At 40.8% G+C, this 123,971-nt stretch overlaps 1 protein-coding gene across 3 annotated transcripts; it reads left to right on the plus strand.

Moving 5' to 3' along the window:
• The first annotated feature begins 17,624 nt into the window (after positions 1 to 17,624).
• On the plus strand, positions 17,625 to 121,543 carry GRM3 (glutamate metabotropic receptor 3). Of its 3 annotated transcripts, none has more exons than XM_057422433.1 (6): positions 17,625 to 18,370; positions 76,104 to 76,707; positions 87,932 to 88,787; positions 109,419 to 110,485; positions 115,394 to 115,568; positions 120,996 to 121,543. In XM_057422433.1, exons 2-6 carry the CDS (start codon positions 76,210 to 76,212, stop codon positions 121,067 to 121,069), a joined length of 2,670 nt encoding a protein of 889 aa, XP_057278416.1. In that variant the 5' UTR covers positions 17,625 to 18,370; positions 76,104 to 76,209; the 3' UTR covers positions 121,070 to 121,543. The 3 variants fall into 3 exon arrangements, with proteins under 3 accessions (XP_057278416.1, XP_057278418.1, XP_057278417.1); XM_057422435.1 differs by lacking the exon at positions 17,625 to 18,370 and adding an exon at positions 18,817 to 18,940; XM_057422434.1 differs by lacking the exon at positions 17,625 to 18,370 and adding an exon at positions 18,966 to 19,117.
• Positions 121,544 to 123,971: the final 2,428 nt, after the last annotated feature.

The raw sequence follows: 123,971 nt of genomic DNA on the forward strand, positions 1-123,971 counted from the left end.
TAGAAATAATTTTTAATATGAAGTAACATGGTTTGTGGTCACTGCGTAAATTGAGACGGCGTGGCCTCTCCATTCTAGCATTAGGATTAAAAAAATGTCCAGAAAATAAGGAGTGCCGCAACCTCCTCCTTATCTTGTTTATTGATTAGATATAATTTTTAAGTTGACTGCTTTGATTTAAGCAGAATGGATCCTATCTGTAGGCAGAAATAAGGACCAGTGAATTGCTGAGGTCAGTTTGGAGCTTTTTATCTGCAGTGCCAGGATGGTTTCATGGTCATTCTCACACTTAACTTTCATACTATAAAGTTTTGGGTAATTTAGTCTCTTTGGGGTGCCTTCTTGTCTGATTCCCTCCATATACACTTGTGTCTAAGAGACTGAGTTGAACTTTTCTTACATGTGAAAACTAAAAGTCAGGCTGCTTCTATGCAACAACGCCTAAAGATTATTTACTTCAAAATACTTAAGTTCAAATGTTATATGTACTTTGAAAGTCTTCTGCTTAGCCTCTGGGCCAAATCTAGGAAAATGTTTTCATACTTGCATTGCCTCTGAGAGAAACAAATCAGGTGTGCAAGTACTTTGGTGTATTCTCCTCTGTGTCTGACCCACTAGCTTATATAGAGGAGCCATTTCTTAACTGTTCTTCTACCATTTGTCTCCTTTATACAGAAGTCCAAAAAGTGTGTTCTCAAGCAATTCACAGGAAATCAGACCACAAACTTCCAAGGATTAAGTGTGAAGTACTAGAGCTTGAAGGTGCAAACCAAACTTCCCAGTCAAGCTGGATCATCTTGGGACAGAAAAGAAAGGAAAACTCACCCCAGGTAATTTTATTTGCAGGTGACACCAAGTTAGACATGAGTGCTGATCTGCTTGAGGGTAAGAAGGCTCTACAGAGGGATCTGGACAGTCTGGATTGTAGGAAGTTCACCCAGGCAAAGTGCCATGTCCTGAACTTGGGTCACATCAACTCCATATAACACTAAGGTCATGGGGAAGAGTGGCTGGAAAGCTGCTTGGAAGAAAAGGACCTAGGGGTGTTGGTCAACAAACAGATGAATATGAGCCAACTTGTGCCCAGGAGGGCAAGAAGGCCAATGACATCCTGGCCTGTATCAGCAACAGTGTGGCCAGCAGGGTCAGGGCAGTGATCATCCCCCTGTATTGGGCACTGCACCTTGAACACTGTTCAGTTCTGGGCCTCTCACTACAAAAGAGCTATTTAGGTGCTGATAGCAGGTCCAGAGAAGGGCAACAGAGCTGGTGAAGGGTCTGGAGCACAAGTGTGATGGGGAACGGCTGAGGGACCTGGGTGTGGGTTAGTCTGGAGAAGAGAAGGCTCAGGGGAGACCTCATCGCTCCCTACTACTGCCTGAGAGGAGGATGGAATGAAGTGGGGTTTGGTGTTTTCTCCCAGATAACAAGTGATAGGACTAGAAAAAATGGCCTCAAGCTGCACCGGGGGAGGTTTAAATTGGGTATGAGGAAAAATGTCTAAACTACGAAGGTTGTCAAGCCCTGGCACAGGCTGCCCAGGGCAGTGGTGAACTCACCATCCTGGAGGTGTTTAAAAGATGTGTAGATGTGACACTTAGGGACCTGGTTTGGTGGTGGACTTGGCAGTGCCAGGTTTACAGTTGGACTCAATGGACTTAAGGCCTTTTCCAACCTAAACAATTTTATGATTCTATGTGAAGCAATTGTTATCTGCATTTGTTTTTCTGTGTGGTCATATTAAAACACCTCACCCAACTAGAGCTGTTATTTTGATGTGATTTTTCTGCACCACACCAAAATGCGCATAATAAATCACAGTTCCGTGTCTGCTATGCTTGCTATTAGCGGTCTAGCTGATTAGCAGTGTGAACTTGCAGGGAAAATACACTGTACTTCTTTCTGGGGAAAACATAACGGTTTGGAAAGATATCAGCTTGTAAATTTAATGTTTTATGTGGAGGTCTTTATATTGCTACTCAGGGGAGGAAAGAACAGAAGGAGGAACAGGAGGGTCTCCTTTTATCCCCTAAAACACTGAAGAAGGAAGTTGCATAGAATTTTCAAATGCTATTAAACAAAGCATTGGTTATCTGAGGATTCATTGATTATTAATTGTTAATCAAACAGAATCATTGATTATTAAACATTAATCAAACAGAAATGAAGTGTCACCTCAAAAACACTCCTATATTTTAAGAATTTGTGGTTCTTCACTATCTAAACAAAAGCATGGGATGGAAAAAAGATTAAGAAAAAGCTTTCTGCCATAGTAATATAAGGAGTGATTTTCCCAGCACCAAAACAAGCTTCTGAGATCTTTTACCAAGCCCTGCTCCTCTACATCCTTTTAATTACAAGTAAATGTGCCCCAGATGAAAAGTACCGATTTAAATAAATGCTTGAACAGAATTAATTGCTGTAGAAGAGTCTCTGTGAAAAGGAACGTTGGGCAAGAGGAAAAGCATGAAGAGGTAAGACTTAGTGGAGAATAGAGAAGTTTAACAAAATGTTTTTGTAACAGCCTCAGGCTTTCCAAAATCAGGAGGCAAAGCTCAAACATCTTATGATTAAGAAATACTGCATTCATTTCCAGTTGCCTCCTCATCTTGGAACTGCAAAAGAGGACACCAAGACATTCAGGCACTGGTGTGACATCTGAAAACTCAGCAGCTGTAGAGTGATCCAGAGAATGAAAATGCTGAATGGAGCCACTAAACAGTTAAAAACAACAAAACAAACAGCTCAGGGCTACCAAGATGTTTTTAATCCACGGAATGAGGGCAAATAAAAGACAAGTGACTGATGCATAGCAAGAGACAAAAAATGATTATTTGGGGGGATGAAGGCTGGAGGCTCTTCAAAGTCATCAAAAGCCGATGAAACTGAGAAGGCAGTCAGCGGGAAGAATGGGGAACTTGACAGAGATCAAGGGAATGTAAAACTTCTACCCCAGAAGCAAAAGGATGGGGGGCCTTAAAATATATGAGGTTCTCTAAATGAATGGTTCTGTATAACCTAAGACAAATTACCATTTCCAGTGTGACTAGGCATGAAATCATTACTTTTCTGTCTTTCCTGTACCCTATCCCAAACTAATCTATGGTCTATATCCTCTAATGGGAAAGTAACAGTTCTTTTTCCAGGAGGAACTGGAAATACCACATGCCTTAATACAGCATAAATGAGCTCATTTCTAGAAATAGGGGCAGATCGGAGTGACTGCCTCTGCAGGGTGCACCCACACAGGAAGCACAGATGCACCTTGCAAATGTGAAAAGCCCCACACCATGTTCTGTACATCAGTGTTTGGAGGAGTAAACTATTGTTGCTGGGCATGGGATCCATCTCTCCTAATTCTACAGGGTAGATGTCTTCAGCTGGTTGCCTGAGGCAGTGGAGAGGAAAGGCACCTTCAGAAGCCATTTCATCTCATCCTAAAGTAGACATAGAAAAAACAAGCTCAGGGTGAATAGTTCACAGAAAAATGTCTATGATGTTATCAATAGCTGTCTTTAATCAGATGAATCCCACATATGCTGTCAGTGCCCCCAAACAGAAGCTTACAAACCAAAGACCCAAGGGGAAATCAGGCACTGACCTTGTCTATGGTGCAGCAGCTGCCGTCTCAATGTCTGCAGGATTTGCAGGTCCGCAGCACACACACCACAACCTCCCTGTAACGTGCATTAGGGGTAATAAGCTCTGAAGAATTGGATTTGTGAAGTGTCAAGCAAAGTGGCTTTGGACCGGGTTTCACAGATAAAGCAAATATAATTACTTCATTGACACCAATGCGACTTCAGCAAGAGGTTGGCTCTGGCTTGCTCTGCACTGTGCAGCATCTGCAGCAATGCAGGTGCCAGAGTTCCTTGCAGACACATCCAAAATGAGGGATTTTTAGGTGCAATGTAATCATGTTTTATGAATACCAGGGGAATCGGCATTAGACTACTTCTTGCTATATCTTCAAGCCCTTAATTGCCATTTGCAAGTCCCAAACCCCCAAAACACCTGAAATGACTTTTCTTTGAATAAGTCAAGGCCTTAAAAACTTAATTACTCAGAAATATCTTATACTAACACAAGTGGCAAATCTTATTAAAAAGCTGTAATTTTCTTTTTTATTGCATGAAAATAGAATGATGTGAGTAGGGGAATGCCTATAAAAAAGAAAACATAAACAGGGTAGAATGTGGCTCTTGCTGGATCTCACTTTTTCTAGGTTAGAGACAAATGTAATTCCAGGAACTGAAAAAAGTCAAGAATCCTCATTTAATCACTGTTAAGTCAAGCTGCATTTTCTTTTTCTGTGCTTGCTATGTTTTTATTAGGAGCATTTCAGAGTTTTACAGTACTACTGCCTGAGAGAAATGTATTGGGAAACAGTGCAAGTGAGATTGTGAATTTCATTTTGCATGCAGTCACCAAATAGCTTTACAGTATATCCCATTCTTAGTGTATCACAAGTATTTGACATAGGTATATATGCAGAAGTTTCAGCACTATAAGCAATAATAGAAGATAAGCAGAGTTAGTTCCCAAAAATGTGTTTTACTGAAAGAATAGCTGTTAGCAACATTAAAATTTGAACATGAATGTGTCATTCAGAGCAAAACAGTAGATATGTCTGTTACAAAAATATTTACTGCTCTTTCTCTAAGGCAAATAGGACATAAATAAAAAATAAAAACCATAATAACTGTAGTTATTTCCCCTTTCAATATTATTTCCTCACATTCACTACAGGAATGCCTTCAGTCACATGGAAATGAATTTTAGGTTTAGAGTAGGTAAGGTTTGACAAATTCTATAAAAGGTTTATTAAAAAAAAAATCTACTTTTTTTTTATTAGCCTTATAAGTACATAATTAAACTTTTTTGCAGTCCAGACTTTTTCAACTTCCTGCTGGCACAAAAGGATTAAATACATGAGACTGATTCTATAAATCAAGGTGATCCTGGCATGTCCGTCACTGCAGTTGTCTGCTGCCCCAAGGCTAAAAAGCAGTAGGGAATTTCTTTATGTTTTTCTAATCCTCTCAGTTTCAGTAAGTGAAAGTGTTAGTAACACTGCAGAGGAAAGGAATAGTTTTGTGGCTGTGCTGTGGCTGTGTGAGCTGCATGGCTGGGCACCACAGTGCTGCTGCTGCATGACATGAAGACAGGATGAACCCTGCCAGAAAGATGCTGCAGACCCCCTGACCACTTCACTGTGTACATCCCCACATCTGACAGGCATTATTTTAGGGTTCAGACACAGAGAACTACAGCATTTACAGAGGTGTTCATCTGGACAAGCATATAGTGTGGAACTCAATCTGTGTTAGCTCCCAATATTCATTTTACAACAGAAGGAAATAGGTGATTTAAGGATGTGAATCATAGAATCATAGAATGGTTTGGGTTGGAATGGACCTTAAAGATCATCCAGTTCCAACCCCTGCCATGGGCAAGGCCATCTTCTACTAGAGCAGGTTGCTCCAAGCCCTGTCCTGGCCTTCACCACTGCCAGGGACAGGGTAGCCAGAGCTTCTCTAAGCACCCTGTGCCAGCGCCTCAGCACCCTCATAGTAAAGATCTTCTTCTTTAACCATCTAACACCCTAGATCTAAATGATATGTCTAAAATAGGTAAAATCAATAACACTTCTTAAATTGAAAAAAAAAGAAATGGAAAATAATTCTGCTTTTCTCCACTGGCTGTATAATGATCCAAAAGTAACTAGTCCACTGTACCCATTTATGCTGTAGGTGTTTCACATTCTTGAGGTCTAATTCTCAGTGCTGCAATTCACAGCTGATGTGTCAGCTGAGTTTCAGACCTTTTTCATCCTGTCAAAGTTGCTTGGATTGTAATCTATGGCAAATGAAAACTTTCCCTTTGCCTGTCCCACCTGCTTCATCAGTGGCAGACATTGATTGCTTCCTGCACGTATGGCCTCTGCAGTACAAGCCTCAGGCAGCTGCAGCTCAGGAATTCACTTTGCCTTAGCCCCATCAGATGGGAGATGCCACACATGATTTCATACCTGCATTTGCACACTCTATTTCCTTCAGTGTTGTCATAATCCCCTCTGAAGTCAGGATCTGTGGTTTTCAGAATTGGTGTAAGGTCCATGATTTGTGGTGCACTTCCTAGGAAGAGAAGGGAACCTTGGGAAGGATGTGAAGGATTAGTGTGACTGAGTGCAGGGGTACAAACTGGCATGTGTTGAGAGGCTGTGATACCAGTTGCAGTCACAGGCTATGCACAGTTATGGACTTATACTTAGTTATGGAGTTGCACTCACATGTTTCGCAGCATGCCTGTCTTTGGAGTCATCCAATTTAAAATACAAGCACCACTACCTTGTACAATTGGATTTGTGTGTTTTGACTGCATATAACTGCAGAAAAGATGAGTCCCACTAGTACAGACAACTTTTACTGTGGTGGCACCGCATCTCAAAGGCTTCTATGCACCGTGTGTGTGCGCATTATGGTTAACATATATAAATTATGTGTAATGTTAGTTATAAGAATCCTTGCAATAAGATAAGCTTGAGAATTATTATAAAACATAGTCTTAAGATTATATCAGCTGTGTCTCTGACTCCAGCTTTGTCTTTCCACATACTTTCCTCCTTAGGCAGTGCCATCTCTTTGACACACCTTTCCACCATGAGGGTCCCCCATGGAAGCATCAGCATATGCTTCAGAAATGCCTTATCTCAGTTGCCTTGTTTTCATATGTGTTTATATGGTTGATTATCTTCTTGTTACTTTGTCTGTGACTACAAAGTTAGGAAAAGTAAAGTTATTCTGGTGATCACTTTGGCATAGGGCTGTCTCAAGTATTCAGGAATGTGTTTATATGTTATATATAGGTAGTTGTTACTAGGTACTTTTAGTAAATGTTCAAGCCTTTTGCAGACACTTGGGGCCATTTTCCTCTTTCTCTGGTTGACCCATGTCAACAGGATTTGTTATGTTGGAACCAGAGGGAATCGCCTTTTCTCCTCAGACATCTTCAAGCCTTTTTATCCATTAACATGCACAGGTTTCCTTTGGGTCTGCCCAGCCTGAAGCCAAGAAAGTTAGTTTCAAGCTAGGAAACCAGCTAAGCCAACTTCATCCTTCTACTGTAGCAAGACATATATTGATCAGACTGGTGTAGTAAGGTAGACATTTCACTTCCCCTTCTCCTTTTCTGCTCTCATAAAAGCTATTCAAAAAAATATGAAACAGAGACACAAGGAAAAAGGTTTTTTTTTTTACTGCTTGGGTAATATCTCTGACACTCTTAATGTTTAGAAGTAAGACCAGAAAAGTGAGTGAATCAGTAATGGAATAGCCAGTCCAAAGCATGAACATTCTTTTGAGCAGGAGGGTCAGCAAAGTATTTCCCATTTATTTTTCTGCAAGGCTTTCTATAGTAAGTGTTGACAGCCTAATGAGAATTGATGAAGTAAACCTGTGCCACTGGACCAGCGGAAGAGGTAACTGGAAGTGTACTTCAAGATTCCACTACATTGTTCTTAGATACTTCAGGCACCATCTAAATGGCCACAAATATCCCTGGCTTCATGAATAGCTGGGAAGCTCATCTTCAGCATAGATTATTGACAGTTTTCCCTCCTCCACAGGGGATTGCCTCTTGCCCTTAGAGATAGGATTCAGACAATTGCTTTACAGTATATAAAAAACTTCATTCGGTGTCATACACTAAACAGAAAAATGTTTTGAGGTGAAATGTGCAAAAAAAGCATCAAGTTATATAGCTTTATTTTTATTACATCAGAAGAAAGTTGCCAGAGTTAAGGGGTCAATAATAGTCCAGATATAGAAAAAGCACCAAAGGATATTAAGACTGTAATAGAAAACAAATGATTTTTTTGCATCAGTGTTCACCATAGCCTTCTTTACAGGTGACAACTCTGAGGAACTCTCAAATCTAGCTATGAAAAGCAACAATATATAAAAACTTATAAAACAAACAATAAAAAACACCAGACCCGAGTGATAAAGAGATTCAGGGGGTTCAGATATGAAACTTGCCTCTAATCTTTAAACTATTTCTTAAATCAGCCCTGTTTCCAAAGGAATAAACTGGCAGGTGGTGTTTAAAGCATTTTAGAGGTGATCTGGAGAAATACAGATGAATAAATCTCTCTGTCATACCAGAAAATGGATAAGAAAACTATGGCAAGGAATGGTGTTAACTAATTTGTGGACAAACCTATAGGGAAAGGCTCTTGACATGGAGAAAGATGCGTTGCATGTGGCTGCAAAAGCACTTTGCAGTCTGTAAGCAAGCAGATACAAATGACCTCTATTTGGATCTATTTGGATCTTTTTGGATTTTTAACTAATATCCTCCTAAAAGATTCTCAAGAAAACTTAGTGAAGACAAAAGAAGGTAGGAGGAAAGGGTAAGGATTCATGTTCAGGTTTCTTTAGGAAGGAAGACCCCCCTAGTGAGTTCTGCAAATGTCTGTTCTGGGGTCTATATTGCTTAACACAATCTGGAAAGATCTGGAAAATGATTGACTAATGAGACATGAAACTGTTACTCAGAGAGACTCAGTATACTAAAAAGTGAAGCTAACAGCTACAAGGCATAAAAGGATTTTACAATATTGACTAAGTGGCCAATAAAATTACAGATGAAAGTCACTGTCAATGAATGTAAAACACTGCAGGTGAGACAAAAAATAACTGGAGTTATGTGTATAATACAATGGACTCTAAATTAACTATTGCTGCTTGGGATAGGTCTCTGAAAATGCCAGCTCAGCTGTCAAAATGACAAAGAAAATATTAGAAATTATTAGGAAGGGACAGCAAAATAATAAAGAAAAACAATCTCATTATGACACTCTAATAATATTATTCCTACACCTTGAGGACTCCAAATGGTGTTCTGCTGATCTCAGAAAAACATACTATGAAGCTAAACAGAGAATAGAGAAGCGCAAAAATGTGTTTAGAAGCAAATCATGAGAAAACAAAGCAGCCTTGAATTTTTCAGCTTTCATGAAAAGGAGGTATATGGCAAATGTCTAAAGCTGTGAGAAGTGTGAAGAGGATGAGGAAGGAAAAAGTATTCATGATTTCTGAGAATGAGGGTTCTTGCTGAGGCAGGCTTGAAAGGGAAGTGCTTTTCACACATGGCAGGGAATTCCCTGCAGCAGGGCTTTGTAAAGGCAAACAGAATAATGGGAACAAGAGAAGATTAAGGCCTCTAAACCAGAGGTTACTGGAAGCTGTAACTAGTATATCAAAAGAATTATGACTTGTCCAGTCCCCATGATTTCCTAAGCATCTGCTAGTGACCATGACTAGACAGAAAAGACTGTCCTGGATGGATATTTGGTGTTATCTCATAATACTGTTCCTAGAAAGCTGTTTCTGTTTTTAGCCTGGGTTCTAATAACTGTCACCACAGTAGGGGTTTCTTCCACACTGTAAGGAATCCATCCAGGATCTGTGCTTTAGGGATCTTCTCACTCTTCTTTTGATTTCTGAAACTCTCCCTTCACAATAGTCCGAAGTTCAGACCTTTCAGAGCATGCTGTAAAGTTAAGCCAGGTGAAATAAGGACATACTAGAGTGAGAGGGTTTGATGTTAGCTGCTATTTCTTGCTTGGAAAATTAAGGATTTTTCCTTCATTAAGTCTTTGCATGGAAAATTAGGACTTGTAAATGGAATAACTGTTGTATATATGCGTTGTTCAGATAGCTGATGGGCAGTTTGGCCCTCATGGCTATATAAGAGTCAACACTGGCAGCCCAGTTTAATAGGAAGAATAGGAAGTCGAGCAAGTCCACCATCTCTAGCAACTATCTGCAGGCGACCTCAGCCTTCCCATATGTGGGAATGAGTGAGTAAAGACCCACAGAGCCATATTCTTATGAAGTTTGAAATCAACATATATTTGGCAAAGAGCTTGTAAGAGCCAGAGACCAATAAAAGAGCAAGCCACCTACCTCTCTGCCATCCCACAGGACTCATGAAATCGGCTTTTCAGAGTGAAAGTATCAATAAGCTTTGGATAATGCATGATCATTACCTTACTGATGTTAATTGGTATTTTAAACCAAATTATCTTCATTATTTACTAGCAAGTTATTAAAGTTTGTTACAGTTCCAGGATTAACACCAAGTAGTAATCTAACTACTGAGCTTCTCCTGTCATGAAGCTCTGATTATAATGGCTTATGCCTTTGCCAAAATTTAGTTGCTGGCATGGACTTTTCCACGTTGATTGTCTCTGCACAGAATTTCATTCAAACATATTTAGTCAACTATGAGAACGAGTCTAAGAAAACTATATTGTTCTCTCAGCCAAACTCTAGAATGCAATAAAACCCACTAACTGGGAGCACAGACTTTAAGTAAGGTGAGCAACAGCCATTGTTTCAAGGTATAACAGAGAAAGTGTAAGCCTCCTAAATGTGAAAAATCCACACCCAGGTGTCACAAACACTTTCAGGTTTTAATACCTATGTCGCATCTGTGAAATTGAAACCCAAAGTGTAATTCCTTACCTTGAGAATTAAGCAAAACTAACTACATAAATTAAAAATAAATTATTATTATTAATAATAATAGTAATAATAATAAAAAAAACTTACAAAACACTTGAATGTTTTTCTGGAGAAGAAATGGATCATTCTGTCTACAATGCAGGGTGAGACTAGTGCACACTATACAAGGCAGAGTCACTGAGCAGTGCAGAGAAATAAAACTGTTAACAAAGTCCTGTTTCTTTAGGGTGTCAAGGTTTTGTAAAAAAGAAAAAAGAGAGTATTAAACCAATTAAAGAGTGTATCCACATGCACATGCACAAGGGATCTGTATGAAGATTCCACTGTCAATGTTAATTCTCATATTTCCTAAATTTGGACTGCTTTGCAAACTTAACTTATTCTCGTAACCGCATTTACTGTTATGCGATTTAAATAAAACAAGCAGAAGAAAAGACGTGCAGCTTTCTCAATTTGCCTCTATTTCCTTTTTTTTTCTTTGTGAATTTGAGAGGACAAGAGCATTCAGACAAAAGAAAAAAAAAAGAAAAGCCATTCAATAAAAAGCTTTAAAAGACCCCAAGTGCTATTTTCATCAGCATCTTCTCAATTATAGTTTGTGCTAGTGGCATTTTTCCAAACACAGGTATGTCTTCCTTGTTGGAAAATATTTTGTTAAGAAAAATTTGAGATCCTCAACTTGTGCCTGGTTTGGAATTTTTTCTGTTTTGTTTTTATTCTCCCATTTCCAGGAACTTCATTCCTTTTTATTTCAGCTCTCTAACTCTGGACTCACTGTTCCTTTCAGGAGCATAAATAAAATCAAATGGTTGGGAAAAAGAAAACAAAATCAAAAAACACCAGCAAAATTCCCAGCCAAAATAAAATCCAGAATATCTTTCAGCAGACAAACACAATAAACTTCCTGTTTATAAATTTAGCCATTCAGTTTTAACTAGTGGCAAAGCAGAATCTCAGCAGGACATTTAAGCAGTAGTATATCCATATGGGTTCTCAGTGTGAAGAAAGTCTGAAATACACTCACTGACACAATAAAAGCAGTTTTTTTCAGGCTTGCAAAAGAGTGGCATAAAGGCTGTGAGTAAATTTATTTCACAGGAAGCCTGTATCTTGAGCTAATGGGAAAATGCAGAACTTTTGCCTTGCTCTCTATGTGGTAGGTCATAGATATGAAGGGATTATAAAGCAAATGGTTCTGTATGCCACAGCCCCTGACAGCACTGAGCTACATTTCTTGCCCTAATTCAGAGTCACAAGAAATCCCTTCTATCAGCCACTCAATGCTTTAAGTGGCTCATAGCTTGATTATGTCACATAACTCCCTGAGGCAAAGCAAACTTGTCAATAATACCTAAGCACCTTAAACAAAATATGTAAATGCAATAATTCCTTCAGAGAAAAGACATGGGGGAAAGGAAAGTTTTTCAGAAAAGAAGAAATGTTATTGGGATTTTCAGGAGAGAGGAAGATGGGGTTGGAAGAAGCCAGATTGCTGGCAGCTCAAATACTAATAAAGATAATAATAATGTACAGAAATGTAAATGTGACTTAAGTCAAAAGTAAAACGTGTTAGGTGAGTCCAGTATCTAGTACCAAATTATTCACATGGTAGCAAAAAGAGATAACAGTCAGAATTTGGTAGAATGGGGTCATCTGCACATATGAATGTATAGCATATGGCAGAGACCTGAAAGTGCGGCTGTCCCCTTATGAGGAAGACCTCTTCTCCTTCTGGGAATGGCTAATCTCCTCTCATAAGACAAATATCACCTCCTATATCACAGACTTAGGTGAGGACGGAGTGTGAAGATGCAGGTTGATGATGAACTTTACCTCCAGAGTAATGAGCAATGGAAAGGGGAGGTGTTTCGAAATGTGCTGCACATATCAGGTATATACATCAGGAAGAGCTTGTGCTGTGCTCGTCCCTGCACCTGCACAAACTGCGGTAGGATTTTGGCTAGGGAAGGGGTGTAGGGTGCAAGTGGAGTGTATATACTTGTATATCTGGCAGGGACCTGTGGGGAGCCTTGTTGTTCATGTATTTTTATGAAGGGGCCCCACTTGGGTGGCAGCTTGGTGTCCTGCTTGTCCCCAGCAGTATGTTGGGAAACCTTATTTCTGAGAAAGAAACAGAGGTAGAAAGAGGGCAGCTAGTTCTCACAGTGAAGCTAGACCTTTTCCCCTGTTGTAGCTGTTGAAGATGAACAACAGCTGCTGCTATTTTTTCCATGGAAAGAGGTCTCTTCGCTGAGAAGGGGAAAGGAAACCTTGGAGTTAACTAGAGACATGGCCAATAGGCATGAGCTGGCAGTCAACTGTCTAAAGGATAAAAAGGAAGAAGGTGAGAAAGGCAGAGCAAAACTGAAGGAAATGGGAAAGTTGCCTGGAGAAAGAGGAGCTGGGGAGAGGGGGTAGGTAGAGACACTGACAGTCATGGGAAGTGGAGGCAGAAGGGAGGATGCTGCTGCATGGGCACAGTGCTGCATACCATCTTCCTTCTATGAACCATGCCATGCCATACCACGTGAAGCCCAGGGTTTTGTTGTGTTGAGCCTTGTGGTCAGAGTTTCCGCTGTCCTTATGGTTGAGAAAGGCTCAGACTGTGTAAGAAATTACTGAGCACATTATGGTGTATTCTCCATGTTGGTGCTAGACCAATATCCCTTCAGTCAGCTGAAAAAGTCATCACTGCACATCTGGCAGGAAATAGCAATGTCACTGAAGTCTCAGTGGGTGCCACATGAAGCAGCCCTAAGAGGATAAGCATTGTTAGTAATGATGTACATGGGGACTCTTTGCACCATGTTTACTGACCTAAAATCTCTTTAAAAACAATTAGCAATAAGAAAAGAAGATGCTACATTTTGATGATGAGCTTCATAATGAAGTTAATCAACCACCACTGTTGTTAAGAGAGAAGAAAGTGCATACTTGTCCCAGGAGAAACTCAGTAGATTGCCACTTCTTGGTACACTAGTACTGGTTTGTTTGGCAAGGTTTTGGTAGCTGGGGAATGCTACAGGGGTGGCTTTTATTGGAAGCTTCCCCAATATCCAATACAGCCAATGCCAGCAGCTCCAAGATGGACCCATCACTGAAGTCCTCCCCTGAGGAGGAAAGAGTGTCAGAGACAATGTGTGATGAACTGACCACAACCCCTATTCCCCATCTTTCTGGCAGGGGAGGAGGTAGAGAAAATGGGGAGTAAAGTTAAATCTGAGAATAACAGAGGGGGTGCGGGGAAGGTGTTTTTAAGGTTTGGGTTTACTTCTCATTATCCTATTCAAACGTGATTGGTAATAAACAGAATTTTTCCCCCAGGTCAGGTCTGTTTTGCTCTTGATGATAAATGTTGAGTGTCTCTCCCTGTCCTTATGTCAACTCACAAGCCTTTTGTTATATTTTCTCTCCCCTGTCCATCTGAGGAAGGGAAGAATAGAGTGGCTTTGGTAGACACCTCATGTGTCCACCAAATCATCACACTAGTGCATAATTTTCCACAGCGATCCACAAGGCCCTTGAGTATGACACCCTTCACACTTTTCATAACCATGGATCTCCCCTAGGAATTACCAGATGGGGAGACACGTCTCTTAAAGCCCTGTACTGTTGGGTTGGTCCTTTGGAGTATGTCAGAGTCACCTAAAATTGGCAGGTAAGGATGAGACAGTGTGGGACTTCATAAATCTCTGTATCAGCCAGCACAAACTTTTTGCCTTTGTGTCTCCAGAGGGATACAGTCATGGCCAAAGTGTTATGAGACACATCTAGACCCCTGTGCCTACCTAAAAATGGGAGAGTAGCCTTCCTATTCCATCTAGCTCATATTTTGCACCCTGAGATCAGCAGACTCCAAGGAGAACACAATATCATCTCTAGGTGCTGCTGAAGCATGCCACAGACCACTGAGACATGCCAGGCTTGATCCGGTGGTGATGACCAAGACTGGTAGCTCAGGACAGTGGCCGCAGAATGGGATTATGCCCATGCACACACAAAGGAAACAGCTGCAGAGCTGTTGGAAATCAGGTGGCAGGGAGAAATTTGTTTGAAAAGATTCATTGATCCATGGCCCTATTCCCTGTCCATTTCTATAAGGTCTCCAAGAAAGGAGGAAAGAGCATAGGCCTCATGAATTATTCAGGTTGGCTGGGCCCAATCCATAGATCATTCACTGGCTGAACATGCACACTTGCAATTTTTCTAAAGCATCACTTTAGGCTTTAATCAGCAAATAACTTGAGCGTGTCTCAAAACCGCTGCTTATAGCAAGTTAGGGAACCCTACAAAGCATTTTGCTGGAACAGTATCTTGCCATCAAATGTAAAATTAGAAGGTTTCCATGTGTACAATCTTAAAACTCATGCTGAAATTACACTGAAGAAAAAGCTACGCATCTGTTTATTTGTTGTGGTAAGCCTTTAATTAATCACATTCATGAATTTTATAACAAGCAAATTCTTCCACTCATCAGAGCTTTCTACGAACTCACTTTGGTGTGATGTGGGAACTCAGTTTGAAAGGAATCTATCTCTTAACTAGCTATAACTGTTATTTCCTCAACAGTTCACAAATAAAATATTCCTGTTTCAGAAACTTTCAATGTTGCTTTAAAATTCTTGTGCCAGAGACAGAAAGAAATAAATAAATAACCTTCATATTAAGACTCTTTCTTTGAATCCAGGTCAAAGACATTGAAAGCTGCTGACTGTTTTCACAAAGCTGTCCCCTGGCAGAACTTACACTGCCTGATTACTGTTTCTAACCATGGGTATATCTAGTCAAGTGCAGCAGAAGTTGCACAATTTAGCCTCAAGTGAGTGATTTGCCTACTGACATCCAAACACAGCTTAGCACAGCTTCACTGAGATCCCTGGATTGCCCTACACTGTAGCACTGTGTGTACCCATAAGTTTCAGCTGGGAACTATCTGCAAACACATGCTCAGTATGGGACTGCATCTTCACAGCATCCTCTGGATGTAGCACATGCTATCCCAAAATGGATTGAAGGCACAGTTGTTATGCCTACTAAAATAAAGATGGTTCTGCCAGAGTCATACATTGAAATAAGGTTTCCAGAACCCTGCTTTGGAAGGACTGGGATAAGTTCTCTTCTGCCTAAAGTGAGACCCCATTGTGCTAGGGGAACCAGCTGAGGAAGAGTGCTGGCAGAAAGTGGGAATGAAACCCTTGTGCCTTTGCCTGCAGCTTAGTCAGCTGTACAGGTTTGTTTTCCTGCTTCTCAGTAGCCATAAATCAGGTGTAAATACAAGTAGTAACAATGTTAGGAACTGTTATCAGACATTGTGCAGCAGCAGGCATGGGAAACAGAGGGAGCTATCAGTGCCAAGGATGCTTCTAGAAGCAAAGTCATGAATGACCAGGTCACTTCCTTGCCTCTAAATCGCCTGCTGCAAGTCATACAATACACCTCAGATATATTCCACCTGGTGCCTGTGGTGACCAATTTCATACACAGTGGGTTTTATTTCCTACTCAACCAAAAAGTTACTTTCATATTCACTTCGAAACATGACTGCTGTGTATGAGGCAACGCAGAATCAGAGCCTTCCTTCCACTAGTTTTGGCAATCGACCTGCAAGACTGTGAAAACAAAGTATTCCAGATCTGTTTGTCAAAATACATTATGATTTAAAAGACATGGGACTGATTTTCTATTCATTCCAGTTTGCCCTGATGGTATTGCAATGTACATTTTAATCCAATTTACAGTAGGGTAAACCTGAGAGGAACTGGAATCTTTCATTTTGCTCCCTGCTTAACTTTGAAGCCCTTAATGAAACAGTTTGACATGCACATCTTATGTCCTTGGCTTCCAAGAAAAAAAAAAAACAAACATAAAACTACCGAAGTAGCTCAAAAGCAATGGGTAGATCACAAAAGTAAGCAGATGTTAAATAACTTCACATAAAATATTAAAAAGCAGAAACAGATTCTATTTTGCTTTATTTCATTTTACCTTGGCTTAATTCCTTACTGGAACCATGGCTGCTGTAACAATAGTGGCCCCATGTGAGTTGCTGGATTGCAGATCCTGACTGCAGTGCCTCCCTCCTTGCTTTACCCTAGTACTGGTGGTACACAAGTGGGCAGCTGGGCTGGGGGCAAGTTCAAAGATGAGGGGAAGCATTAAGGGAGAAGGGGATGATGGCTTTTCCCCTGCTGAAGAGTTAAAGGTGAGAAATTCACACTATCCCAATGGAAAGGGAGGTATTGGGGTTTTACAGACACCCTTTCCACACTTTCAACCAGCAGCTGCTCACTGTCCCCCAGAGCAGAGAATGAGCAATGAAGCCACGTGCAATAGCAGCAGTGCTCCATGCAGAACAGCTTAAACTCACCCTCTCTGAAGTCAACGCATCCACCCTCACTGACTGTCACAGCTCATGCATCTCATTGTTTTTAATTCTCTCTTTAAGGACTTCCTGTTAACACTCCGGGTGATGTAAACCTTTGATTTTCAAACACATATAACACAAAAAGTACCTTTCTTTTTCCTTTTGCTTCTAGCTTTGCTGCACTTTGGAGTGATCTTTCCCGCTAACGACTTTCCTTCTGTCTTCCCATATGGGAGAGTTAGGATATATACAGATAACACAAAGAATATAAATAATACAGATATCATGTATAGTATACGTAAGTTTACTTATACACACCTACATATAAACATATGTTTATATATTTTGTATCTATAGATACACAAATACATTATTTTTCTAGAGGATGCAATACATTATCTTTCTAGGAAATTAATAACATTCTTTCTCTAGGAGATGTAGAGCAGAAGCAGATTTATCAAGCCGGCTGGAAAAGAGAAGGCAGGAGTACCGTGATACAACACCTAGAACTGCCTCTGCTCTTCCGTTTGCTCTCAGTCCCCCTCTGCCCGCTCCCAGCTTTCTGAGGATGCGACAAGCCTCAGAGCCAGAGCACAGCATCCTCGGAGGGTCGCCCTCCTTATCACCCCCCGTCCCCGTCCAATCAGGGCGCTGGAGGAGGGATGCTCGGGCAGGGATGCAGGGTTGCCAGGCGACAGCAGCGTCCCCTTGCCCCCCCCCCCCCCCTTCGTGTGTACCCCCCGGGACCGGGCTGTGCTCTTGCCCTCGCTGCCGGCGCGGTTAAACAGCCGCGGGGCCGGCAGCCTCGCAGCGTGCGGAGAGCGGCTCGTCTCCGCCCGAGGGCTGCCTGCCCAGCCCCGCTCCCCGCAGCGCCGAGGGCAATAGCCAGCCTCAAAGTTAGAGCTAGAAACGCAGTAAAGAAACAAGCGGTAGGAATCCGCCTCTTGCCGGCCCCTCCGCTGAAGAGCTGCTGCACGCTCCGGGTGCCGGGAGCAGGCTCTCACTCCTTGTCTTCCCAACTCCAGATCGCCTCCTAATTTAAAGCTTTGCAGCAATCCTCTTTATCCGAAAAGGAGAGGAAATCTAGAAAGATGCCAGGCTGTGAAAAGGGACCCCAGTTCACAGCGCTGGTGCCAGGCGCTGCCTGCCCGAGGATAGCCAAAGTTGCTCAGAGGAACGGGAAGAGGGTTCTCCAGAGCAGAGGGGAAGGGAACGGGATCATCGATTGGTGATCGCAATCCTTCCCTCCCGCTTCTCCTCCTTCCTTACCTCCGGCAGCTTAGGAGGCCTTGATGAGTTTCTACCGGGATCTGATCCAAGGTGGGGGGGAGAAAGCGTGACTGTTCCCAGAGGAAGCAGCTCACACAAGTTTGGGGGCTGAGACTCCCCGGTGGATCTTTAACGAGCACATCGGAAAGCCCGCGATGCCCGGGAGCAGCTGGAGACTCTCGCCGGGACCTACCTTCGTTCCACGGTAAGGAGCTGGGTACTGGTATCCCGCACCCTGCTTCCTTCATCACAAATCCCAGTCCCTGCACCCTGCGCCTCGGATTTGTGCATCTCGGTCCTCACATCCCTACATCCCGGATCCCGGTCCTTCCATCCCACTCCCTGCAGCCTCGATCCTTGCATCCCGGGTCCCTGCAACCCGCACCCCCCTCCTGTGCTTCCGATGAGATGCAGCCGCTGCCCGGGGGATTGCGGGTAGTGCACCAGGGAAAAAGTTGAGAGTACCGGTTTGCGAAGGCTCCCACACCTGCAGAGGGCAGGTGGGATGCAGGGGGAACGCTATAGTCCTCAACTATGGAGGGAGGGGGGAAACGGGTAGAAAGGGGCTGGATAGCCCAGGGCAGAGCAGCTGTGTCAAGATGTTGCCCAGAGGTTTCTGCTCCCGCAGAGGCAGGCTTTGGGGGTGAAGGGAGGAGATCTTAAGCTTGCGATCCTATAGTCTTCCCTTAACTGGGGTGGAAAGTGCCAAGCCAGCAGTTGGGAGAGCCGTGCTGGATACCCAGCTCATGTCCCTGGATCTGCTGCTGAGAGAGAGGTAGGGAGCGTTAAAGAAACTGGAAGTGCTTTTGCTCCTCCTGAGGTATCTCCCCTGCAGGGACCTGGCTCACTACAGGATCCTAAAATTGGAAGACTCCAAAAAGAAAGGAGAAATTAGCAGGGATGATAGAGCCAATGTAAACTCTCCCTCATATATTCCTGTCTATCTGTCCATGTGAGTATGCATCCAGCTGTATAGGTATACATGTGTGCTTCTAGAATTGTTCGTGCCAATGTATGTGCCTTGCCTATGTCCCTGTGTATCTGGATGTGTATGTGTGTATATCTACACTCATGTTTCTTTGGATGCATAAAGGTGTATTACATGTATAGATTCAGAGGAATGTGGGTTTATTTCTAGACAGTGTTTAACTATGTAGACATAGAGATGTTTGGGTATGTATCTTTCCTGTGTGTGTCAGGCACATGTATCAGCTGAAATACACATGTGGGTGTGAGAAAGTGTATCTGTGCCACTGTGTAGGTAGGATTTGCGGGGGGTTTCTCCCCCAGGTCATTGTAGGGTTTCCATGGATCATTCTGAGCATACATCCCTGTATTTCAGCAATCCTGATGAAAAACAAGCACTTCTTGAAAAACAAGGCATCTTCCCAATACTGCATTGAACTCAACTAAGGATTTGCTGGTAGTTTGTGAGTTCTTTGGCTTTTTCTTGCTTTATGCCACCTGCTGAAGATGATTTTAGTTCATTTTTTAAATAATTCAGTCAGCTTTAAAAACATCTCAGCCTGAAGACTGTGAAAAAAAAACAGCCTGGGACACAGCCTGGTACCTATTTCAGCTTGCATAAGGATGTCTTACACTGATTAAATATGCAAGAAAACAATTTGAAAAGCACACAGCCCGCTTGACCAAATCCATATTTTAGGGAAATGACTTCTCTCATTTTCTTCCACTACACCTAAACTGTTACGACTCCTTGTGCCATTGTTTATGTTCATCAATGCAAATATTACAAGCAAATGTAACTTCCCCAGTTACATTGGTGAAAATTGCACATTAAACTAATTTATTTGCAATTAGGGCAATAGAAAATCTGTACTTTGTAAATGCTCAATCTCTGAGTGAAATCAGTAATGGTCCATGCAAATCCTGCTTAATAAACTGATGCCTTGTAGAGCAATGCAAGCTAATTTGTCCTCTTCTAGAATATTTATTACTTCAATTTCTGTGGCTGTTTTTGTTTGCTGCTTTTTTTAAAGAATGATGCCGTCCACTGCTGCTCTCAGTATTTCTGGAGTCCTGCTTTATATATGGAATGTAAAACACACTTCAAAGTGGGAAATCCACTAATTGATTAACTGCCCTGTAATTTAAAAACAAGCAAAAAAGCATTGGTATCAAGTACATTAAACCAAGACTTTCATCCTGGAGCTAAGATGGTTTTCTAATCACTGTTGATGTTTGTCTGTGTTGCATGTGCTGATGACCTACTTATAAGCTTCTACAAATAAAGTTTTTTAGGCAAATGTTGACACCTTGTCTAGGAGTAACGTTCTAATTTTATCATTGAAAGAGTGAATCTAAAGCAAGATGCAGGGGTGAAGTATTTTTCTTGATTCACTTAATGTTTTTATACTTAAGTAAGTAAATTATGATGAAGCTAAGTACTAAATCAGACTGGAAAGCCAAAACAAAAGAAATACATTAGAAGCAGTCATATCATTCAGCTCAGTGGTCTGCATTGCATGAGCACAATTTGGAAATGCTGAATCTGGAAGTAAAGAAAGTGTAAGGAGATGTTCTGGTGTTTAAAGAAAAAGCTACTTGGATGCTTTGTGCAAACACAACTCTCCTGCGGAAGTGTCCTACAGAATGTGAAGGTCGCAGAGTCCCATATAAAACACTATAAAACCTGAATGACCTGGTTCTAATGTCACTTATGTAGACAAATTGCAGTTTTACCTTTAAACCTCATGGGCTAAATTTTCTGTTGGTCTACAAGAATTCAGTAGTGTGTACCCACCAAACATCTGGTTTAGCAGTGTGATTTGAGAATCCAGCCTAAAGCTTTTATGGGGTGTGAGAACCTGTCTATGAGGCTGTTGAACTTGCCAACAGTGTCCAGCTGAAGGGACTTCACTCTCTTTTCAATTTTTGAAAGCTGTTTCCAAAGCCCTGTAAAATGCTTACCAGGATTTCTGCACCTTGTTTCTTCCAGCTTGTTCTACTCTGGTTATTGATCAGCTAGTATTAATCTGGTAGACATCATGCTAGGCATGCTATCATTTTCAGGTTGCCACAGAACAACACAGAGATGCTTGACACACTCCAAGATCAGACAGCATCACTGTTTGTGTGTGACTATGTCTAACTACAGTAAGCTACATAAGCTCTGATGAAGAAAATCATGTAATATTGACTGGCTTTTTTTGTCTGCTTGTTGATATAAAACTGACAGCTCGTTTAAAGCTTAATGAAGAACTTCTTAGTCTGGGTCATAGAACTGAAGAGAAGATTGTCTTTTGCTCACTACTAGTGTGGAGAATAATGTGCTTGGGTGTCCCTGGGTGGAGGGGTATCCATAACCAACAAGAAGGGGTGACCAGAAGGATGATTTAGCCACCTCATCGCAGAGCACAACTGTGGTGGACCTGGGCTCCAATGGTGGCAGGGAAGGAGCTGTGTACTGTCTTCCTAAATCTCTGCCTGTGACTGTTCCAAGCTATGAACTTAATAAGGCCAACTTTTCACCGTGATAATCTGGCCCTAAACTGGCAGAAAAATCTGAGACATATTTCATCTTATAAAAATACAAATTTGCTTAAAATTCATGAGTTTATTTTAGTATTAGGTGTAAAATGCCAAAACCAAAATGGAATTCCTCCTGTGCACAGTGATGTCTGGGAACAGCCTCAGTGCAATTGTCAGGTATTCCCACTGACACAAAAGCAGAGTTCATTGTTAGAAGTACTTTAACTATTACAGATTTGTTCAATAGGTTCCTTGTTCAGGTGAGCCCAAAATCCAATGTGTGACATAAATGAATTTGCTGGTTTATCTATTGTCTTATGAGGTTTCCTAGATTTTATTTCAAGAATGTTAAGGTTTTCAAAAATACTGCAAGGTATCTGCTGTCTTGTTTCTAGCTGCCTTTCCACAGCAATGCAGCAGATTTTCATAGGGGGTAAATCACTATGAACCTATTAAAGTCAAAAAGAAGAGAATTTACTAGAGCTATAGCAAATTACACAATAAAAGGCTGTAGAATCATATTGCTTTTATCTCATAGTGGCCCTCTCAAATACAAAATGATGTAGTTGGAACAATTACAGTGCTATTGTTCATAGCTATGCTGAGATTATGGGAACATTTATGTAGTTAGCAATTGTACTGCTTGTATAGGAACATATGGGCTCCTCATGTAAATCAGTGGGTTGTCTCAAAAACCTAAGTAACAGTGTAGCAGCTTTTCCAAACCTTCCGAGATGCGATTTATCCACATGCAAAGGCATGGTCTTAGCCCCAATTACTGAGGCAGCCTTCCTTGTGAGTGCTTTAAAGTCTGGCAAGTGGCTTGACTTTGATAGTATTGATGACCTTGACCTTGAAAGTCTCTTTCCCAGCACATGTGAAGGGATACAGAGCGATGACCAAGTATATAAACCATGTCAAATATGGAACAAGCAGGGTGTTTATAGTGGGAATGATTGATGAACGTTTCATGGGTGAAATGGGAACTGGGAGCAGTCTTTTGGCGGATGCTGTGAGACCTTGAAATTCTCCATTGGAAAAGGGAATAGAGAAGAAAAAAGTTATGAAGACAAATAAAGACTGAGGAAAAAAAGATCTGTAAGAGACTAAATGGGAAAAATAAAGAAAAGAAAATAGCTTAATAACAAGGGAGAGAAAGAGCAGTGAAGACTCAGATGAGTAACCAGGCTGGGAAAAAAGAAGCAAATGGAATAGTAAGTCAGTTGTGAGATGAAGAGATTGTAAAACAGGTGAAGTTGGTGAAGAAGACACTCTCATTAAAGAGATTAGAAACTATCCTGAGACCCAACTAACATGGCAAAAATATTGTAATGGAAGTGGCAAATGTAAAAATTTATCCAGGCAGAGGACTGCATTCAGACATATTGACTGCAACAGAGATGTAAGGAACAGTGAGCTAGCAGAGAAAATGTCTAGAGCTGACTCTTTTCCATGGTAATTTGAAGTAATAAGAAAGATAAAGAAGACAGGTGGAGAGATGGAATGTAAAAGAATTGATCCATGGTCACCAAGAAGTCTTACCAGGTATCAGCACACAGTGAGCACACATCAACAAATCAAGTATATCCTTGAGGAAAGGAGAGAGGGGAAACTTTCATGTACTTCAGGTAAAATCCAGAGACAGTGCAGTAGAAACAAAGGAGGCTCAAGCAAATTTATGCTAAGGAAATACAGAGATTGTCAGATTCCAGAGCAAAACCAAGTAATTGCAGACATGGAAGAAAGAATTCAAAAGCTCAGTGGGTGACCACAAAGTCAGGAAATTTACAGGTCAGAACCTATATTAGATTAGTATGTTAATATGTTAGAATTAGTATGTTAAAAGGAAGGTATTTGTGGGAAGAATGATGGGTATGTCAGTTTACAGTATCCCTGAAGGAGTAGGGTGCCTGAGAGGATGGGTGCTGAGAAGGACATATAGATTACACAAGAGAGAAGAAACAGGACTGCTCTTGAGAAAATGAGGGGTGCTTGAGGAGAGAGCAAAGAGAAGAATAAAACAAGGAAGAAAAATGAAAGGGCTGGGACTGCGATTAAATCAGGAGAAAAACATAGGCAAAGGCTGGAAGCAGGGACAGCCAAAAAAAAAGGAAAGAAGAGGAGAAGGGGTGGATGGTATAGGGAAGTCACTTCCCACTGGTACAGAGGAGGAAGCAGGGCCTGGGATAGTCATGAGGAAGGAGGTGAAGGAAACCTGAAAACTGTGTAAAACCTTGGTCTAGCCGAAGGCGTGCTGGTAGAAAACAGCAAAAAGTGTGCAGGATGAAGTGACAGAAATAGAGCAAGAGGCATACATTAGCTTCCATTCCCATGGAAAGCTCCACTAACAAGTCCACATTCAAATCAGGGACAATTTTTGTGTTACCTGAATGTTGCATCTGAAGAGGTTTAACATAACTGCATGAAATGGAGCTCTGCAAAGTCTCAGCCTCTCTGGTTTGTGGTGGCTAGCCCTCAAAAGCACACGTTGTTAGGCTGAGATACTATCTTGCAGTCTGCGAGGGAGGATGCTCCAGGCAATTTTCAGAGTCTGAGAATTTGGCAGTACTGGGACTCTTCTCCAGAATTAGACCTGCAAAGAGTCTGGCTGAAACAAGTGGCCAGCAAGGGGCTGCCTAATTGTATGGTGTGACTCTGTAAACCTCTTACAGCAAAACTAGCATGTCAGATGCCAAACCTAGCATGCAGGGACACTAGAGGTTTGCAGCAGTCATTGTACACTGTGTGCTAAACCAATGACCATTACAACAACTTAAAAGATTTAGGATAGAACACCATTTGAAAAGGGTTTGGAAATCTCACACAATATTGTTTCATCCCTAAATTCTTAAAATTTATCCCTAAATTTATTCCTAAAAATTTTCATCCCTAAAAATCCCTGAATATTGTTTCATCAGGGTTGTGGCTTTCTGCTCCACAGACATGTAACAGTAGGGCTAAGATGGCACAGGAGTTGTGGGAATAAAGTCCTCTGTTGTGGGAATAAAGGGATCCTGTGGGCTAGATACACTCCTCCGTGGTGAAGAATGTGGCTAGTGTGTTTGTTGAGAGGCTCCTTGATCATTCTTGACCTTGTCAACCTTGGCTGTCTTGCTACACATAGCAGTCCTTCACCATTTTAATGTACAGATCAGCATCAGGATGGTTGACATATATATATCTTCTATACATATTTGAGATACAAACATATTTTATATAAAGTAGCTGTGATTAAGGCTTCTTAGATCCCATACATACTCCAGCTTGCATGTGCCATATCTTCCTGGTGGGAGACTTGCAGCTGTGCTCGAGTGAACATTTCTACATGTATGTTTTATAGGAGGTCTTTTGGCTAAGCTGCCTTTTGATCTGGCGCTTACTGCCTAGCATATTCTGTATTATTTTGTAATCATTCTATTTTTATACTGTTAGTAATTTAATTCACAGTGATTGCATCATCCAGTGAAGAAATTATCAGGAAAGCATGAGAAGACATTGTTCTGCTAGTGTTTGAAAATATTACCTTACATTTGTGATGCGCAGCAGAAATTGGCTACCCTGCTGTTAGAATCACAAAGCCAGAAATCTGATAAAAATCAAGAAGCAAATTTGGAGATGTTTCCAGAATTCATAGAGTGATGTGTTCTTTTGTTCCTCACTTCTGTGTATTGTCATGAGAAAACAGATAAACAGACAAAAGGATGGAGGCAAACAGAAAGATAAGTATATTGTGCAGCAAGAAATGTAGAATTTGGTTCTGAGGGGTTAGAACAAGTAGTTTGGATCAGCTCACATGGCTAAGAATTGTCTAAAATTATATTTATCTGCAAGGACATTTAAACATTGATATTTTATATGAAAACATAATTGATTTTAGCATGATGAGGGAGTTTTCAAAAAGCCTCATTACAATTTTTGGGGACATACATTTATTTGGCTGTTGAGTGTCACCAGTTGAGAATATGATCATAAACTTTTTGGCTTTTTATGATATATTTTTAATAGCATTTTGCTAATGTTCAGTCAGTCAGAAAGACACCTTCACTTTATGTTAATTGACACCTAATTTGGTTCAATTATAAAAGATTCTAGATGTTTCAGTACACAACAGATGAAAGATCATGATTTCACTTTATAACAGATGTACTTCATCAGTATTTAATTCTGCCTTGTAGAAAGCAGGGGAAAAAACACTGACATGGAACATCAATCCAGTAATATTGGATCAAACTTCAGCAAAATTGTGTGAAAAGGATATCTTACAATGTTGGTCTGCACAGCACATTATTTGCATAGTCAATAATGAGTGTCTGCTTTTCCTCATTATGGAATACTTGTCCACAAAATGTTACTACAGAATGACATCTTCCTAAAAAAGAATAATAATAATTAAAAAAAAAAAAACAACTTTTTACTAGCGAGTGTAAAGAAAAATATAGGAATCTTCTTAGCATTTTTTTCCAAACTCTGTAAAAACACACTAAAATACACTTGTCAAATCTACCTTGCAACTGTTTTCAGTGTATTCCACTGGGATCTCTTAATTGTGTTTGCTCGCTTCCTTTCTTGCAACCAGCAGGGCTGTAGAAGAGCTCTGACATAAACAGACAATGAGATGGACAGTGCATTTCCTTAAAGAGGTGCAGTCCCATTCTACATGGGACTCAAGCAGTAGGTCGAGTTATCAGGCAGGTCTTTGCTCTCAGATGTTGAGAACAGGGTAGTAAAATATAAAAATAAATATGTATAGAAGATATATATGGTAATATAAAAATACTGTGGGAACGGTAGATCAATACTGAAGTCTGTTTCAGCCAAATACTCTGAAACCATCCAGCACATGCTTCTTTATCTTATGATTATTACAGGATACATTTGCCTTGAAAAAGAACTTTTTCTTCATAACTAAGAAACAAGTCTTGAAAGCAGAACAAAAACGACTGCTGTTTTAGTAAAAGGAACATGCAGCTCATGCCCTTTTTCATCCATTCACTTGTCAATGCGGCTGTCAATAAGGATGTATTTACATATGGCTAATCCCACAGTTGATTCATTAATATGATTTTACGAGTGAAAAGGGAAGATGACCTAATGCGGTAGCTCCAGGAGTACAAATAAAATGAGATAACTATCAGAGAATAATAATTTTGCTTTCTGAAGTGGGCTTTAAATCTCCAAGAAGAGAATAGCTCTGCTTAAAACAACCTTTTCTTCTTCACTCAGAAGTGATCTCCAATTAATTGTACAGTTTAACTGAACTTTGCTTCCCTTGGTATCCTAGGAGAAAAGCTCTGACAGGCTAAGAATTTTAACCTGTTTGTAATGTAAACTGAGTATACTGGTGGTGGTTTTTAACACTCCAAAAACTGTCTGGGAGGAAAAAGAAATAAATAACAAAGCTTTGATCCTCTAAGCAAACAAAGAGGGGAGAAGGAGGTTAAAAGAACCATCATTTGTGAAAGGCAGAGAAGGAAAATGTGGGGAAAGCGTCTCTGTTTTAACAGTTTCAGATATTGGTTGAAGGTCTATTGGAAATATTATGCAATTCAACAGCTTTATAGTCACTCTGGTGAATAAGGAAAAGCAGATTTCTTTTTACTGTTTCATTTACAATTTTGAGATTTCTAAGGACTTTGAAATTCTCTGTGATATCAGCCAATCTGACCAAGATTTTCCTGGAAGAAGATATCCAGGACAAAGCTTAGAGATTAATGCTAATACCTTTACTATCAAGCTCAGATAAACATATTCAGTAGGAAGGAAGGAAGGAAGGAGAATCTAGTCTGGAAGTAATGCCAGCACCTGGGAGCTGGTAGGTGACTTGAAGCCCAAGTTTCTTGGCCAAAGGGTGAAATGTGAATTCAGGAATCCAGTTGTAGCAGCAGGGAATGGTCTGACCCAGTAATATCTTGTTACTTTCTTATCCATGGGAGATGTTCCCACTCCCTGAAATGTCACTGGTCTAGGTATGTCAGCCAGTAAGTAAGAAGGTGGAGTCAAGCCTCCACAAGCTCCTTTCAATCTGCCTGCCTGTCCCACATTCGACATTTTTAAGGAAGGAAGCAAATAAATAGCTCCGTTTAGACCTGGATACCTTAATCAATGTCCAGGCAGCAGCTGCAGAGAATAATAGTTTCTTAGTCCCTGTGATTTCCTGGCAAGGGCACAAGGTCCCAATTAGAACTTATCGTGAATAGGTGCAGTATCCATTAGGATAGAAATGGACAGAAAGAGGCCTTTTTTATGTAATCTTCTTCATTTTCAAAGATCGTAGACAATGTTCCACCATCCTGAATGCAGCATGTAGAGTTCCACAGAAAATGACACCAGTAGGGACTTCATCTGATACATCTCTTCCTCCAAAGCTAGCATAAACTATTTCTAAGTCTTTATTAACTGATACTTGTTGAATGATTCCTTTAAAATCTGCAAAAACAGAGATTTCACAGCCTCCTGCAACAGCTCATGCCTGTGCTTCACTGTTCTTATGGGCAGGTCTCCGAAAGTTTGATTAAATCTCACTTTTTGCAACCAAACCTTTCACTCTTGTCCTCTCTGCTATGGAAATTAAAAGCAATTTAGTACTTTCTCTTCCATTCCATCCTTTTATACAACAAAGGGTTTAGAGTTTTGATTAACGCTCATTTATGTAATGTTCCAATCAGTCAACTCCTCTTGATTCAATAAAATAATTGCTTTCTTTTCAGGCAAGTGTTTTTTTTTTTTTTAGAATCTTGTTATTCCTGCTGTTTTCTTTTGGACCTTTTCCAGTTGTCCATTTGGACCCATATCCAGAAGATGAGTACAGCTGATGAATGGCTTGACTTCCCTTGTCTTGAATGCAACAGTCCTCAAAGAAATTCTCTGTGCTATTTCTTTGTTCTATGTTCCAAGCCTCACTCCAGCCATCATTTTGCCCAAAGAGCCCTCACAGAACCATAGTGATGTCCTTGTCCTGTCACCTTCCAATTTGCTACACTTTTTCTTGACTGCTTCTGGTCATTTCTGGTTCGCAAACACATACAACTCCAACCAAATAATTGTCAGCCCTCACGTCCACATTAACATTTCAGGAGAAAATTTCTTAGGTAGTTTGAAGAACTTGTTGCTTTCTCTTTGCCAGAGGGATCTGCATAAATGATGTCTTCTATTGGTTCAATTATTATTACACAGGGGAACGCACTGCTGCACTGTATAGCATATATCGTGTTTAGCATGTCATATGTTTAGCATGTTTATTATGAAGTGACTACCATGATCACTAACTTCAGCCAATATCCTGATTGTCCACAAGTTAGAGAAAATCTTCATGGGAGCATCAGTAGAAGGGAAGCCTCCAGCCTAACTCCAAGCATAAATATACCAGTGAATGCTGCAGAGCTGTGTGATGGATACAAACAAGGGATCGGTATTCATTTGGGTATTCCAGCTATATGTCCATGAAAAGGCAAAAGCTGCTTATGCTTTCAGGATCATAACTGTAAAACAATGCTTCACGAAGTCTCAAATGAGAAGTTCGACTTTGCTGCTGGCAAACCCACACAGAGTTCATCTACATTAAGCCTGATGAATGTGGCATTAGGCAAGAATCCAGAACTCCATGCCCCCTAGACACACTTTCTGCCTCTCTTGTTTAATTTCTCTTCTTTTATTAAGACTCAAACTTTTCCCTGGCCAGCCTAGAACATATCCCAAACTGGCTAGGACATGGATAATGTCAGAGGGGTCTTAATGAGCTGCCACAGGTAGTTGCCCAAAAGGCTCCCTAGAGAACCCTTTGCAGCTGTTAGTTTCATGCTTATGAGAGTAGTAGTTACTACCAAAACAAAAAAGAAAGCCTCATAAAGGAAGCAAAAATTAAAATAAAAAGCATTCACTCAACTCTCTGTAGCAATTCAAAGAGCACCTTAATATTGCAACAAAAAGGTCCCCTCTAGCCTTCAAACTAATCAACATGTTTCATTAATATATCTCAGTAAATTGAAACATATCCAGTCCAAACCATTAGCTCCTGACCATTAACTTCCACGCCTTGAATTCTCACTGAACAGGTAAGCAGCTATTTTAAAGGATGATATCCTTCTGGTGTGACTCTACCAGAGTACAAGCCACCATTATACGTCAGTAGTTCCTTTCCTCCACCCTCTGTCTGACTCAGTTACACAGGGACTGCTAAATAAACACTACTTAGATGCATTGAGAGAAGGGGAAGCTTGGTGTCCATGGGTGAGAGAACGTTATTACAGTCTGTAATAGAAAGACACAAGGAGGCACATCAGGCAACCAGTGGGATGAATATTGATGTTTTTTCCCTCCTTCTCATGGTAATACATGCATCCAGCATTTAGCAATCATAAATACTCATCTGATATGTTGTCTCTTGACCCTAGATCATGATAAGTAAGTTGAGTACATAAGATATATTGTTTCATCACAGCCAGCAGAGCCTTGTATTGTAATGCTTTATTAGATAGTCAACAGTGTGTTCCCAAGGCCTTAAACAACATCTTCCATGTAAACAGCCATCTATACTTAGTCAACAGGAATCATAACCGTCCTGTGTTAGAGTGCTGCAAGTTTTTTTGCAACACTTTCTTAAAGTACCGAGTAATAGGTGCTCTAGCATGTCTCTTTATTTGTTGGTTCCAATTTATAACACCGTTTCTATGTCAATGCTTACAAAGTAAAACAAATATAAGTATTTTCAAAAACAATAGCACATTTGGAGTCACTGTATTTATCTTTAGAGAGTAAGAGCTACAAAACTGAATGGATTGAGGGGGATTAAAGACTAGGCTAATTGTTCATTAAGCAACCTAAGACCAGTTAAGTGTGTTAATCCATTCAGTATTTTTTCTGTTTGTTTCCATTATTATCCCTGCCAGAATTCTTTTGCATGAATTACTTCACCTATGTTTATTTATTAATAAAGGAATTCACCTGAAATGAAGGTCTTTAATATTATAGTCTTTTCCCAAGGAAAACTTCCATGACAGCAGTAGCAGGACTTCAAGACATGGCTGGAACTCTCTGTACTGCTCTTTTCCTAAAATAAAACATAATCTCTTTCAGTAAGATTAATGTGAATACATTCTCAGTCTGTACCGATTCCAGATACTCTCCAGGTTTAATTAAGACATATTATTCTGAAAAATTCTGCATGGGTCTATGTAATGTCTTATGAAAGTGGCCGTTATTGTACCTGGCCCAAAAGAATAGTTCTAAAATTGATTACTGATGGCTGACTACTATTATGTATTAATTTTTACATTATTCTGATGTGTAATTGACTATCTATTTGCCAGATAAGTAGAGAATGGAGAGTTATTGATAGCTAACTTGATTATCATGTCTTCCAAGTTCCAGAAAGCAATGGGCTTTTTTTCAGATCAGCTACCCTTAAATATTGACAGTTTATGGCCCCTGAAAGAGGAAAGCCAACTCACCATACAATTATTCATGTAGGTATTACCATAAAAATGAGCAACAGGCCAGGTAGCAGTTGAACGGAAAAGGATCTAAGGCTAAAGAAGGTCAGAAGCAGGGCTTTACTCAACATCATGGCACCATATTGTTGTGAAAAGTGGAAATTTCCTACTGGAATTAATAAATAGGAATATTGTCTGCAAGGTATGGAATGTAAACATTATTCTCAACCTAACACTAACAGGGACACATTTGGACTGTGGTACCCAGTTTTGAGAATTATGTTTTAAGAAGAAATATAGAGTCCAGAGAATATCGACAAGAAGACTTAAAGGTGTGAAAAAATAGATTTATCACAGGTAAGTAACAGACTTAAATTGTCACACAGAAGCCTAGGCCTCAGGAGAAGCTTTTAATGGTGAAGGAACAGGATAAACTTCCTGGGAAGTCCAGGAAGTTCCCATCACCATAAGTGTTTAAAAACAAGCTAGCCAAGACATGAGTTGGATAAGACATAAGTAAAGTTGATCCTGATTTGGATAATAGCAAAGGAAAATCAAAATCTTTCAGGGTCCCTTCTAATCCTCTTCTTCTCGAAGTGACCTGAACATCACTCAAAGTTCCTACCCCAGGATCTTACAACATAACACTTTTTATTGCAAACATCTATCTTCCCAAGAGGCAGACTAGATACCTGGCAGCAAAACAGTGCCTTCACTGCTGCTTTTTGAAGCAGAGGCAGTAAGAGCAGAGAGCAGCATGATTCTCTTGGGGAAAAGGGGAAAAATGGACCAATTTCAGGAGCAAACAAGGTTGTTCTGCAAGAGAGAAGTAAGCTCTGCCATGCAGAGGGAGGTGATGTGTGTATGCAGGAAGATAACACACAAGTCTGTTTAATTCACACACAGACTCTTTACAAGTGCTTATTCAGTTCCTGCTTTACTCGAGGAGCAGCAGCACAGTGCATCATTTTTAATACAGACAACAATATAATCTGTCATGTAAAAACTATTATAACAGTCTCAACTCTTAATGTACAGACTATGCAGAAGTGTGTGTGCCTACAAAAACCAACATTAGATGAGGTCTAATATTAGGTCAACAGAGAAACAACACAGTAAGGAGGAGCACAATTTGCACTGTCAGCTTCAAATTCTACTCTGCATGTTCATAAGCTTTTATACCCTCACATGTAGGCAATGCACTATATAAGGTTATAAAGTAATGTATGGATTTTGAATATTTGCATAAAGAAATGAATGCACTAAATCTATTGATGTAGTCAATGTAGAACTACTGTAATTCTAATGCTTTCTGCACTGCAGTGATGATTATGAAACTAGTAGGTATTTTATGTTACTAACTCAAGGCATCATCTTTAACAGATACTCATAAAACACATTGGCAAAAGCACAAACTGCAGAAACATGAGTTAGAAATTTGTTCCTTGTGTTCCAATATGTTCCCTAACATAGACAAAATTTTAATACTGTTACCCAATAATTATTTAATCAAAAGTATATTTGAGGAAAACCTGAAATAACTGAGAGATTTCAGTTGTTAGAAATAAAGGCCCAATCTTCATGGTAATTACTAAAGCAAGGTTAGAGTTTATGTTATAAGTGTGAGATATTATTGAAATTCAGATAATTCCTTGGAAATTTTACTGCTGATACAATATGCAAAAGAAAACAAAAACCAGAAAGAAGATTTTTCAAAATTAATAACTCTTTCCTAAAGAGAAATAAAAGATTGTCACATTCTAAAAGGACGTTATGATTTGTCATGAGTTTGTGAAAAAAAATGGATTATTCATATCATTGATAGAAAAGATATTTAGACTAAATTATACTCTTTTTTTACCCTGAGATTTTTGTCCATTCAGAAATTACTATGTCTTTCATCATTCAAAACCCCTCAAATATTCCTTTTATCCATCCTAAATCAGGCAAACAATAAAAAGATATCGATTTTTCATACAGTATAAATAGCTCACGAATGTATAAAAATTTAATTCAAGATTCAGTGGGTCAAATCCTAGGCTGTGATAAATCAGGAGCAAAGTCATCAAAAGTGCTCTGTGTTACACCAATGCTGTTCAATTTGTCAGGTGTACCTTCAATCATTTAACAGCTTCAAGAGATCAATAAGGTCTGCAGTTTCAGATGTTCAAATGTCAGCCCACTTGTTTTCCATACCCTTATTCAAGCAGCAGAGAGGACTTTGCAGCAAAACCCTTGCATTGCAGTAAACAGTTACCTTCAGGCGTGCCCACTTAGCCTAATTGAGACTGGACACTGCACCAGTGGGAAGCTGCTGAGGAGATGATGGTGTGAGAATATGAGTCATGAACATGCTATCCCAATCCCCCAACCAGTGTAAATCAGTGTAACTGCACCGTTACAAGCTCTGAGGACAGAGACAGCTTGTAAATATGCGAAATATGGGGGTTGTGCAACATAAATAAGGCAGGAAGAGACAATTCAGTGTACCTCCTGCCCCAAAGAAGAGCCAAACTTATTGTGTCACTTCTGAAATAAAAATTATTTTTCTCTTGAAAACTTCTGATGGTGGAGACTCCACAACTTTCCCAGGCATCATGTCCTTTAGGATGAGAACATTTTTTGCCTAGTATCTAGCCTACAAATCTATTTGTGCAGTTTAAGTTCATTTCTGCTTTAGTTAATGACTTAGCAAAAGTTGTCCTTTCATCTTAATTTCTCAGCTCCTGAACTTGATGAAGCTGGCATTTCCTGAGTAAACAGTTATTGGTAGCACTACATCCTTGGTCATTGCTCTTCACCAGGGCTTGGTCTTCTTCAAAAAAGTTACATGGAGGCAGCAGACTTGGCTAAACCTCAGGTTCATGGGTATTTCTTCACCAAGAAGATTCATGACAGTGTTTTCCTGGCCCTGTGCTCAGCCTCCACTTGGTGCTAGAGACAGATCATTTCTCTTCTGAGAAGGAAGGAAGGACCTTTGTACTGTCAAATGGCCAGAGATACGTACAGACTTTTCCATGCCTATTGCCCTCATTACAGAGTGCCGGCCTTACTCTAAGGCCTGAAGCTCTTCCTCCAATCTTGCAGTTTCACTGCAGGCACAAAGCTAATAGCATCCTTCAGATGCTTCTAAGCCACTTTCCTCCCTGAAATTTTCTAAGAGCTTCCAGACTATGGAGAGATTGTCTATCAATCAAATTCCTTTTGGTGTCCTGCATCTTCAGGACCTGGTCCTCTCTAGTTTCTAACACCCATGCTGATTTTTTCCAGAGTGACATCAGAGAATACCTGAAATTACAAAACAGGCTTATTTTCTCATCTCAGACACATTCCTCTGGAGTAAAACTACAATGCACTGGAGGACCTTTGGGCCTTTGGATGATCTAGATCTGTGCCTGGCACATAGGCAGTTGTGTCCTCACTCTTGCCCACAAGTCTCATGCTGTCTGTAGAGCTGGGAACCTTGTGCCCTGAGCCCTTAGGGTCATGGTGTGACTCCAGCCCAACCAAGTGTGTGGAGAGCAACTGTAAAGGCTTGGTTGATTGCACAACTATGCTAATTATTTTGCCTTTAGGTCTGAACTTCATATCTTTTAGTCTCCCTGCAAACTCCTTGCAGTTAACCAAATAATTGCATTTCACCTCAGACACTTCAGACCTACATCACATAAAACATTTTTCTAAGCAAGTAGGTAGCCCTTTCCACTTCAAATCAAATACATGTATCTGCACTGAATCCTTCTGTGTATAACTAATACCAGCAGGGAAGGTAATATTTAATTTGCCTCACATCCCTCATAAAGACCAACACTGCTCTGATTCGACTCAGATGGCTGGAAGAGCAAGAAGTCTCTCTCCACTGCCCCTTCTATGAGATAATCTCCCTTTCACCAGGTCACGAGGAGCTTTAGAACTTTGAGGGTGAGGGAAAGGGAGTATCTGTAATATGTTGCACTTTTTACCACTTCTTTGACTATCCAGGAATTAGGGCTTCTTTTGGTCATTTCACTCCACAACCTAATACTTTGTTCAAATCAAGGAAAAGAAGCATCTCAGAGTGGGGTTTAGTTCAGCAGACATAGCATGAAGACAGACACAGCCACAGTGTGGAGGTCTGCATATTTGGAAAATCATATTTCATGATAAAAAGAATTCAACTTTTAAGGAGTGATTCAACTGACCTCTTTTAGACATCTACTGTAGGAAGAGAGGAATCATGTCCAAAAAATGCTTTGGGTATATTTCCATAAACTGAATATAAAGGGACTCCTGAATAACTAGATCACATGTAGAAACATATAACCTGTTTGATTAAAAGAATCTAACCTGTCTAGGGTAGGAACTCCAGTAGTCCAGGCTCAGTTTTATGTAGGTTTAGAATCATAGAATCAAATAGGTTAGGAAAGATGTTTAAGGTCATCCTTTCCAACCATTACCCCAGGACTACCAAGACCACCACCGAAACAGATCATTGAGGGCCTGGTCATAATTTTAGTCAGAGCCTGCGCTCTACAACTGACCACAAAAAAAAACCATGTCAGCAAGAGAGGAAAACCTGGGTGTTGCTGGTTTTTCTCTGGTTTTTGCCTTCCCTGATCTGTTTCTGCTAGAGTATGCTCTGTATCTTTTCCAAAAGAGAAATCCCCCTGCAGCACAAGATCCTCAGTAAGAGGAAGGCAGAATGTGTGTGAGACCCTAAGATACCATTTTTATTATTTGGAGATAAGTTTATCTTGCAGAGGGAATTTTCTCACCCAGAATTCAGAGTTTGCCTTTCCACTGATATTTAACATTTTTACCACAAAAAGCAACAATTTACTCCTGCTGATGGGGAGTTTTCTGCCCTCTGAAACTATAACGGATGCAAAGTCTTTTTATAAAACTTGTCATCAAAGGACATTACCAAAAGGATCACGATATATGCATTATTATACCTATGCTTCCCTAAGTGCACACTGATGACCTCTGTCAGAGACTGACAGACACGGGCTATGAAAGTCTCTGTTTTAACCCAGTCTAAAGTTTCTTAAGTTCCTAGTACTAAACTAAGTGGTTACTAAACTTAGTAACTAAGTGACAGTGAAGACTTTAAGTGGGACTTAATAGCAAGGAATTCTTTTCCTTTGCTTTATCCAAGAGACCAAGCCAGAAGGTGATTATGGCCCCTGTGCCTTTAAAGTCAGTAAACATATGAATTAGCTATTCATAATCATCAGGGATGCAAAATAAAACTGTGTTGAAGTGAGGAAAAATATTATTAGAAATCCAACAGACATTTAAGTCTGGGTTCACTGTTCATCTTGATCTTGTTGATTTGAAAGATTTGCATTTCAGACCTTTCTGAAAATATTAAGTTACTCAGTCAATCATCTCATAGTGTCAACACTGCTCCAATATTAAAGTATTCAAATATGCAAACTCTTCTCAGTTTACACACCATGCGTATGTAATAATTTTCGTCTTGGTTATAATAAGGACCAAACCAACAATTTTATAAGCAAAAAACTTAACACTCTTAAACTAAAACACTGCTTCCTGTTCATAAATCTGAATTAGGCTCAGAGCTTCTGTGGTTTGAGTGTGGAGGAGGTTGCACTGCACAAATTAAAGCAAATACACTTCCTTCCAAGCGATGCTGTCAGAAAGTGACTTCTGCTAGACTCAAGGTTTTTGTGTAGGGGCGTTTGCAGTATCATAAATATCTGCTCTGCCTCCTCTAGTCAAGAGTTCCTGAGACCTCGGGTCGCCTGATTTCTGTTTTGAGCACAGATTCCCTGACAGGGTTCTCCAGAGTTTAGTTTAGTTTAAATTCAGTAACTGGTGGGTTGAGTTCTTTCTTTTGCCTTTGCTCTCTTCTGTTAAAAGCTGTCATGAATTTGAAGCTCTCTGATAAAAGGCTATACTTCACCCTTTCTGCATAAAACAGCATGAATCTGAGACTTACAGCCCCCAGGAGTGGATACTCATGATTTCCCTCATGTACTCCTTTCTCCTCAAAGCTACCTTATATTCTTCCTCCCCTGCTGCACTTTGCAGTGTCTCTCATTCTGAGATTGGCTCAATTAGACCTAGGGGAAGTCTTTCCTGAGCCTGTCAAGGCTTCCTGGATTTTCCCATGTACCTTGCAGAGATATCCTTACCTGCTTGATTTCCTCCTCTCTAAATCAGCTGACTCTAAGCCCCCAAAGACAAGACTATTAACAGGATCAGTTCAAGGCCATTATAACATCCATCATCTGTTAGATGGGTCTTCACCACAGTCAGAAATATAATCACTTCCTTGATATGATTTAGGTTAATGTGGTTCATTCTTTTACATATTCAAATTGTCCTACTTATTAGTTCAAGATGGTCCTTCTGACTTTGAGTGGCATAACCAGGTAATAGCAACAATTACAACTACGTTCCCCTGCTGAACCTCAAGAGGATAGGCCATCTGTATCATTCAGTCCTCGTAGCCTGGGTTGTATTATATGCTTCAGGATTCAGGGACTTGGGGAAGTTTTTCCCCTTTTTACCACTTTATATTCTATCTTTGTATCAAGGTTCTAGAATACCCCAAACACATTCCCTTCCATCAATATCTGTTAATGTGTCAAGCAACCACTGGACCTATGGAGGGACTGCACATAGTCCAGCTACCAGTATCTGCCAGGATGATGCAGTTTCACTAATGGCTTTGAAGATTTGTTTTTTCTCCTCTAGCACTGTATTAGAAAACCTGGAATTTAATATTAAAATATTCCTGCTGTGTTTAGCAATGCCTTTTTTTCCTAATGTCTTTAGAGCTGAAAATATCTCTCCAGCATGAAACTGAAGGTTTTTCACTGATTTTCACTAAATAACTTTGGAGTTACTGCTCCATAAACATAAGGGAACCAGACCACATTATGCTTTTGTAGCATCTGAATTTGCAAATCCACCAGCACTAACTTTCCTGTGGTCATAGATGCAGCTAAATAGACTTAAGGGGGCTGTTTTCATAGATACACCTTTGTTTATGTCTCATCAGGCTGAATATTTACTGCTTAAATCAGCCAACAAGGAAATAAACTGCCTTATGACGCATATATTACGAGGTCCAAACTGTTCTTAATCTGCTCCAGCCCAAAGCTAACATATTTATAAAATAAACCTCAGTGTTTGACTAGAGGTGCAGAACTTGTGTCTAAAATCATTCAATTCTAATGTCACGTCGTGTTAACATAAATGTGGGATATCAGGCTAGATATTTCATAATACTGGACATCTGCCTTTGACAAATAAATACGTCACGTTCAGGCAAAACAGTTGTAGTAGAATATAGAGGATGTTACTGATCTTTTTTAAAAGAGGAACTCAGCGAATTGACAGAGTTAAGACCATGTTTTCCACAAACACAGACAAGCAAGCACCTAAAGGTTAAGATGACATCAAAGACTGTAAATTCATAGAGTTTTATCCATAGCTTGTATCATACATCTGAACACTGCAATTTCAGTGCTCCTTTCTATGATTTACTCAAAGATGTGGATTTTGCCTAATTGTTCCCAAGGATTATGGGTTTTGTCTGGCCAATTAACAGTCTTCCCCATTATTTGGTTTGGTTTGGTTCTGAGAGTTGAGAAATGCTGCAGATATTAAGCAGAGCAAACAACCTTCATCTCCCATCCACCTGCTAATTCTTTATTGGGTATTCAACATAAATTCCTTGCTTAGAAAGGAATTTCTGCCACAGAAACAAACAGCAGCTGAACACTCAGCAAGTGAGGAACACAGACAATGCTGAGGATAAAGCATTTTCTATCTCTGTGAGCTATTTTTAGTTCGCAGACTGTTATTCCACTGAGTAAATGCGAGTCAAGTAAAAGAATTTGCGCTTTGCAGGCTCATCTGCATAGTGCACCAGATCAGTCGGAATTCTCAATACCTTTAATGTGCTCATACATTTAAGACTTGGCTGGTGATGTTGTGGCTGGCAGATTGCTGTGGCAAATCCAGCAGAACTTCTTCTATAGACCAATCATCCTTCTGCATAATAAAATACACCCAAAATTCTCACTGTGCTAAAATAGGTGCTATGACCATCTAAAACCAGCTGGCAACTTGCAGAGGCCCATGCTACATTTATATGGTTTCAATAAAAATGGCAATCAGCGCTTTCCTTATCCTAAGTGCCTCTTGATGGCCTCCTGGCTCTTTTTCCCTGTTATCAAAGGTAAAGATAAGATTTCAGGTCTCCCATTTCTCAGAGCAAAAGGCCATGACGCACGCATCAGCGTGGAGATATGGGCCACAGTCTAAATCTCCAATTCCCAGTGATCAATTTAGCAATTCTGACTTCAGCACTTATTGTACTATTTTCTCCTGGCAATGACAGCGTAATTGTCACTGACAGTGTCTTACCATCTAGCTTTTAAGAATTTCAATCTTTTCTGATACAAGTGTAGGTGGTCTTCCATTAGCTAAGTTGTTTCCATTTTTAAAGAAGGCCACAGGAACCTTGATCCCTTTTCTCTTGTGTCAAGTTCAAAAATAGTCCTTTTGTGCCAGTGGTTTTCACTCTTTTTCTCATTGCTAAATCCATCTTATTTTCCCCTTGTGGGCACAATTTCTGCTTTAAGTGTATAGTCATCAGAATAGTACAAAAGCATGGATGTCAGGACATTAATCTTGGACCCATGCAGATTCACAGACCCCACATCGAAAACTGCAGTTTTACTGTTATTGGGAAATAGCATTTGTCCTGGTTACAGCTGGAATAGAGTTAATTTTCTTCTTAGTACTTAAAAAAAATGCAGAATCCTTACCTTAAAAGCAATCTTTAGGCTACCAGATTGCACTGGAAAACAGTGTTTCAGATAGATTTCTGGGTAAGGCTTTGGAAGAACAGACAATTATATGGATTAATTTTTTCTTCCTCTAAACAGCGCTTTTCCACAGTACTTTCTTCTACTTTATCGCATTAAAGTGGGATTTTGCACTTTTGGCTCTATAGGAATGTATTTCTAACCCGAGGATTTACCCAATTCATCTTTATGCTACCATTCCAAAAAATAACATCAGTATAATTTATTCTGAAATACATTAGTAGAAACATATCTCACAGTGATGGTGAAACATACCTGTGTTCTTAGGTTAACAGGTAGCTCTCATCAATTTCTTGCCACCCTAGCAGCTAGGTCTCTGCTCTCCTGAGACCTCACTTTGGAGTATTGTGCACAGTTCTGGTGCCCTCAACATAAAAAGGACATGGAACTGTTGGAACAAGTCCAGAGGAGGGCCACGAGGATGATCAGGGGACTGGAGCACCTCCTGTATGAAGATAGACTGAGGAAGTTGGGGCTGTTCAGCCTGGAGAAGAGAAGGCTGTGTGGAGACCTCATAGCAGCCTTCCAGTATCTGAAAGGAGCTTATAAGGATGCTGGGGAGGGACTCTTCATTAGGGACTGTAGTGATAGGACAAGGGGTAACAGTTTAAAACTTAAACAGGAGAAGTTTAGATTGGATATAAAGGAGAAGTTCTTTACTGTAAAGGTGGTGAGGCACTGGAACATGTTACCCAAAGAAGTGGTAAATGCTCCCTACCTGGCAGTGTTCAAGGCCAGGTTGGATAGGGTTTGGGTGACATGGTCTAGTGTGGTGTCCCTGCCCATGGCAGGGGGGTTGGAACTAGATCATCTTAAAGTCCTTTCCAACCCTAACTATTCTATTCTGTTCTGTGATTCTGCATCTCCCCATCCTGGGCATAAGATGTTCTGGTTTGTGGCTGCTGGATGGGATGTTCTGTGCATTCATCCAGTTGATGCTGTAAGGATCATGTCCAGCTCTCATTCCACTGGTTCATTACTGAACAAAGTGAGGCAGATTTCCCTTTTCCTACCAGTGTGACTACTTCCAACATCACTTCTTAACAGCTGTTTTCAACATGCTAAAGTAGAACGATAAACTGCTCATGGGAAGCAAGGCTTCTCCATTTTGTTTTCCTGCTTGAAGATTTGTGGCAGCTGTTCTCAAACCCCTCTGTGGTATTAGCTCACACAAGTAGCTTCCCCTTAGGCTCACTCAGATACACAAAATGTTTAAATGATACATAGGTTATTGAGCATCCTGAGTGTCAGGTACAACCGTGTAGCTCTGTTTCCAACACCTCGCATCTGGCAGAGACTTTTGAGTGCATCTAGCAAAATCCATGAGCTGCCTCTGTGCTAATAAGCAGATAAATATGGTCTTACCTCTTTTTCAGAATATCAGAAACCAGAATTACTATTGCTAATCCCTGTCATGACACAGTGAACTTAGGCCATTTTCTTGGATGTCTTTGAAAATGAGGAATCTCCCAAATGCAGCTGTTGGAAAGCTTAGAAAACCTGTCTATATAAAACTAGATTAATTAGTCTTCTTCATTTGAGGGAGAGGCAGGATTCCCCCTTTATAAGCATTTTTCCTGAATTGGGATGACTCTGTCTCTCTTGAGGTCTCTGCCTCTGTGCATTGATGAGAGAGGGAGCTCTATTGGTATGCACAGCTAGGCTCCAGGCCTTTGGATGTTTAAAATTAAGTAGGAATAAATTCACCCATTGTACTTATTTTTTTTACCTATTGTAACTACTGGGGATAATTTGCCTAACCTTCTTTCTTCTTGATAGCAGTTTGAAGGCATTAATTTTTATAACTTTTAAGTTTCAGGTATTTTAGCACAAACTACAATGTATATTACCAATGGAAATATTATGGTATAGTGAGGGATGAGCCACATGCTTCAGTTGTTTTTATACCCATTATTGCTGTGCCATCTTAATGCAATTTTCCACAGACTCCCGTGTTATTAACCTGCATTCATCTTTTATATCCCTCTCCTGAGGCTTGTTGTAAGACTATATAGAAGAAGATAAACAAATTACAGATGCAGGAATTAATTGTTGCCTCACTGGAGCATCCCAACCAAGGGATTTTAGGAACATTGGTTGAAGTGAAGCAGCCCATAAGCCACAGTGAAGAGAGTGGTAAGAAGAAGGGTTGATAATGATAAGAAAATGCTAAACAAGAAAACACCGAGATTAGGGCAGAGATAAAAATGAAAGCCAGGGAAAGTGATAAAATGTCTGTAGCCCTCTAAGGAACGAGGTTTTGCAAGCCAGAGCTTAAATACTTCTTTCAGCAATGTTTGTTCCCCCTTGCAAATGCAAGTTTTTCTAAAAGCCATGTTCCCCCTGCTGAGCTCATTAAACTGCTCTGCCTCTTCTTTATCTTTATTTCCCCACCTACTTAGGATAGGGCATAAAAATCCCCATTCCCTCTGAAGGGAGAGGGGTCAAAGTGACCCTTCCTGGCAGACCCTTGCTGTTCCCCGTTCCCAGCCCCATCTCCAGTCCAGGACAGCTGCCCAAGACTTGGCAGCAGGGGCTTGGGAAGGGTAAGGAGAGCGTGGGGAAAAAGAAGAAGGACCACAGTGCCAAAAAGGAAGGTAAAGAGCAGTAAAAAAATAAATGAATAGTAAAGAGAGGAGAAGGGGAAGAAGGGTAAACTGAGTTCAGAGAAATGTGAAAGCACATCAAGATGACTGCTTATATTAAAGAAGTATATGGTGCCTTGAACCACAGGGGAACTGTGCTCTGTTACAGTGGGTAATGACAAAGAGTAACAGACAGTCCCTTTCCCTGAAAATCATGTAGTTGAAATGGATAAAAGACACCACAGGGGTGATGAGTGAGTGGCCTGGTGTCCAACAGGAGCTTTGCATCAGAGCCACTGACAGCACCCAGGCTGCCCCAGTCAGATGTGCCAGCTGTGAGGCACTGATGCCTTTCAGGAGCAGGGCAAGACAGGAGAAAACCCAGGAAATGAAAGACAGGAATCTCGATGAGGCAGAGGATGTGAAAAGGGCAAGGAAAGGATGTAAAGTTTGGTTCCAGAGACAGATTTGCTAGTCTGACCTCAAGTGTACACAGAGCTCACGAGAGGGTGAGAGCATGACTGGGTTCTTTGCTGGAGCAAAAATAGTGACTGTGAAAGAAACGGGAAGGAGGCAGGGAGACACAAAAGAGAAGAAAGCTGGTGAAGAAAGGAAAAGAACATGAAAACACTATCCTCAAAACCAACACAGACACAACAGCCATATTAATTTCCAGTGCAAATGACCTTCCTCTACTGCAGCTGAATGAGGGACCACAGTTAAATTTAACTTGTTTTTTATAATAATAATAATAACAAAAAAAAAACATATCAAGAAATAAAGGTCAAAAGTTCAGCTTAATTCTGCCGAAAGAACATAAGGAGAAGTTTTGCATGGAGGTGACTGTGTTCTCTGTGTAAGGAAAAGATTTGTGGGTGGTTTAAAGCAGTTTCAGTGATGGAGCTGATAATCCTAAAAAACATCTCTTCAGTTATGTTCTATGGTTATTTTTTAGCTACAGCTATCAATCACACTGCTTTTCAAAGAAGGCAAATGTCAGTATCTGTAAAGGCAGCACAGACGTGGGAAACAAGTTGCCCATAGGCGTGGTATCAGTAAGGACTCCCATCAACAGGGTGCCCTCCAGGCCTCCTCTGTGTCCCCTCTATGACAGCTAGAGGGTTTTGGTGCTGATCTGTTGATGCAACAGTCAGAAAATTCCTGCAACTCATTCAAAACCACAGGGTGGATTCCGATTTGCCTTGACTGCTCTCTGGCCAAAAGGAAGTGGTCATTTCTATGCCAGAGAGCTGAAGCAGATTATGGGTATCTATACTGGAAACATGCACTGTAATAACTAACTGCACAGGTGGAAGCCAGGTTTTTGGCCTGATTATAGTCATTCTGCGTATGACTGGGAGGAAGCATTTTATGATGCTTGTGATGTCCAAAGTCTGGAATAGGTACTTCTCTTTAATGTTTTGTGCTGTAGATAGAAATTAAATCTACACATAATAGCAGCAACAACCATAACTGGAAATTAGGAAGATGTTTCCCCCACTTGTAAAAACATAACCTCTACAAATTCTCTTCTACCTTCCCCTGCAGCATCTGGTGCTGGCCACTCTTTGACACAATATGCTGGACTAGATTGGACTTGGGTGCAGTCCAACCTGCAAATGTCTGTATTCCTAAACAAGTTGTGAAGTATTCTCACAGTCTGCTTCTCAGTCTGTATAGAAAAACCCAAATAAAGCATAATCTTTTCCTTTGAGAAATATCACGTTGCATACTCTCCTATATTCTGAAGCAAAATTCCTTTCAATGCTCTCTTCAAAGCACTTGTACTCCTGACAATGGTTTTCTAATGCGCTTATCAAGGCTTCACTTTCCCAGCAGAGAGCCACAGTTAATTACTACAGTCACAGAGTGTTTGCAGCAGTGGTTCTTAAACACCCTGCCATCCTCAAAGGTGTCCAGTTGGTTCATTCCTAAAAAGACCACCTAAAATAACAGAGTGTATAGAGATGCTCCAATTGCTTTGTGGTTTTTGGTCTGGAATCATTTATCAGGTTTCTTGCTTTAAATTTACTGTTTGTTAAACCAGAAACATAGAAACAGGAGATGAAAACACAACTTTTGAGCCTGAATTCCATCATCTCATGGAAAAATGTTTCTTTTTGTGCTACAAATGGAGGATAGATGAAGAAAAGGTATTTGTTTAGAAGCCAAAAAGGCCAGATTGGTGCACAGACGAAATTGTTCATTTTCATGATCTCTTTAAATTCAAATCAGTGCTTTTTTAATATACTTTTTGCAATTAAAAAGGGGATCATGCCTTTTATTACATGCATGTAATTTGTTCTGCAGAAGGGAAATATCTGCATTCCTTAACGGGCACTAATTCAAATAAACTATGTAACAAATAATCCTCACTTACACTTCACTATGGAAAAATACATTGTCCCAGGGCTCCAGCCGGCAGAACCCAGGATCTGAACCACACCTAAAGAGCTGATGGGAAAACAGATGCGGCCAGTTATCTTTCTGGGGCAGGCACAGACCTGCTGCCCTATATAAGAAGCTGGTAGTAATGGATCCAGCGTTTTAAACAGTGGTGAGAAGCCTGAGCTTTAGAGATAGTTCTGTGGGAATGATGAAGAAAAATCAAGCCCACATAACAGTCTTAAGCAGAAAAAACTTTCAGGGGATCCTTATGCTGTGGATTTCCCTGGGAACTTATTAAGAAAAAATAATCATGAAATGTTTCCTTGTTCCTCTATTTTTTGTGCTTTCATGCCATTTAAGGAATTATGCAACATACAAAGGCAGAGGACAAATCAAAACAACCCAGCCTCTAACCCCGTGTAACAAATCAAACAGCAGAGAAAGCAATCAAATGGATTCATCATCTTTGGTTCATCCAATTTACACCTGCTGTAGAGCTTGTAGGAAAAGAAATACCTAGCAGCTATTGTCCAGTCACGTTAGATGTTACATTCACTCCCCACAGACCACCAGTGGCTAATACATTGATTTTACAATCAATTCAGGACCAACATCTTTAACACCATGCTGGATTATTGCCCCAGCTCTGACTCGGGGAACGTTTCCTCTAGCTCTTGCCTTTCCCTTGGGGACCTCTCTATCTAAGGATTGACCAAGATCAACCTGCTTTAACTTTTGAAATGTAACAAGGTAATAAATCACAGCTGCGGGCAAGCGGGGCAGATGATTTACTGCAGTTTATCAGGAAGGGTACCATAAAATGCCATGCCAGCTTCCCACTTTGCTCTGCAAGCAGCAGTGTGTATGTATGTCCAAATCATACCCTGAGGTCAATACACAGGATCCCTCCTGTGTGCCCACATCCCAGGGGGTGATGGGAAAGTAATGCAAGTAGCCAGGCCACATCTCACACAGGCCATATGGCTGTAGATACCACCCTCCATAAGCCCTTGTCTCAGGTTTTGGTAGCCTATTTTCTAACCAGTGTCTAACAGTACTGCACTGCAGCAGTGGACAAGCCCAGTGGAACAGTCCCCATGCTCAAAGATCATAGAATCACAGAATGGTTTGGATCGGAAAGGACCTTAAGTCATTTAGTCCCAACCCCACTGCCATGGGCATTTCCCAGCAGCTTTTCCTTTCCCATATAACCCAGTATGTGCTGCACTCCTCCTAGCACTCCTCAGACCATTAAACTCTTGCTGAGAAACAAAAACTTCAGAGATTTGGTGCCTTTCAGACAAGTTTACAGGATTTCTGTCCAGCACATAACAAGTATCAGACAGCGGAGCTCTGCACCACAGCTGCTTCACTGCTGGGCTCCCCACAGCAAGGCCGGGGACTCAGTCTCTGGCTGGCAGAACAGCTGCCTACTGAAAAGAGGAATCCTCTTGCAGGCACTTGCAGCCAGCGTACAGCTGCTGCCATGGTTTCAAGGGAAATCTGGTTCTCTTATTGCCAACAGCAATTTATGCACACATGCAGGTGTGACACATTTGCTTCACATGACCTCTGGGAAGGCAAAAGTGTTGCCTTGAAAGTGTGTCAATGATACCACTTAGCACTTACATTTTCTATTTCAAAGGGTTCCACCAACATTAATGATGGTAGCTTAGAAATAAGAGCTAAAACACCCTAATAACATGAAAATATGGCCCTGGAACAAGTATACATGCAAGAAGGCAAGAAAGCCATTATGAAATGAGAACAATTTTTCTCTAATGAGCTGGCTCTGCCCAGTCTATTTTAAATGTAGCTCATCTGTTTAGCTGAAACCCCCCAGCCATTTCTTCATGGTACTCTGCTGTGGAATATAGCAACTAGGGATGTGAAACTTCAGTTCCTGTGACCCTGGTGGCCTGGGAGAATACAGTATTCCAATTAGGAAGATAATAAATTACTTCACTTATCACTCCAGACTATTTTTTGAGATATATGTAAATGTCTGGTGCAGAGACTCTCAAAGAAAGATTCAAACCCTGGTTTGGAGCTCTGGATCTGAGGAACTCATCTGATTTGACCAGGAGTTGTAGACAGTCAGAGGTGCAATTTTCTCCTGAAAGCATCATCAGGACACATGTAACTGTGAACATATCAGATAGGTTTGAACAAAGCACGCAAAATTGCCAAATCCAGGCTCCTCTTAAGTTAGTCTCCCATTGCTTTTAATAGGGTTAGGATTTTACCTGCTGGTCTGAATTCCCAGTTCTGCATTGAATTTACTATAGTAGTAATCCCTTAATCTCTCTGTGCTTCTTTCTCTCTGTTCTCTTTCCTATCTCTTCATCTGAAGATAAGGATGATACTAATATCTGCCTCCATGGGTATTATGAGACCTAATTTAACTGAGCTTTCAGGGAAACTTCAGCAGCAAAGGCAAATTTCTTGTCTGGAGGTGAAACATACACACAAATAAATGTAGATATAGATATTTGTGTGTATAGAGTTACATAAATATATACATATAAGATATACCTATCGCCTGCAAGACCTTTCTTAATGTCAAGATTCTTTTTCTCTTCACCTTGTCGAGCTGTTATAATCCCACTATTTTTAAATGCTGGGCGTTATTCCAAGTCAGTGTGGGAACGTGCAGACAGGTGGTTGTTAAAAAGAAAAGCCCTTACCTTCTCTTTATTTAATAGCATTTTTGTTCTGTAACCGTTGTTCCTGCCAGTCAGAAAAACTGCCTGGTTTTTAACGAAAAATCCTACCACCAACAAATTGCAACCTTCCCTTTCAACACAGCCATGCCCTTTGAAATTAATTATGCCTCAGGCAATGTATTATAACAAGCTTGTGATAAGTGACACCAAAAACTTACAACAAACACAGCAAATATCCTCTACTGGGTAAAAATAGCTCAGCACCAGATTGACTGCTTTGGTATTGGACTGAGTCTGCCTGGTCTACCTTATCAGGGCTGAGAGCCTGGCCACACTGATGCCAGGAGAGATGAACCCCTTTATAGATGCCAAGGATCTGTTCACTGAGCATCTCTTGATCCCTGGCTCTGCTGGAAGGGATGGCTGCAGGAATGGGGCAGGGACATTCCTGGTGGGATGATTCAGAGCACCCAGCAGGAGCCGAGATGAGCCGGGAGCAAAGGAAGCGGAGGAGTTTGGGAGGTTTCCTTTCCTCCCAGAATAATTTCTCACAAGCTGTGTCAACTATCCACAGTTAAACAAATAACTGAAATGTCAACATTTCCCATTCAGAGGGAGAAGCGGCACCAGTTACCTTTGGGTTTGTTGTCTTGGGAGCTGCAACAGCCAGCAAGAACAGACTGCCTGGGGTCTTTCTGAGTGTTCGGACAAGAAAATTCCCTTTGAAAACAAACAGCCACAGCCCTGCCTGTAACACAACACCAGGGTCAGCCTCTTCTGGATGCTAACATGGGATACGCAATGTCCCCATGTTATTTAGATCCTCTGTGACGCTCAGTGACACTCGAGGCAGCAGATCTATGTTTGCCAGCTCTTTAGCAATGCTGGTAGCGCACAGTGGTTGGGCCTACTAATTACCAGGATGCAAAGTATTCATATATATATATATATAAGTAGAGACAAACCATCGCAGATGCCTTCTGACAGCTGGTCGGCAAATATCAAGACAAATTCCATCTAACCTCAAAAGCCATATGGCTATAAACACAAAATGAAGCAATTGCAATCCTGACAGGGAGATTTATTCTTTCAAAGTGGCTGCATTTGATCAGGTCACTGTCTTTCATTCCTTTTCTCTTCTGTACAGGTGTCTTGCTCCCTGACATTGTAAGAGAAGAAGGTTTTTTAATTGTATATCAGATATAGCTGCTCTGGGTCTGAAGACCAGAGCTCATGTTAGAGAACTGGTTCCCTGAAGTGGTGCAGCTCTCTTGTGAGCTTCTGCAGCACCTGTTTTTACCAAAGTCTTAAAGATGAAAGACAGATCGTGTTTTATAGAAGAGTGGGCAGGGATGCACAATCAAGTTATTGCAATTCAATGTGTTCCAGCGTAGCAGCTGAGCCACACCAGCCAGCTGGGTTCACACCATCAGCTTGTGCTAAATGCAGGATTTAAACTACATGACCTGAATATGGTCTCTGGTCAGATATTCACAATAAATCATTCCCTTCCTTGAGCACAATAACTCCATCACATAAATGAGTACTCAATACTTAAATCTTTAATTCTTGATTTCACCACTAACTTGCCCTCCAACCACGGGTCATAGAACCTGCTTAGGTTTCAAACTTTAAGTGTAAAATGGATATAACAGGAGTACTTACTCAAAAGGGTATTGTAAGGACAAACACAATGAAGATTGTGAGGTGTTTATCTATCGTGGATATCAGCTGGCCTGAGGGACATTTTACACACACCGTTCTGCTAACAGGAATCAGAACAGCAGTGCTTTGCTTTTAATCATTCGCAGTGCTCCTCACTATTTTTACAGCTGTAGAGCTGACAAATGATTTAGGGTCTTGTCTTTTGCTGCAGTAAATAGAAGCCAGCAGGGCTGTGTTGCTCTGTAGGAGCTGAGAAGCTTGAGTGCTTTGTTGCACGTTTCAATGCAAACCTGCACGTCACAATTGTTGCACCAAAATGTTTCCAAGTGTATCCCCTTTGAAAGATGGAATTTTAGGAGCTACTGTCAAATATCCCACATAAACAGTAACATCAAAGATTTGGAAAGTGTGCAAGTACACCAAAGGGAAATATGGCGATTTAGCAAGCTTCAATCAGTTCAATCTAATTCCATAGATTTTACGCCTAAAGGACTCGGATTGCTGAAACCATTACCTGTGAATCAAGCTTGCTTCTGGCAAGTGATAATTAATTCCTAAATCTTGGAAGTCTCCGAGTTTCAGAGACCCTTGAGCACATTTGCATGAAGATTAGACATTGTTTCTTTTCTCCTTTCATCTTTGAAGTCTTTTCTTCAAAGATTGCAGCTCGCTGTTCAGGCTGCATAAACCCCCTCTTCACAGAGACCACTTTTCTCTGTGCTCGCAGAGGCTTTAGGTCTGAATCTGCACTTCTTTACTCCACTCTGCACCCCACCAAAGTGCACAGAAGGATGTCTGCATCACACCACTGTGTGCAGGGAGGAGAATCAAAACCTTTGCCAACTATGTCAAGTGAATTGCTCACCCCCTGCGGGTAAAATTTACCACATAACAGAGCAGTAACTGATATTGATGGAGACTGTTGTTCACATTTCATTTTTTAGACACTCGTTTTCAGGGTTGTGAGAAGCCAGGTTACAGTGATCAAAGGTCGAAGCCTTAAGTTTCCTGTAAAACAACTTCCCTGGGGCTATGCCTAATGTGGGAAGAAATTAGTGGTGAGATTTATACAAGGCACGTACCCAAGCTAAAAAAGACCAAAGATGCTAAATTAGAAGAGTGAGATTTTCTTCTTATTTACATCCCCATGGGTTGTAAGCAACTGGTCTGATGTTGAAGAAATGACCTCCTCCCCATTTTTAGTTGGAGTAGGAAGTGTTTGGTCCATAGCAAATGTAGCTGAACTCTTATGTTCACACTTTAGATGAACTTCCTACTTCTCTCTCCTCAAGCTGTGCTCTTCTTGATCTTGTCATGAAAGAAATATTTTGCAGAAAAAAAAACCCACAAAAATACTACTGTACAGTCACAGTGAAATGTTGGGGGTTTTGTGTTGGGGTTTTATTCCTATTCTAGGGAACTCTTTTCTGTCAGCTCATTATAGGAGAAAGGGAAAGGGAAAAGGGGAAGATTTGTACAATCCAGGAAATCATGGTTTTATAGCTTGGGGTAAACAAACCCCATATAGCGAGAAACTGGAAAACCAGGGTTGCATCTTTATAATTCAAAAACCGTAAGGATGGTTCAGTTAGATGTATAGCTGGACTCCAGGGTCTTAGTGTTAAGCAGTACAAGTCTTCAAATATTCCTGCTGCTGCAAGTACTCTCAGCTGCCCTCCCTCATTGACCACTTAACCCCCGTAACTTGTGTGAGGAAGTCACTGCTGAGGTGGGTAAAGGTTACACCATCCAAATGTATTCTTGCAGATTAAGTTCCTACTCAACATAATCACAGGAATGACTCTGGGAAAGAGTGTTCTACAGTCTGCTCAAAATTGACATGTTTCCATTCAGTAACAACATGGGTTTAGACAAATCACTGCAAGTCACTGCAGAAGCCTTCGCACTGAAAGTACACAGCTGTATCTTCAGTGATGCAAGTGATATTTAATTCATTGTTTTGCTCATTAGTAGCTACCTTTAAAAAAAGTTCATCATTAAACCACTGTTAGGCATGAGAAAACAGAAGTAATAGAGAAGTGTTTTGCTCAAAACACCAGGGCCAATAACAGAATCAGGAGTGGAGCTTCGAGCACTCACACATCCCACCCTCAGGCCATCCCTTATATTATACTGCTTCTTGATTTAGTGTCCTAACTGGTCTATTCATGCTCAGTCCTTCTTAGCACTCTAGACAATTTTCTGTCATGTAATTTTGTAGCACTCAGCTTGGTAAAGGAAATGCTTCTAACTCTTGTTATGAATCTTTTCCCCAAAAATTCAATGCATAGACCTGAAATTTTGACTATTCCTTGAAACCAGCACTTCAGGCCCCAAATGCCTCCATCACCCAGCCCATGGTGGCCCAACATGCCAGACACGCAACTGCACCAGGGGACTTCTCTCCAGGGGCTGCAGGCCAGATGACAAAGAGCCAGAAGAGGAGGTTTATAGCTGAATACCTTTACCCAGGGAAAGCAGGCCAAAGAATACAAAATGTCAGCAGAGGGCATGTTGCCCTTGATTGAGTGGAGAAGGGCCCCCACTGGCTGGAAACCCAGAATTAACAACAACAAGAAAATTAGTAACGCTTGCCAGCTGGGGAGAAACACCTGGCTTGTGATCAGAAGGGTCTGTGAGTCAATTAATCCATCTCCAAGCTGGATTGGCACATTGAAATATGCTTCCCTTCACTGCTGCAGAAGGACCTGTTGAATGAGCTGTAAAGATGAATGGAACTAAAGAAATTTCATTTAGATGAAGAAAAATGGCTCTGAAGTAGCGAGTGGGTGGTTTTTGCATGCCTTATGTGCTGGAAGGATTAAGCACAACTCAGAGAATTTAGGGCATGAAGCAGCCATTTGGATACAAAAGCTTTTGAATTTGAGATCTGATGGATTTAAAATTTGTACCTAGATATTTGCCTATTTATTTATCATGCCTATAGTCTAGCTGGGATGAAAGATACTGCAAACAAAGTCATAAATAAGCTCTTTTCATCCTTTCTTCGCCAGCTGTATTGTAACAAGTTACTGTGTGTTTGTCTCCACAGAAGCTGTTCCTGGGCTTTTTTGCTGTTATATGGAATGGCAGGACTGTTGCTCAGGGATATCATCCTGCATTTAGCTCTGGAGATTGAGACTCAGTCTCCACCTTCTCTGTCATTTCAGATCAATGGGACATGATCTCCTTAGATTCTTTTCAGATCATCAAAGATAGGACTTGAAGGGAATTCTTTGGTCACTGAGTTCAGCTCCTGCTCTCATGAGCCATCAGGTCATATAATCCCTTCTGTGGATTACTTAAACTCCCTCTCCAATTTTGATTTTTTAGCTGCTATTCCTGCTCTTGGTAGGTTTTTCCAAAACTTCATTTTTCTGCTGTTTAGAAACGTTTTTATAATTTCCAATGTCCATTTATTGAGGATCAGGTTACAGTCATCTGTTCTTGTGCCAGGAACGTCTTTTTGTCTCCTCCCCTCTGAGTACCCTTAGGTGTCTATGGATAGCTGTCAAAAACTTCAGCTTTCCTTTTACTCAGCTAAATAAGGGAAGCCACATTGCTCTCCTCCCTTAAAATAGGCTAACCTGTCCTCCGGTTATTGCAGTACTGCAATAGTCCTTTTCTGCTTGGGACATAGTACATAGTGGGGACCATCCACCACATGCAATTTCAATGTGGGCACCTTGGTTTACAGGCTGAGAGAGGTTAGCTGCATGGGCGCATCACACTGTGGGCCTAATGTTCTCATTGCTTAAGAATGGTCCCACAAATTCAACTTATGAGACTAGACATAGCTGTTGACACTAGTGTACAGCTCCTCTTCTGATGGAGTGTGTACACTTCTGATCATCAGTATTCATGACACAGGAACTCAGAGCTTGCAACTACAGCTCCTTAATAGTCACAGACACCAGAATATAATCATCCATACCACTTAGTTGTAAACACAACTAAGATTTGGCCAAGATAGCTCTCCCAAAGCAACTCCTGGGAAGAGGCTGGAGACTGTTTCAGCACCAGAAGCATCCACAACAGCCCCATGGGATGTGACAATCCATTCCTGGAGTGACAGAGATTTTAGCTGAAAGAATGCAGCTGTGCCAGGTGGCATCCACCCCTGAGAGTGGTCCGTGACCCATCCTATTTGCTACAATAATTGCAGCCAAACTGCAATTTTAGCTATTTGGGTGATCAAAGGAATGCAGAATTAACTCTATGAGAGCAGGTAAAAGAGATTTTGAATGCTTTTGAAAAATCCCCTTTATACGGAAAGAGAGTTTTATGTACAAGAACTGTCCACAGCCCCTGGGAATTTGTTCCTCAATTCCTTTAACTGGAGCATCCTAAATGGTCTCAGCTGTCACATGTCATGTCTGAGGGACAGTGTGCTTTGACACAATACATACCTTCAAACAGATGCAACCCTTCTCCGGGGGGCAGTGGCAATTGCTGAGCACGATTTTCTTCTGAATAAATATGACAACTCCACAGGCAGCAGCCAAAAGAAATTAACTCTCCTTTAAGAAATTTCATGTGAATCCCCTTCTCCCCTCTGTCCCTTTGCTACCTTTCTTCTCTCTCAAGGACAGTGCCAAAGTAGATAAATTCAGGGTTTATGTCTCTGAAAAACAATGTGGCCTAGAGTAATGTAAGCCCTAAACTATGAACATCTGTACAGAACTAGGGTCACATCAGGTTTACAGATATCTAGTCCCAATTGTTACTATGTCACTCAGTGTCCATTGCCAGCTATTACTGCTATCCATCACAGACAGCATTAGAGATAAAGAGGGAAAGACATTGCATGTATTCTCTTGGCATGTGTATGGAGCCTCCTTTAGTGTGTGTTTTGCCTTGTTGGGACTCCTGATTATACTTACACAATGGTTAAACTACAATATTTGTCACAAATTCAGGTATCTCACCTGATGAACCAGGGAGGCGATGAGAAGTGTGTATTTGCTTTTTTCTTTAAGTGCAAAGGAAAGACTCAAACCTAGTCCCAGTCTGGGACATGTTTAGACCCCATGCAAAACACCATCAGTAATTCCTCCTTTGATAGTGTCTGAGAAGAAGCAAGAGACTTACATGTAAGCTTTATGGAGAGGAGAGAATACATGCAGAGAGGGACCAATGCCATGGACTACAAGGATCTACCTACTACCTCCATCCACTTCCTTACAGGTCTGAAGAAGGCATCTCAGGACCAACCCATCTGACACCTTGTCCCTCCCCACTAGCTGTTTGCACCCCCTACTCAGTACACTGTCAGTCTGGCTTCATTTCTAGGACTCCTTATTTTTGCTCTGTGCCTGAACAGTGACTCATTGAGCACTTTGAACCAAGAGCCAGTGGGACAGGACTTTTGTTACACTTGCTTCTACACATATTTATCCATTCATTTCCTTTCCTGCACTCTAATTAGCAGCCAAATGCTGCTAATTTTTACAGTTTTGAGATATCTGTATACTCTTCCATTCATTTCACAGTTCTGTTCTAAGCAATGTATCTTCTAGAACCTTTTTATCCATAAATCATAAAGTAATTTAATGAAACAAATGATCATAAATAGATATGTATGCTTGAAAATAATAATTACAACATGAAATGCAGGTAAAAAAATATTTGAAGTTATGGACTTTATAAATACACCTGGGCTTACTCTCACAGCCCATCAGTGTGATTAAAGGACTCTAACTTGTCTTATCACCAGCAGTGAATATGCAACTTACAGGGATGGAAAAATGTGCCTACAGCCACACTTGACACAGAACTGTGAATTCAGTTGAGATTTCCTGATCATCAGCTCATAAGTTAATCACAATAAGAGAAAAGAGTCAATTAGGGCAGCTCTGGGAGCATGAAATAGCTCTAAATATCCCTTTATAGCCATTAAGCCATGTTCCTTCAGTATGGCACAGCAAGAGACAGAGGGGAAAGGCCAAGGAAAGACAAGTGTGGTCAAGGTGATTGTCACCAACCTAATCTCATCAGCTGTCATCTTACAGGTGTTTGCTGCCAGCAGATACAAACCACCAGGAGTGGATGTCTCAGAAGCAAGCAAGCCCTCATTCAAGGAGGAAAAGCAAATGCGTGTTTTAAACCTACTTTCAAGCTGCCTTGACCTTACACTTGTGTAAAAGGGAGCCTATGTATTATAAAAAGAAAGTGCGGTTTAAAAAGAGATTATTAGCTTGTTTAAGAGCATGTCTAACAGAAACTCTGGGAATAGTAAGACAGTGTTTAAAACAGATTGCCTACTTCATTCAGATGTGTCAAGGAGCTGATCCAAAGACACCCAGGAACTTTTAAAGACACCGGAGCAGGCCCATCAATTTCTAGTACTAATAGGAGCTGAGCTGTTAGCCCTTTTGTATGACATCCTGTAAGAAAAAGCACTGGCATTTGGCTTACTCAGGAGACATTGCACCATCTGTCATTGTACAGACCAAATAATGATACAAAAAAGAAAAAAACAAATAAGAGAAAACCCCTGACATTCTGTCACCATTTCATATTTAGTGTGGTCTTAAAATATTCCTGCACAGGTAGAGAATTTTGCTGGAGGAGAATCAGCACAGTAACAGGCTCAATTACATCCAAATTTCCTGCATAAGATCTGCCAAGCACATCCTATCATCACGATTGTGAGAGCAACAGGTTTTATTCAAATTCATGTGGTATTTACTACCTACACCCAGACAGATAATGGACAGATAGCAGAACAATGATCAGCAAGTGCCTACCACTTAATTCTTGTTTTATTCTGCAGCTTGCCTGTCTTCATCTGTCTTCCCTTCTGAAGGGAATCACGTTCTTTCTGTCTCAGATGGAAATGGCCTATTACAAATTCATTGCAAGTTTTCCATTTTCCATCCAAAATCATGCCAGTGATGAAAAAATCAAAATCCCATAGTACTTGTTTCTAAAAGCATTCAGCTCCATGCATATATGTTAAGCTTTCTGCACTTGTATTTCTTACCTTCAAAAAGACAGCCAACAACTGAACTTTCTGAGTAGCAAACATAACATTTAAGAAGTCTATTTGCCTTACCAAAAACAACAGGTACTAAATATGGTGATAAGGGCAGAGCATCCTTAGAAATATTGCATTAAACTATTGACTTGCTGCAGTTCTATTGATTTCAGAAACACAGAGAATATGCTGAACAAGAGGAAAAAAACACTAAGTAGCATCACGTGAATGCGGTAGTAAAACATCCTACATACTCTCATCACTGTCAGCTTCCTGCAGGAAGAAAGTACGTGTTCAGCCCTGAAAACTACCTCTTTTCAATGCGAGTATTGGTACGCATTCATTTGCTCTAGCTATCTGAATTCCTTCGGGTTTAGTGAAGCTGTCAAAACCTTACCAGCACGAATGCTGTTGTGTAAGTAAAATTAACGACTCCTTTTCTGCTTCCCATATTTTAAAGCCTTAAATGAGTCTTATTGCTAGGGGAAAGGGGAGGAGGAGTGGAAGGGCTGTCAAAATGGAATTGTAAATCTTTTGGCTTTTAAAATCTTAGACCTGATTGACCTCATGACTGTGCTTCAAACCGGCATTTATCTTGGTGTTGTAAAGCAAGCAAGCTATCTTTACCCAGACATGAATCTCCCTTCGCAATTTGTTGTAACTAACTGTGTTATGAGGCTGAAGTGGAACGCTCCAGTCAAGCAAGTAAACATTGAAAAACAAACAAAAGCATTTGCATTTATGGAAGTATTAAATGCATTTACAGTCTGTCCTTTGTGTGTGTTAAGTGTGGGAGTGTAATGTGAACATAGTTGTGAGGCAATTATTACATAAAACTGGAATGTAAGAATAATTAATACCATTAATAGCTGGTGCTTGCCAGACTGGTGTGTGCTGAGGTTTTAGTTGATGCTTGCCATGATATGGGGTCATGGACTAAGGCTTGCTTTTGGAGAGAGCTTTCCAGATCCCACAGCACATTGTGGGCTGCACCCCAAGATATAGGATGGATATTTTCAGTACAACAAGGAAGACTTCCAGCAACACCCTGCTTACAGCCGCAAGATGAAGGCTGTCTCCAGAAAGCAATGTTAGCCTGCCAAACACCACTGCCTACATTCTGTCTGTCTACACCAGTGGCTCAGTCACAGCGTAATTTAGGCTCAACTCAGTAGAGGTTATTGACACCCTCATATTTCAGCCAGCTGCCCTACTTTCACCTACAGTCATTGGAAAGGCTCTCCAGAAAGCACTTTGGAGCAGTAGCCAGACCTAGATGATCTGAAAATCCCATGTGATTTTCCCAAGGAACTTGCATGTGTGCAGAAAGGAAAGGAAGTCCTGGGAATATGACTAGATTATGACATTTTCTCTACATGCTAGCAACAGAGATGACCTCACATGCTTAATTTAATTGTTCTTCCATCAATCCCTTCAGAGTGTGCAGGTGGTGTAATTCTCTGGAGAGGCTTTCCTGGTTTACTAGCTTATGTGTGCCTAGTTCTTGCTCAACCTATTGACATACTCTCACAACTCATCTTTCTTTGCAAAATATGTCACAACATTGAAATTAGGTCTGAGGTATGTGGCCAGCTGAATGAAATCTGGCTGAAGCCTGGAGAAGACAGGATTCTTGTCACTATCAAGTGAGGCCAAGTTTCTGCTGCCATCAGAGGCATACCTAATTTACCTCCATGAAAAGAAGAACAGAGTGTACTCAATGACTAGAGTATCATTCACTGGAAGAGTGTGTAGCACATTATAAGCATTAATTCTTAGGACACAGTGGCAAGGTCAGAAAATAATATTATCCCTATTTTATATGGGTGTAAAGAGCCAAAGACAGAGATGACACTGGAACTAAGCTTCAGTGTACTTACAAGACTAGAGCCCTTCCAACAACAAGAAAGGGATTTTGTACATTGTATTTTGAGCCCAATAAAAAAAATTATCTCATGTGTTTCAATTAGCTGGATTCAGGAAATTTGGGGTGCACATGAATTTTCCTAAGAAATTTGATGAATTCAGCCTTTAAATTAGAGATTTTCATAGTCAAAAAGTGCTGACGAACACCTTCATAGCAAATGCCAGGATTTTCTCCTCAAACAAAACAGTTTGTATTCAGGGCATTTTGACTGATTCTGACCTCAAAAGCTCTTATCTCTTAGTTCTGCCACTGGCTATGCAGTCACTTCCCCATTGAAATTCATAACCTTTCTGGACAAATAGCTTTGTAATGGTTTAGTGCATCTAGTTTAAGTGGGACAACATTTGTGAAGAGAAATGGGAACTCAGTTAACGCTTTTGAGGAGAAACAAATAAGCTTTGAGTAACGAAGATGTGAAAAAGGATTTTGATACTCTAAATGGTGTCTACTTTTTGCAGCCATATCAGTCTTATAACATGAACTATTTCTTCTTGTGTATGGACTGAGGTGTTTGGGAAGCAATACCCCACTGCCTCTAACTTCTTGTTCTCTTCATCATTCTTAGACACTAACAATCTCTGAGAGTCAGATCCTGGCACTGGGAAAGAAGTGATCTTTGTTTCTTCTGCTATTGATTCACACCATAATTTGTTTCCTCCATAGTTTCTCATTGATAAAATACAAGGATGGCGCTTCTCCCTAGTCATAAAGGGATTTCTGCGTGGTGAGGTACAAAATAGTCTTGCTTATCAGTTCAAGTAGTGAAAAGGAGAGAGCTGTTCACAGCACCATGAAAAAAATGTTCATGAGCATAAGGGTTAGGTGTTCAAAACAGAGACGTAACCAAAAAAACCCCAAACTAAATGAGGTGTGTTGTAGTTTTACACCCCTGTTGCCTTGCTGAGCCATCCGGGATACTAACAGTCCCCAAGTGAAGATCATGCCATTACTTTAAAGTCACAGTATGCGCTGAAGCATAGCTAATGCTCCCCTGTAATTGTTGCCTGAATGCTGAAAGCAGCCAGAAAGCCCACATGCATGCACACATATATATGCTCATTGCTACTCTTAGGCTGATGGAAATTTTATAAATGGCTAGCCCTGTCTGGAACTGTATTGCTTCCAACCAAACATCAGCACATTGATTGGAGCTGCAGATCTAGTTGAAAATGGGCTCTCTGAAACAGCAGGCTTAACAGCTGCAAGCATCAGAGCTCCAAGCCTCCATGCTGTCTAGCTGATAAGTTTTTCATTTCTTCTCTGTGGCTCCCAAAATGCTACAGATAAACAGGAGCAAATTCTTGTTAGTCCTGTTGACCTGTAAGTATCAATGGAGGACGTTTTCACCTTCTATCAGAAATGAAAATACTCGATGCATTTATACGCACCTTTAATAGTCATGTTAATATGGTCCATGTACTCATTTTGCAGATCTATTTGCTCCTTTACTCAATATATTTCAATGAGAACCTTCCCACACTTGCAGCAGTCATTCAGGGGCACTGGCATACATCTGGCACAATTGATTATTACACTTGCTTATGTGTCAGATAAACTGCTGCCCCAGAGAGTAAGTGTGTCTGTATACTCGAGGACAAGATACAGCTCTACACCCCGGGCAGATATCTATTAATTCTCTCTGGCTTTCTTACTACCCCTATTCAAATTCCATGCTTTTTTTACTAGCTCCATCAAATAAGAGAGGGAAAGAAGGAGGAATTTACTTTTCCCATTTGAAAAATTATGGATCTTTCATTTCTATACCTTCCCACATTGCACTCACATTTAATTTCAGATCTTAAATGATTCTAAATAAACTCCTAAGATTCAGTTTAAGCACAAAATATTCAATCAATAAGGATGAATGAATAATTCTGGAAGCTGGAACAAGAGAACAAATAGGTTGCAATGTTGACAATGGGCCAGATCCACCAATGAGATAACTGTGATTCACACAAGTGACGTCTCTTTCACTGGAACTTAATTTGCCCACTGCATTGTACAGTCCTTTGCCCACTTACGCTTTGAGTCCTAGCTTAAAACAGTCTATTAGTACAAAAGAACTTCTAGTTCACATCTGGGGAAGGACTCTTCATTAGGGACTGTAGTGATAGGACAAAGGGTGACGGGTTCAGACTTGAACAGGGGATGTTTAGATTGGATATAAGAAGTTCTTTACTGTAAGGGTGGTGAGGCACTGGAATGGGTTGCCCAAGGAAGTTTCAAATGCTTCATCCCTGGCAATGTTCAAGGCCAGGTTGGATGGAGTCTTGGGTGACATGGTTCAGTGTGAGATGCCCCTGCCCATGGCAGGGGGGGTTGGAACTTGATGATCTTAAGGTCCTTTCCAATCCTAACTATTCTATGATTCTATGACTCAATGAGCCAGAGGAGCCAGTCAAAGGTCTAATGTTGACTCTAATGGATGTTGATTCAGCACTGACAAAAACTCTTGAATTTAGCTTGAAAATGAGTTTTGTCTCAGTGTAAGAGACCCTTTCAGTGATGCCTGCTGCTAAATTTGTCAAGCATTTACCATCATGTGGCTCTCTTGAGCCATAGTAGAATGGAAATGTAGGGTGTGCTGTGCTCAAAGCTCAGCTTAAAGTAAGTTGGGAGTTGCCTGAGCTTGAGAAAGTTACAGACAGGGGTCATGTAAGAAATACAAGTGGAGATGGAAGGACTGCTGCAATGCCATATAAAAAACTTCTAGCATTTTCTTTGAAAAGCATCTGCAGTTGCATATGCTTTGAGGCAGGACACTGAGAGTGAGGAAAAGAATCATTTGGTCAAGATTTTTGCTAAACCTCTGAGAATATCCTGAACCTGAGTTGTTACCAGCCCTTCAGCATAATCACTGCTTGCACAGACCCAGGAAAACCTTCTTAAGAGTCCAGTAGTTGAAGCCTCTAAAGAGTCTGTCCTTGATGAAAACACTTGAGCCTGTCAGTGCTTCCAGTGCCCTCCAGAATAACCCCACACAATAGAGCAGGAGGCTGCATGGCTTCACTTTGTCTGCTTGGGACCAGCTTATTCATGCAAAGAGGGACCAAAGCACAGAAGTTGGGGTTTTACTGCAATTGCTGTTCTTAGCAGCCAGCCATGGTAGGGCTGACCACCAGAAGAGTCTCTTCTCTGTTGTCAGCTCAGTGGGTTTGAGAGCTGCTGAGGGACTGAGCTGAGCAGTGATCAATAAAGGGAACAGTTCACAGACTGAAGAAATGGAACTCCTAGCATTTGCAATCCTACTGTAAAAAACTTCCTACATGCAAGCAGCCTAACTGCAGAGTACCAAGTTAACTCACCAAATTCATGGTGACTAACTGGGGCATGCTATAAAGATAATAAGAGCATTTTTCTGTCATGAATGAAAGCTTATAGATTGATAGATCATTTGGTCTGTATGACTGTATCATGGATTTGCCATTAGCTTTCATCTTTAGCCATGCTGACAGTATCAAAAAACATATTTATTACACTCGGTGGGTTTTAAACAACTTTGCATTCCCCTGTGTTTAGAGTTAGACAAAAATAATCTGCAAAACACACCGACAATCTTCCAGTTTATTCTGGAAGATTTCCTATTAGAAAATAAATAAATAAATAAATAAACAAAGCAAAGAGCATATCACAGATGTATTCTCCTGTAAAAGCTTTACATAAGATTTGAAGGAGCATAAGCTAGCATTACCCATCAGAAGAGAAAGATGAAGAGCAAATGAAAAAGCTTATCCTCTGGGCTTGATGAAGAAAAGAGCTCGAAGGCAGCAAATCAGTGATCCCAGAATGAAACTGAAACACTGCCCATAGAGAGAATGGATTTGCAAAATGTGAGTTCTTCCTATTTCATGTGGTATTGCTCCTACTCACACAGGAGTTTTTTAGTACTAAGGCCCAAGGTCTGATAACATACAAATAATCTGACAGAGGAACCAGTTCTTAGCCATATTATAAAGCTAAGAGTGCACAAAGGGGAATCCATCTTATCTAGACATCTCTGTTGTAGCTGTCCACATGTGAAATAATTGACTTAACATGAGTTTCATCAGTGTAGTCAATAGAGTGTAGGATGCGATACAGCCTAAAATAGAAGTCCCCTTTGGTGAAATGAACTGCATGCCAACCTCTTTTGGATGCACTGACCTCATTGACTAAATGGGAGTGCAAGGAGTTCACTCGATGCAGAAAACTCCACTGTCCTGCTCCACAGGCTCTATTCACTGTCAGTGGAGAAAAACAGATATGGTTGGATGCAATTTATTTCATCCTATTTCAATGTCTAAAATATATTAGATTAATGACATCCTATAGTTTGCTAATTCCAGGAGTAAAGCTGTGCTCTTGGCTTACATAACAATAAACGAGGTTTAAACTTTAGAGCTTGGGACATTGCAAGGATGGAGGAGTGCTCATAACATGCTCTGGTCTTTTGAAGGATGATTTTTCTAAGGAAATAGGGCTTATGCAATTACATTAACTGTCCATTCCAATAAAACTTGAATGCTAACCAGTTTCAACAAAACCGTACAAAATACAGACCTTAAAGACATTATTTTGTTAAAGTTTTCCTTTGGAGGAAAGGAAAGTGGCTGAGTAAAGGAATGAAGAACAAGATTAAAATCCTATTGAAAAAGAAAGTCTGAAAAGTGAGCTCAGCCACAGTAAAAGACACCTGAGAATGCTCCCTGGAGAAAACCACAGGAAAAGAGATTTTCCATAAGGTCTCTTTCTTGGATAGGCTGTGTCACTGTTGCAGCCTATCTTACATCATCTGGAAACTGCCAGAAAATGCATCTATCTAACAAAAAATAACATGTCCTGACTTTATACAATGTTAGAAAGAAAACACCTAAGTTGGGATTCAAGTGTCATCTGTCAAGTGCCAAGCTTGTGTTTGAGTGAAATCAGCGGAAGTCGGGCTCTGAATTCACTAAACCCCAATTTCACCACTTGCAGCCTCATTTTAGGGAGGAAAGCTACAGATAGAGCACACTAAAAGCACTGAGTGCTTCTCTAAGCCAGCAAGAAAACCTTAACTCAGGATACCTGACCGTCTCTGACATCTGTACCTCACTGCATGAGACACCTTCAATTGCAGATAACGGTGTCTCTTTTGTGACCCACTAGGACATAGTGAAAACATACAGCCTATGATAAAATGTAGGCTGTTACTCAGGTATTGTCTTCATTTCACATTGGACAGAAGTTATACCTTTTACCCTTTCAAATACCGCCACTTGTTTTCACAGGACTTCCTTTTTTTTCATACATGTTTTTTGTTCTTGTGTGTGATTGGAAAAGACAGAGGATTTTGACTGCACAGATTTTGTTTTCCTGAGAAAAAATGTTCCAGCACGCTCCATAGGCAGCCTTTTGGGCCTAAACTCTGAAGGGAAGGTATTCTATTGCTTGTTGCCAAACTGTGATGGTCCTAAAAGCTCAAAAGATCATTTACTTTAAATCTCTGTGAACAGCAGTTCTTTTCCACTGAGAACCATTGTGTAGCGCAAAGGTCTAGGATTTTGTCAAAGCTACCATTCTGTCCTAGAAAACAAATTCAGATATTTATCCTCAGAATTCCTTCATGTTTCCATGCTTCCTCTTGTTCCACAATTCCCTTTTGAACAAGCACTAGCAGTGAGACCCCCGGAATTTGTCCCCAGGCTCAGCAATGCCCTGAAGCACTGCTGAGCTGCCACTGGAGCAGAGCCACTTCCAGGAGTGATGTTTGCTTCCTGATTTTTCTCTTTGGTTGAAGGCACATCACCTGTGATGTAAGGGTCTGCTTCTCTCAGAGCCATAGGGCTGGCATGGGGAGGTAACACCACAGCCCGAGCTTCCCCCACCACTGCATGTGCATGATGGGAAGAACAGATCCCTCCTCTCCATCATCTTCCTGCCCAGTGAAATAAGCTGTGGAGCTGGAAGAATATGCCCTAGAGGGGAATGCAGCCTGGATCACAATCTGGCATGTACAATTCCTAACCTACTTTCTTCACATGCACCTGGTCTTGTAGTTTCTCAGCTTACATTTTCCAGTCACTGTTAGAGAGAAACATTTGGGGTGATTATCACTGAACACCATTCATTGTGTTCCCACTGCTACATGGATGGTTCTGCTGCTGGTATTCTTGTGGTCAGTAGAAATGTTGGCAGACACGGGCCTTCTCCCTGACCAAAGCCAGAAAGTACAAGCAAAGCAATGAAATCCTCACCTCTGGTTCAATTTTGTTAACAAACACAAGCAGTGATTCTTGGCCAGTTTCTGAATTCTTTAATGGGATTATTTTTCATTCATGCTGTCCTCAGTGAAATTTAGGGTACGAGTATTAATCTTAAATTGTGATGAGAATTGTCATAACAAGAAAGCTTGTTATTACAAGGCACACAGGCCACACAGAAAGAATATGCAGCCCTGGCTCTCCCAAAATAAATCAGATCTAATTCCTCCTGCAGTGAGACAGGAGAACAAACTTAATGTGAACTGGTCTTTCCAAGAAATAATGAATCTTTATACAAACAGCCATGTAAAACAGCTTTAACTCTTCCTTGACCAAAATTCTGTCTGTCTCCTGTAAAGGATGAAAAGAGCACAGTTAAGACCTAGGTTCATCCTGCTTACCTTTAGGCCTTTGAGGCATTGAAGTCAGGGCTGTAATCAGTGACTATGATGTATAGAGACCTTAAATTGCTGTCCCACATCTTGTTGCAGTCCATGGGAATACAGCAAGCCAGGATTGCAACCTATGCCAAGACTGAACTCACAGCCTGCTTTCCCAGGGCAGGTAATTCCTTGGGAAGACATGTATTCTTCACACTTTCTAGTCCAGGTTGTATTTCTCCCTCCTGAAGTTTTCCATGATACTAACCCTACGCATTCATATAGCATTCACATTAGCCATCAGCAACAGTGGAGCAGCTGTTGAGATCCTTTTGAGCATGAAACCTCCTGCCTACCTATGTGCTCCCTCCCTTCCTCCTTCTGTAGCAGAGGAGACACTGACTAGTCATCACACATGCCCTGCCTATGTCCACCATGAAAACACATTATCTGCAGAATAGCTTTCATCTCTTGCCAACCAGCAATGAATGGTTCACATCTGCATGCCTGCCTTCTTGTCATTCTGGTTTTTATCCTGGATTAGGGAGCCATCTTACTGATTTCCTCTTAGATGCAGGTTTACTCTCTTCATTCCCAGATTACATCTTCTCGTACCAATAACAGGAACTGAAACAAATACAGCTTCCACTTTCCAAGAGTAAATCCACTCCTGGATGCTCAGCTGCAAATAGAGCCTTTATCTATTACTGCCCACTGCCCACTCTCCCAGTCTGTTTCAGGTCCTACTAGGCTTGGCATTCTTGTAAACAAGTTGGCTGACAGGACATCGGAAAGGGTTTCCCAAGGACTTTTTATGAAGAAAGAGGCTGGTGGCCAGAATGTCTCTCTCTGAATAGTTTTTACCAATTAATGTGTTTCATCCAAAGTAAAGAATGATTAGGGATACTTTCATCTTGCCTTATACAGGATGTGGCCATACATAAGAACAAAGGACACAGCATGCACAGGTTTAGAAAGACATGAATCTCCTACATTCACTGGGAATTGTTGGTCCTTCCTTTATCATGTCTGAGATTTGGCACCACAAAGTGACTCCTTGCAAGAAGCATCACAGATGTGATGTGCTTTGTCTTACAACTCAGCTAAGCCCTTCATTTGCCTCCAGGCATGCTGATGCAGAACATTAGTACCATTCAAGAGACCCTAAATACAGTCCGTGTCTTTCCTTGCCTTCATTAGCAAGGAATTGCGTCCTTGTGCTATCAGACCATTAAGTATTCTGGCAAAGGTATTGAAGACCAGGCTGGGCAGTCTGCAAATTGTGCTTTGTGTCTCACTGATGGCTGAAATACCATTTATTGCCAGCACAGAAAAGAATAAAGACAAAACCAGTGTTAGAGAAATCTATTTCCTCCACCACACTGAGTAGAAGATGCCAGACCACATGTGGCAAGATCCCCAGGGTGTCCTGGATCAACTAGTGACCGGAGCCACGTTGGGCTATCAAACTGTGGCATTACGCAGAGAGCTGTCGCATCTCTTCTTCCATAATTTGTGCTAAGTGCCTCTTTAAATTTTGAGTTAAGCAGTTGTTGCCATAGTAATGGCCATTTAGAGCAAGAGAAAGCAGTGAATGTGTTGGGGGTGTGAGGTTCTGGCTCGTCACATAAAAATATGTATATGCATGTATACATGCTCCTGCGGAGCTGCATGAAAGGAGTCAGGCAAAGAGTTTGCACCAAATCTGAGGGATGGGCAGGTAGCATGGACAGAGGAGTAGTGTTTGTTCCAGGGTGCACCTTCATCTACACAGAGCTGAGTCTTAAACAGAAAACAGCCCAAGTGATGACTGACTTATACTCCATTTCATAGAATATGCGAAGTAGAAACTAGAAGTCATTCCCTTGGTCACAAGACATGTTTGTTACTGCCTTCATAGGATATGACTTTGCCAAAACAGGAAAAATATGCTTTAATGGGTTTATTTTTATTAAAAATAACCCTTACTGTTAGCTCTCTAATGGGAAATGCTTTCCAGCAACCTACCCCCAATGTTTATACAAATTTATTTGCCAGGGCAGAGGTTGCCAAAAATAAGGAACACAGGTATTGTATTATTTCATTTTAGACCCACTTCTAAGATTTTTCTGCACTCCTAGAACTCGTATGTCTGACGGTCACAGCAAGACAGATTCCTGACTCCTGAGCTTTATTCTTCACTTTATGCCACCTCACCGTGGGTTGAGAAACCTGTATAAGCTTAAATATCTACAGCAAGGGAAAGATCCTGCCCACATATACAAACATATTTCCCTGGGGACTTTGTCAGAGTTTAGTCTTCCTTTAATTAAATTTGCTGAATGAGTTAGGTGTCACCTTGATCAGCAAATGCAGGCAGTGCCTGAAGTTAAGTGCTTTGGGAATTTTCATCCCGAGGGTGAGTTTTAGGTCCCTATAGCACTAACTGAGGCAGAAGAGCAGGCAGTTTGCATTACTCACAGGGACCTGAATTCTGTCAAGGTCCCCATATTAGACTGATTGTGAATGGCTTTTTTAAAAGCCATAAATCCATAGCAGGGTATCCAAGTTTGAAAAATGTAGCCATAAACCTACTGCGGCATACCTTGTCTGTCTGTGAGCTGAGACAAGGTCATGGATCAGAATTAAACATTACTGGGTTCCTGTAAGAATGCATGATTTGAGGTTTGAAAATAATTCTGGGCCCAAAAGAGGGACATAAATGTATTTTCTAAGTATATCTCTGTGTTGTTGGTTGTTTCTCAGCAAACAGCAAATAGAAACCACCAGCTCCTGTTCCTTGTTGGTTACGTTTCCTGCTTCTAAGGGCAAGCCAAGTGAATGGCAGGTCTGAAAGATTGAGGACATTGCTTCCATCAGGCTTCCAGTTGTACTTTCTGGCTGAGGCAAGGCAGTCTTACACCTTTCTTTGCCAACTGGAAAAGAAAAACACAAAGAAGATCTCTCTAAGTCAGCAGAACCCATAGGTTTCAGTAGTTTACTGATTTACAACAGAGGCAAATCATGTTCAGTAGAATTTTTAGAACAATCCAGTTCTCGTAGATAGTTGAGGGCAGCTTTTGTTCCCAGTAAACTTCTGTGACATTAGTGATTAAAACTATAAAGGCAATGAGCACAATTCACAATCAGTTATGTTTTATTGTTTTTTTTTAATACATGCCACAGCCCAGTAAGCATGAAGCTGTTCAACAGTGTTGTTTTAAAATCAGCTAATAGTAGGATGTCATTTGTAGCCATTTCTGCTCACTTACAAAACACTTGTTCCATTAATTGTGATTTCACACTCTGCTGAATGCTGTAGCCTGGAGATAACATTTATGTGATGGAAGTTACCAGTTTGGGCTCTGGTGGGGGGAAAGGATCATTTCAGAAGAGGCTACTGCATTAAATTTTTAATCCTTTTATGTTAAAAAAAACAAACTAACAACTCAGCAGCAAAAAACTACAACCCACAGCTAAACAATGCTTTCCTTTCCTTAAAGGCACTGGAATAGGTTGCCCAGGGAGGTTGCGAATGCTCCATCCCTGGCAGTGTTCAAGGCCAGGTTGGACGAGGCCTTGGGTGATATGATTTAGCGTAAGGTGTCCCTGCCCAGGGGATTGGAACTAGATGATCTTAAGGTCCTTTCCAACCCTAACGATTCTATGATTCTACGAAAAACCTGAAGAGTTTTTCCTTGCTTTTATCCCTTCCTACTGCTTTGTGTTGTTATCAAGAACATAAAAAACCATAGGACCAGTAGGTGAAACCCTGTTTGTGTAGTCATGCACCTACCTTGATCTCATACTGCAGATGCTGGGTGGACTACTCTCCCTAAAGCAAGTGCCTATGGTTTCATTAGAAAGATTTTTGTTCATTTGGAGATCTCCAGAAACACCCTTTGACTTTTCTAAGTCAGAATAGGCAGGAGATTCTCCTGGAGAAGGTCAAAAGGTTCCTGAAATATTGTCATATGTTAAGTATGCAAGTTAGGCATATTGAATCTCATCCGTAAATGGTCAGTGGTGGTGAGACAAGAGTTCAGCTCTGAACAGCCATAGGCAAGGCAACAGCTCCTGCTTGGAGGCATTTGCAGTGCATATATCGGAGGGAGAAATACTGCCTCATTTGACAAATAAGAAAAACCAACTTAACTTGTAAAATTCCCAGCTGAATGTTTGGTACTGCTGGAAGACACAGATCAGACTAGACAGGGATGAGAGAACCAGTCTGGGAAGGCTTTTATTTGGCTTATGACTAACTGACATAGGGGTGAGAAGGAGTCATGGAGGGGTCTTTACCTCTGCTGATATCACCTTTGCTATTCCAGTTTCTCCTATCCTGACCAGTGATTGCAGGAGGCACCTCACCAGGTTTGAATGCCCCTACTCTGGGGTCCAGGCCAGGACTGGGTCCCATTAGAGCAGACTGGATGGCAGCAGAAGTCACCCCACATACAAATGGAGAGGAGAAAACACACTTAGCTGCTTTGCAAGGCCTGTATGACTCTAAGACTGGCAGCCAGATTGAATCTCAACAGAAGCAGCGGGGAGAAAGGACTCTCTGCCCTCCACATATACAGAGGCTCAGCCATATTCTGGCTACATTACTTCACTGTGAAGGAAATGTCTTGGCAGAGGAGTGATGAGAGTGAAATCTGGCAGCTTGCACTGATGCCATTTGATGGGAGCCTAGAATGCACAGTTAGAGCACCTCATGTGGAGCATGGACAGAAACTCATGGAGAGATCTGGGCCCAAGAAAAACCCTATAGATCTGGCAGCGAGCTGAAAAGTGATTATGAGCACAAGACAGAAATGATCCCTGTCTTTTAATGAGGGCATTAAAAAAAGATGTTTAAGAATCAAGAGGGAAAAGCTAAATACTTGTCCATTACCTCTCCAACCCAGCCTTTGACATTGCTGACCTTAGCACAGCAACGATGTCCCTGCACCACCTAGCAGGAGTAATTGCTGTGACATCCACAGGCCACAGAAGCCAGCTGCTCCTTTGTCCTCAAAGTCTTTACATGCCCATTTTTTCCCTTCCATGTCCCTCTGGGACCACACAGGAAGACTGACACTAAAGTCTACTAACACACAATCAATAAGCAGACAGCACTTGTCTGTTTATTGCTGTCTGCTGGTGTGCTTTCAGCTGTCACCAATGCCTTGAAGAAATAAGCAGATGGATAAAAAACAGTAGGATTCAGCTCAATCCAAAAAAGACAGACGGGGAGATGGTGGGACTTGCAAAGGTCTAACCCTGCATTACATCAAGATCATTACACCACAAATAGTCCAGATGGTACAAAGCCTCAGGCTCGTGGCTGGACTTCTCAATACGCTTGAATATACTTACTGGCAAAGTAGAGCAGAAACTCTAACGATCTGGGAGACTGCATAGCCTGACCCAAATCTTTAGCTCTAGAGGTCTGCTCATTGCAGCTCCCTCTCCTGAGACCAAACTCACTTTAGAAGGACTCAGCCAGTGCCAGATGCACTCATGTAATTTATGAAGGAGCAAAGACCCATGTTTCCACACCACGTTAATGTCCAGTAACCTCCAGGGGCTCTTTGTTCCTCACCAGGCTAAATTAATAGGTCTTGCTCTAATCCATAGAGCCCTTTAATATCTAGAAACTTCAAGAGTATCACGTCAGAGACATCTGTTTTCCTGTGTGATTAATATTTTAAATTCTTTTTCTGAAACAGGATGGATATATTATAGATCTCTGAGGAAAGGGCTGGGCATCTGTTGTATGTTGACATTGTAGAAAACATAAAGCATCACTTGTTGGTGCTAGCACAGTACAAACAGTAATGCAGTGTTCTGGGATTTTTTCTACTCATTCCAAAATAAGAGAACATAAGGTTGTGTTTTAAGAGGAATGGTCTCCTTCTACAGGAACATATTATCTCTTGCTTTGTATGTCATTCTTTATATTGAAAATTCACCTAAATTTTAAGTTTTCCAAACTCTTCTACCATATGTCGGGGATAGGATGAACTTGTACAGCTATGCTGCTGGCAGTGATAATTGCATTAATAAATGTTTTTCATATATGAATTTTCAAGTTTTAATGAAAGGCACAAAAACACCTAGCTGTAAAGTTATTTTTGTCATTTCTCACAAGGAAAGGAAGAAAAAAACCTGAGATATAACAGCCAGCAATTGAAATTTAAATCACTTGGATTCATTTTCAGCAAATTTATGTGTCAGCACCTGATTAGCATTTTATGAAGGAATTTTTTCCATTTCCATGGAACAAATTTGCTTATTTTCTCTACCTCGAAATGTTTTCTGCAACTTTTTTCCTCTGTTTTTTTTTTTAACCTCCTGATTTAAGCTATCAGATTTCAGCCAGCCAGAATCAGAATGTGAGCACTTTGTGTACCTGACACATGCCTGCCACTGTAGAGGTTGGGTGCCTTTACAAATGTTTTTCTTCCAGAGGTGACAGCATCTCTAATTATAATTGGTAAGGGGACTCAAGCTTGTCCATCACTTTCTTCTGACAAAGTAAGACATCTTATCTTTCAGTGCAGTTCTCATCAGGCAATAAGGTCAAGCTCTGGCAGAGCACATATAAATGTGCCAAATGTGTTGGATGAGCAGTGCTGCTCTGCAAGTTATCCATGATATCTAAGAGAAAGAAATCATGACATTTAACTTGTGCTGGTCTTGAAATATGCACCAGAATATTGAGCCAAAATTGGAATAGTTTTAGAAATATGCTTCCCTCAGATAAGAATTTAGGGCACAGCAAGAGTTCAGGGGAAGGTGCCTCTCTGATGTGGTCTCCTGGAGACAGATCTGTTGATGATAGAATCAACTTCAAAGTTGTAATATGCCACATGAGCACACGTATGGGGAACCTCCCCTGTGATCTTCCACTGAGCACACTCTTTTTCCAATGGAAGTTTACTAAAGGTGTTAGGTGATACCAAGTTGCCATATGGCTCCTGGCACCACAGTACCGCATTATAGTCCTGAATAACGCAGCAAAAATCCATGACTGCCAAGAGGGAGCCACCCACAATAAAGCTAAACATAATCTTCTCCAGCACCCACGTCAGATCTTGTTGAACCTTTTCTCAGGAAGATGGGTACAGAGATGAGCCCTGAAAAATACTTAAAAGGAGAAAATGTAGGGGGCAATTTAGGATATAACATATAGCAGGGGTGAGGGAAAAACCATCCAGAGTTTTAGCTCAATCATATAGGTTGTCCCATTTGCTAGTTAATGGTGTTGAAAACTAGTTAGGAGACCTGAGGTGCCTCAGCTCTCAATTAAATTGCCCATGCCATCCTTATAAGTGGAAAATTGGAAAGTCTATGGCTTTTGGATACAGTGTTGGTGATATGGTGGAAAGTATCAGTAAAATTGTCACTGGTATATGAAAAATTCCACTCAATTTACAATTCATTTGGGTAAATGGAAGATTCAACTGCACTTCTTTTTTGCAGTCTGAGACCCAGAAAAATAGTCTGAAGACACTTAGCCTAATAAGACTTCACCCTTGAACTGATAGCACTGGTGGAGCTACTCTGTGAGCTTCAAACAGAAACCTTACAGAAGATCAGAGCTGTAATGTGAATATAGCCTTGGAAGAAAGCCACAAAAGACAGATTTAGTTTTGGAGATGATACTGGGATCCAGAATGTAGAAAATCCATACATCCTCTTTCTCGTTCTAGCTCCTTTCACAGAAACAATGATGTGCACATCCTTAGTAAATAAGCAGACTTACATCAAGAACTACTGGATTTGTGCAATCAACTTTTTACAGTCATAGGAACAGCATACCAAAACTGATTGTTCAGACCAAGGGGCAAGGGTATTTTCAACAACAGCAGCACAGTTGCCATTTAACACAAGCAAATGAGTTGCTTTTACTGATGGAAGTGCTGGCACTGTCTCCTGAGAGCAGACATAGCTCACCCCTGGGGACCTTTGCTGATGAAAAGGGAAGGGGTCTGGAGTGCCAAGTGAACATATTTCACAGGTGGAGCACTGCTGGCTAAAGTTCACATAGGGGAGTGAAGTGCTGGCAGAAACCTTCTGAGGCAGGCACGGAAACCTTTCTCCTTCTGCTGGTTTCTGTTTATTTTTCATTTTGATATATGGATCACTTTTACAACTACACTCTACATCTATTTCCACCAGGGATACAATGCCTATAGGGCTGGAGTGTACACATTCTTAAGATTAACAGAACACTTAGAACAATACAAACCTGCCTGTAGCTCAAGTTAAAACATTAAATACAAATGAAAAATGAAAGGGTTGAAGCTTGGTCAACAGGTACTTCTTTTTGAAACATGATTTTAGTAGAAGAGGGTACCACAAAGTCAAATTGGCATGGTCAACGTAGCAAAATCACTTCTGATAGGAAATGGCAAACCTTGACTGTGGGGTGCTACCTTCACCATGGTTAATGGGAGGAATATGGGCTGTATCAGCCTGGAGCAGGTACAAAATGTTTGTATATATAGTTGTGAGTTATGCAAGCTACAGAGAAAGCATGTAGGAGGTGCATGCCAGAGGGAACAGGAGAGGAACTGAGTTGTTAGCCCATCTTTGCAAACTGCTTTAAAATAACCTCCCTTCTCCACGTCAATCTGTCTGTTCAGTGTCACCATAGTGATGCTGCACATCGTCCACCCAAATCTGCCTCACAGCTTCCTTCAGGAGTCCCACCACAGAGAAGCTGCTGCTCCTGGAATCTTCCTTCCCTCTCAGCTCAAAGGGGAAGCCTCCCCTGACAAACCAGCCTTCACATTAATGCCTCCACTCCCTGACCCGCACACAGCACCCTTTTTCCTTGGCAGGACAGTGCAATGCTACTGCATGGGCAGCAGTGCACAGGCTACCAAGTCTACAGAGGGAGAGAAGCACATTTGATACCTCAAGCTGTGTTTTTGGTAACTGTCTTATGTTTATAAACAAAGTATTTGAACACATAGAATAAGATCGTGTTTTCCTGGAAACCCCTCATTGGGCACCCCTTACGTTAGTGTGTCCCCAGATAGAGCAGGTTCATGGGACTGTCATTTGTGTTCTCCAAACTAGGTAGAGTTCCTGCCACCTCCTCCCTTTATATCCCTTCATACCCCTCATCACATTCACACTGCTGCCCTCAACACAGAGTGTCAAGGAATCCCCACCTTCTCCAATCGCTCCTTGACTTCTGCTGGGACTGATCCTCTCACAGCAGAGTGCCATTTTAGTTTCCCTCTGTAGGACCACTGCAACAAGCTTAAGTGATAAAATATAGAAATCCTTTGCATTCTCTGCAGGGAAAATCAGGTCTTCCTATAGCATCATTCATTTTACATATGTGCTTTCTATGTACAGTGTTTAAATAAATTTTGGTACTTTTTTAGGCTTTATTGCTGACATATCAAAGATATGTAGATCCCTGAGACACAGATGTGATGCTAAGTGGATGGTGATGCTATTTGCATAAAACATTACCTATGAAGAAGTCAGAGGGATAAGAACAGCCTGTTTGATATTCAGGGTAAATCCACTGTAACTGTAAGCATGTCCCAGATAGGTTTTAGGAAAGCTTATAGAGGACCCTATTTAGAAGCTTTTTCTCCTGCAAATTTACTTGTTCTTGGTAATGTTGAAGGGCTGTTGAAAACAGGCTGGGTTTAATATGACCTTATAAAAGACTCATAAAAGCCAGGAGGAGTAATAGGAAACAAGGGAGGTTTATTGTTAAAGTATAAGAGGAGCACTGGAGAAGATCAAAGTTTGATTCTTGGCTGTGCTGATGACCTTAGGTAAATTATTCAGGAACAGGCTTAGAAGAGACACCAGCTGGCTAAGGAAGTTTGTCAGAGTCAGTGCCTCAGTGGGAAGCAGGGGGTGCAGGGCACAGTTGAAAGCATGTTCTTCAATTCCTAAAGGGAAGCAGAGACCTTTTCAAAGCCTGATAGTGATTGTGAGTGTCGAGCAAATCAAAATCTGAGCTTAGACTCTTCTGAGAATCTCATTTCATCTTTCTGTACCTTTTCTTCCCCAAGTGTAAAACAAGGAAAATAAATATTTTACCAGTGTTGGAAAGATAAATGTATGAATATTTGCTGAGATACAGTGGTGACAGAAGCTACAGAAGTAAAGAGAAAGGATATTGCAATAAAAAAATCCCAAATCCTGATTTTATCCAAATGGTGGATTAGTGATGAGAACAATAAAGTTGATTTATCTCAGTAATCAACCACACAACTATTTATGTGACACATGCCACCTTTTTGTCTGATATTTTTTTTCCAATAACGTAGTATCACCATTTTATGTGCCCTGTATACACCTGAGTAATATTTGGTAAATTATAGAACTAAGTCACAGAAAGTGACTGGATACATTTGAGGCATTACTCCTCCTAATATTACTAGCAAATATATTTGCTAGACCTGATTAGTGAACTACAGGTGATCAGCAAACTACCTTACTTATAGATCACTGAGAGATGATGAAGCTCATTTCCCCTTGACATATCACTTATTTCTGAATGAAACATTCTGCTCAGACTACACACATGTTACTAGGATAGCAGAGAAAGATCTTTAACTGTGCATCTGACACATTACTGATTTATGAGAGAACAATGTTGGACAATATGAACAAAAAGCTAATCTGTTAAGCGATTTGGTACAGCAACATTGAAATTGTACCAGGATAAACAACTGCCTTGCAATAAGCGTGCTTATCCATCATTCAGTGTTAAATCTTAATTGTTGCTTATTTCAATTTCTTTGTGTTAAGTGTCTCTAAATTATATATAACCCTGAAATGCTAATAATAATATATGCTCTGTTGAGGAAAAGGTAATTACAGAAATGAATTATAGAAATGCTATATTTAAATATTACCACACTTAATTTATCTGAGGATTTGGAGAGCAGAGCAGCCACTTTGTGATATTTAAAGAGATACTGACAAGGAGTCTATGGACGAATCATACATCTATGTTGCATAAATAGACTTTGTGGACGCACATTTAGTTAAAAAAATGTTACAACATGATCCTCACTCTAAGGCTTGATTTTTCTCCTTTTAAGGTCATTGGCAAAGTGTCTTGACCTTAGTGAGAGCAAAATCACAAACTTACATACATACATCACTGCTCTGTTTTCCCTTTGGCCTGAGCACTGAACTGTGATTAACATTAAAGAGAGCAAGTCCAGCCATAAGTATTTTCATACCCTTAGCAAGCATCAAGTAAAAGATTCTTCCTTGTCATGTCTCTTTTACTTTTTTTACCTTTAATTTGCTGGCAAGAGAATATTTCATGCCTCAAGGAGGGATGGTTTTGTGATAAAGATATTTCACATATCTTTCTAATTCCTTCCATCTCTTCTTTAGAGGTCCAGTGGAAAGACGTGTTGGCTTGTTCTTCACTGGCTTGTGGGACAGCACTTCAAATTTGGCAATGGATCGGAAAGACTGAAGAGCACATCTGCTCCCACCAATGTTTCTTAGAGCTGCTAAAACAGGACCAATGAAGATGTTCACTAGGCTCCAAGTTCTTACGTTAACTTTATTTTCCAAAGGAGTTTTCCTTTCCCTAAGTGACCACAGCTTTGTAAGGAAGGAAATCAAGATAGAAGGGGACCTGGTCTTAGGTGGTTTATTCCCAATCAAGGAAAAAGGTACTGGGATAGAAGAATGTGGGAGAATCAATGAAGACCGAGGCATCCAGCGCTTGGAGGCCATGTTGTTTGCCATTGATGAAATCAACAGAGACAACTACTTGCTGCCAGGAATTAAGCTTGGTGTTCACATCTTGGACACATGTTCCAGGGATACATATGCCTTAGAACAGTCTTTGGAGTTTGTCAGGGCATCATTGACTAAAGTGGATGAAACAGAGTACATGTGCCCTGATGGCTCATATGCCATTCAAGAGAACTTACCACTGCTCATTGCAGGAGTCATAGGCGGTTCCTATAGCAGTGTCTCCATACAGGTAAGTCACAGGAGCCCCATTAGGTGAACATCACTTACCTGCAATCATTTATCTCTCCTATGACAGAACCACTACTTACATAAGTTTATCAATAAAACGAGCCTTAGCTCAATCACTTCACCTTGGGGATCAACCTAGCATATAATTTTTCCTGTATTCAGATTAGTTTGATTCACTCTTTAAAATGCTTGCTGTTGTTTAAACCTCTCGCAGCTGTCTGCTTCCTCTAGATATGATGCATCCCAAGAGCATCTGAAGTTTCCAAAAACCTTAGCATTAATTTTGACCTTTGCAGTTCATGAGACTTTCACAGCTCTTAAGCTCAGATTTCTGCTTTCACATGAGTAATAAATTATATCACCTATATATCTGAATGCATGTATGCCTGCCATGCTGCATGTTCATAACATTATTCATTTAAGAGGTAGATATTTAAAATTAAAGAAGAAATCCTGCTGCTTGGCAAAGTGCAGTGTGAACAATCAGAACTCCAGCACAGAAGATGCCTTCAGTATATCTTGCTCCCTCCTTCTGGCACATTGTAATTGCAGCTTTTGGTTGTGCAGTAACAGTCCCAGACAGGGTGTCAGTAGGGTGTTGGGGAGTATTTAATGGCTTGCAATGGAGTAAAATTGCAGGTGGGTAAAATGTTCCATATATCCTTCCAGATATGGTTTTATCACATGCTTGGTTTCAGTTGCAAGGGGCTAAACATAATGCTGATTCCTTTTGGTCTTGGCTTCCCATTTTTTTATAAAGTCATGATAAAACTTTAAGTCCTTGGCATTTTTTTTTCCATTAAATGAACACGGAAAACATATGTGCTCTCTTTTTCAGCACAAGTTCTGTATTTCTCCTCTCCAGACCAGGTACTCCTTTGGCAGAGCAGCCTAGGATCTTCTTAAGTTCCTCACTACTGCCAGTGTGCACTGAAGCTGCCAAATCTACATATACCTCATTATTTTTGGTTAAATTAAATAAACTGGTCCACATCATTCATAAAAACAATCAAGTGGTCTTTTAAGCACAAATTTAGGTAGGCTAAGTCCCTACATCTAATATCTCTTAATGGTCAGCTGTAGGTTTCCAAAGACACAAAGCCTTGACAGTGTTGGATTACTATGAGCAACATGTTTTTCCAGCTGAATATACGCTGTATTTACTGCATCAGTGTCAAAGGAGAAAAGTATTCTTTTATAATACAGACTATCACAGCACTGACAGCTCACAGAGCTTCATTTACCTGTTCCATAAAGAGGCCAGGAGTTCATCCAATGCTTATTTCAGTCAGAACTACATTGTGAAACTGGCTACTGCTCTTGCCAAGGAATTAAGTCACATAAGCCTGGGAGCATGTCCAGTTTCCACAAGACATGTGTGAACAAGGAAGAAATATTTCAACAAATTACATTTTATTCACTTCTGTGTTCCAGTCTGTGAGTTGTCTGTGTATTCATAGTAGGGAAAACATGGGCAAATGGTTACCCATATCACAGGACAATAGTTTCTGTGGAGCAGAACCTCAGCCATCTCTCATACTAGGAGTGGGTTTGTCCCACTGTGCACCAGTTAGCACAGCAGGGATGTATCCTTCACCAGTTACATGGGTCTGATCTCTTGGAGAACAAAGAACAAGGAAGTTCTTAGGCTGGAAAACAGATGTTTGATGAGGGGAAATGATAGCTACAAAAGCTTGGGAAACACACGCTGTTAAGGAAATCATTATTCAATGTCTCTTTCAATCAAAGGGTACCTCAAATGAAACCAGCAAATGGCAAGTTGTTGTTGATGTTAAAAATTAAATGAGTTCGAGAAGTGACTAAAGAAATAAGGAAATTCTGTATAGATGACACCTTTAGCTCAGCAATTCCCAGAGCTGCAAGTATCTAGGGTTGGTAAACATATTTTGAAACATCACATGGTTGCTCTGTGCCACTGATGGAGAGGTGGCAGTGGTTTTGTTGTACCATTGGTTTAGTCATTTGTGATCAGCCTGTTTCCAAGTCCAGCCTAAAGTCAAGTGTGTCCAAAGGACACAAAGCCATGAAGAAGCCTAAAAGGTACATCTGTATAAGCAGCTACAGCTGAAAAAGTGATATAGGTATTTACTTCCCAGAAACCCTTTGGTAGTCATGCCACATTCCTAACATAGCCTCTGGCCTCTTGCACAATCTGTCCCTCTGAAGCCAGCCTCTGGTGATCGCTGACGCAAGAAAAATCCATATTTGAGGCAGAAGATTGGATGTGGTACATCTTGAATATACAGAGTATATACAGATGCTTCATATTCCAAAAACATGGGTCTGGAGCAGCTGCAAGGCAGAAACCAGAAGTCTTGATAGAGGACTTTCTCATTCAGAATATCTAATAAATGCCAATATAGCTGTATACATATCTATATGTCACCCAATTTCCAAAACTTAAGAGGGATGTTGAAACAATAGCTATACCTAAAATTACTCTATGGCCTGTACAGCTTCCCTATAGTTGCCAAGAGTTGCTCAAACATAAGATCTTTCTTACAGTTCTTCATAAAAAATAAAGAAATAAGTTTACATATCATTCAATGCGTCATTGTGCATTTTGCAGCTAGAAAGGAAGTATTCAGTTGATCATTTTCCTTTGACACAGATTGGCTTGGCCTTCCTCCAGTCTCTCTTTTATAACTTTCTTTTAAATTTCACACTCTCTAGAAAAGACATGATTAAGCCATTCACTTCTTCTGCGCATCTTGATAAGATAGCCAGTCATGACTTCTGTTTCAAAAGAAAACCCTTGTCAAGAATGACATTGGAGACTTAAAACTGAAGATGTAAGGACTTCAGAATATTAAAGCAATACATTTTAGTGCCATGCCAGAAGAAGAGATTACCACATTTCATGTCGCCTGTATGGAGTAGCTCCAGTAGCAATCACTGATGAACAATAAGCAACCACTAGGCGCATGTGCAAAGCTGAGAATCTCTATTTGCTATGCTTTCAAACAGCACTCAGGGTGTTGGGTGCTTCCAGATGTGGCCCTGTCAAGCACTCTTATTTTGCCTGGGAGCTGTAAACACCAGAAAGTCCACAGCGCAGTTTCTTAACTTTAAAATAAACCATACTGAGCTCTTCAGACAATAAATTATTTCTGCCTTTTTTTTTTTTTACCACCTGTGAAGTTGCCATTGTGTTGCAATACTTTTTCTTCTCCTCCTTTCAGCCTCCCTCTCCAGATTGTTGTCTGGACAGCTGTCTGCCATATCACTTCATGATGCTCCTGCTGTCAGATTTCTGCTTTTTTCATTATCCTTCCACCAAGGAAAAAAGAATTTGCTGGTGAATCAGCAATGAGCACCTTCCCCACTGAGTCAGTATCTGCAATAAGCATTTTTTGCACAGACTAACAACAAGAGAATGCAAAATGCTTAATTATTTTCTGGTCAGACCAGGCTATTATTGTTAATGATGATCTGGATAATTAGGTTTTAGATGTTGTGTTTAGACTAGCAGTGAGACCAATCTGCACAACATTTGATCCCTCAAAACCCAAGCCAGGATTCTCAGTCAGTGAAAGGACTCATGTAAAATAAAGCTGTTTTTATAAAATAAAGTTTTAACCTGAGCTAAATTTAGGACCAGAAGGTAAATTCTCCAATGTTTGGAGGACTTTATTTTGCTTTTCATTTCACAGAATCATAGAATAGTTAGGGTTGGAAAGGACCTTAAGATCATCAAGTTGACCCCATTTATCCACTCTCTCCTAGTTTACAACAGAAATTTCAACAAATTCTCCTTGAAGGTATTCAATGACATTGTAAAATTAAAGAAAGAGGCGCTGTTCATTTGAATGGATGAGCACCTGAGTAGCTAATCCAAGCGTTACATTTAAAATACTTACATCAGCTCTGTCAGCAATATGCATGCATAAGCAGGAATAAGGTTATTCAAGTGCTAGTTTCGCTCTTCTTTGCTTCTGAAAACCAGACACATCTTCTGAAAATGGAGATTTGGGTCCATTCCCTGCAGTCAGCTCTTAGAAACATGAAGACATTCCCTTGGGTGGTCTGGTCTTTGCATTTCCATATCTATTATATTCATGCTGAGGTAGAACTTTGTCCCTGTGTAAAGTTTCCTTTGTGCTGCCAAACCACAAGACCTCCAGATCATGGTCATGAAAGTTGCTCCCAAGTTAAAGCCTCATCCATAAAAAATGGAAGGACAGAAACCAGTACCAAGCTGTCTTCTCTTGAATTCCTTGCTGTATCTCAGATAAACTGTAGCAAAACCAGTGGAGAAGGTTTAAAGATATATTACTGCTATCACAAAAGCTAAGACCTCTCTCCCAAGTGAGTGACCATCTGGCATGAAATTCAGAATATGTGCTCTATTACTAGCAATCTTTTCCTGGCTGTCATTTCTCCACAGCTCTTGGAGCCTGAAAGCTAATCACGTCCATTTCTTTCCTCCAAGAATCAACCATCTTCCAAGCAGAGTCTTAACAATAGCCTGTGATTTTGATAACCACTGAAAATGGGGCAAAATCCTTAGGAGAACTACATGCAATCTGTCCCCCTTCCCCTGTAACATATAGGATTCTGTCCCTGTGTGCCAGGACCAAACAGGGATATGGGCAGGAGAAATGTGCAGTGGACTACAGGGGCTCAGCAGGTAGCACAGACCACGTATGCCATTTGTGAGGTGCTTATAGATGAGCTTTGCACTGACAGCCTCTGGTGATTTTGTGCTTGTAAAATTAAAACAGAGATTTTCAAAGTACCCAAGCAGCACTGGACACGTCTTCCCTTGAGATTTCAAAGCAATGTGAGTTACTTCCGCCTGGCTGGCCTCTTTGCAAACCTCGAGGTAACTGATTCTATTGCAGTTTAGTTTATTTGGTTTGGGATAATTTCTTTTAATTCGACATTTTCTCTTTTTCCAAGGGGAAATTATACAACTGTGTAGGGAGGGGTAAGTAATCCATGAGATCACAAGTTAGAAGGAAGGAGCCCCACCATGTTACAAGTGGGAAAGGATGCGAATACAAGAGAAAGCGGCCAAAAATAGGAACTAGTTAAGGATATATTGACATCACCCTCACCAATTCTGTCCCTTCTGGCTAGAACTTATGCTTCATTTAATGAGTCTCAAATAACTATATTTATCAGTGATAGCTCTTTTAACTGCAGAAGCCATTTCATGCTTTTAGAACCATCAATCTCAGTTTAAATCCCTTTTCTCATCATGTGTAAATGTCTCTCACAGTCAGGTTTACCAGCTCCAAGAGAAGAGTTTCACTTCTCAGGCAAAGCAAGGTCTTCTGCACAGATCTCAGTGTGCAGGCTTAGTGCTTAGCTTACTTCAGCAGTTAATGCTGTAAGGAAGCAGAGTGCATATGTGACAGCTCACTGTGTTATACCCTGCAGGAAAAAAAGAGAAAAAAAAAAAATTTCCAAACAATTCTTCTCTCTGAGTATAACGTTCCTCTGCATGTCCTTCTCGGTTTACATTTTCTTATACAGAACACACATATACAAAGAAATTCCTGCATCTTTTGAGGAAATCTTAGTTGTTTTTCTGACAGTATGCTTTCTTTCTAATGTTCATTTCACACAGGCAATTATTCCACTGTTCAAACAGTGCTTCTCTGGATGTGACAGCTATCGAGTCCACTGCAAATATTTAGCTGTATTTTTCCCAGCTTGGTTGCCAAAATTCTTAGGGAAGCAAAGCTAAAACAATGTTGTCTTCTCCCCTCCCCAAATAACAAAAAGAAAACACCAGACATTTTTTTTGTTTGCTTGGCAATGAATTTTTTATTTCTGAGTTACTTTTTGGAAGAAATTTTGTTAAGGAACAATGTTCTTTAACTAGTAAACAGTCCTTGTAACACCAAAGACAGAGAAAGATGATGGAAACTACTGCTTCAGACCTGCGATGTGACACAAGAGTACTCAGGAATGCAAGCAAATAGCTTCACTGCTTTTGGTTTAGGTCTTTGCAACTGTCCTTTAATGATTAAAAGGACTGAGATACCAGCATTGCCGGTGCATTCCTGAGGTCAGAGCTTGAAGTCTAACTGAAGCTAAATGGTCTAGTGAAGGTGCTCCTGCCTACGGCAAGGTAGGGTTGTAACTCAGTTACCCTTAAGGTCCCTTCCAACCCAAACCAGTCTGTGAATCTATGATTCTATAGTCATTGGTAGGAGAGTCTGGAGCACATACCCTACAAGGAAAGACTGAGGGAACCAGGTGTACTTAGTCTGAAGAAGAAAAGGTTTGGTCGGAACTTAATATCAGCTTTTCAGTATATACAGGTTTGCTGTCAACAACACGAAGCAAGTGTCCTTTACTGAGATGCGTGACAAGAGGATGGAAGAAAATTGTTATACATTGAAAGAAAGGAAGCTCTAACTTGACATCAAATGTACAAGCCAGGTGCTGGGAGCAGGCCCACACAAACACACTAGCAAGGCACTTCATTTACTCTTTACATTCCATTTATGCCCACCACTTATCACACACCCACATTCCAGCCCATTCAGAACCAATGTCTCTGTCCTGATTTTCTAAAATGATATTTTCTGCAAAATTTTTGGTAAAACGTTTTTAGATTTAAGAAAAAAAAATCAAATATGATTTTTTTTTTTTAATTCTTTAGCCATAGTTTGATCTGCAACTGCCCAAATAATAACAAAAAGCCCACACTGCAAATTATCATTTAGGAACTACATGCAATGTACACCAGCAGCAACACATATTTCTTCAAAACAGGAGCTCAGCCGCTGTGCTATAGCAATGATCTAGACATTAGAAAATCCTTGGGATATGGCTTTGCCATGATCTCGCTGTGGGAATCAGCACAAGCAACTTAGAAAACATTCTCAGGCAGTTACTGAATCTCCATTAGGACAGATTGCAGTTCAGAGGGACAGAGATTTCTCCAGTTTCTAGATAGAGACAAATCTCCTGTACCTCAATCCCATTCTCTTCAGTTGCCTAATTTACTGTCTGTTCAAAACAGCCACAGGAGCTCTTGCCTGTCTCAGAGGAGCTCTGTGAAATCAGATTCATTAAACTGTGTTAAGTGCCATGAGATTTTCACATGGTGAAAATATAGCAGTGCAGAGAACACTGCCATCTGACAAGAGGCCCCCTCTGTCCAATAGATGTATGGTATACATTTGTGTATTGTAGTGAGGAAACCCTATCTGTTCTAACACTTCTGAGATTTTCCTTCTTTCCAAAGTGTTTTCCATGCTCCCCTGTCCTGTCACTCAGTTCAAACAACCATATAACAGCCTCTGGGATGGTAAGAAGGGAAATTTTAACCAAAATCATCAGAATAAATCCTACTGCCAGCAAAAATGGTCCTATGGAGGACAGGCAAAATGCTTGATGAGATTCAATGAATCAAGACAGACTGAGGTTTCTGAGACATGTAGGTGTTACGTGCCTGACCCCATTTATGAGCAAGACTCTTGACTGGCCAGAAATACACTCAGAAACCAGGTTCATGTGTTTCGTAGCTGTAAGTGAATTCATGGCCTCTTGCAGGTAGCTAGCTATTACAAATCCATTTCCAGTGTTATAAATTAGATGGGCAATTTCCCACAGGTATTTGTACTGCCCCTGATGCACATGGAAGTAGAAGCGACAGACATGGCTCTAGTACCCTGAGAGGGACATCAGTCTCCTTTGGCTTTGCCCTGGCCACTCCATTTAAGGTTTTCAGTCTACCTCAATGGAAGGACATGGCTCACACTGGGCTTTCTGCCGTGCTCATGGTAGCTCATTATGTATCACCCGCTGTCCTAGAAACTGGGTGAGAGCCAGGTCTGCTTGGGAAGTGGGCACTTCAGCACAGGACAGTGGGTTCACTAATAAACCCAGCAGCATGAAGGCAAATAAAGGTTTCCCATTGTGCTGGAAGCTAACTATATCAGCATGCTTTGTTCACAGCAAGCTGTGCAAAGCAATTGTTTTCAGTTACAGATACAGAACTTCCAGCCTTATTTTCAAAGGTGCTGAGTATCTGCAAAACCAACTCGCTTTGACAGCAAAAAAAAAAAAACAAAAAAACCCAAAAAAACAGGCTACTACTGCTACTTAAGTGCCAGCATATGGATTTCAGGCTCTAATTGCATGCACCGTGGCTTGATTAAATTGCTACCTGGAGCATTGCCAAAATAGATTATTTCACTTAGCAAAAGCTGGATCTGCACTGTAATTTTGAAGCTGTAGTACACATCCTAAGGCAGCACAGAGATATGGTATAGGTATGACTCTGGTGGTTCAATCTTGGTGCACATGACTCTGACCATGTTTTAGTGTCCTCCTCTATACTGAGAAACTGCAGAGTAGACATAGCCTTAGATACAAGCTCCTCTCCAGAACCTATTACCTGTGCCCTTGTCTTGCTGTTTAATCAGGGTCTGATGTTCAGATCAGCACAAAAATTATAAAATCACAGAATCCCAGACTGGTTTGGGTTGGAAGGGTCCTTAAAGCTCCTCCAGTTCCAACCTCCTGCCACAGGCAGGGACACCTTCCACAAGACCAAGTTGCTCCAAGCTCTGTTCAACCTGGGCTTGAACACTGCCGGGGATGTGGCAGCCACAGCTTCTCTGGGCAGCTGGAAAAAGGAACTGTTCTGAAACCAGCTAGTGCCTAGAACTAAGGTGTTACATTATTCCAGAAAATCCTCAAATTCAGAATTTCCAGAAATAATAACAATACAACTTCACTGAACATCATGATCATTCACAGTTCTCAGAGAACATTAGGTCACTATCTTCTATGATTAAAGAAACTTTCCCATATTATTTAGGTTCTGGTCTATGAAAAACCTGCCATCCGAACAGTGCAGAACATCACAGCAAAGAGCAGTGCCACAAGAAAGCTTTCTTCTCCCCACAGAGCAGGAAGCAGAATTGCAGGCAACTTGCAGGGACCCTAGAAGATAGTGATCTCCAAGGGCCCCCTTATAAAATGGGAGTGTAGTTTTATTTCCCTGCATATGGATACTGCTGTTGCTTAGACTAAAAGAAATAATAAAAAAATAGAAAACAATAAAAATAAGCAATAAAAATAAGAAAATAATTAAAACAACAGAAAAGCTGCTATATTTGTGAGGAATATCTTTTTGTGAACTGATGGCTTGACTACTTGCTGAATAGCACTGTTATAGCTAGAAAATTGACTTCATTTTTAGCCAGTTTGGGGGAAGAAAGCACAGAATATGTGTGCGTATCTTGATTATGGTTTAGCTCAAATAAAATAATTCTTGATAGAATAAACTGAGACAAGAATAGCAATTCCAACCCACATGGTGCTGCAGGAAATGTTCCAGAATAACTATACAGAGGACGTTCTCACTGCCAAATGTAAGTGCTCTTTTTGAGTGAGGCCATGTGAACCAAACCATGTGGATATGTGGGCATGTAATCAGAACTTGCAAAGCGGCTTAACAATGCTGAAAGCATCCATTGCACCTTGGTGACAAAACAAGCCTCTCAGCCCACCCCATGGCTCTAAAGCTGTTCATTTAAACCACCACAATGGAAATTAAATCCTACATAAGGCAGTTTAACACGTTACCACTGAGCAGGGTGGTTAAGGACACCTCAGCTGTTTCCTGAAGAACAGTAACTTGTTGATCCAGAGCACTTTCCAGCTATGTGCCTATATCCATAGGCAAAACAGCAGAGCATTAGCCAAAGCTCCATCAGGAAACTCCTTCCAAACAGTGTAGAAGAGGTTTTATTTTGGTTTAAGCTAAAATAAACCAGTCTCAGTGGTTTATTTTATGAAGGCATGCTTCTGCTCCCCAGATAGAGCTGAGATGCCAAAGCATCCCACCTGCTCTTCCAGAAGGACAGGAAGACAAGGGACTCCCCAAACCCACTGTTCCAGCTGGCCCAGGGGTTTTGAAAGGCACTGTGCATGTACGGTTTGGCAGCAGAATATGGCCCAGACAAGAGGTTACAGGTGGAGATTGAGCCACTAGTCCAGTGTCTGCATTACAGAGAAGATAGCATCCAAACTGATACAATACCAAGCAATATGGGTTGCCAAAAAGCAATAACATTCCTTCGGCTTTTTTTACCACTGATGTCTGAGACCAAAATTTGCCTTGTTCCACAGCATATTTTCCAAAATAGCCCTTTGCCTTTGAATTGTCACAAACATAGAGCATGGTCAGAGCAACATTGTGGAAAATGTGAAAAATTAATTGACTAGGCAATATTTAATAAGTTTGCCTTAGGAATCTCAAGTACACTATTGCTTTTCAAATGGTTTTGTCAGGCTGTATTCCAAGAACAGATTTAAATTTAATTTACTGGACACAGCTTCCACCTACCAACAGCAGAACTCCGGTCTTCCCTTTGTCATATAAGAAACAATCATGGGAAAAAAATGCCATACACTTTCTTCATTTCTTTCCAGCTATAATAAGGAACTACACATCTATGAGAGTAACAGAGTAGATGTGGGAATATTTAAACATTGGACATAGCACCAGATGAAAATTAAAAAACAAATCAACAACAGGACTATGGAACACATAAATCACATAAGGGCAATTAGAGATTATTAAAGGTTTTCATTATTTATGAAAACTTTAGGTCAACATGATATTGTGCAGCACTTGAGGAGTACCACCATACAACAAATGTGCCATCTCAGGGGCACCGCACTCAGAACTGCTCAGAAAAACTGAGTTTGGAAGAGTAAATTTAGGAGAGGTGGGGACTCAGAGCTTGGACAAGTGGGGGCAGAAAGGCCTGAGAAAGCTCTGTACATGTATAATTGTGATATGTGCATAAAGAGGAATTTATGTCTAATTAATGCATTTGGTTATCAAATACAGTGAGTCTTGGAGAAGATGAATCACATTATGAACAGCAGTCATGCACGTCCCCAGATCTTAGTAAGGAGCACAGACTCAGATTGAAATATATAGTCCATTTGTATCAAATTCTCTGTTATTTTAAACAGTCCGACATAAAGAAAGGTCTCTTACAGTCCCAGAGTTGACTGGGCAGCAGAACAGCTATTCTGCTTATGCACAGTGCACTGCTCTCACTGGAGTCTGTTATCAGCATCCTCTACCAATACCCTCAATCTGTGACTGTGAGAACACCTCCTGTTAAAAGACTGTTTATGCCTTTCCCTTGATTTTTCTGCTCAGCTCTATGGATACCACACTTTAAAAACCTGTGTTTTTAAACCCTTCTCTCTAGGTGGCAAATTTGCTCAGACTCTTCCAGATCCCCCAGATAAGCTATGCCTCCACCAGCGCCAAGCTGAGTGACAAATCCCGCTATGACTACTTCGCACGGACAGTGCCTCCAGACTTCTACCAAGCCAAAGCCATGGCTGAAATCTTACGGTACTTCAACTGGACCTATGTGTCAACGGTTGCTTCAGAAGGAGACTACGGGGAGACAGGGATCGAAGCCTTTGAGCAGGAAGCTCGCCTCCGCAACATCTGCATCGCCACCTCTGAGAAAGTGGGCCGGTCCAACATCAGGAAGTCCTATGATGGTGTGATCAGGGAGCTGCTCCAGAAACCCAATGCCAGAGTGGTGGTGCTCTTCATGCGAGGAGATGACTCTCGGGAGCTCATTGCAGCTGCCAACCGCTTCAATGTCTCCTTTACCTGGATTGCCAGTGATGGATGGGGAGCACAAGAGAGTATTGTCAAGGGCAATGAGCACATAGCTGCTGGAGCAATAACCTTGGAACTTGCTTCCCATCCAGTTAAAGAGTTTGACACGTATTTCCAAAGCCTCAGCCCTTACAATAACAGGCGCAACCCCTGGTTCAAGGACTTCTGGGAGCAAAAATTCCAGTGTAATCTTCAGAACCGTAAACCACATAAAAAGGCTTGTGACAAACACTTCACCATCAACAGTTCCAACTACGAGCAAGAATCCAAGATCATGTTTGTTGTGAATGCTGTGTATGCCATGGCCCATGCTTTGCATAAAATGCAGAGGACTCTGTGTCCAAACACCACAAAGCTCTGTGATGCCATGAAGCATCTGGATGGCAGGAAGCTGTACAAAGATTATCTCCTGAAAGTAAACTTTACAGGTAATAACTTCTGTTTTGGTACATATAGAATGTTACTGTAATTCATCAGTCACAGTAAAAGCCAACTGAATTCCCCGTAGCACATACTATCAGAGCTCAGAGCAGGGTGGTACCCAGGCAAGGCCATTCCTTACATAATAGAGGACAAAGAAGAAGGACAGGTTGCTTAGTGAGAACTATGAAAACTGTTTCTAGCAGTAGGAAAAGGTGGAGGTGGCAACAGGTGGTCTTGGAAACATTACCCTCCATTCCCTAAACTTCACACCAACTTCCATTTCATTCACAGCCAGTTTGGCTTCAGCTGGGCATGTCTGGAGGCCAATGGTCATTTCACCACCTGTTTCACTAAGCAACCACCATCTGTGCCAGTGCCAAGACTTGGCCTTCTCTTCTTTGTTCTGTTATGTGAATTTATATAATAGCTGGACCATGGTCAATGGCCAATGTTCTTACAATAGTAAAGCAATAATTTCTATCACAGAACCAGATCAGTATAAAATACTTACATTATGAGATAGTGCCATTACCTGTGTTACAAAACTTTAGGCTTGCTGACAAAGTATGAAAAGCTAGATTAAACATGTGAAAGAGACTTGTGGAGAGACAGTGGACTGTCTGGCAATGATATGAGCAAACTTCATGGGGACTGGGTGTGCAGCACATGACACCTCTGTGGTTTTGCTATCACATATGGCTGAGCTTAGGCTTGTTATTAACATTACATTGTAATGAGGCTAAATAAATCTACAGAGGAAACAAGTAAAGTGTAAAACATCATGTATTTTTCTTCTTGTAAAACTTTCTTCTGAAGCATCTAGGTTGAGGTTGCATTTCTATGTATTATTAAACTGATATTCTCAGCAGACTGAGTTGATAGTAAGGAAACAACGTGCTGTGCTTTGTACGAGAACTAGCTCCAGGAGGAATTGAAAGATAAATATATGTATGATACAGCACAGTCCCAAGAGACCCTCAATAATGGTAAACACCAATAACACTGGAAACTGTATGGAACTGTCAGATTTCAGCCTGAACTTTTCCATCCTTTAGAGGTCTTCTCAGCTCTTTGATTCAGACTATCCCTAGATACTGCCAACCACATCCCTAGTGCTTGTCTCACTCTCAGTGGAGTACGGCTGGCGCAGCCAAATACTCCATTTTCTTGGATACCTATAGGTGTATCTCCCAGCACATGTTGCAGAGCTCATTAGGAACTCAGGTCTTCCAGTATCCTGCTAGCTGACTGACTGTTTAGAGTACATCAGAGATTCCTGCAGCCCATGTGTCTGGACTTCTTTACCATGGAAAGGGGCAGATGGAGTGGTCTTCTTGAATCTTGTCTCTCAGAGGGAGGATTCAGGAGGACCCAGAATTTTGGACATGCTCTGGTAATATAGATTCAGTCACAAAGAAAAATAACGTGAGTGCAGGTGGAAGTTGCGATCCTTCAGAACCCTCATCTCAGTGTTGCATGCAAAGCAGGTGAAGCCACGTGCCTGGGCTGAGCAACACAGTGCTTGTGTGCGTCATGCTGTTTGGTCTTCTAAAGGCTGCTGCATCAGTAAGGACAGTCACATATCATGACATATGCAGATGCAAAAGCAATGTATACATATCATGTGTCGTGCTGTAATGGCATTTGATGTATTTATTAACTTCAGAAGCAACACAAGACAGAATGAGTCAACCTTTTAGTCTTTAGACCTATGGAAAATAAGGTCCCTCTACATAGCAGTTAATACATAGAAACTGTTTTCTCATTTGCCTACACTTATACTCAGAGATACTTGAATGCCTGTTGAAATCAAACTTCACAGAAGCTGGGTTCTGACGTGCTGGTTGCAAGGGATGGCAGTGGTATGAAACAGCCTGCACCAGCCAGGGAGACACTTCAGAACAACCCACACAAACAAACAGGCACTTCTATAACTACTTTGAAACTTTTTCTGACACTCCAGGTATTTTAACAGGCTTAAGTGCATACACTCTTACTAGAGTCCATCTTTAGCCTGTCACTAAGCAGTTTTGGTTGTAGTACACGATTCCCGATTTTTTTTCTATCGTACAGGGATTTTTTAAGCACCCAAGTACTTTCCCACTCAGCATGATGCAGACAGAAAAATCCATTTTCACTTAGACTGAAATATCTTCCATACTTTTTATGAATTGGAAGTTAAAGCTGTTCAAGCTGAAAAATAAATAAGCCTGTCATTTTGTAATTTTGAAAATGAACCAAGTTAATATGTTTTTAAATGAACCTGGAAATCTTTGAAACTCTGAAGAGCTTTAGTTTCAGATCATTTTCATTTCCAATTCAAAAACCAAATCCAAAACATTAAAAAACCTGTAGCACTCATTTCCAATGGTCTTGTTCTGTATTTTACATAATTCTTTTTTCTTTTGTTATCAGTTCTCCCATTATAACGTGAATCCATATTTTAATGTGAGTTATTTTTTATGCAGGTGAGTGATTTCTACATAGTGAGAGAATTGGCAAATCTCCCATGCCTTCTTCTTTTCAGAAAGGTGTGAAATTTTAATACGTGTAAGTCTTGCCATTGATTTCCATGGGACCAAGAATTCACCTTTGCTCCTTTCTGGTTGAAGAAAGTCTCTGGGTATGATCTTAATACAATATCAAGACCCTGCTGCATGGTACATTTTATCAACAATGCTCTCATATTTCCAGCTCCAAATCCAAGCACATACCCTCAGTGCAGAAAGAGGATGGCATGGAAGCTACCAGCCCATCAGGTACACTACAACCAAGTCAGGTTGTGAATGTTCTCTCTCCATTAGTCTAGGTAATGATCCATGGCCACAAAAAGGAAGCAGACAAGAAACAGAATAACAGTGATAACCGTATTCGCACACACACAAGCAGCTATTTAAGCAACACCTCCTCTGCTGAAAGGCAGAAGTACAAATAGATGAACTTGAGTGCATAAGGCTGCAGCTTGCCATGAAAGAAATCCAACAAATGGCCCTGAATGTATTGTCCCAGTTTCCAGGAACAGGAGATTGTGCATTTGAAATACATCAGTAAATGATAGGGTACATTTATACAATTGGTGTGGGGCTTTGCAATTTTAGACCTTTACCTTACACACCTGAATTAGTTTTGGTTAGTCTCTGATTACAGTTAATGGAGGGGATGAGCAATTGCAAAGCCCACATGAGATATGATTTGCCCCTACATCTCTTATTGTTGACTGCAGATTGAACATAGAGCAACTAAGATTCTCACTTGCCATTTAAGCTGAAAGCCTGAAGTGATACTCTTGGGCACAGCAATAATGGGATCTGCAGGGAAATACTCAGGGACCAGTTAACAGCAGGGTTGCAGTAGAGGACTGGCCAGGATTTGAGCACTCTCATTCTGGCACTGCTGCTGACATGCTGTGACAGGTATTTCATTAGTATCTCTAGAGTCCTACTTATTTCTCTTTCTTCTCATTAAATTGAAATAACTCCATAGAACTGCAGTGTATCACAAAGGCAGGGTGAGATTTCATTCCTTATTGTCTGTGAGATACACCAAGTACATTATTTGCTTGCAAGTTAGTACTACATATATGACAAATGTCGTCATATCCTCGATCTTTTCGGTAAGGAGAAAAAGAGCTGCTTATGCCTGATTGCCACTTCAAACAGCAGGATCTGAGAAAGCAATGCCCAGCCCCTAGATAAACACACTCACTTCACCTCAGAGCTTGTTTGGACTTTCAAAGAGGTATAGTGTTGTTCATCTTCTTGATCTTCCCATCCTCTGTGTTCCCTCCTGAGGGCACAAGTGCAACACTTGATGTTCTGAATCGTGATGCTCCTCTGCTGATAAAGGGATGCTAGTTCAAGAGGCTGTTAGTTTGCATTGCCAGAACAACAAAGAAGTGCTGAGAAAAAGTGGAGGGCTCCATGGGAGAAAGCACAGAGTAAACTGAACTTCTCACCAGCACCCAGACATTGTGTTGGCAGGGGGAGGCTGGATTTAGGGGTGTATGCATGTCCACTGTCTTCTGCAGCTCTCTGAATTTCCACAGCAAATGGTAGGAGGAATTTGACTAAAGTAGTAACCCTGGAAAACAGATCATTAAAATTCTAGGCAATGCATCTGTTTCTAATACTCAGTGTCTTTTCCTTCCCCTTCCTTCCTCCACAACTACAAGAGTCACTGTCATGTCCATCCTGATATTATGTTCAGAAATCCAGTTCTTCTGCAGCAAAGCCAGTCTCATCCAACCTAGCTTACACTGGACAAAATGCTCTCCTGTGGCTAACCAGAATGACTATTCCAAATGAGAAAAGGATTATAAGTCAGGTCTGATTTGTCCCCTTCCATCCACTGTACTTGATGTTACAAAACTATTATTCCTGCCTGGTCCTAAGTTTCTTCCTCCCCACTCTGCCCCAGTCATTGAAATTGAATATTTCATACTCAAATAATATGAAGTGGAGACACAAACTTGCATTCTCATTCATTCTTGAACACTGGTGAATTCTGTGGTGGGAACATATGCTTTCATAGACCATTTCCATCATAACAGTTCCACCCAAGTAGGAAAGAGCTTAAAAGTCATGTTCTGCAACAAGCAGATGCCACTTCGCTGTTGAGCACAGCAACATTGTGTGATCCCTGTTCTGGGATCTAGCCAGAAATGTTTCATGTCAAAAATCCACTTCAAAGCTCAGTGTCCTGCCAAGCTGGCATGGAGCAGAGACCAACAATGATGCATCTGCTACCACAGGCAAGTTACAGATGCAGAAACTTCAAAGGCCAGGTACAGATTTACAGCAGGGAGTACCTGTCAGTAGATGTGCAGGCTAAGGCTAGAGCTCACATCCCAGGCTCTGCAGCAGACAGCATTGCTACTCCGTCATCTCACCCAATGAGCTCCTATTCATCAAGTCAGATCCCCCTTGCCTCCAGCACTCAGTCAGCTGCAAGGTCCTCCTGGCCCTCCCTGTGATGCTTTGTTGTAAAATGAACCAGAACACTGCTTTCAGGTGAAGGTAAAACTTTCATAGGCAGAATGGATCCAATACCTTGCTAATCATAAAAGTTTTGCAAGCATCGTTCATGATGGATTTGTGGGAAATAAACCCAAGGAAAATGTATATTAAATTCCCCAAGATATTAATTAAAAATATACATGAAAAAGATGTCTAGGATTTATAGGAAAAATTATGGCCTTTTTCCTGGGACCACAAATGTGTCATATCATTTAAAACCATGAAAACAGCTAACAGTCTCCGAAAGCGCACCTGAGAGTTTCTATTTCAGAGCAGAGGAACAGTTGAACTTGCACAGTATCATCCCATATTTCTCTCTATATTAGATTTATATTGGTATATACTCACACAGAGCTATAGCAAGATTTTGATTTCCTGGCGTTCCTGAGGTCCCCTTCCACTTTCTCCTGCATTCAGCTGCCTCTTTGCAGACCTTGGTCCTGATGGGGATTCCTCAGTTCCTTTCTTTTTGGCAAAATTACCTTTCTGATATTTTCCTGGGCAGAAATCTCTGCTTAGCCTTTCCTGAAGCTTTTAATATGTGTATATATTCATGTATTTATGTATCTTGTTTATACACATGTATATTTTCATCCATATATTTATTTGTGTAAAATGCAAATTCATAATACATGTAATCATAAAGTTAAAGAATATATCAGGTTGGAAGGGCCCTCAGGAGGTCTCTAATCTAACTTCCTGCTGAAAGCAGGATCAGCTGCACTATCAGACCAAGTTGCTCAGGGCTTTATAGATGTAAACTGCTTGAAATTAAAATACTATGGAACCTTTTCATCCTCTAGTTTTGGTTTCAGGTGTCACGATGGCAAACAATCTGATCTGCACTCAGGATGTGTTCTGTGTCACATACTACACCATGTAAACTGGATACTTGGGCTGGCATCAGGACACAGATGCTATCTCTAGGGCACATCTTCCAAATAAAATTATCATTGGAACTTCAATTCATGGCAGGTCAGTGACCTACCTGTTAATGATGTCTGCTATCTAGCCAGAGACCATCATAAAATGCTGCCTTTCCATGCTTTTGTTTGGTACTAATTAGCAATAATTAGGTTGAGTGAGCAGAAGCAGAGGTTGAATTGTGTTCTCGCCTCTTGAGATGAGCTCCAGCAGCAGAAGTCAAGGTGTGTTGGACCATTTCTTCCTATCTAATCAGGAAGCAAGGTCCTTCTGCCTGCTGCCACTACTGCCACCACTGCCTGACCTGGGCACTGAGCTCCCACAGACAGAAAGATGGGAAATGCAGCATTAGTAGGGCCCAGAGAAGCAACAACTTTTCTTCAGAGTCCTCAGAAAGACTCTGGAAGTCTATTGCCTTTGGTCTTTACCCAGCTGGTTGCCATTCTTGGAAAGTCTGCAGAAACCACAGGCTAGCAATGGCCCCAGACTTGTTATAGCAGCATATTTAGGTGAAGGTGCTTTGACATCCCTAAAATAGCAAATAGCTCTTCCATCACAGTTTTCTGTGCTTGAATATTTATACAACCCACCACTTCAGCTGAACTGTGAAAAACTGAACATTAAATTATATAGCCAGTGGCTTGTATATAGCTTATAGTCAGCTGCTTTTATCATACCAATAATGTAGACTTTGGGCATCTTATAAATCTCTAGATTGGGCAGTACCTGTGCGGGTGTATAAATGAGGATGAGATCAGACACCCTGTGTTTACAGAGAAACCGAAAAACTAAGGATTCCTTTCAATTCACATATCTGGGAGAGAGAAGGCTTGGTAACTTAATTTCTCTAATTCCTAGACTTCTTACTTGCCTGCTGCTTGTTTTATAATAGATATCATCTCATCCTTTGCTTTGCTGGCAAAGGTCACAAGTCCCAAACACCGAGGTCTGCACAGTCAAAGTGTTCAGGGGAGCAAGAAGAGTCGTACAGCCTTTTCATACCCAACCATGCATGCTCTCTTTTCCAATCCCAGTTTTGCTCTCTTTGCAACAGGGGGACAGCTTAGGACATACCATGGGGCTGTAATTTTATCCTTCATGCAAATTTACCTGTGAGAAACATCCACACATAAGTGTAGAGATTTCAGGTTTGCTTCTTTCTCCTTGTGACCTGGAAGGATATGATATCATAAAATAAAAGAGTTTCAGTCAGGATTCTTACTCCTTACATTTTAGTACCTGAATTGGCTCTGAAAAGCCAATGGGAAGACCAGATTCTTCTCTATTACCTGCTATGGAAGATCACTTCAGTACTTCCAGAACTAATCTCAGTTGGTCTCCTTTGCATGCTGAGGTGCTATTTTAGGGGCTGAAAAAGGAGGAGGCTGTGTTCAGAATACAACCACAGTAGTGTTAATGAGGATGAGAACAAGGACATGAGGAGATTGCATAGAGACACCAAGGAACAGTGTGACACACAGTTTGAGTATTCCCTGTGTGTCTAGTACTGGACCTGCAATGAGTTCCAGTGAAAACTGGTCTTTTCAAAAAGTGATGAAGAAAACTGCAGAAAGTCAGAAACCCAGATGCCTAATCCCAAGGGTAACTAACTGTTATTTTTATCAAATCTCTATTTTTGTTGGCAGCTAATAATTATACTACAAAGGCAGAACTGAAAGCATGTGTAGAATTTTTTTTTTTTTTCTCCTGAAACGACCTTAATATCACTATATTCATGGAAAATACATTTGCTTCACCCAGTAGAGCACAGTGCAAAGACATTCTCAAGTTAACTGTCTAAAAGGGAATGGGTACCAAACCAGTACAGCTGCTCTAACGTGACACTAATGCTTTGCCCAGCCTAGTGCTGCAATCTAGACATGGATCTTGGCCTGAATCCTACAACGCTTCCACGTAGCGTATTTCCAAGAAAACCTGTCATAAGCTGACTGCCGTTCTTGTACTTGTTAAACTGCAGCCCAGATGAGCATGTTAATATGTATTTCAGCTTTCTGCAAAGCCTGAACTAGTCCCTCCAAGCTTGTCTTGCCCATTTCTGACTCACAGTGCAGAGAAATCTGCTCAGTAGCAGTCACGTTTCTCTATCTGAAAGAAAGGAATTCAATACAACCTCAAAACATCCCTCATATGAATTTGTGCACTAACACAGATTTTCCCCAAATATTCACAACTTTTCCTTTAGGCAAATGGTTGCATGAATCAAAAGAGGTCCTTAGGGTGAATCTTTCAGAGGAATGACTGAATGGATTTCCTACCACAAATTAGCCTTTCTTATTCATGCAAGTGTTAGTATTTTCATTAAAACAATTACTCAGGCCATTAAATCATGCCTACCTGTGAAAAGAGAATTCACAAAGCAATCAGCTGTGCATTTTCATGAAATAGAAATGCCTTTTACATATGAGTACCCTTCACAATCTGACCTTCTACACTTCCCATTAATGGTAAACTGGATGGACCTGGCAGACAAATGCTTTAAAGGGTGACTCTTTCATTTCTTCATCTGTTAGAGTCATGTTTCTAAACACCACTAAAAGCACCTTGGAGAATGTCTGCTTTGGCATCACTGCAAAATTTATGGCTATTTTTTTTAGCAGATACAGAATATAATGTGAAAAGATATTTCATTGCTGTAATCTCAGTGAGTCATTTCCTTTTGTTTCCTTCTTCCTGCCATGAAAGTATACTTTGTCTGAGGATGTAATAAGTGAATACAAAGAACACTAAAATTCTTCAAGGCAGGGGAATAAGACATATATTCATGTACAGAAGTATCAGAAGCAGAGGAACTTCTAACAAAAATGTCCACAAAATCCTAGCTGTAGCATGGCTCAGGAACATGAGCAATCCTTTGATTTGATTTCTCACTTCTTGCTCCAGCCATGGAGCAGTAAAACAAGTTCAACTCAGCTGCTCGCTATTGAGCTGCCAAGGGATTAAACACTAAGCCAGGATGACATTATCTCCAACTATAAGTCATAAAATAATTACCAAGATCATTAAGTTTGTTTGTAGGGTTTTCACGCCAAAACTCACTATTGTTTCCTTAGTGCATGGGAAGAGCAGCACACAGCAAAAAACAGCGGTGACGTGCAGAGGTTAATGTATCTCACACAGGCCCCTGCCCCATCAGTCTCATATCCACTTTTCATCTCCTGCAGTTTTGCTTTCCCTGTTAACAAGCCCGTCTTTCTACTTGCCAATATATGAATCATCTCATCTCTTCTAAACTAACAGCACACATATATCTAGCACTTTTTGAACAGAAGAAATTCAAGAGTACTTCTGATGACTGAGAGACATTCACTAAGTGTGTATGTGCAATTGCTCCTCAGTTCGATATGGGTTTCTTATAGTACATTTTCCTATTTCCTGCTATACACAAGTTCCAGACAATTTTATGGAAAACAGAATAAGCTAATGCGGAATTCTTTTGTACATATGAAATATTTACCACTTCTGCTGTTGAAATACGAGGCTCAGCTAAGAAAACATGGTAGCTTTAGCCAAGGAAGGAATTACACCATGCTCAGTGGAAACAGAGAAAGCTGAGCAAAGCACAGCCTTGTACAAAGTCCTTACACAGACTGTATGTGCCACAGAAAACCCATATAACTCTGTAGCTAAGAGCGTGTGGACTTTCAGGGCGGACTGTGATTCCTAATGACCACATCTGACATCACTTTGATACCGTGACTCTGTATCAATCACATTGTAGTATGGGAAGTTTGGATCAGAAAACACACACCCAGGCATGCACAGACACGTTTGCACATACCCATACTCACAAGAGCACTCATTCACTGTTCTTTAAAATCTGAATTTACTTAACCCAGTTCTACAGAAAAGATGTAACTTGTAAGATGTAAGATTGTTGAGTTTGCATTTGCAAGGAGTGAACAGCAATCACAAAGCAGCAATCTTTCTTTGCCAAAGGGGAGGGAGAACCTCCTGGTGTTTAAGTAGCAGCACTGACGAGTTGCAGCATCCATAATAAGGGCACAGACTGTCACAGAGTGATTTTTCTCAGTTTTCCCTTGTTCCTTTTCTTGCCATTACTGTCCTTGTAACTTCTTGTTATCTCTTCTGTCTTTTCACTGTTTAGCATATGCTGTATATGTGCATTTCTTCCTATTGATTACAAACTAAAAACAATCCCTCCCTCTTGCCAAGGTTGAATTTCTGCAGTGATTAGTAGCTGACTGCTTATGTGTAGCTCTGGAGCCTCAAGCGTCTTCCTGTCCTGCTACAGAACTCGCCTGCTCTCCTCCTGTGGGAACAACATTCTTTGTGGCTCTTTATCTTTTACAATAGGTCTTTAATTAGCTACAGAAGACTAGAAAATGCTTGATCATATGCAGAAGTGTACAGGGTGGGTTTGCTGGACCCTTCTAGTCTAAACAACAATGATGTAGTTGCCTGTGACAACAGAAAGTTATGCTCTTGTGGTCCCTTCCCTTGCCATAAATACACCATGTGCCTCTATAAGTAAACTTTACCTATAGTTTCTCCAGAAGCAGGATATTTTCATGACACTTATCTATGACCCTGATGGATGGAGCTTGGTAGTTGAGATTGACCTGCTTCCCCAGAGCACATCTGCACCAGACAGTGGCAAACAAGACACTGTATGAAGCTGCTATTAGGAACTGACAAAAATGTGCTGAAAAAGTTTGTCAAACTTCCTCTATTGCATTTGCACATCTCTTTGAATAAATAGCTAATGGCTAGTTAATGGTCCAGTAACTGAAAGAATAAAAAGCCCATCTTTAAAGGCTCTTTAGACAAGAAAATATCTCGAGTCAGATGAAGGTTTGAGGCAGTGCTGTTAATGTCCTTTCTAGATCTCTGAAACACTTTATCAGTCTAAGCCTATCGATGTGTCTCTGCTTCCACCATTAAACAGGCAGATAAATCAACATTTTGTTTTTACGTTTTCCCCTGAGCTGCAGAGATTGCTGTTGATGTTGCTGAAGTGATTTAGTGGAACAAAACATTAGCAAAAATTATTCTGTGCTCTCAGATTTATCTTTTCTTCCTGAGAGCAGAACAACTTCCAGGTATTAATAGGGGATTCAGCTTGCATGTCATAGGATAATGAACAGCAATAAACACTATGGGAAAAGTGACATGCTACCTTTGCAGATGGTGTGTGATATGCATGAATAATCCTAAAAGCCAGGAGTTCATATCCTTTATCTCACTATCTTTTTACTAACTTCACTGTTGTGAGTAGCGCACTTTCACCTCTCAATCGGCTGAGTCAGCAGTTAGTCATACATGAGATATACTCTATTAAAAACTGACTTAACCTGTCATTTTAGTAGGTGCGCATTTCTACATGCCACAGTATTATCTGGAAATCAGTAAAACGAAATCCAGACTCAAACCTTTAGAAAGGAAGGTATGTGGAGGGCTTTACTGAAAATATTAGCTTGAAGATTTCTCCATCAGTGGCCAGAACTCAAGCCAGCCAGTTTCTTTGGCGCAGCTCACTTTGTGGTCTAATAACTGGAGAACTGTCAATGGAGGAAACTGACGCCTGATGGCAACTCGGTTTAGCCAGGGCCCACCTTTGGAGGTGTGTATTTCCCTCCACTGACTATAGGAGCCACACACCAAATATAAACACTTTAATAAAGTTTAGGTTAAAGAAATATAGCCCACTTTTTTCATACACATATATTCACAGAGAAAATGAAAGAAAACGAGAATCTTACAACATAAAACATGTGAAGCATTTACATCTCCAGCTGAAGTCCAAGTTTTCTCTTCCACCAACATTATGTCAGCTATACCAAACACTGTAACTAAGTTGCATAATATGCCTGAGCATAAAGAATTTGCCTTGGAATAGTTTCTTTAATCTAGCTCTGAAACAACTCCTGTTTTCCCCACAAAATGTGCAATACATTTGAGCTTCAGTTATTTCAAAAATATATTTTCCTTGGAATTCACTACTTATGGTTTTATTTTCCTACTGAAATACAATTTCAGTTTGAAAATTACCTCATTATTAGCAATTTCTAGGGTGATTGCTGAGAGTTTTCAGTAGCTTCTTAAGAAAAATAATAGCATAGGGTTGTAACAGTGCTAGGAATAAACAGTACCTTTATTAGACTGCTCACATATCTGAAAAAAGCAGAGAAGCTTTTGGCATAAAATCTCTTTACTGTATCTTGCCTTGCATCTTGATCAGACCTTGTGTTCCTCAATTGTACTTTTAAAGGAGGGAACAAGAAGCTCTCAGCAGTTACTCTGCAAATGGATAGTAATGAGGCTGTTTGCAAAGTGAAACTATGTTTCCAGGAGGAAGTAAAATCCTGATAAACTGAACTCCAAGCAGAGCTCTTCCTTCAGAATAACTGAAGGTCATATTTACTGAGCACTATTTTTCTGATGACCTAATGAAGTGACCTTATGCCTGAAAGCTTGTGCACATCTTCCACCTATAGACTAGCTTAATAAAAAGCACTGCCTGTTTTACAGGCTTGAAATTTCTTGAATCACAGATACAGTGGTACTAGTACTAAATAATAGTATTGTATTACAAGTAATTAAATCTATGTGAGCCCACCTGATTTGGGAGTGTCTTCACATCCAGTCAATTAAGAAATAAGAGCCAGAGGGTCTGTTTCATGGTTCATTTGGTTCTGATCTCTAAGGGCAAACTATCTAACTAAATTATTCAGAGCACTGTCTGGAAACACCTCTCTAATCCTCATGTCCCCACAGAGAGGATGTTTTAACCAACATCCTTTAATATCTTAGAACTATTCTAAGAACTATTCATATTTCCTTCAGGCTGATGGACACAAAGTATTACTCGGTATTCAACATTTCCTTAGCCATTAGCTACCATACACAATCTCAGGGTGGAATTAGCACATCATGGAATGCTGCCTCCAAGCCAGAATGATTCATGCCCATGTGACATAACGGAGCCCTTTTCTTAGTCCAAAATTGAATTTTGGCAAAATTAAAACACAGCTTCAACCTCTTTCATCTGCACCCCAGATGTACTGAGAAGAGAGGGGTATTGCAAGGCATCGGTTCCCAGCACTGAGGTTAAATGAGAATGTCCCTCACCCAGAAGTCCAAATAGGACACAGGGAACTCATAAACCCAGGACTAACAGAAAGTCCCAACAAAACCTTCAGCTGTGAAAGCAATGTTAATATCCAGCAAGGGGCAGGTAACTCACCAGCCAACTCATTTTTTCTTCAGACCAAAACATTTCAAGAGATACCAAAGACCAGCTCAGAAGATATAGCTCTGCTCCCAGGCTTTTGTGTTGTCACCCTAAGAGTGGCCATAATTCTTCATAATGGGAACGGGCTCCCCTTGATTCTGTTTGCAAAATAGCTAACTGGCCTAAGGGAGGAGTTAGGCAGTTTAAAGTCATGGTTTAATTTCTTTTGTAATTGCAAGTTGATTGCTAGTATAAATTACCTTGCATGCATTTTGCCTCTTGTGCCAGCTGTTTCCTAAAGTGGATAATCTTAAATTAAAAGAATGGTATCACTTGAAAGGCATTGCTGTGTTGGAATCTCACAAATCATTCATTTCAATTATCAACCTAGCAGACTTATTAAAAAAAAGAAAAACACCTCGGATGCTTTTTCATTAATGTTTGATTTATTGTAAATTTGAACTAGTGTAACCTTAAGCAAAATACATATAATGATTACAAAACATTTATGTGTTTTCTGCCTTCCATCTCTCAAAATCCAAATCCTTTTAGAAATCAGAATTCTCCTTTTAATTCCTTATATTTTGTTAAAACAATAAGAGTGATTTCATCATTTCCTTGATGAAGGTTTGTAACTTAGCATCTAGTTCATTGTCCCAAGTCCTAAAGACCACACATATGCCCAAAAGATACACAAGCAAGAGGACAACACACACCTGAAAATGTAAAGCATGATGCTCAAGGCAAGAGTTTCCCACGACAGGCAACTGGGGAGCTCTGTGTTCAGCCAGGCCAAACATAATGACAAGCTCAATGAATTCTTATAAACTTTCAAACCTTTCTTAGTTTATTTTGCCAGCATCCACATTACTTTTCTCCTGGCCTGTTCTCTACAACAGCCTTCGCAGCAGCCACAGCAGCCTGAGCAGACAGCTTGTAAGAGACACCTGTTTGCAGGTACATTGCAGAGAGCTTGTATGAGTTGCTATTACACAGTATCACAGTATGCTAGAGATTGGAAGGGACCTCGAAAGATCATCTAGTCTAATCCCCCTGCCGGAGCAGGAGCACCTAGATAATGTTAATTGCTTAGCATTCCAGCTGTGAGCCTTTCTGTTGCAAATATTGGTGATATTCATCTCATTTTACTGAAGATACACAAACTGTAGGTGTATTTTAGCTAGTTACTTTCTATTATTATGGTCAGCAGAAAAAACACTGCTACAGTTCAGCTGAGCTACCCTAGTACCAGTTTTGAGATGAACCCTAGAAATGCCCATCCTCTTTTGTTAAGACAGAAGCTAGGGATAACTAACTCATATGCAGATACCCACATGAAAATCCATGCAATTACGCCTGGGGAAACATTTTTGTCTCTGACTAGTGCAAATACTGTTGTGGTCTATGGCATGTGTGAATATTTCCTACACAATCAACTTTCTAACCTGAGAGAGAAACTATCGAGCTGAAAGGAAAATCTGTAGAGATAGATAGGAAAATTACATTTGTAGAAGACTAATCAGTCTCACTGATTTCTTGCAGGAAAAGAAGCAATACTGCATGCAGAATCATAGAATCACAGAATAGTTAGGATTGGAAAGGACTTTAAGACCACCTAATTCCAACCTCCCTGACCCAAACACATCCAGAAACAATGGTGCAGAGGTTAAAAGTGACTACTTGCCTCTGTGAAAACTGATATTTTAAGCCTGTTCATTATTTATTGATCCTGGAGAGGTACAATCTAGTGACACCTCACTCTGAGCTTTCACTTTGCTAACTTTTAAACTGCCAAATTTGACATCACTTCTGCCTACCAGGTGTGAAAATAGATGTGTTATGCAGAGATAGAAACAGAATTGGATGCATCAGGTCTCCATTACTTGGTCTGTATGTTTGGCCAAGCAGGAATAAGTCACTTTGACCTCAACAAACCATATCTAGCTAAAAATAAAATAAAATGAAAATATACATGCATTCTCAGTATCCTTTGTGATACTGCTCAGGATAAGGCGTCACAAATGCAGATGAGCCCCTAGACAAACACACAATATCCTGTTATACTATTATCAAGGCTCTTCCTTACAGTGCTTTAAAAAGACATTGCCCAGGATATGTAACAGGAAGGAGTAGGGGGCATAAAAAAAACCTGTCTTTTATCAGTTACATAAATAAATGTCTTGTTTTTCAGTCTTCAATCTGAAGTTCAGAGTTTTTGCAGCACCATCTAGTGAGAGTAAGGAGGTTTTACCCAACTTCTCAGAAACTTCAGCCTGTTCCCTCTTTCCATTTGCATTTATTTTTAATCATGGTCTCAGTATAGTCTATTGGCTGGAAGTCTTTGGGGCCAACAAACTGTTGAAGAAGCTGTCTTTGGTGCACACAATAGTCCCTTTTACAGTTCTTTCTGAACCACACGAAATCCCACAGCTTTGCAAACTGCTGAGCTGAAAAACTGCAGAGCTTTCATCAAGCCCTGTTATTAATGAACTGCCTGCTAGCTAGTGGGTTGTGCCTCTGATCTGTACCTTGTTTGGAAGAATGCAGTCTGCAAGCAAAGAACAGATGAGTGTTTTATCGGATGTGAAGGATGCTCTCAGATGGAGGCATACCTGTCATCATTCCTACCAGGAAGCGTTACTGAGGATGTTTTCTATAAGACTACATCTATATACTCAGCACTGTGCCAGACACAATCAAGACTCTATGCAAAATATCCTTCCTGGCCGAAAGAAGTTGCTGGCAAACAAAACTCAGTCTGATTCCAAGCCAGTTAAAATGACATCTTTTCCTAGGCTGCTCAGTGACTTAAAAGTTTCCCAGTGCGTAATTAGGATGAGAACTGCTTTGCTTTCCTCATCTGCCCATCCCTGGTTAAAAATCCTGGGATATTTTTCAACCATCTGAGCCAATGTGTGGAGTCAGAAGCATTCTTAAAACAATCTTTTAGCTCAATGTGAAAAATTTTGCCAAATAAGAAAACAAGAACATTCTGATTTCTTTCATGTCACCAAGGCCTGTATATCAAAATGTACTGACTCCAAAAATAAGAAAGATTTCCAAATGAAAGTAACTCATCTGCTTCTAACAGCACAAAAACAATGTCATTGTTGGAAAAGATGGTCCCACTGTAGGAAAATGGAAACAAAATTACTTAATTCAATTCACTATATAAAAGCTCTGATATTATTTTATGTTCTTATCCATATCTGCTACTAAAGCACTCTTAAATCTACATTCTTTCATCTCGTATCTGAAGCTGGAGGAGTTTGTCCTCTACTTACACAATGGCATCTTCTCCTCTGATAGGATTTCTTCAGTGAGCTGACAGAGGTGGGCTGCCTGCACCATGGCTCCATAGGTTTGTCTTCTGCTGAATAGCTGAGCATCTCTCCTGTTCTCATAAATGTCAGTGCAGTTGCATCTTCATTGCTGAGCTGCTGCAAGCTGGAGCACAAAGCACTACTGATTTATCTTTAAGTTATTTTTAATTATCCTTTCATTTCCTTGATAACTTCTTTTATAGAATGACCCTTGGATAACTGCTTTGGATAAGGATAGTTTATTTCATGAAGTGCAAACAGTGGAGTACATTCAAAGATGTTGCTCAAAGGAGACAAAGTTTGTTTGTTTGAAAACTCACATAGTTTTCAGTTAACAGCATGGGTAGACCCATGTCCCTCATAGTGGTGCTGGTCAGTGAGAATCAGAACATGACCCAGCAGTGTGCACTTGCAGCCCAGAAAGCCAGCTGTGTCCTGGGCTGCATCAAATGGAACATGACCAGAAGGTCAAAGGAGGTGATCCTGCCCTGTCCTGGGTTCAGCAGTAGCAGTCATTTTTCTCCTTCTTAGTATCTGGTGCAGTGCCATGTTTTTGACTTTTGGCCTGGGAACAGCGCTGATAACACTGATGTGTTTGGTTACTGCTCAGATGTTTAGACAGACCAAGGACTTTGTGAGTCTCATGCTCTGCCAGGGAGGAGGGGAAGCCGGGAGGAAGCAGACACAGGACACCTGACCCAAACTAGCCAAAGAGGTATTCCATACCACAGCACGTCATGCCCAGGAGGTAACTGGGAGTTACCCGGAAGGGCTGGGACTGCGGGGTTGGATGAGGTATCGGTCGGTGCTCAGTCGGTCAGGGTGGGGTGAGTTATAGGTCAGCGGGTAGTGAGGTGTTGTATTCTCTTCCCTTGTTATTTCCTTTATCATTGTTATTATTGGTTGTATCAGTAGTGGTTTGTGTTATACCTTAGTTACTAAACTGTTCTTATCTCAACCTATGGGAGTTCCATTCTTTTGATTCTCCTCCCCATCCCTCTGGGAGCAGGGGGAGGGCAAGAAGGGGGGTGGGGGGAGAGAGAGAGACTGTGTGGCTAACTTGACGGCAGTTTAAACCTCAACATGCCCCTCTACTCTCCTCTCATGAGACCTCACCTGGAGTATTGTGTACAGTTCTGGTATCCTCAAGATAAAAAGGACATGGAACTGTTGGAACAAGTCCAGAGGAGGGCCACGAGGATGATCAGGGGACTGGAGCACCTCCCATATGAAGACAGGCTGAGAAAATTGGGGCTGTTCAGCCTGGAGAAGAGAAGGCTGTGTGGAGACCTCATAGCAGCTTTCCAGTATCTGAAGGGGGCCTATAGGGGTGCTGGGGAGGGACTTTTCATCAGGATGGTAGTACAGGGGGTGATGGATTCAAACTTAAACAAGGGAAGTTCACTCTCAAACTGAAATGTAACTTCAAAAAAAATCTGTGTCTTAGGATATGGTCTGACATAATCTCTGAGAAAATCCCTTATCAATACACCAAAATTACTCTTTTTACTCTGTAACATAAAATCCTTCTTTATAATGACATTACTTTCTTGCCTGTGAGCATCTTATTTTTATTATTATTATTACATCACATTTTCTGAAAACATGACTTTTTGGCAGCAGTTCTACAGGATCTAGAATATGTTAATAAATATCAGTTAAAATGCCTTAGCAATTTCATATGTAATCAGTGGTCATCTTAATTGCTACCACCAATGGGCTCATCAGTAGGCTTTGGCTCACTACACTTATAACTTAATCCATCATTATTTTGTTAAATGATTTCATTCTCTCCATCTGAAGGACTGTGATTTATTTTCCTCTATCAGCAGACACAAAAAATTAATGTTTCAAGCTACAAGTTGTGGTTGACTTCAAACATATTGTCCTACAAAAGTCTTTCCTTCATATTTGTAGAGTGGGAACAGCCTCACATAAGGCAACATATACATGAGCTTCAAGCTAACTATACATGAGATTACCTACTTTGCTTTCTGGACTTACCTGCAAAGTCCAAGGCAAATGCTTTGCTCTATTGAAATGATAAATGTTCTATCAGAACTGAAAAGCTGCTAAACATGTCACACAGGGAGGACTCTTTCCTGAGAAATGCTGGTATTCCTGATCCTCACATAACTTGCACTGGGGCAGTCATGACTTGAAGCTATGCACTTCATGCAACCAGTCTGTAGTTTGCCTTGCTTACCTGCAGATCCTTTGGTATCAGAATTCACAGGCTCTCAGCACACCTCAGGAGCTGGCCTGTAGAACACTGAAGTGAATAAATTGGCTGATATAACTGGGTTGCTGTGTTAACAGCTTCTACAATGTATATAAGTGTTATGAATAATGAAATAAGACACTGGCAATGACAACGCATTATTGAAGAGATGTTAAGTGCTGCACTATGATTTCATTTTAATGCTGCTCCTGGATGAGAGAGCTTTCATGCCTGTACATGAAGAGGAGGAGAGAGAGAAGGAAAGCTGCTTAATATTCTTCTTGACAACCTGTATTGTGAATTTATCCACTTGTTTAATATACAGCATGTTATTTCGAGGACTGGACATTTTGGGGAGTATTATGCTGCTCTTAATTTTTGTGAACTCAGAGGTCTTGTGGGGTACACAGTATTACAACTAGATGCCAACAGTGAAGAACAAGAGCAAAAAGTCTCTTACACATTCCTGGATTACCTAGACCTAGCTTGTAATCCTGCAAACCAAGGCTGTTCATCACCATGGTTGACACAGGAGAGTTGCTAAAGTACAGGAGAGGGTAAGGATAAGAATAGGCAGCATCCTGGCTTAAACCAGGATGATACTATAATCCAGAAGAGACCATAGGTTGGTGTAAAGTCTCTTCCAACCTTGCCCTAAGACAAGAAGAATGTTGGGAAAGAAATGTACTTCAAATCTAACACTTGAGGCTTCTGCACTAAAAAACAACTGTCCCTTTTACTGACCTTAGTGGGAGTATTTCAAAATAAGGTAACACTGCAGGAATAAAGGTGGAAGTGTTTGGCCTCAGTGTTTTATAGAAGCTGAATAAATCTATTGCAAGAAATCCAGCGTATGTGGAGGTTGAAGTGGCGGAAGATATTACATCCTTATACAATATTTCTTATGCTCAAGCACAGCATAGGCACAGATGCAGAGAAAGAGATTTATTCCAGCAATGACAGTGGAACTACTTGTGTAACCAAAGACACTGGGGAATGAAATCACCTTTATTGCGCATCAATAGCCAAAAAAAACCCTTTTGCTTCCTGCCTATAAAGCTGTTCACCTTTGATGTTGCAGTAAGTGACCAATAAATCACATGGTAAATGCAATATTCTCCTACATTTTTAGTATTTCTTCATTCCCTGCATGAATGAAAAAAAAACACAACAGCTCTCCAGAGTTTACCAGTTGGAAGTGCTGCAATATTGATTTCACAGAAGGTCACAGATACTGTTTGTGTTTTTTTATAGCTACTCCCCAAACAAGATATAGGACCAAAGCAGCTCATGCTGAGAACCTCACACCAGAAAAGAATTATCAGAAAGCAGTAAAATTGAAGTAAAATAGATGGGATTCAAAACTTCCTGCAACATAGGGAGAAGTGAAAAGGTATATTAGGAAATCACCGAGGACTTCATAGCTACTTCTCCATCATCCTCCGAGTGAATCCTCTATTCAAATGCATTCCAGACCGTTGGCCTCAAAACTGCTGTTCATGGATCTGACCGTTTAAATTTACTTACCTTATGACAGCCTAATTTCACCAAATGATGTTGAGTCTCAGTTAGAAGCAAACCTCTTCCTTTAAAATGAAAATGTGAAAGGTAGCAGTTGTGCATAAGGGGGGGGGGGGGGGGGGCGGGAATGGATTATTGGAAAATTCATCTCTATCCAGAGCAAAAAAAAAGCAAGAACTACAGTAATCTAACACTTACAAATGGATCTCATGCAGTAAAGTGAAAGAGTTAAATTATCTAAGGGTTTTTCTTCCAAATTCATAAATGAGACAGATAGGGACCTCTCAGCTTACCTGTTGGCACTTGAATTGGATTCTCTAAAATGTCAGATATCTGTGCCTGCCAAAGGGATGAAAAATGTCATCTGCAGCTTTGATAATAACATTCTGTATTTCTTTTTCTTTCTTTCTTTTCCACAGCTCCATTCAACCCTCCCAATGATGCTGACAGTATGGTCAAATTTGATGCCTTTGGAGATGGTATTGGACGTTACAATGTGTTCAATTTCCAATACACTGGAGGCAGATACTCCTATGTGAAGGTTGGTCATTGGGCAGAAACTTTGTCACTTGAAGTTGACAATATCCACTGGTCCAGGAGCTCTGTCCCTGTCTCCCAGTGCAGTGACCCCTGTGCTCCAAATGAGATGAAGAATATGCAACCAGGAGATGTCTGCTGCTGGATTTGTATTCCCTGTGAAACCTACGAGTACCTGGCTGATGAATTCACTTGTGCAGACTGTGGGCCCGGAAAATGGCCCACAGCTGACTTGACTGGCTGTTACGACCTACCAGAAGACTACATCAAGTGGGAAGATGCTTGGGCAATAGGTCCTGTGACAATTGCATGCCTGGGCTTTATTTGTACTTTTATGGTCATTGCAGTGTTCATCAAGCACAACAATACCCCCCTGGTCAAAGCCTCTGGCCGTGAACTGTGCTACATATTGCTCTTTGGGGTCTTCTTGTCTTACAGCATGACTTTCTTCTTCATAGCCAAGCCTTCTCCAGCTATCTGCACCCTGCGTCGTTTGGGGCTAGGAAGCTCCTTTGCTGTCTGCTACTCTGCCCTTCTGACAAAGACAAACTGCATAGCCAGAATATTTGATGGTGTAAAGAATGGTGCTCAAAGGCCTAAATTCATCAGCCCCAGCTCTCAGGTCTTCATCTGCCTGAGTCTCATTTTGGTACAGATTGTAGTAGTGTCCGTGTGGCTTATCTTGGAGGCCCCTGGCACCAGGCGGTACACTCTTCCTGAGAAGAGAGAGACTGTCATATTGAAATGCAATGTCAGAGATTCCAGTATGTTAATCTCCTTAACATATGATGTAATCCTCGTAGTCTTATGCACGGTATATGCCTTCAAAACAAGGAAATGTCCAGAGAACTTCAACGAAGCCAAGTTTATTGGTTTTACAATGTACACAACGTGCATCATTTGGCTGGCCTTTCTCCCCATATTTTATGTGACATCCAGTGACTACAGAGTAAGTCTTTGGATCTCTGTTTCCATAAATCATGTGCAGCACTTGAGAGGATTGTGTTGGCATTCACTAAAAGCTTCTTTTGTTTCTTTTTTCTCCTGGATCCCTTGCAAACAAGGCATGCTAATGTCCACCTAAGGACACTACCAAGTTCTAGTTTATTTCTAAGATGGTCTCATTTCAAACTGAGCACGTACAGTCATAGGTGGAAGGGATTAGTGCTAACAGTCTGATCATGATAGAGGTATCGGGTATAGAGTATGGATTAAGTATTCGTATTGGCACATCAGCATGTGAAGTCACAATCCTAACAAAAAAAAACTATTAGATCATGAGCTAGAATGAGTCACAATGAGTTATTTGGTAGAGGTGGGCTTTAAATTAAAAGCCGAACTAACTAGTTTCCTTCTGTAAAAGAATCTGCCACTCAAACATGATATTTTCTTCCAAATGAAAAAGAATTTCAAAATTTCCTATTAAACAGGGTTGGTTAAAAAATAAAAATCCAACAAATGTTATGTTTGAATACAGAAATTTTTATTCTTTCTATACTTTGCAGGGGATAAAACACACACCTCACTGAGCAGAAAATATTGGTCACCTTCACCAACCAACTTAAAAAAAAATTCAATTGTTTAAATTGTCACATAATGTTTCAAAGATTCAAGTTAAAAAAAATCCAATATTTTTTGACAGAAGGAAATTGTCTCAGAAAAAAATTCAGATCTGCTCCACTGGAAGTCTCACAGTTATTATCAAGTGAGAAGTGACTGCTGGACTTGGTCCTTACAGCAGTTTGCAGTGAATTAATTCAACTTTCACCCAGAAGAAAGGTAGATTAGTTTAGGGTCGTATTATTACCAGTAGTATGTACATGAAGTAGCGTGTAAAACTGTGGAGCTAATAACGTCTCTTAACATACTTTTGGCATGACAACCCTGGAACAGTATTTTAGTACTATTTTTCACAGCTTAGGAAAGGTACTGAGATCCTGGAGAAAACAAGGATAGATAACAAACGACACAGTAAGACATGCAAAGTGACAGTAAAAGAGCTAAATATATTCAGTCTAGACAAGAGTAAACCCAGGGAGATGTGATCACAGACTATAAATAATTTCAAGGCAACAAAAGAGAGAAAGGGATTATTCAGTCTCAGGAGAAGTTAGAATGACGAGCAATGGATTGAAGCTAATGAAGGAAAAGTTTAAGGAAGGCACTGGGGAACAGCTCTGGACACCCAAAGTAATCAGGAAGATGGACACGGAGGGTAATATCAATGCAGACAGTCACATGAGTGGGCAGCGTTAATGCTCAAGAGGAACACGACTTGACTCCTCAAACAACATTTAGAGCCTTATCTCCTGAGTGGGATTTTCAAGACTGGCTGGGGTTAAACCACAACAGCCCTCTGCGTCACACAGCATGAGGCACAGAGGTGATTGAGATGAATACAGACCTGACCAGAGCATGTAAAACCAAATCTGCTATAAGGGATTAACCCCAGCTGGCATTGAAGTACCACACAGCTAGCTGCTTGATCACTCCCCACACTGGGATGGGGATGACAACCAGAAAAAGGTAAAAGCTTATCCTGAAATAAGAACAGTTTAATAATTGTGATAAACTAAAATACAGTAATTATTGTGATTAAAAGGGAGATAACAAAAAGAGAAAGAGACACAAAACTCAAGAAAAACACAGGTGATTCACATTGTGATTGTTCACCACACACTGACTGATGACCAGCCACTTACCAAGCAGCAATCGCCCCCCTCCCCAGCCAACTCTCCCCAGTTTATATGCTGAGAATGACACCATATGGTATGGAATATACCTTTGTCCAGTCTGGGTCAGCTGTCCTGGCTGTGTCCTTTCTCAGCCTCTTGTGTACCCACAGCCTCCTTGCTGGCAGGTCATGAGAAAAGTCCTTGACTTAGTGTAAGCAACAACTAAAACATTGGTGCATTATCAACATTATTCTCACATTAAATCCAAACCACAGAACCATACCAGCTACTATAAAGAAAATTAACTCTATCTGAGACAAAAACAGGACACTTCATCAGTTCCCCAGTTCCCTGTTTTAGGAAGTTGACCTCACTGTGCTCCTGCATTGCCTCTGCTGTGCTGTGTTGTCCCTCCATTAGGTATCAGGATAGCTGAACTGCCCCAGGAAGATGAGGGCCTCCAGACGTGAGACTTCTTCCAGCTGCCTGAAAAATACCTCTTCTATTTCTTCCTGATCATATCGTCTGCAGCAGACACCCACTACAGAGCTGTTCACTTAGATTTGCCCTCTAATCCTGATGCATAATACATCAGCTGGCTCAAAACCCATTGATAGCCAGAGCTCCATTCACTGCATTACTCTCCCATACAGAGTGCAACTCCCTCTCCTGTTAGGGGATTGCACCTTATGTGCAGTACCAAGGTACTGACCTATGCTGTAACTGCAGCTCTGTAAGTAAAACAGGAGCCATCTGCCTGCTGCCACAAGTCACACACTTCCAGCCTTCATCACTGTGGGACTCTCTATTTCCAAGCTCAACAAATACTGATTAGTTCTTCTCTAGTACAGACCAGGCTCTTATACCTGCAGAGTGTCAAAGATCCATTCTGCCTTTTTCTCATTGTGTCTGATGCTTCAAAATCTGCTAACCTCTTCCCATAGCTCCTTAACTTGACAACAGAAATCCTCCACATCTCCTGCAAAAACAAGTCCCCCAGTCTCCCTTAGGCATTTCTGAAAGCACAGAGATGCAGAGCTGCATCCTCCCTCAAAAGTTTAGTCTGATAATTCTGATATGCTAGGGATAGTTGCCCTTGCTGGCACTGGGAACTGCCCTGTGACATCACCCTTGCTCTGCACACAAACACAGCCTTCAGCAAAGTTTATAGCCCTCATCTGTACACATTTCTTCATGCTGCTGAAGTATTAGATGCCCAGCACCTGCAATAGGAGTGGACAACCTTACCTTAGCAAGAGTCAGCTCACACAACAGCTCCAAGCTGGTCAAAAACAGCTGATTGAGCTCCTTAGGAGCTGGAGGAGGTTGCTAAAAGTCACAGCCTCCTGTAGCAGTCCTCTACCAGCAATAATAGGGCATCCTGGTGTTCCTTGAAGTGTTCCCAGGAGTCCTCCAGTGGTCCCAGAAGATCTAGAGGAGCCCAAAGCACAGGCCAGAAATGGCTCTGCAAACTGTTGCATTTGGTGTTTGACTCTTAGCTGCATGACAAAAAATGAAGGAGGGATCATGGAAAAGATGGGTTTCTCTGTTGCCATTGACTTTCATGCAGATTCACACTGGTTTCAGAATCAAAGATACAACGAACCTGATATGATTAAATAAGCACGCATGACATAAATTCACAGCAGTCCAAATATCTAGCATGTTTAAGGGAATTTTCAACTTGATTACCTTAGACAAAATCTTAAGTCAGTGAGGCCAGGTTACGCATTGAACCACTGAAGAGACCTGGGTTAAAAGGAACCCTGTGGGATGGGGCTATTTTTTAACCCAAATCATTTCATTGAGTGTATAATTATGTCAGCACAGCTGAGCTGCTTCATGCAACACGCACCCCAACAGAGCAGAATGGGGAGGAAGAATTTGCTGGTAAAGAGAACCTACCTAGAAACTACTACCTTTATTTATTCTTGCTTTGTAAGAGAACTGCCAGTCTTGTACCTGTAGAGTGTCCAGTTCAATACCTAACACAGATTGCTGCAGAGCCTGTGGGCAAAATGCAGAGGAGTGGTGGAGAACATCCAGCTGGAAGCATAAGGTGTTCCTTTCTTGTGTTTTCCCTGTAGGGTTTTCCATGTTCACTCACCCTCTGAAACCTGAGTACCTTTTCATAGTGCTTGTCACATCTACCTTTCGTAAAGAGTGATTATTATATGACCACATTAATTACACTCACTGCTGACAAAGCACTTGGTACCCAATATATATATAAACCAACAAAGTCCATTTCCTACTCTACTTTTCATTTTGCACAATTACTTCTGACAAGGAGATAGGAGAAGCATTCCCATGGAAAAAGGATAATCTCCAAGGACTGCAGGATTGTAACTAAGGAAAAATGAGCCATGGATATATAATCATTCACATCAAGCTGCAGAGTTTAAAAGCAGTTTAATTCAACATCTTAATTAAGGAATCTGCTTGGAAGAAAAGAATATAAACTGAAAAAGAGTCAGTAAAATGGCACCTAGTTATACCATTGAACAGTAAGGAAGAAAGATAGTGCTAGCAAAGTTACTGACAAATGCCCCATGGCAACTACTCTAAAAGCCCTGTAGCCTTACAAACAATTCATTTCTGAGCCCAAGAAACATCTGTTCAAAGTCAGGGCATCTTTAGGACCCAGTCTGACAAACGTCACCAGATCTTATTCCAAATCGCACCTATATTCCCGCAAAGAATTGTTCAAGTTCTCTGATTAGGATTGAGGCTGGAGACTAAATTTGTTTTCAAATGGATACTTTGCATGAGACATTAAATGTAAACCCACATAAAACACTATATGTGCAAGCTGGTTTCCTCTGCAGCCGGAATGTTTTTGCTCAGATAGGCGCTGCAGAGGATTTCTTGTTCAATTTAGAAATCAAGGACATGAGACATGAGAGAAAGAGAGCAAAACCATCCTTTCTGTACTAAAATGAGGGAGAACACAGTCAATCTTGCATTGTTATGCAGAGACATGAGCACCGTCAGCACCATGCACCTCACTCATATGATCCTAGGGTTGCAGAAGATAAGGATGAGCCAGATGTTCAGACCAGCCTGTCCCAGTGCAAACCCCCAGGGCCTGTGTTTCCTACTGTTCTATGATAATGCTTCTAATATTCTGCATTCCAGAGCCTTTCATACTGAAACACTGCTTTGCACCCACTCTCTCCTAGGTGCAAACCACCACTATGTGCATCTCTGTGAGTCTGAGCGGCTTTGTTGTGCTGGGCTGCTTGTTTGCGCCCAAGGTGCACATCATTCTCTTCCAGCCCCAGAAGAATGTGGTCACTCACAGGCTCCATCTCAACAGATTCAGTGTCAGTGGGACCGGGACCACTTACTCTCAGTGTAAGTAACCTTTCTATAAGGATGTGGGTTTGGATAAAGACAGGGTGGATTTATTACCAGTCACAGAAAGACCTGGATAGGCTGAACTATGCACCCTGTGGAAGCACTACTCCGCTTGTGTCTGGAGAGAAAATCCCATCTCTGTCCTATGGGAATTGGCTCAGAGCCTGCCCTGAAGCTCACTGAAGTCAACACAAAGCTTTCGGGGGGATCGGTCTCCAGCCTGCACAGAGCAGGCTGCCTGTAGCTCGCTGTCACTCGCAGCAGAGACAGGAACAGATTGCCCTGGAGTATTCCTGTCAAAGTGACACGCTGGCAGGACCTGGGTCACAATGCAGCATGCTCTCAATGGCTCTTATTGCCTGCATTATAAGGAAAGGCTCCAAGCCTGCAGCAAATGCATGCAAGGAATGTCATAAGCTGTACCTGTATGCAGAATGTGAGCAATACCTTTTGTTAAATGCCACTGCCTTGAGAAGCAATCAGTTGTCTGTTGGAAGAATAGCTCATCTGCTCTGCTCCTCCTTTCCTCCATCTTCAATCTCTTCATCCCAAGCAGATTCACATCTGTGATTCTGTTTTGAGGCTGTTACTCCTCTTCTGGGTGAATTGCTCAGAGACTTTTTTGGATAAAAAATAGAAATAGGTTACCTGTATGTTTGTTGTTCTTTTTCCTTGTGAAGCTTAACTAGTCAAGGATGGGAGCACACAGCATCTTGTTCACAGAGTTCTGTGGACAGCATGTTTGACCTGGAAAAGCTAATTGAAAAAGGATACTACAACTATAACAATGCAAGGACTAAGAAACAGAGGAAAGGGGGGACACAGAGCAAGGCACCTTCAGATTTCAGACAGAACATGGAAGGAACTTGGGACCCTGCTGTCTATCACATTGTCAGGGATAAGGAGGTAAAGGGATCACAGCTACCTCTGGCTCTCCCAGTCCAAACTATATTGCGTATGAATGTCCAGGGTCCCTTAACAACAGAGCAGCCACGTGTCTCTACACGTCCTCCATTTCACTAGTCAGGACAGCATCCAGCCCAGACATCAGAAACTGAAATCTCCTTGATATTTTGGGGAACTTAAACCAAGAGAGATCAGATGGCACTAAGTGCCCAGAGCGCTGAGCACCCCCAAAAGAACAATAGATTCCCAATAGCCTTTAGAAGTTTGTTCCCTTGACAAAACTGTAAATCACATGAGCTTATTTTCATCCCAAATGAATTTTGTACAAGTGGTCTTTTCAAGGTTTTTTGCTGTCTCATAATATGGAATAAGCTCAGCTAGAAATAATTTCTATTTATAGATACTTTTATACAGGATTACATTTTGGAATTAAGGGGGTTTTATTATAATAGCTGGATAATACATGTGTGTGTACACGCATGCATCCAACTGAAAGGCAACCTGTGTGCACATTTTTGCATTAAAAGACTGCTTTTTCAGGTTTATGAATAGCTTTAAGACATTAAAGAAAGCATAAAAATCCAGGCTTACAATCTTCTGCTACTTCATTGTTTAAAAAGGTGGCTGCAGTCTTTTACTGCTTGCACCTAGCTGCATAAGGGCTGCTCATCTTTCTTGGTCTTTCTGAACCATGGCAAGACATGGACCTGGAAGTAGGACTAATAGGTCCACCACTTACAGTGGAAAAAGCCCTGTAGTTGCCATCTGGGATGATTATTTGGGAAAACAACACTGAGAATTCACTGTCTATCAGAGTACAAATATTTTTAAGAAGGAATTTTTTTCCCTATTCCATACCATCTATTTGTAAATTCTTTTAAATAAATTTTCTTTTTCTTTCTTTTTCTTAGCTGTTTAGTCATTTATAAACCTCCAAAAAATGGTTGTCATCCATATCGATTCTAATCTATGCCATAAATGTTCCTCTTCTCAGTCCTGGGGTTGTCAGCTTGTTTTTATTTTGGTATTGATGGTGTTTTCATCATTCAGAAACTGCTTAATATGAAATTGACCAAAATTAGCTTCAGGGCATTTTGGTAACAGCAACATCCAAAAAGCTAATTCTTGCTCATAGAAGAATTATGTCACAGAAGACAGGAGTACCCAATTTGCTTGAAGGGGCAATGTGTTTCTTAACTCCATGGATTCCCACCTCCAGTGCATCTCAGGGCTGTCATTACCTCTTCATCAGTCATTAATGCCACAACCATAGTGGGTTCGTGAACAGCAAGTGATTCATAGGCAGTTTTTAACACAGTTCCTTGAACAGTGAAAACTGGTCAACCGCTATGAAAAAAGGTAAGTGACACCCATGATGCTCTTGGGTAGGGTTACGCGTTAGCTCTAAGTGTATATCGCAACTACATTCTTAAACTGAGCAGTGCTTAGGGGAGCCAGAGTCAGTGGTCAGCCACATAAGCTGCAGTGTGGTAGTAGTCATGAGAGCTAAACTGTGCACCTCATGTAGTCATCTGAATACAGCTCCTCTTCTTTGCTATGTGCTCTGTAGGAGCACGTAGTGAGGTGAATACTTGACTGCTAAGTGAGGAAGTGGTTTAGAGGCACTGAGCATTGATCATTTTGACAGCTGAAGTCTAGACTACAAACGAATACAGATTTAAGCTGAAGAGAGGCAGAATATATGTGTACCTGGGTATATGACATGTTTTGAAATGTATACATCCATACACATTAATTTGAATCTGAAAATTCATGTTTGGAGGAGTGCTGCATGAGTTCTACTTCCCCTGCAGAGTTTCCCCCACTGGGATGTTCCCCAGTTTTCCTCTGGCTTGTTTTATGGGCTTGGAAGAGGTATTTCCATAAGGTAGGAGGTCAGCACTCATAAAACTTCCCAGAGAGCTCAGTACTGATTTAAGCACATACATGATTCAGGCTGAGTTTTACTGCCAAAAGATGTCATTCATCCAAGTTAAATCCACATGGAGAGTTGCACATAGATTTGAGCTCCTCCAGGGGTCAGAAAAAGAACAGAATCTTCTGTTGTAGTCAGAATGGTAAATTTTGTCTCTCAAAATTTATTTTCCCAGCCCTTGTTCCAAACTAGCCCTGATACATGGCTTTTATACATGATTATCTCACAGTTGTTGGACTGTGAGCACAAGTAGAGAAGTGGCACACAGTGGGTTTGAATTTGCCTGTTCCTGACTATGTAGGCATGATGCAAGGTGCCCATGGCAATGCTGGGCTCTTGCATTTTACCTCTGTTTCTTTGCCTTGGATTATCTAATCAAAATGAGAGATAGCCAGGAAAGAAGAGATCAGAAGAATGAATTCCAGCCAAATCAAGACTTATGGTCATATCATACATTTGTCGTTGGCCTCAACACAAGGCAAAATTGATGTGAAGTGTCTCTAGCAGATATAACAATATTTCAGGAAACCCCTTGGCTGTTGCTATAAGACACAATATGAAACTCAGAATCTTGACATCCTCTCCAACCCTAACTATTCTATGATTCTATGATTTGTACTGTCTCAGGGAGAGCTGGACACTCAGTGTGAACATTTTACTCCACACAGCAGAGTTAACTGTCTCTCTGCACTACAAGAGAGCTGCGTGCTGTGAAGGAAGGCTGGGAATTCAAAAGCCAAGGCCACTTGCTCCTCCCGTATCACCATACTTCTCTGTCCAACTTGAGCACCCTCCTGACCCAGTCTATGGCAGTATTTGAGCTATTCCTGCTTTTCAATGTGTTGAACTTCAAAAAAACCCTGAAGCTAAAAAATTGTGGGTGGGTGACTGATGTTCACAGAAACAAAATGCCTTTGCCTGTAGTCACACTGCAGCAGAACAGGGATTTGAATCAGGTTTCCTAAGTAACAATGATTTTTCTATTTGTCAACAATAAGTAGAAATCAAACTATGAACAATAATAAAAATTATATAATATGGCACACATCAATATGTTGCCATATTATAGCCAATTAAAAACTGAATAAAAAAACTGATAGTTCATTTTCACAAAATCATAGATGCCCTGTGACCTTTTACCAACAAAGACTGCTTTCAGGCATGTGACTCACAATACATGTCCAGGTTGTGAGAGATCAATCTGTATCAACCTGATACAGAGCAGGGTCTCATTCTTAGCTCTCCTATTATCAGGAATATGTCCTGCCCTATGAGTAGTAGGTTAGTCCAATAGGTGCCTCTATATTCCTTTTGTTAAAGCAGTTCTGTTTTCCATTAAATATTTATTCAGTCAATGAAAGGATTAGAAATAGTTGCTGATTTGAAGAAATAATGCTTTGTTCTAAAAATGATGCTGAGCATCTTTAAAGAACCAGTCTGCAACAGAGTGTAGCCACTTTTGGAAGACTGAGCATGCCCTTGTCAGCTGCATAAATTGCTTTTTACACTGGATGATTGAGTTTACCAAGTCAGTGCTTGCTGGGTGTTTTCTTTGATGAAGGCATCACATTTCTCTGGGTCACTGTTATCATTAACCTAATGTATCTTTCAAAAAACAGCTTTATGGTGCCATGAGCAGAGATGTCACAGAGTATCTGAAAATACATTCTTGATGCTTAGTGGATAATTTTAACAAAGATGGACAAACCAACTCCCTTTTAAATTAAAGTCCACAAGGTTTTAGCAGTATGGTAATATATCCTTCAGTCAAAATACAAATACATTTAGGAACAGATTCTGATACTCAGCTTCAGTTGCTTTATCCCTGAAGCTGTGATAACCTGTGGTATAAAATATTAGGCAATGTCGACAAGGATATCAGAATCTGGGCCTCACATGTGGATGCGCATTGAGTCCCGATCCAGAGATCCTAGAAATGGAGGGTGTTGTGGCCAGAAAATATTCTGGGATTAGGTGAGCAATAATCTCGCTTTCAAATCCAGTTATTCAAAAATCTCTTCACTTCATCTAACATGGATTTATAATTCTTGTATTCTAAATTAAAAATTAGATTAACACACAGTCCTAATATGCAGAGGCAGATCCTCTCCTGGATGTAAAAATACATACATTTTATTTCAGAAATGTCCACTGCAGCTATAGGAAAGTGCAAAGGATCAGACCTTAGCATTTGTTGTTAATAAAACAAAAAATCCAGAAGTTCACTTTACTCTACAGGGACACCTCAGCACCGCTTTAGCTATGTTAGTACACACTACCATGCAAAGTGCTACAAAGTGAGACCCAGCGGTGCAGTATCATCAAATGAAAATTCATATATTCAATTCAGACACTTCTTGGAGAAGCTTAGTCACCCAAAGGGCTCTCAATGGTCAGCAAAGAGAAATCAGGTTCCTCCAGAGGATGCTGAACTGTCTTGTACCTCCAGCAGCTCCACTGCTGACACCATCGTCTTGGTTAAATTGGGTGAGATGCTCCAAAGCAACTAAGTTCTTACCCTATGTCTTGTAATTTATTGCTGTCCTGAAGTTACCTGATTTTTCCCACTCTTTCTCTTTCAGCATCTGCTAGTATGTACGTACCGACTGTCTGCAATGGAAGGGAAGTTCTGGACTCCACCACTTCATCTCTGTGATTGTGACTTGTGGTTCAGTTCTTGAGGTTTTAGACTGTTAGGCAAAATTTTGCACATGTTGTGCACTTTGGAAAACACCAGAAAACAGAAGAAATCAAAACAAAATTAGTACCTTTTTTTAGAAACAGTGTAATAAATTATTTTTGAGGATTGTACAGTATATAGTGATGTTCTGGAACTTTTTAGACTGATTTTAGCCTTTTTGTTGTTAACGGTCATAAGGGACATGTAAATAACCATGGTTCACAATGTGCATAGTCCTACAGTAAGGGAGTGATTTGTTGCAAGCACAGTTGCAATGTTAGGTGAATTCTTTCCTACAAAATTTTTTTGTAGCTCCTTGTTGTAATTAACTTAGACTGCATTTCTATGTTGTATATTACAGTTACCTTACGTGTAACAGATTGGTTTTCTCAGCACAAAACAGCAGTATTAATGTAAAAGCACCAATAATAAAAAGATAAAAGTTTTTCAGCATGGTTTCATTTTTGTTTCTTCCTCCCTCAAGGTTATTGCCTTTCTGTAGACACCAGGACAGGAAAAAGAGATAAAACATATGCAGTACTAGCATGGGTACACACATGTCTGTGTATGGGTCCATGCCTGTGTCACTAAATCCGTATCACGTATGTTCTTACAATGAATGCTTTGTCAGGGTATAAATTCCTTCTCCTTAAGAAAAATGTACACTATTAAACACCTTAAGTGTTCATTTTGTTATTAAAATGTGGGGTAATTTTCAGAAGTGAAAATGTCTGATTGCATCTCAGTGAGATACTGGCAAAACGTTTTTGATCGCCGTTTCACTGATTTGTCATGACTTAATGCTGTCATGCACACAGTAGATTGGTATCATATAAAAAACAAAGAGGTTTTAGATTAGGTTAGCAAAGTGACGGAAAAAAATCTGTCAGAAAATTACCTGAGACTGTTTTATACCTCCAGCCAAAACAAAGCTGTTCAGTTTGTCTGCATCAATGGAGCTGTGAAAGGTAACTGGAGCACTGCAGAAACAGAGACCAAAAGAAGTCAAAAGGAAAAGAAATCCAGGAGGCATTTACACACATCTCTGGGGTGACCTTTGCATTCAAACCAAACAATTCAAGACACACATACCAGCTACTTAAACAACTGCAAAATACCTTTAAAGTCTGGCTTTTGTAACTGAATTCTTACAGCTTCCCTCACTCTACTGAAACAATCTGAAATCATCCCTTCTGCTGGGTCCAGAAAGTCATTAAGGAAACAAACACACCTCTGATTAATGTGTCTGGGCATATTTACCTAAGAGCTTGTTCCCGTTGATCTCATTTCAGCTGAGGTCAATAGCAAATTCTTATTGCGTTCAAAGGCAACACCACTGGGGCCTTGTCGTGGTTTAAACCCAGTCAGGTAATTCGTTCACTCACTTCCCCCCCTTTCTTGGGGGGGAAAGTCAGACACTGGAGATACATCCATACATACTGTTGGATGTACAAATTCTCTGGAGCTCAGTTCTCCTGCACTTGCAGATGTTTCTACACGTCTCTGGAAAGGTGCAAGTCCTTAGAGCTGAACTGGCAAGGGAAGTAGCTGTGACTTTGCAAAACTCAGAGGTGTGGGTTCTTAAAATTCCTGCTCACAGATAGATGTCTAATTTTTCTGGACACCCATAGGTCCTCCAGCAAAGATCTCTTGATGTCAGCACTTCTGCGACTGGCTACACAGGCAGTCATTTGAGAGTCTGCATCATGGAGATGTCTAGTACAGAAATCCCTGTGACTTTCCCCAAAATAGACATTGCTCAGCCCATATTACATGCAGGGCTCTACTGCTTTCTCTCCGCAAGGAGAGTGCCTCATGTTTCAGGCTTGTTCCCACCTTGGTGCAGGGCACAAGGGTCAAGTTTTGACAGCTTGGGAGTCTTGCTGTCTGAATTAAGACCCCTTAAATCTCATATTGGGCAGCTACAGGCATTTGAATTTGCTATGCTCTTTTGTGGATTGAGAGGCTGTTCACTGTATGGCAAAAGGTTGGAAAGCTGACCATAATGCTGATGTCCCTACATAATTCATATGATCTTTACGGAGCTCTTAAAGATGCCTAAGGTTATGAGAATTTCAACTCAATTTTTATGGAAAACAACAATCAGGGTCAAATCCACCTCACCTAACAGTCATTGTCTACAGCAGAAATAGCTACACATGAGTTTGTGAACTCCTTCTCCCTTTGTACTCAGTGGAAGGAAGTGGCTGCCCTCAGCTACTTTAGGCTGAGAAGAAACTCTCCAAATAAAGGCCAGCACAGCTTGCTCAGATCACAAAGTTTGCACTGAAAAAAAAGGCATTGTATCAGATGAATTCCAACCTTAGAGTCTAAATTGGCACCACAGAAGCTAATATATAGCAGGTGAGGATGTTACTGTCCTGGAGTTTTCATTCAATTCGATAGCACTATTGAGAAAATGAGCCGATGCCCGTATCTGAGCAGGTTATAAATACTTGGGTGGTTTGGAAGCCACTTACATGTGGGGTTTTCATGCAAAATAAAACCCCTCACAACACCAGAACCCACATGGAGCTCTGGAGTTCCAGCCCAATTGAATGTTCCCAACATTCTTACACTTTACTTGGTTTTGTCTTGAAAGCTTTTCACTTCTTTCCATTGGATGTGCAGGGATGCACATTATCTGGTATTGCATGATGATCCAAGTAACCCAGTTTCAAAACACAGCAAAACAAAACCCAAAAATGTCAAGGTCTGGCAGAGGCTTTGAACACCATACCAATGTGTATATTTTGCTGTTGTCTCACATCATCATTTTAGTTTCAAGGTTTTGTTCCCATTTGTGCAAAACTTGGCTTTAAAGCAGAAACCTCTTTTGGTCTCTTTATTGCTCTTATCATATATAAAGACTTGAGTA

Source organism: Pezoporus wallicus, unplaced genomic scaffold (genome assembly GCF_028554395.1).
Source record: "Pezoporus wallicus isolate ANWC-B61680 ecotype Strahan unplaced genomic scaffold, APGP_CSIRO_Pwel_v1 contig_3058, whole genome shotgun sequence".
NCBI classification, from domain to species: Eukaryota; Metazoa; Chordata; class Aves; order Psittaciformes; family Psittacidae; genus Pezoporus; species Pezoporus wallicus.

Bases quoted from the DNA above. Each gene is read 5' to 3' on its own strand.
- GRM3 (XM_057422433.1), top strand. From the start codon at position 76,210: ATGTTTCTTAGAGCTGCTAAAACAGGACCAATGAAGATGTTCACTAGG. The intron at 76,708-87,931 runs GTAAGTCACAGG...CCTTCTCTCTAG, and splicing joins ATAGCAGTGTCTCCATACAG to GTGGCAAATTTGCTCAGACT. The intron at 115,569-120,995 runs GTAAGTAACCTT...TTTCTCTTTCAG, and splicing joins CGGGACCACTTACTCTCAGT to CATCTGCTAGTATGTACGTA.